The 144,179-nt window shown below is 39.3% G+C and overlaps 4 protein-coding genes and 1 long non-coding RNA gene across 9 annotated transcripts in view; 3 read left to right on the forward strand and 2 right to left on the reverse strand.

Moving 5' to 3' along the window:
* Window positions 1-519: 519 nt before the first annotated feature.
* pip4k2aa (phosphatidylinositol-5-phosphate 4-kinase, type II, alpha a) lies at window positions 520-29,391 on the forward strand. Its single transcript, XM_066680147.1, has 10 exons — window positions 520-1,330; window positions 15,351-15,448; window positions 16,320-16,416; window positions 21,866-22,018; window positions 22,162-22,308; window positions 22,437-22,475; window positions 28,032-28,145; window positions 28,303-28,543; window positions 28,868-28,971; window positions 29,180-29,391. Exons 1-10 carry the CDS (start codon window positions 1,190-1,192, stop codon window positions 29,258-29,260), a joined length of 1,215 nt encoding a protein of 404 aa, XP_066536244.1. The 5' UTR covers window positions 520-1,189; the 3' UTR covers window positions 29,261-29,391.
* A 17,548-nt stretch (window positions 29,392-46,939) lies between these two features.
* skida1 (SKI/DACH domain containing 1) lies at window positions 46,940-48,856 on the reverse strand. The gene has a single exon (XM_066663683.1). It carries the CDS (start codon window positions 48,851-48,853, stop codon window positions 46,940-46,942), a length of 1,914 nt encoding a protein of 637 aa, XP_066519780.1. The 5' UTR covers window positions 48,854-48,856.
* Window positions 48,857-56,498: 7,642 nt separating this feature from the next.
* On the forward strand, window positions 56,499-118,510 carry mllt10 (MLLT10 histone lysine methyltransferase DOT1L cofactor). Of its 5 annotated transcripts, none has more exons than XM_066659994.1 (22): window positions 56,499-56,626; window positions 62,273-62,411; window positions 63,711-63,790; window positions 68,966-69,020; window positions 73,873-73,982; window positions 76,178-76,281; window positions 77,108-77,201; window positions 80,762-80,851; window positions 86,275-86,370; window positions 86,804-87,122; window positions 87,999-88,658; window positions 94,562-94,734; window positions 100,072-100,192; window positions 105,242-105,314; window positions 107,142-107,314; window positions 109,816-110,007; window positions 110,882-110,955; window positions 112,164-112,465; window positions 113,386-113,409; window positions 114,211-114,301; window positions 115,259-115,456; window positions 116,282-118,510. In XM_066659994.1, exons 2-22 carry the CDS (start codon window positions 62,273-62,275, stop codon window positions 116,327-116,329), a joined length of 3,216 nt encoding a protein of 1,071 aa, XP_066516091.1. In that variant the 5' UTR covers window positions 56,499-56,626; the 3' UTR covers window positions 116,330-118,510. The 5 variants fall into 5 exon arrangements, with proteins under 5 accessions (XP_066516091.1, XP_066516173.1, XP_066516256.1 ...); XM_066659918.1 differs by lacking the exon at window positions 56,499-56,626 and adding an exon at window positions 62,018-62,182; XM_066660076.1 differs by lacking the exons at window positions 56,499-56,626; window positions 113,386-113,409 and having other exon boundaries at window positions 62,017-62,411.
* A 13,522-nt stretch (window positions 118,511-132,032) lies between these two features.
* On the reverse strand, window positions 132,033-140,776 carry LOC136686752 (uncharacterized). Its single transcript, XR_010800380.1, has 3 exons — window positions 140,643-140,776; window positions 132,249-132,369; window positions 132,033-132,080 (listed from the first exon to the last, which is right to left on the reverse strand). It is a non-coding gene; the product is annotated as an uncharacterized lncRNA (long non-coding RNA).
* Window positions 140,777-142,996: 2,220 nt separating this feature from the next.
* The window catches only part of commd3 (COMM domain containing 3), a 7,846-nt gene continuing 6,663 nt past the window's right edge, over window positions 142,997-144,179 (forward strand). The window contains exon 1 of the mRNA XM_066660625.1: window positions 142,997-143,189. Within this exon, the coding sequence (XP_066516722.1) occupies window positions 143,054-143,189 (136 nt within the window). The 5' untranslated portion in view covers window positions 142,997-143,053. The remainder of the gene's footprint in view (window positions 143,190-144,179) is intronic.

The raw sequence follows: 144,179 nt of genomic DNA on the forward strand, positions 1-144,179 counted from the left end.
GACAGCTCACCAGGTTTTGGGACAGACCCATTGTGTTTCCCATAAAGAAGTACTGAACACTGTTGCTGCCTCAATGACAGTTGATATTGTGGGGATTACTGCTATTGTATTGGTTGGTACAATCATAAATTATATTATAATATATTACTGTAATAGATGTCTAATTAATATTAAGAAGAAGAAGAAGAAAAAGAAGAAGACGAAGAAGAAGAAAAGAAGAATATATAATCTGTGCTGTGTCACTCATTTTATTATTAGTATCTGGTAGTGCTGCTGCAGTGCTGGTGGATATTGTGGGGATTTTTGCTATTGGTTTGTACTATATCTGATTTTATCCTCTGTATTAATATATCTGATGTTATTCTCGGTTATATTGTCGCTGATATTATTAACAGTATCGATTATCGCGTCGCTGCTGCATTGCCTGTGATGGCCGCTAGTGGGTGGAAGCGGGGCCGGAACCCCAGCTAAAGCCTGAGCAGCTAAACACGAACACGAACAGGTTTTTGTATTTTAGCGGGTACTGCGGCGCGGGGCAGGCTTTCAGTTGGATATTTTTCGCTTGTGTCGGTTCTGCATCAGCGCTTTGGCCCGGGTGATTTAGTGAAAGGGGAAGGGGAAGGGGGCAGTTTTGTTTTTAGACGGACTGCGGCTCGTTAGCCTGGTAGCTTATAGCCCGTTAGCGCTGAGCGGGTAGGTAACTGTGAGGCGTCGTTAGCGCGGATGCTAAAGGGACCGCTGGTAACATTACGGCTCGGTTTAGAGCAGCCCTTGGGGTCGTTCGAGCTCTGATTCGGTCTCTGCGCTCAGATTAGTGCATATCACGGGTCCTATGGCGATATTTTTGAGTGGTCGTTAGTGTTTTGTGTGTCTTTTTGTGGGGGAACCGAGCCGCTGGGTGCGGACTGACTGACCGCGGGGAGCAAGGATTGAGGAACGCACAATTCTTACTAATGTCTGTGTTTTAATGTCTGCTTAGCTTCTAAAATAGTTTTAAGACGAGCCCTTGAATCGTGCTGAGTTGGCTTCGCCCAGCAATGCCCAACGCCAGCCCCAGAGCCTGAGCTCCAGCGGCTTGTCCACCCCAGCTCTTTCCTCTGAAGGACTCAAGGACCGCAAGCCTCGGTGAGATCTGTTTATTAAACCTCGGAATACACAAATAAACAAGTCTCAGACGAAAGCCTCGAGGATGGCCACGGCCAGCAGCATCGCCGCGTCCATCGCGAGTAAAACAAAAACGAAGAAAAAGCACTTCGTGGCTCAGAAAGTGAAGCTGTTCCGAGCCAGCGACCCTCTGCTCAGTGTGCTGATGTGGGGAGTCAACCATTCGGTAAGTGATCATCATTTACAGCGCTCAGATTAATGGAAGAATGAGCTGAGCTTCTTATTTCTGAAGCTCTGAGGTCCTGCTAGTGTCCTACATACTTTACCGGGCATTCAGGAGTCTCATAGAACTTCCATAGTCTCTAATTTACTTATACAGCAGCTTGTAACGTTAGAGAGAGCTGTAGTATGCATCTTTGTAGCTAAGTACTTAAACCAATGTAATACTATCATTTACATTTGTGATATGACTGCCTGTCACTGTCTCTAATCTGAAGCCACAGGTTACCATGCACCTTCCAGCACTGTAGTGTCGACCCTTGCTCTTTGTTAGACTTTCTTAATCTATAAAGCCCTGCATACTTCCTATTTTGGACGGTTAAGCGTCTCATATATCTGCTATAGCCTCTGATTGAATCATACTGCAGAATATAGATGAGAGACAGCTGTAGTACGGCTCTGTATTGCTTTATAATGTAGTGCACTATATGCACTTGAGTATTGTGAATGTCACTGTTACTTTCTTTAAATAAAAATGTGTGTTGTTGTGGTTTTTTCAATAGGTACAGCCTCTCTGCTACAACATTTTTAATGCTGAATTGACTTGCGTGCTTTACTAGACATTCATAAGTAACATGCTTTTACAACACCATAGAGCTGGGTTTTGTGATCTCTGACTGGGTGTCATTCACTCGAGCCTAAAGTCACAGGTGTTACCGTACTCCTTCCAGTACTGTAATGTCCACCCTGGTCTTTATTAGACGGTCTTAAACGATAACAGGCTGTATACATCCTATTTTGGATGTGCATGAGTCACACAGCACAATTATAGCCTCTAATTGCATTATACTGTAGAATATGGAGGAGAGATTGTATACCTTTAATTATACTGTGGTATATTTGCTGTATATGAGTGTTACATGTATATGTGATAGTAGTTTTCTATAAGTATAAATCCAGTACGATAAGTCTTTAATGTAATGATGTGACAGGCATATGTAAATGTGCATTGTTGTGTTTTATACGCAAGTACAACATTATTATAGGAGTCCAGTACTACAGTGTCAACAACTTGGCCTTTGTAAAACTTCCATTTTGGATGTTCATAAATCACATTGTATTTCTATAGCCTCTCATCGAATTATACTATGATATACTATACATCTGTAGACTATAAAGTCCTGCACTTGGCTTGTTTTGGATGTACATGAGTCTCCTGCAGGTAATACAGCCTCTAATTGAACTATTATCCAGTACTACATTATACAGTAGAGAATTCTGAGTAATTCGTATTCTGGTGTTTGAGTTTTTGATGAGAAGCGCATTGGGAACGTGTACTGAACTTGCAGCATGGCATAGGCTGTCATATAGATAGATAGATAGATAGATAGATAGATAGAGAGATAGATATAGTCCTGTGTGTGAAAGCGTGGCTTGAATTGCCCAAAGTTTTCTGAGATCATGAGATATTCATGGTCTAGTTTTGAATGAGTGTGTTTATGCTTGTTGCCTTTAAAGCGAAGTCCTGTTAGTAGATCAGGTCCATCCTGATTGGGTCTTCCCTATAGTCTGATTAATGCAATTTAAGACAGGTAAGGTGAGAATGTCTGTAGTGCGTAAGAACCCATAGTGACATATGTGTCACAAACCCTTTATAAGGTCTGGAAAGTCCCCTTCACAGCTTTATCCTTCACTTTAAATCATGACGTCCCTAAGTGACATTTACTGAACATCCTGGATCCAATCATATGGCAGTGTGTGAATTTGTGTTTGTCTGACCTCATGTACAGAACGACGGTGTGTTTAGTGAATACATAGAGACCATAGAAATTCTTATTTTAAAAGCATATTTTAGTGTTCCAAACTTTTTAACAAATCAAATGCTTTAGTCACCTGTACTAACTCAGATTCTTTTTCAAGGACGAAATATGAAAATACAAATGTAAAAAATAGTTGTTGGGATGTTTGTTTCATTTTAACCCCAAAGTAATTACATAATACAGCTAGAAATGTGGGAAAATCTGTTTTATTTTTGGCCTGTTTTATTTTTCTCATAATTATGGCTTTATGGTTTTCTGCAGCATTGCCCACCTCTATCTGGAATGATCCACGTTATATACACACATTGATACGGCCTTGTGATGGAGAAGTTCATGTTTTTTTTTTTTAGTTTAAGATGTATAAAATGTCATATAAAGCCATGTCTGTAAGCTATATCTGCTTCAGAAGTGTCTTTGTTAGCTCTTGTCTTTTTGCGTGAAAATGTAGGGTTGAATCATACGGCCTCCATAGTCCTTACTTTCTATGAAGTGCACTACTAACTGCAAAACTGTCTTGTTGCCTAATTGACTTATGCAGTGCACTATGTAGGGAATGAACCTGCACTAAAGAAGGGATTTCTTCATTGTCTGCTTTAAATATATCTGCATTTATGTGAACTTTGCTGACATTACTTAAATTGTTAAGAAGTTGAGACTTTAGTTCTTTTTCATTGTCTGTTGCATCTTTTTTTTTTAAATTTCACACTGCAAAAAGTGACTAGTTGAAGAGTAAGCTGAGTAAAACAGAATGTTAGAATATGTTTAATGTCCTTTCCTCTCATTTTCTAATAAACATGAATGCTCAAGCTCTGTAACGTTGTTTCATATGTTTCAGGTTCTACGGTATGTGCATGACACACCATTAGCATGTAATGTGCAGCATCAGCTGAATAATTCAGCTGAGTGTTCTGGAAATTGACTGCACTTAAAATATCTGCAGCAGTCTAACCTGTTACTGCTGTTGCCACACCATCAGCAGGAGGTTGTAACTCATCAGTCTAACTCAGGACAGGACGTCTAAGCGAGTACAGGCAGGGCGTGGGTCTGGAGGCTTCTGTAGCCAGTGGTTGCTGAATGCAGAATGCAAGCGCTGAGTAATGTTTGAATGATTACTAGAGTAATGCTTGAGAAATTCATTACAGAAATGACAGACGACATGGTTTTTTTCCAGAGTGATAGTTATTTTGGCTTTAGGTGCTGGGCTTATAACGCATGGAGATGTGAATATATTGCAAGCATATCTTTAAAAAAAAAAAAAACCTTATAGAAACTAGTTAAGCCTAGTTTTGCCAGACTGCCATCAGCTGTGTAGCAATACAGGTCTCTGGGATTTCACAAACGGGAAGGTAGGGTCAAAAAATACATGCCCTCCTTATTAGAGGTCCTTCAGAAGCTTTGGTGCTTCATAACAGTGTGTTTGTTGTTATTATGGGATATTGTAATACAGGAAAAAGAAGGTCAGAGACAATAAATGTGGAAGTGAAGCAATAAAGCATCACAAAGTTGTAGTTAAAGGGATTTGTGTGATTATTTTGGTGTTTGTAAAATTGGTAAGGCAATTTGTTTTTAAGAGTCCAGCAGGATTTGGACGCATTCATAACGCCTCTGTGTCGTAGCATTAGTGTTTTCTTTGATAATTTTATTTAAAAATAAATTCTAGGGTGTGCCACGGTGGCACTGCACACAGCTCCAGGGTACTGGGATTGTTGGTTGGAGGTGCTCTCCGGGTGACTGATGAGGAGCAGTTTGGTGTGTGTCCGTGAGGGTCATATGGCTGCAGTGCTGTCAGTCCTACTGAAAATAAGTCGTTATAAAAAATACTATTCTCTTTTTAGTAATATTACTGTAAATAAACACGGAAAGACTGAATGATATATTAAACTTAAACGAGTGTGCAAGAGAGAGAAAAAATAGTAAATAGTTTTGTCTGTTATTAATAATATACAAAGTATGTTTGGTTCATACAGATTACTGGAAGGTACAACATATGGGGGCCTGTAAGTCTTTAAAGTCCGATTTCCTCTAATGTGTTGGCTCAGTAATGTCACTGCAGGGCCATTTAAGGTGGAAAGGCTTAATTCATCCAAGTGTCAGCTTCATCCTCTTTTCCACAACAATTTCAATACCAGGGCTGTCAGATTAATTAAGCGGAACTTGAATACTGTCATGAGCCAGGGAACTAACATTAGCATGAACCGAATGTAGATCTTTTAGCGGAGTTTGACAAGGCCTCAAACAGAATTCTGGGTGTTTAAGGTAGCATCAAGCTAACGGAACATACTTTTAGTGGATCTGTGAAAAGTTAAGGATTTTGCAGATAGCCGAATTTGAAAAACGCATTCTTACCACTTTATTTTTTCACAGTAAGTAAAGACACAAACACACATGAAACCGCACAGCTTTAGCCTGCAGCTCCCCTGTGTCTGCAGCTTTGTGGCAAGATCCAGTCCTCGCACATGCCCGTTTCAGGAAAGTACCCTGTTTGGTCAGGCAGTCATGAAAATGCCTCTTCTAGGCAATGATTGAACTTCATATCACATGCCCATAAAATAGAGAGGGACTACACTGTGCTAAGGTGTCTCTTATTGACCATTCTAAAATGCTTGACCTCTTATGACCTCCTCTGTCATTGGTTGACACCAACCCCATGGTGAACAATTGCTGTCCTGAAATGTGGATATTCATTCTTTTTCAGTAGCTCTATTAATGTCCAGTATACTTTTATTATTGCAGTATTTATGGGGAAGAATGACCACAAGCTTCTCGTCTCAGCTGAGATCCACAGGACAGTTATCAGGAAAGGGTAGAGTTTTGGAGAGGAAGTGTGCATTTATAAGTTTCTGAACTATGACTTATTCCCAGAATCAGCTGAGATGTGAGTCATGACAATTTTTTCTTTGTTCTAAAGTAAGTGCTCAAATAGTCTTCCGACTAAAATTCGTGTGGTCATGCCTGATTGTCTCTGAGGGGAATTTAAAGACCATGTGAAAGGATGGTTATATATCATCGCTGTGTCTTTAAAATAGTAACTTTCAGTGGAAGTTAAAGTAAAAAGGTTTTATTCCATTTCCTTCTGGAACTTTTCTAACTTTATCACACACAACGTGAAGAACAGCTGCTCTGTTCAAATGTGAACTGAAAATTGGCTAAAGTAGAGATACGTGACGATATTTAATATAGATATTTTAACCTTTTATTACATTTACATTTTTCACCTAGTTGGCGGTTTCTGTCCATGACCTTGAAATCCCCGTTTCACTGTCATGAGCACAGTGTGGTTATTACCTACAGTTTCATCAAAAGTAGTCAGTGCTTTTTTTTCAGTTGTAGGTACCCTCTACAAGCCTGGTATAAACTGTTTGATTAAACTCGTCTCTATCTCTCTACTCGGCTCTGAAGCAGCTCTCTGTGTCCGTCCCCAATGGGAAAGCTGAGGTGGTGGAGAGCCCCACAGACCACGGTACCCTGTTTTAGCTGCAAACAGCAGGTAGAAGCCAGTAGCAGTCGGCTCTCCACCGCCGCTCTGGCTCATCATGATCGCCTCTGGCTGCTCCTCGGCCTCTACCAAATGTCTGCAGCCGTGTTCAGCATTGGGAGAGGAGGAGGAGGAGGACGTGCAGCCTACGCCACAACAGACTTTCTCATAGCAGCCAAGGCACGCCTCGCTCTGTCACAGCTGTTCGTGTTTAGCAAAAGGCCAAAAAGTATGATGGATGGCTAATATCAACAGACAAACAGTTTAATGCTATTCTTGACAATCATGTGATTATTTCTGCTAGCATACCAACACTGCTCTGCACTGAACTGACATCACAAGGCTGAAATGGTGTGCATTTGTATTTAACACAGGGTGTGACAGATGCATGTTCCTTATAGAAAATACCCTGATCTCCTTATATGACACATGAACTTCAGAGGTCTGTGATTGAGTTTTCAGCCATTGCATAATGGCCAACGCAGACAGGGGGAGTTTGTTGAGTGTCAGCAGGTTCATGTCTGTGGGGTCTGCAGTGTGAAGGATGAATGGATGAATGATTAACTAGTAAATATAGCTTCACTTTAACTACTGGATTTCCCATTTGTGAACCTTAGAGCCATAGTTTGGTCTAAAAACAAATCAGTCACGACTCAGGTCTGTCTTTTGATTTCCTGTAAATGGCTTTTAAATGTTACCACTGTTTTAGCTATGTTAGGTACGTGACTCAATGTTTATATATAGGAGCATGTCCCAGTTTCAGAAACCACATAGATGATAAGTCTATTAAATGTTACCTGTGATGCTGTCTGATGCGTAATAGGGTTTTGGTACAAAGCTAAAGGAGTAAACTTCTGACACCAGTGTTGCGTGGATATGTGTAAATGTGGCGGTTGTTTGTGACATTACACAAAGAGTGAATACAAAATGGATTGTTTTTGTTGCTCATTTCCCCATAAATTTGTTTAAATTAATGCAAACATAAATTTCTTCTGATACTGAGACACTTGGAAAGTATCGTGATGTCGTGCTTCTCAGTGGTGCCCAGCGCTGAATGGAATTGAGGCCGTAGGAGGCTGAGAATTTGAGAATAAAATGCCTCACTGGCTGGAAAACAGAACGTTCCTTATCTTTGAAGGCGCCTTCTATGAAACACATTGACTGCCATTCTCTGGACCCCAGCCACGCTGCCACATTCTTCTCTCTGAAACTGGGCCTTCGGGATGGTGGAGGGCTTTCAGCTTCTTTTTTTCCTCCCCGTCCCCCAGTTCTGTTTTCCAGCCCTGTGGTGAAGGAGAGTTCAGCGTTTTCTGGAGACGGTGTAGCGCCCTCGAGTGCCTACGCCGCTGCCCTAATGAATCATGCATGCAGCTGTTGGCTCTGAGAGATTGTAGAGCGCTAAACACACATCACCTTTCATTCAGGCCCCGAACCAGGCCAGAATTTAGCTGCCGAAATGCTGCTGAATTATTATTACATGATGCAACTTTGCTTGTTTTGGTTTTTAAGACTTGCTTCATGTCTTCTTTATTTATTATTATTATTATTATTATTATTTTTCCGGGCTGGCTTGGTATAAATTGTAAGGTGGATATTGATATTTTATCAGCGTGTAATATGAAAAAGTAGAATGTCTAATATTAATAAGGCCCTTTCTTTTGCCATCTTTCATCGAAAACTGACATTTAAAGGAGTTTATACTACTATATGTATCATATGGTTGTAGCATTTTCAAATTTTAATGAAGTGTACCTGGGGGTGGGGGGCATGTTTAGCATAATAGACAGCGTGTGGTTTAATCACACTGGTGTAGCTTGTGGAGTGGCCAGAGCTAAGTTTAATCACATGGAATTCACTAGCACAACATCACAGGCCATGTTGGTTTTTCCACTCTTTACGTTTATTCTGTGCGTGATTCATTTCTTACTTTGAGCCAATACAATAGAGCGAAAGATTTCTGTCATTCTGTGAGCCAATTAGAACAACGGGATGGTTCTTTGTTGTCTTTTTGTCTTATGGCTCTTATCCAATGCATGTTACCTACTTGGCTTAGGTCTGCATGTTTTTGGGACCTGATCTCTGGTAGCTTGTCCATTTGCACAGCTCACCCCCAAAATATAGTTAAAGATGGCAAAACTCCATCCCTAACAGGAACAGTGGGCTTTGAAAACCATAATAACAGCGGCGGTAAAGTTAAGGGTTGTTTACTCGTGGTGTATTGGAGTGTTGTTGTTGTTTGGGACTTAACACAGCTCCGTCATCAGTTCAGACAGATCAGTTTGTTCCTTCCTTGTTGCAGCGTCCAGCTCTCGCTGGATTCTTTTGTCGACCACCGATCCAATGACTATTTGAACCTCTTCAAAAGACTACGGCGTAATTTTACGAGCTGCTGTCGTGAGTTGGATTAAAAACAAATGTGATCTTTGTTGCAGCTGGAGATTTTACAAATGGAGAGTTGGTGCTGGACGTCTGCGTTGCGTGGCGTAGAGTGACGACTCTCTCTGGACAATCAGTGCTGTAAAGTGGGTGGAGATAAGAGGCAGACATGGCTTATAGTCACGGCTTTTTAAAAAAAAAAAAAAAATTAAAGTCTTAAAATAAAGAAGACCTTCTCTAATTTGAGCTGTGGGCTAATTCATTCTCTAGGTTGTGAGATGTCTGCAGCTTACTGTACACCAATATCTCTCTGCCTCAATCTCTCTCTCTCTCTCTCTCTCTCTCTCTCTGACACTTTTCTTTGCTAAGTGCTCTGTGATTCCCAGACTCTCTCTCTCTCTCTCTCTCTCTCTCTCTCTCTCTCTCTCTCTCTCTCTCTCTCTCTCTCCTCTCCCTCTTTTTCTCTTGAGAGAGTTGCCCTGTCTGTGTTTGTCTGGATTGCATAAGGAGTTTCTAAAATTAGCCGAGATCCAGCAGCAGAGCGTGGCAGTGGGTGAATGGACACAACATTTCTTCGCAAACTTGTATCTCAAGAGCCATCAGTGAGAATCAGGTTGCGTCAGGCACCAAAACCAATGCTTTGATCAGTAGTTTAAATAGTAATTCTCATTTTCTTATGAAATTGTATACTTTGACACACACTTTTTCAGACCTGGAGATGGATCAGGAGGTAAAATTCATAATTTTCCATTTATATGATTAGTTTTATGAAATATACTACCGTCTTGAAGCAGAATGGATAAACTTGTGTAATCTTACATGTAAATACTTTAAGCTGATTTCACGCTGTGCAGGCGATATTGAAATTTGATTTTATGCTCAGTGCGCTGGAGTGCAGTCTCCAGATTCTCGTTCAAGGTTCAGTGCCATGAAAGCCCACTAGTTTTGTCTCAAAGAGGGATTTTTTTTAGATGTATGGCGGCAGGCTATGAATAGCCTCAAATTTGACCTTTCTGTTTTGTACCCACTTGGCCTGCTCCTGGAAATGGAAGGGGCCATTAGGTTACGCAAACACTGACTCGATTTAGCCAGACTTCTCTAACCTTTTCTGCAGCGCTTGCTTCAATGTGGTTTTGGCCTCAGGTGAAATGTGAAGAATAGCTCATTCGTTGTCCTCCAATTGTTAGGCTTAAAGAGGTGATGTAATTCTTCTGTGTCTGTGGTGCTTGTTCTGGTTCTTAATGAAACGTCTGTGACCTGCTTTGGTCAAAACCCCACGAGCCCCACAGCAGTGTTCTCCCCCTGTGTAAACAGCCCTGTTCAGAACGCCCGCTTTCAGCACCTGTTCCTTTAAATGATAATGAACTGCTTGCTGTTCACCCCGACCCTGAGCGCACAGCAGTGAGGAGCGAGGAGCAGAAGCTGTGGGTTTTTTTAGTTGTTTTCGCTTAGTTTTCTTTCTTAACTTTACTTCTCTCTTTTTACTCGTTGAACACATGTCTGTTTTTCTGTGTTTCACTTTGTCTTTGCGCTCTCACGTAAATGCGGGTTTGTGATTGGACAGACTCTGACGAGGGGATAATTCTAAAGTCTTTGCACTTGACGTCAGAAACGGAGCAGAATCAGAATGACTTGTTTTAATTCCATATTATCTGATTTTTTTCTTCTTGTTTAACATGAGAAAGTAGTATAGCTCAAGCAGTTTTACAGTGAATAAACACAAGAGAAAGCCTATTTTAACACGGTGTGTGTGTGTGTGAGATGAGCTCTTTGCTCCTTCCTGTACTGATAAGGATGAGCATGCAGCGGAAAACCTGACTTTGCTGCCATGGAGACAAACAGGAAGTGGTTGTATGAAACTTGGCTGCTGAGATGTGTGTGCAGAGATAAGTGCTGAGTTTGCACTTGGTGAATGAAAAGGGAATCGTAGCTGCAGGCCAGTAAACACTGGATGAACAGATAGGAAAATTCTGACCTGATGCTGAATTCTGATATACACTGTTGTTTTAGATGTTTGTGATTTCCTTCTTTCAAGCAGAACTAGAGTAACAGATCATTTAAAACAGGTTCAGCAGCTCTCGTTTTGGAACTCTCTTGACTACAGGCTACAAAATTGAGCAAACACTGGAATTTGAATATGCAAATATTGATTTGGCAGGTCTATATTTAAACACCATAGATTTGGTGCATTGCTTTATAAAACAATCTTAGCTATGAGCAGCAGGGGAATGTTAATCGTTCTTCTAGAGGGACATTTTAATCCTGTTTTTAAACACAGTTTCGGTGTGCTAAGTCTGAAGACGTGATAAAACATGCCGCTCTGATTCTGCTCCAATTCTGACGTGAAATGCAGAGATTAAATTGCCCCGCCCCATCGTGTGAGTCTGTCCAGTCACAGCGCTGGTTTATGTGAGAGAACAATGATGAGGTTAAACACAGCAAAACAGAAACAACGAGTGCAGAGAAATAACAGCACCTAGTAAAAATGAGAATAGAGGCGAAAACAGCTTAAATATGTGATGATCTGGCTCCCTGTTCTGGACGTGTTCCTGCCTGGCGCCCAGTTATTCCTGAAGATTCACCAAAACCATGACCAAGGTGTAGCAGCTACAGAAGAATACATTTGTGAATATTTACTTGAGAAGTACATAATTAAAAGCCTCTAAGGCACAGTGATATTTAGTTCACGATTTTGGGCTGTGGTTCTGCAGTAGTAGCTTCACTGCTACAGTACGAGTTTATTCCACCGACATGATGCTAATTGTCACCTTCATTGGCTTCAGGGTCTTAACCACATCCTCTGTCCTCGTAGTGTGAATGCCATCTTTCCACCTGACTCTGAGCTCGATTTAACGACACGCCTCAAGTCTCTCATTTGACACAAGTGGGTGGACGATATGGCAAAAATATCACAATGCTTCGTCATTTCTACACCACACTGTTGTTGTGAGTTGCAACAATTGACGACCCATGAAAAGGGAAATCCACCGATGTCTTTGAACGATTACAAACACACTGCATATTTTAGACTTTTTCTGCCATGCCTCTTTTTTCAAATGAAAATATTATCAAGCCCTCCTCACTCACACACACACGCACACAGAAATATTTTGCTTCCAGACTCCAGTGGATGTTTATTTTAGTATTCATACATAACTTCAACATGTTTCTGTAAAAAAATAAAATAAAATCAATGAAGAGAGTAACATAATTTTTAGGGTGGATTCATTACCAGTGACATGCATTATGTAACTCATTCATTTGCCTTGCAGCACTCCCACCTCCAATAGTGTCCAAGAATGCCCCCGACTTTGGGAACCACTGCTTTATTGGATAAAATCTAAGCACAATCATTATATTTTCAATTATGCTCTTGGTAAAGATACGGGTTAATTAAAGGTTAAACGCAGCAAAACCAACACAAAGCGCGGATAAATGAGTATTGTGTTAAAAACGAGAACGTAGAAAAACAGAGCGAAAATGACTAAAACCAGAGCTTCTGCTCCCCGCTTCTCACTGCTGTGCGCTCAGGGTGGGGTAAATAGTGAGATGCTCATTATCATTTGAAGGAGCATGTCGCCTTTAACCATTCAGACATCTGGTTCCATTTACCACCACTGTAAACTGTTGTTTTTCTAGACCTGCATATTAAATGAAATTAAACAGGCTTATTCTAGACTCTCAGGCACAAAACCGTGATAATTCTTCGTAGACAATGGGTTACATGGATCTAAATTAAAAACAAATAGAAATGGACAAAGAAAAGCAATGCTTATGAAGAAACAGTAGGTCCACTGCATGTTAGAGAGCGATTAGGAGCTCCTCGGTGTGTCAGGGACATGCTGGAGGTGGCAAAGAACAAACTGAGGTATAATTAGATTTTCAAAAAATAGAAATCTGTTGATGTTATTGCTGCCCCATGATGCTTTGAGCTCTCATAGCTCTGTGATTGCGAAGTGGCAATTTGGCTTGATGTCAGACTGTGGCGAAGCCTCGAGGGGAGCCACACTGCTCACGACGTCCTGCAGTGGCGGGTCAATGCCGACCTTAAAAGACAAATTAACACTTGTTGAAAAACCTGGTTAATTTATGACTTGCAAGAATGAATCCAGTACCAGTACACTGTGCAGTAATGCCCTGTAAACTCTAACACGCTTAGTTAAGCCTCATCAGGTATTTGAAATCAGAGGATGTTGAAAATGCTAATTTAATTCTGATTTAAATCACATTTGTGTTTTAAGAAAGTGTCTTAGGGCCAAAAACTAAAATTAAAACTATAAAAAAAATTGAGAAATCACAATAAAATTAAAATTGCAATATTTCAAAAACAAATGTAATTTGGAATGAAAGTAGTGGTTTAATGAAAATAAAGCTGTAATGTTGTCATATGAAAAAAAAGTCGTATTATTTAGTAGTCTTGGTAAATGAAATACTATTGAGTGTAGGCTCTTTTTCCCTAATTTTGCTGATGTTTAATTTGAATCTTAGCCTAGTGTTTTATCGCTCCACTGAAAGATTTAAACGTTTTTGGACACACATTCATCCAACAATTTCCCTCTTCACTCATCTGGGCACCCTCACCCTCATCTGGTAAGGCATTTGAGTAGATACTGTAACATTTATTTGAGGATTTGGTGGCATTAAACCTCCCAAACCTTATTGAGATCAGGTACTGCTTTTGGAGAATATGTTCTGGATCCCAAAAACTACTCCAGCTCATCTCAGAGCTACTTCAGAGAACGGGTTCAACTGCTCCATAACCCAACTTTGGGGCGTATTAAATACCTCTGGCCTACAGTTACCATTAGTCATGTTGACCGTTGACAGTTACCATTAGTCATGTTGACCGTTGACAGTTACCATTAGTCATGTGCAGCTGCTTCAAAGCATCCTGTTTCATATGATCATTTTCAATGATGTGTACACTTTGAAGAAGCTAAATTCATGGCTATATTTACTTCCATTTTGAGGGTTATTACTGGGACGTTATTACGATATTGGTTTCTGCCATGCGTCCAGGTTGTATAGCAAATAAATATACAACAATCAAACAACAATAGTTTGTTGCTGCTGCCTCGTGGCTGGAAAAAATGTTGGAGCTGTTAATGTTAACCCCAGAGTTGGTGTTATTATATATTTTTTGTTTTAAGTGTCTGCAAATGAGTCACTGAATCCCTCGACCAATACAGTGACAGTATGTTTCTCAATCACAATTTTACATCCAGAGTTTTATTGCTACAGCTCTATAATAATCTCCTTCATTAAGGTTTTATTGCTCAGTGCCGTGGCAGTGTTTCCACTGAAGCTGTTTTGGTGCTAAATGAGCGCTGGGTCATTTTCGAATGCAGCACCATCACAGCTATTGTTTCAGTGCTTGTATTAAAGCCCTTCATTGTTTTATCAGAGACATCGCCTTCTGACAGCCAGGCCTCATCGCTCACACTGTGTCATTGTGCCTGTCCTTTCAGTGGGGAGGGTGGGAGGGAGAGAGAATGAGCGAGAGATATTTAGGATCTTGATTTGCAAACTTCACTGTGGTATGGTGGAACACAGTTCTGGTTCTTAATGAAACATATGTGACTTGCTTTGGTCAAAACCCCACAAATCCTACAATCCTCCCCCTGTCTAAACGGCCCTGTTTACAACGCCCGTTCTGAATGCCATTCAGCACCTGTTCCTTTAAATAATAATGAGCCACTCGCTGTTCACCCCGACCCTGAGCGCACAGCAGTGAGGAGCAAGGAGCACAAGCTCTGGTTTTTATCCGTTTTGTCTCTGTTCCCTTTCTTTTCTGTTCTCATTTTCTCCGTTTTTACTTAGTGCTCGAATTTCTCCATGCTCATTGTGTCTGTTTTGCTGCGTTTAACCTTGTCTTTGGGGTCTCACATAAATGCAGTCCCAGGCTTGTGACAGGCTGAGATGAGGGGCAATTCTAAAGTCTCTGCAGAAGCGGTGCAGAATCAGAATGGCTTGTTTTATCCCATGATTTCATGGCATCATGATAAGACATTTTAAAGGGGCTGTAGGGAAAGTCTATTTTGATTGAGTCTGTTCTTAGTTTATGAACATAGGATATTGGATATTGGAACATTTCTGTGAGGATTTGATGGCTTTAAAAGATGAGAACATTAATAAACTCAGTTACTGTTTTTGGACGTTAAATTATTAAGGCCACTCCACCTTCTCCCAAAATTCCTCCAGTGCTCGGGGGATTTATACATGTATTTATCCACCTCTTCAGCCTACAGCACTTCAGTCCTGCCCAAGCTGTGGATCAGGGCTCTTATTATAACACAGCACAATTTTGAGTGTGGATTCGTGACCGTTGCTGAGTGTCTTTCTTTTTGTTTTCACAGATAAATGAGTTGAGTCATGTTCAGATCCCCATTATGCTGATGCCTGATGACTTCAAGGCCTATTCTAAGATCAAGGTGGATAACCATCTGTTTAACAAGTGAGTGTCATCTGTTTACATCCGTCTCCATGCATGCAGAACTGTCAACATGCATGAAGTATTTACCATTGTCAAATGGATTAACATTTATTTGTGGAGGATTTATCACCTGGCCAAATTACATTTCTATCGGCGACATTTGGATTGAATGGTGATTGCGCCTTTTATTCCATTAAAAGCTCTAATGTGAATGTTGTATATGACGTGCAATTATAACAGTAATGAGGTGAATATAATTATAACAATGCCACCTCCAGTTTGACTCTGCTTTTATACAGCAGTTCCAGACACGCCGTTAATTAATGAATAGGAATGAGGCACAACACATTAGGATTTGGTCATTTACGTAATTGTTTATTTGGCTTCATCCTACCAAAATATTTCTGCAGGTGGACTGATACCATGCAGAAACTGCAGGCAGTCCACCTGTGTATTTTAATGAGCGATGTCTATGGGTTTTACTGCTCAAGTTGAAAATTTCGTTGGGTAAAAATCCACTTTGTTTGCAGAACGAGTGGAGACAGCATAATCCACGTGCTGCTGTGTATGTAAGAGCAGTTTGAGATGAATCTACTCTGCTGTCTGAACACAACTGATTTAAACCATTTAAACCTGCCTGAAGGCCAAGTCGGATGCTGTTGCTGTAGTACTTCCATTTTAAAATCTCCGTCCCGTGTGATGCTGCTTAAATGTGGGTTAATAAGAGACACCAGAGGGTAAAAGCAGAGGGATATATGAGTTATAAGTTCCAGTGTTGTTTCAGTATATATCAGCGCTCATAGAAGTTTGGAACTTACTTGTGGAATTACTAATAAGCTATATACTGCACCTTTGAATATAAATGTTATTGTTTTGTTTCTGTGTCTTACAGGGAGAACATGCCGAGCCATTTTAAGTTTAAGGAATATTGCCCTCTTGTTTTCCGGAATTTGAGAGAGAGGTTCTGCATCGACGACCAAGACTTTCAGGTATGTTCCAGTTAAATGGATGAACAGTATTTGCTTATTCACCTCCCATCTCCAGTGCAAAACATGCCTGGGATGATCAGATGGTCTTATGGGGATTTAATAAATGAGAATCTTTTTTTTTTTTCAGTGAACGTGACTTTTACGGGCTGGGTCTTAACTCCTGATTTAGCCTCTGTGTCATCACTATGCTGTCAAAGCTAAAATGTGATCTACATCCTTCCCTATTTCAAATAAATGTGCTGTTCATTTTTCACTTTCTAGATTAACCTTAACTAAATCTCAGTAAAGCCAAAACGAGTTCCCTTGTTGTGAAAGGGAAGTCCTTTTGTGTGTTCTCAGCCTACAGTGGCCATCTGCATTTTTTTGGAGCTGTTATATTAAATGTTAATTGTAAATTTATGGCAACAGGTAGTGTCTGTCACACAGCTCCTGAGATCTGGGGTTAAGTCCCGCTCCAGGTGACTGTCTGTGAGAAGTGTGGTGTGTGCTCCGGTCTTCTCCCACGGTCCAAAAACACGTGGGTGGATTGGCGACTCAAAATGGTCCATAGGCGTGAGTGTGTAAGTGAATGTGTGAGTGTCACACTGCAAAGGATTGGCGCCCCCTCCAGGCTTTTTTCCCACCTTGCGCCCAGTGATTCTGGGTAGGCTCCAGACCCACCGTGACTCTGAACTGTTTAAGCACTTACAGACAATGAATGAATGAAAATTAGTGGTACAGAAATACTTGTGTATCTGTCATGAGTGGATTTTTAAAGGCTAAAGCCTTAACAAAACTAGCCCTTTAAACTACTGTGCATCAGGCCTCCTCTTATATTTTTATAAGCCTTTCATATAATGGCTTCCTGTTGATTTTAGAGCTGGACATCTGGTTCCATTCACCAACACTGGAACCCTTTCTGAATGTGTGAACCACTCTCAAGAATGTGTGTCTTAATGATTCTTTATGATTAAAAATCACAGAAGTTGAAATAAGGCTGGAGTTTCCAGTTAAGAGCCTGTAAACTCTTAATGACGGTGTGAATTCATGTTCAAACATTTTAGAAATGGTGAGAATTTAGCACCAAAACAGCGTCAAACATTACTGTAACATCACAGCACAAGGGTAGCACTTGCTACACTTTCTGAACTGTATAAAGTAGACTCAGCTCTCCTTGAGAAAAGCCCATGATTAATGAGATGTAATTTAGCCATTAACCCCTCAATCTACCATCCAAATGTAGACCATTATTCCTCTTAATGACAGAATAATTTCAGGGCAATCCTTCGCCTGCCTCAGCCACCCACATACAAATAGGGCTCTTAATTCATCCTCATAATTTCCTCTGCGTCCCTCCAGCACCTCTCGCTCCCACACCAAAGAAAACCCTCTTGTTTGTGGAGAGTAGGGGAACTCGTCATGCCTTAGGCAAGAGGGGTTTTTCCCTCCGTCTTTAACTTAATGAGGAACAAATCACAGTTTACTGTTCTACAAAGCGGCAAAATCCAAGAGTGTGACATTGTTTTAGATTGACAGAATGTAATATCAGTTTTCTCTACTGTTAAATGTAAAGTGCAAACCAAGCATGGATTGATGTAGTGGTTGGCTGATAAAGAGCAATGTAGTAGTGGAGAATAGCATTGATAGAAACCTTATAAGAGAGATTATACATGTTGAAAATTACTGATAATATTAGACATAAATAATGAATTTTTAAAAAATCAAATATTTATGGGTGTTATAGTTACATCATTTCTTGTAGTTAATTTCACAGTTGTTTTATTTGCTGATGTTTGAGCCTAACTGTGAGATGTTCCTGTTTAAAATCAGAGCATGTAGTTACAGACAAAAAAGCACCACAGTGAGTTTAATCAGAATAGATTTATTAAGGTCAGTCATTCAGGAACCGTGTTCTACACCTGGCTCATATTCATTGGAGCAGAACCTCTCCAAGACATGGAGCATTTGCATTAAAAAAACAACACAAACTGGCCATTTAGGAACATTTGGGTTCCATTTGTTTCCCTGTAGATTCACTTTTGTTGATATGTAAGGGTCTTTTCTAAAAGGGTCCAGGGAACAAGAACACTGTTGCTCTGCTTGCTACACATTGGTCTATGCCATGAAGTGTAGATGCTAAATAGTGATGTGGAGACTTGCTGACAGTGTTGCCACTGGCTCTTCTTTTAGCCACATAAAGCCTGGTCTCAAGGCGAATGTCCTCTTCAGAGAGAAAAAGTGGTGAATAAAGAAGCAGGAGCCCATGGACTCCATCCAGCAAAACTTCTCGCTGTTTAGCTAGTAGAGCCACACACACACACACTACCTGAGTTATTCTTATTTGGTCAGCAAGGATATATGGCGACTTAACCGATGCCTTTGTCAGTTCATATGGGAACCATCAGCTGACCGTGATATCAGACAATCAATCTGTAAACCACCTTTAAACCACTGAAGTGAATTTTTATCATGTATAATATCTTCGTTTATTAAAACAACGATCATAATGGCCACTCTATAAACAGGAACAGCCACATCAGGCCTGCTCCAATTATTTCATATTGACTTCCTCAGAAGATCACATACTGCAGAGATTTCCTGAACCCATAGCTTTATTTAGAGGGAAAAAACAAGTCTTATTTACCGGTTTGAGCTTCCTGAGATTACTCACTAAAACTCCAACTCCCAAGATGCTTTGTTTGTTGAAGATTCTCAGTGGACACTGCAGAAAACCAGACGTCACCGGACCAAATTGAGGATGAATTTTACCATTTCTTTTGTTTTGTTTTCAATACCGTTGTGCTTTAGTCAATAAGTGGTGAAATTGATGTTACTGCTGCTCATAATAGTTTGGTCTATCGTCACTCTAATGTCAAAGGCTTCTGGAAAGAAAATCAGACGCCCTTTATAATCTCATAAGTGGAGGAATATAAATGATCCAGAATGACTCATGTAATAACTTTCTGACTTCAGTTTGTGTTGTGTGGAGCTCATGTGGTTGTTAAATGACTGGGAAAATCCAAATGAACAAATATGAGGAACAGAGAGAGGGAGAGGGATTTGGGTGAGCTGGTGTCCAGCCCACATCTGTCTCTCTTTTTCTAATACTTCGTTAACCAGAGCCATGCCATAAATAACACTGAGTATTCTTTAATGACTCCAACTACCATTTATTTTTAGACATTTTAACCAGCAGTAAAGTGAGTAAAAGAAATATTTTAGTCTTGCATCGCCCAAATATTTTTCATCCCAATAAAATCTAAATACATCATCATACATCAGTTTGAAGTGTCTGTCAGATGTAAATGTGTTATGTTTTTTGCTGTTCTCTGTATAATTCCTCTATGATCGTACATTCCCCCATCCCCAAAAAAAGACAGCACATTTGTGTGTGTGTGTGTGTGTGTGTGTGTGTGTGCGTATTTAGGGTTAGACAGCCGGTGGGACAGAATGGCAGTGTCTACAGCTGTGTCTGTCACTCAAAAACACACACACACACACACACACACACACACACTCTCTCTCTCTCTCTGAGACGAGCCTCCAGCCCTGTGGTCCTCTCAAGTACGTCACATCACCTCAGCAAAGGGTTTTGTTTTCTTTTTTTTTTTTTTTTTTTTCCTCACCCTCTGAAACTGGGGCGCACACACTGACAGAAAGGCTCCAGCAAGAACACAAAACTCTCAAAGAGTGTGTGTGGTCAGACAGCCATTCTGTTTTGGGGCTCATACTTTGGGTTTCCATCCTGTTTTTGTGTGAAGAACATGAAGCGTCCCATTCTAAAGCAGCGTAGTTGGCTTTGTCCCGACAGACCGTAACGCTCGTCCAGAGAGAGAGGAAAAAGTATTTTCATACACACTGTCTGAACTACTGTCCAATGAAAAACACTGGCTCAGATTCCCTGTCTAAGCACAATAGTTAGGACAGGTTTTATACTGTTTAAATCTTTATTGAAATTTCCACTACATGTTTCCACTACATGGTCTGCAGAGATATAATTTTTTTATTTATAGATTGAAGTAAGTGCAGTCAAAATTGAGTCTGATCAAAAAGGCAATCTGTATACTATTAAGCTTTTAAATGAAATTTTATGTGGTGTGCTTTTGTTTTTTTTCTGGGACTGTTCTTGTTTGTAGTAGGCTCTGAGCTCAATGTCTTACACTATATTTATATTTATATCATCGCTTAAGAATTGTATGTCCTCGTTTATGTCATCTTTCATTTGCTACTGTGCCAGTAGTTAGTCTTATCCATAGCTGTCACCAGTAGACAAGTTTGTGGACACTGGCTTATCCATTTTGTTTCTGAAATGACAGGTATTTATAGGGTGTTTGTCCTCCATTGGCTGCAGTAACAGCTTATGCTCTTTTAGGAAGGCTTTTCACTAGATGTTAAAACTGCATCTATGACACTGAACAGACCCCAACAGCAGGGACCAGCTCATCAATATGTTAGGAGTTGCAGTGGTTACGTTAAACAAAGGCTGAAATAAGCCCTATTCGGGCTTAATTAGTTTTACATGAGGCGATGGAGTAATGTCAATATTACCACGTGACATCAGTAATGTTTATGATAATATTATTCACACTGGATAAGAAATCTTGGTGAAAATAACAGATGGGAGTGGCTACACACACTTACACGTTGACGTCACAGTGGATCAGACACAGCAGTGCTACTGGAGTATTTAGACAGTCAGTACTCTTCTGAGAACCACATTTCTTTCTGGTCCTTTAAACATATAATGGCCAAAAACAACTTCAGTTGTCCTTTACACTGTTATTAAAACTGTCCTTATAAACCATTAAATAGTAGTAAATGTATGAATAGGATACACTTTTATAACACATCTCTAGCTGCTTTTGTACACAAAACATATATATATCTACCCTCACCAGAGCGATCCTTTAGGTCGTCTTGTGGATTTTAAAGTTGCACATCGTTCACCCCAAGGTTTGCCACATACTCAAACAGTTTATATGATGTCAATAAAGCCTCCTCCAGCTCCTTCACTCTTGAGAAAACCCGCAATAACTCCTGCCTCACATGTCAATCGGGTTAATATAATCAGGGCTTATTTTCACTGCTTGTTAAACAGTAGGTAAAAGGCTGTGGAATATTTCCTGAAAAGGAAGCGCACACTCCGGAAAAATGACTGAAGTAATCTATTCAGACGGGATTAAATTACTGAGGTACTCTGGTAATATTTACGTTACCCCATGTTCACAGGTCAGACTAATCCTGTCCTAATAGGGCTAAAGTCTTGTTTGATGAGTCTGATCAGATGGGCATCTTAAAGGGGAAACCCACACACAAAAACTATAAGAGAGGTGTCACTCCAAAGGTGAAATTTTGTGGTCAGTGCGACAAGGCAAGAGTTGAAATCTAAGTGTATAAACTCCTTAATGGATTTGCCATCTCATGAAGTCTGGCTCTCTCTCTCTCTGTGTGTGTGTGTGTGTGTGTTTAGAACTCTCTGACTCGCAGTGCACCTTTGGTAAGTGAGGCTCAGGGCCGCAGCGGCGCTCGCTTTCACACTTCATACGATAAGAGATACGTCATCAAAACCATCAGCAGCGAAGACGTGGCAGAGATGCACAACATCCTAAAAAAATATCACCAGGTACAGCTCAAAGACCCTTACCACTGACTACTGACCACTATTTTCTAACAGTTTGCAAACCATATTTTTATTTATGCCCCTGAAAGAGACCTCCTTTCAGTAATTGGGCGTGTTTTAATCGATGTGGTGTCTCTTTATTACAGTATATTGTGGAGTGTCATGGCACCACCCTCCTGCCTCAGTTCCTGGGTATGTACCGCCTCACTGTCGACGGTGACGAGACCTACATGATCGTCACTCGCAACGTTTTCAGCCACCGTTTGTCTGTCTATAAGAAGTATGACCTGAAGGTGGGTGAAGTTAGAAACTGAGAGATGGTGTCGTCCTGTACGCTCCACTGACGGATGATAGTAATATGAACTGACACTGTACTGACATGTCTTTTCCCCCACTCTTTTTTTTTTCTTTTTCTCCTAAGGGATCTACTGTTGCTAGAGAGGCCAGTGACAAAGAGAAGGTAAGGTTTTATTTTAAAGAAGACACAAATATCTCACTCGTTACACGCTTTGAGTTCTATTTTTAAGGTGGAGTGTTTTGGATTGGTGTTGAATTAGGCTTAACACATACTTTTAAAGAGATATTGCCAAATTCTCCAGGCAGCCAAGTTTAGTTGGAATTGAGCTTCAGCTGCTCTTTTGTTTTACAACAATTTTTCAGTGTTTCTACATAATTTACAGGTTTAAATTTAATGCTTAATTCTAGAGGATCTTAGTCTGTCCCCAGTGGTGGTGATAGTGACCAGAACATTTTCACCACCCTGAAAGACTTCTCAACTGTTTGTTTATATTTATTATATACAGGCTTTGGAAACATGATCATGTTCTTCAAAGACCCTTCAGAAATAAACCTATCTACTGGTTGTCACCAGAGGCAACGAAATGCCAACACCCTCAGGCTGCTTTCCAGCTGTTGATTATGGCAGCTGTGTGTGTCGGGTCGTGGGTCATCGTGCTTCATTTGGGCGAGCACCTGTAGTTTAGTTCACTCTGAGTCAGCTGCAGTCATTTGTGGCTTCCTGCCCTGCTGTTAATTATTGTGAAATAGCAGTGGAGCAAATGATTGTGCAAACATTTAACATACCATCGTGTTTAGTGTGGTCTGGTGAGTTTGCGTGGTGTTTTATGATGTGCAAAAGTATCCATACACCTCTGGTAATAGTGAAATAAGATATTAGGAGTTCTTTTGAGTTGAATTAAAGGACAGTTATTTTTAATACTGCATAACAGTTACAATAAAATGAAAAAGAACAGGAGAATGTTTGAATTGTGAAGTACATTTATACGTCACAAAAAACACTTTTAAAAGTTATTGGTACATCTAATACACAAAGGAACAACGACACACAAACTGCTTGTATTGTCTACATAGAACGACAATGGTGAACATGCCCAGTGCCGTGTCAGCTAGAGGGGAATGAACCACTTAGGATTGTCTTTGGGAGCAGTGGAAGTGTGGTTTTGGGAGTGATGGAGCACCATGCAATACCTTTTGAATGAGTCTTAATCCAGGGCTAATCCACACACAGTTTAACCTGCCTGTAAGCTGTAAGATTATATTCACTGTTTGAATTAAGCAGAGAGAGGGGAAGCCTAGCATCAGAGCCACTTTAATAAACACATTAGACCGGTTTCCACACTCAAACAGACTGGAGAGCGGCAAATGGTGAGGAAACGTTATAATGTGTGTTTTTTTTTTTTTGTTTGTTTGTTTGTTTTGTGAACCTCACCTTTAATCAAATACTTATTGTGCAGCCCTCTTTCTGGTGTTATCTGTAGACTTTAAACTATATTCTCACATGAGGCTGTTGTATTCTCTCTGCTCAGATTACACTGTGGTGATGGAGCAAGTCAGCAGATGGTTTTGTGAGATTGCTTCACACATTTGCGCAGTGGGCGGGGGGTTTTAACACATACCAATTTGCCAAGACCTATTCTTAAGGTGTATTTTGCTTCTAAGGTGGAGGATAAACTGTTTGAATGCAACCTTAATAGGCTAATTTCTTTAGTCTCATATAAAAATGCATCTGCTTTTTGATGTTTATATCCTAAAGATTATAAGGCCAAGCTATTTGTTACTACATCTAAAAGCTTTTAGTCTGAAGCTTAATAATTATTTCCTGAAGATTAGGATACGCATTCTATCATAAACACCATCTCTGTCTCTCTCTCTCTCACACACACACACACACGTACAGAATGTCTTACCCTGAGCTTCTCTCAGAGGTACACCATCTCATAACTGTTATTTAAGTCAGAAGACATCCTCTGCAGACAGAAGTGTACAGACTGACAGGAGTTAGTGTAGTGTTCAAGGGGCTGATGTTATAAATAGTGCCCAAGCGTGCAGTAGATTTATGGCCATTTGCTTCACTTCTATCTATTTGGGAGACTTGGGTGTTGCTTTTATCCTGTTTTTCTTCTCTGAGCAAGTTCACCAGGTTTCTGAAAGGTCCTGTGTATGTTCTCGCCTGCCGTGTGTCATAGCAGCTGCTTGGTGTTTGTTGGAGGATGGAGATTAGCCTCTTTTCTTGCAGCAGAACTGTCTGATTGCTGTCATTTAAGCTTCTCCTCGACTGGTTTGTGTTTGATGAGCAGCTGAGGGGTCGCAGTGTTTCAGACGAGTCTGAAGTTGTGCCTGGAATAGCTGTCTGTGTGTTTGTGTGTGTGTGTGTGTGTGAGAGAGAGAGTGATTTTCTTAGAGATTCAGAGATAGAATGCAAGAGTTCCTATGCAATAGTTGGTGCATCTGGTAAAGTTACATACTTTGTATCTTTAAAGTGAACATTATATACACTTCTGCATGTTTTTATGCAAAAGTACAGTTTATTTGCTGAATTTTATATCTCCTTCATTTAGAAGATCAACAGTACATGTCACTTGTGCAGGAGTGTTCATAATTCTGTAGCCATTTGAAGAAACTTACTGCCATTCTAATGAAATCTGAGTTTTTGGACCACATTTGAAGTCTGTAGTTGTTTCATTTGGTTGAATACCTGATTTGTTATTACAGATATGCACAGGAATAATAATAATAATAACATGATAAAGCTTTATTAGTCCACTCATATCGCTGTGGTCAAATTAAAAATAAAAGCCAATTTAATGAGTTTTGTTGTTTGGCTGCTCAGTCGCCATAATGTATCATCACTACAGTTAGCCACACAAAAATAATGTCATTTTGCCAGTCATTTTTCGACCACATTATCTTTAAATACAAAAGCTGGACTGAAAAAAATAAAATAAAAAAGCTTAGTAAGAAAAAGCCCCAAATCCCTGCCATTTTACTGACACCTACTGTGCGGGAGGTGTCAGAGGTTTTATACTAAACCTATTTTAAACTCGGCTGCCCCCATGAGATGAACCAGCTCCGTGGAGCGTTTGATTCATGTAATGAGTTGAGCATTAACTAAATAAGATAAACTTTAATATTGTTAAATATTAAATAAGTTTTTATGGTAAAAATGGCTTCCTGTTTCGTAATAAAGAATTGCAGAACATAATCTCCTGATCGTGACCAGGCCCTGTACGCAGCTCTGAGGCACCCACACATGACACATCCTATAACATGACAGTAATGGCCTGTTAATGTACATCTTCTGATGGCTGTCTGTTCTGATGCTGTTATCTGATGTAGATTTAGGGCCTGGAGGAGACCAGCTCAGCTGAGCTCCCTTCAGCCATCATTGACCTCGATTCAGCATCGATCCTCTACTCTCTATACACTTCAGAATAAACCTGAACTGCCCTCAATCATGAGGAGAGATGGTGGGTTTAATTGTAATAGATTTGTATGATAAATAACTGGTATTATGCATATAATAAAGAATAGGATATGTAGTAAAGTCAGGGGGTACGCAAGGGGGTGTTTCCAAACTCACTGAGGCGTGGGTTTTTTATAGGTTGTGGAGCAGCGCACACAGTTTTAAACCAAGTGATTAAGTTGAAAGCGGATTTTACGGAGCACTGTGAAAGAGCGACATATGATATTCAGATCAAAGAGACCTTTTCTTTTCTTCTTTAACCAAAGAACAGAAATAGCTGGTTTTGTCTGTGAGAGGTGTATGTGTCTCCATAAGAAATGCATATTGTGAATTTAATCATGAACTGTGTGATAACTCTGAACAATTATTTGGGTTTTATTTTATATGTTAAATCCAAATAAATACTGAAACTGTGAGCAGACTCCTAGAGGTTTCTTGGAGATTTACAGGCAAAGCTAATACAGTTCTATGCAACAGTGTGTGCATTAGCTCAAGTTACATTCTTTGTTAATTGTAAGTGAACACTACACTTTAGTGTTTATTTACTGAGCTTCACATAAGGGTGTGTGTGTGTGTGTAATTTGTTATAGAACATTTTATTTATGGCTTTTCAGTTACATATATTTATTATTTATTTATTTTTTTTTGACCGTTCTCTCAGTTTAGGTTTGGGTTTACATTGGCTCTCTAGTGTTTAAGTAATTAGCCGCGCCCTCAAAAGGGTTATGTCTTGTTTTTTTCAGTGCAGAACAACACACCCCACTTTTAAAAAGATATTTTGTAAAACATTAAACACTACACATTACTGCAGACTTCGGCTACGGCACACAATCAGAGTAATGAATTTGAAATGTTTTCAACGGTTGTGCACCAAGATGCAGAATAATCCATGTGCAGCCAGTTGGAGAGCAGTGGTCTGTTTAATAGTTACCTCCCACATGGGTGCAAAGATAGTGTCATCGGTTTCTGACCTCTCCTCACGTCACTGGTAGCTCAGACCAATTTTATGTCCAACAGGAGAGTGCAGCACATACAACTGTCGGTGTGAAACCAATTTAGACTCATTCTTCTGCAGTTATTTAGACTGTAGTTTTTAAACAGTTTATGGAGAAATCTCTCAGGAATAATTGGAATAGTTTGGAGTCTAATATTAGTACTGCTGCTGGTACTTAAACTTCTGTACTGCTACTACTTCTGCTTTATAATAATAATAATATTCATTCATTGTCTGTAAGCGCCCGGAGGAAACCCACACGGACACAGGGAGAACACACTACACTCCTCACAGACAGTCACCCGGAGCAGGACTCGATCCCACAACCTCCAGGTCCCTGGAGCTATGTGTGACTGTGACACTACCTGCTGCACCACCGTGCCACCCAATAATAATAATAATAATAATAATAATAATAATAATAATAATAATAATATTATTATTATTATTATTATTATTATTATTATTATTATTATTATTATTATTATTATTGTTGTTATTATTATTTCCAGCATTGTGTAATTCACATTCTTTTTTTTTCTGTCTTTTGTTCTTTTATAATCCCTCAAAAAGCCTTAGTGATGACTGTGTGTTTATTAGATATCAAATATTACAGAGTTCTACCCTGAAAATGCTTTTGAATTCAAAGCAGTGCTAAAAGTGATCTGAGCTTTTACAAGGATGTGTTTTTGGGTGCTTTCTTGGACACGTCTTTATTTATGGAAGGTTCTATCTCAAAGGCCAGTAGTGAGTAATGAAGCGTTTAAAAATAGTAGAAACGTCTAGTGCCTGGTTATAGATCTCACTGAGATCAGGGCTTTATTCTTCTCGTCTTTATTTCTCATTACATCCCTGAGAGGTTCCTTTTATAAGGAAGTGTCATGCATTCAGCTGAGCCTGTTTCTCTTTTGTGACTGTAGAGCGCTCTCTAGGGGCTGAGGAAGAACTGCAGCTGAAAGCTGGGTTTGTCAGGAGCGTGGAGATGATAGTGTGTCATACCTAATAAGAGATAACATTGATTAATAATATTCAGCTTAGAGAGTGTAGTTTTTGAGAAAAGACTAGGAATGCAGTATGATTAGATCTGATAAAAAATCTGAGAAAAGTGTGTTTTTACCATTTGTTTGCTGCATTTTAACTAGGTTAACAATCTTGCTGGTGCAAACGCTTTTGGCCCGTTGTAGTTATTTACTAAGCTTAACAATAAATCCTAAAAGTGAGTGACAGCAGGTGCTCATTAAACACGTACTGCTTTTCAGGCAAAGGAGCTGCCCACATACAAAGACAATGATTTCATCAACGATGGCCAGAAAATCTACATCGATGAAGAAAACAAGAAGATCTTCCTGGACAAGCTGAGGAAGGACGTGGAGGTAAGTGTTTGCAATGTGTTTTCTTTAAGTTTCAAGTTCAACTTCTCATCCTCAGTCATCGCTACGTTTACATTTACTTTAGTGTAATACTCAAAATACAGCATTTCACTATAGATATGATTAAATAACCTCCCTGTCCCTCGCTCTCGCTCTGTAGTTCCTGGCTTTGCTAAAGTTGATGGACTACAGCCTGCTGGTGGGGATCCACGATGTGGAGCGTGCGGAGCAGGAGGAGGTGGAGAGTGAGGACAATGAAGGAGAGGATGAAGGAGAGAGTGACGGTGGGATTGTGGGGACTCCCCCAGACAGCCCCAGTAACACGCTGGACAGCACCAAGCCGCTCTCGCCCGGAGACTTCGACCCCACCATCGACGTCTATGCCATCAAGAGCCATGAGAGTGAGTTCAGAGGGATTCTATTTAAGTGAAATATAATCTCTTACTGGCGTGGGTATTATGTTTGGTGAACTCAAATACGATTTCAACAGGAGCATGTGTTTACATGTGCCACAAAGCTCCGGTTTCACGGTGATTAAAATTTAAAACCGAGGCATTGCACAAATTAAACCATGAGGCATTCGCAATGATTTTCTCTCTGATCGAGGAAACATGTAATCCACGATCCAGACCTGCGCTTGAAGGCGGATGACTAACTTTTTGACATTTTACTGATCCTTATGAGAACTTATGAAGTTCTCAGCTTGTGTGTTTCTGTCCCCACAGACTCCCCAAGGAAGGAGGTCTATTTCATGGCTGTGATCGACATCCTGCAACATTACGATGCCAAGAAAAAGGCTGCTCACGCAGCGAAGACCGTCAAACACGGAGTGAGTTTTGGAGCAGTCATGATTAGTCTTTTCTTCATTAAATATTTGTTTCAACAGCTTTGACCTGCTCTGTGTGGGTCCAGACCATTTGAAGAACAGGCTGAAATTGGGAGGATAACAAAGTATGCAGAGCTGCATATAGACTACTGTGTGTGGCCAGTGGAGCTGAGAGACTTGCTCGTCATTGTTCCCTCCCTCTGTTTTTCAGGCCGGGGCAGAGATTTCCACAGTGAACCCGGAGCAATACTCGAAGAGATTCTACGAGTTCATCACCACCATCCTGCCGTAGAGTGCGGCAGAACCGAGCCGAGTCCACGGGGCAGAGGAGTGCCGCTGACGGAGGAGGGCCGACCTGCGCTCATCCCCTCTGCGGCAGGGCACCCTTACAGCAGCTACTACCACCATTCGTTTACATTTTTCAGTTCTGTTCGTTTTTTTTTTTTTTTTTTTTTTTTTTTTTTTTTTTTTTTTTTTGTGTGGGACCATAAGGGTGATGAAATAGAACAAGTGTAAATCCTTTCCGGGAGATGTGGATTTTTTATTTTTATTTTTTTGCATTTTTTAATGCATGTCCCTTATGGCATTTAATTTGAATTTTATTTGATTTTTATTTCTTGGCCTGTTTGTTGTTTTGCCTTCTTAAGCGAGAGAAGGAGAAGAGGAGAGCAAAACTGCGATGGACTGCGGAGCTCGAGAGAAGGATGAACAGACAAATGCAAGTAGACTGGGAAGAGAGGCCAAGCTTCCAGAGAAGCAGACTGAGGGGGCGCTTTGGGACGCTTGGAGATCTCGAGATGTTTGGAGATAAAAAATAAATAAATAAAAGGGACCGTGAAGCCGTCTTCCATGCGAGCCAGTCACCAAACACCCGATCATCCACCTGAAGCTGAACATAGTTGCGCCACCCCCAAAAAAAACCCTGCCCACATTTCAGCTGATCCCAGACCAACACGTTCACCTCTCCCACCCCAGCCTCAATCTATAAATCAACCCAGACCCCAGCTCCACCTGTTCTCCTCTCCCGCACCCTCCACTGCTTCTGTCTGTCGCAGCCAGCAGCTTTTACTCGCGCTTTTCCAGCATGTTGTATCCAACATCGAGCAGTGGGCTTCACAGCACTTCACCCCTCAGCAAGCTCTCAGATCCCACACAGACTCATCCACCTTCTTCTGACTGCAAGAACAGTAGAGCTCCATTCAGGAAAACCCTGTTGTGTTGGACTGTGGAGCAGCCCACCTGACTTTTGCATGTTTCTACAGTGTTTCGGATGAGTGTGGTGGTGATTATTTTTTTTTTTTTTTTTTTGTTAACTTTATTGTCGTCGTCGTCGTTATCATTGTGTTTTTTTTTCCTCCAGCTGTTGGATATTTTTTCTTCTTCAGCGTGAGAAAAACCGTGGAGCAGCAGCGTTTGGTGGCACCTCTTCAGTCTGACTAGCGCTCCGAGAGCATCTGTTGGTCTTTCGTTTGCCATCAGCACCTTAAACTGTTGCACTTTTTAAAGTAGGATCCTTTATTGTTTGGTTTTGTTGTTGGTTGTTGTTTTTTTTTTTTTTTTTGGTCTGTTACATACTGCAACAATAGCACTATGAGGCACTATTGAAAGCAGCTCGCGGTTTTGTGTTCTCACGTTTACCTCCGCGCCGTTAATGATACGCTCTCGCGCGTCTGATATTACAGTGTTCCTTTTCCGGGGGCGGGTTGAGGGAGGGAGGGGATTTGAAGGGGAATTAAAAAAGGGGGCGCTGAGGGTGGTGTTGTGAAAATCCTTCCTTTGCCAGTTTTTCTCCAGGAAGCATCGTGCGTGTCTCGTGAACTTTTCGTTCCTGAATTGGCAGTAGAATCAGCAATGTATTGTATATTTTGCACATGAACGAACCAAAATGTTCAAAGGATAATTGGTTCTGCAAAGTGGTATTTACAAGGGAAATAAAAACCCCACACCTGCGCCAGGTGAGAGGAGAGTCTCCTCAAACCGCATTGGTAGAACTAGCTAACACAATCTAGAACCTAACACGTGACTTAAGAGTTCTAATTCAAAATACAAGCCTCAGTGTGTGTTTGTTTAGTTGTTGTTGTTGTTGTTTTGCTTTCCTTCGATTACATGCACAATTTTTACTTTGCTTTTTATGAGTTAATCCATACACAGAATTATTGTCTGAATATTTTAAGCAGCGTGTCACTATGGAAGAGTGGAAGAGTGATCAATGAAGAATGTTTCAGTTTTTAAAATTGTACTGTAAAAAAAGAAGAGGAAAAAAGGGGAAATGATGAGGATAAGATACATGTTGCAGTTGTGTGCCCTGTCCATCCTGCATTGCCACCCCTTGAGAGAGAAGAGAAAAAAGAGAAGAAGAAAAAAACGAGCAACTACAAAATCTTTGATTTTAGATGGTCCCAAACCTGCTTTATACTGTGTCAGCAATGTATACACTGTGCAAGAGTTGTGCCTTTTTACTCCAAATTATTTAATTTTGTATTTTTTAATCTTTGTTGGTTTTTTCAGAGGTAAAATGTTATTTTCTAATATTAGCAGCGGTTGATAAAATAATCCAGACTTTGTTGTTTTGGTTTATTTTGTTTAGTTTAGTTTAGTTTTTCCTGTGTATTGTTATGGCTGTCATCAGCAGCTGGAGTCCACCGTGGAAAGAGGAGTGATGAGAAAACAAAGTGCAGCAGCAGTGAGTTGTAAAGGCCATACAGGAGGATAGACCTGGTCTTGGTGTTCACATTCTCCTAAAGCAGTTTAATCTCAGTATTATGATCCTTAAACACTTTTGTTGTTGTTGATGATGTTGTTTTTTTGTTTTTTGTTTTTACAACACACGCAGTGGTTTAATTTTATTTTAATTTTTTTTTTTATTGTGTTCATTTTCTTGGGGGGGGAAGAGGGAAACAAACCCAACCCAGTTCTTCACTCTTTCTGGATCTTCATGCTCAGAAACGTGGACCCATCTGCTTTAAAGCCACTCTGTTGTTGAAGTGGGTGACTGTGTTGAAAACAGCTCCATCATCTGCCTTTAAAGAGGAAAACTCTTATTGCGCTTCATTTTTACAGTTGTTTTGTGTTATTTTTGTTTCTTGCCAAAAGCTCCGATCTCTCCCCACTCTTCACTGATTTGGGAAATCCATCATAGGCTTCTGTGGAAAGTGTGTTTGTGCTTTTAAGAGTTTAATGTTCATTTTTATGCATTTAGGCTCTAAATGTGGCGAATGTGTCCTGTTCATGTAGATGTGAGTGAGAGTGTGTGAGAGAGTGTATGTGTGTGTGTGTGAGAGAGAGAGAGAAGTCCAGAAGAAGAGGCTGGCTCATGGTGTATGATGTTAACCAGTATAACTACACTCCATTTCAGAAGCATCGCTCAGAACAATAAAGCACTTTGCAATTCCGGCTGCGTCAGAGTTCCGTGTTTGTTCCGAGCTGGGCCTCGTTCAAGGCCTTAAAGGGAGGCCCTTCAATCAGACAGAAGCAAAACTCAGTGTTGGGATGGTTTGCTGTGAACTGGTTGTTGGGTTCCTGTGCAGTGGTGATGAATGGAACCAGGCGGCTACAGCACAAACAGCCATTTTGTGACTTGGGAACTTAAATAAAAATAAACACACAGTATTTCTGTTTGTTTGTAAAGGGCTGCGGTGTTATATCCAAAATACAGGCACTTTTTCGGTCATGCTCTCTCAGGACCAGTAAAACTGTTCATCAGATGTTTGTTCACCACGGTTTACTGTAACAGCTTTCTGTGAGGGACTTTTAGAGGAGGACGTCTGGTTCCATTCACAAACCACTCTCTGCTGCCGACTAAAGTTTTTGTGGAAAGGTACGTGTCACACCAAAGCACTGTCCTTTTCTCTGAGTTATAATCTTTTAATTATGAAGGGGGATTAGACAGAGGCTCTGTGCACTTGGGGCCTGCATCTTTATTTAGACCCCGCTGAGATAAACTGATGTCACAAATCAGTTTTCATCACCAATTCGAGAATGAGCTTAGGTTTAATCAGATTACAGATACAGATGGACCATTACATACAGACTGATAGATAACAGGTGGATGGATGGATAGATACAGGTGGACAGAGATAAATACAGGGGATGGATAGATGGATACAGGTGGACAGATAAATACAGGTGGATGGAGAAAAATACAGGTGGATGGATAGATACAGGTGGACAGACAAATACAGGTAGATGGATGGATAGATAAAGGGGGACAGATAAATATGGATGGATGGATAGATACAGGTACAGAGATAAATACAGGTGGATGGATGGAAAGATACAGGTGGACAGATAAATGCAGGTGGATGGATGGATAGATAGATACAGGTGGAAAGACAAATAAAGGTGATAGATACAGGTGGATAAATAGATATAGATAAATAAAGGTGGACAGAGATAAATACAGGTGGGTGGATAGATGGATACAGATGGACAGACATAAATACAGGTGGATGGATGGATAGATACAGGTGTACAGAAAAATACAGTTAGATGGATGGATAGATACAGGTGGACAGACAGATAAATACAGGTGGATGTTTGGATAGATAGATACAGGTGGAAAGGCAAATAAAGGTGATAGATACAGGTGGACGGAGATAAATACAGGTGGATGGATGGATGGATGGATAGATAGATACAGGTGGACAGACAGATAAATACAGGTGGATGGATGGATAGATAGATACAGGTGGACAGAAATAAATACAGGTGGTAAGATAGATAGATAGATACAGGTGGATGGAGATAAATACAGGTGGACGGAGATGAATACAGGCGGATGGATGGAGAGATAGATACAGGTGGACAGAGAGAAATACAGGTGGATGGATGGATAGATACAGGTGGACAGAGAAAAATACAGGTGGATGGAGATAAATACAGGCAGATGGATGATAGATAGATACAGGTGGACAGATAAATACAGGTTGATGGATAGATAGATACAGGTGGATGGAGATAAATACAGGTGGATGGATAGATAGATACAGGTGGACAGAAAGATAAATACAGGTGGATGGAGATAAATACAGGTGGATGGATGGATAGATAGATACAGGTGGTCAGAGATAAATACAGGTGGATGGATGGATAGATAGATACAGGTGGTCAGATATAAATACAGGTGGATGGATGGATAGATAGATACAGGTGGACAGAGAAAAATACAGGTGGATGGAGATAAATACAGGTGGATGGATAGATAGATACAGGTGGACAGAAAGATAAATACAGGTGGATGGAGATAAATACAGGTGGATGGATGGATAGATAGATACAGGTGGTCAGAGATAAATACAGGTGGATGGATGGATAGATAGATACAGGTGGTCAGAGATAAATACAGGTGGATGGATGGATAGATAGATACAGGTGGTCAGAGATAAATACAGGTGGATGGATGGATAGATAGATACAGGTGGTCAGAAATAAATACAGGTGGATGGATGGATAGATAGATACAGGTGGTCAGAGATAAATACAGGTGGATGGATGGATAGATAGATACAAGTGGTCAGAGATAAATACAGGTGGATGGATGGATAGATAGATACAGGTGGTCAGAGATAAATACAGGTGGATGGATGGATAGATAGATACAGGTGGTCAGAAATAAATACAGGTGGATGGATAGATAGATAGATACAGGTGGTCAGAAATAAATACAGGTGGATGGATGGATAGATAGATACAGGTGGATGGATGGATAGATAGATACAGGTGGTCAGAGATAAATACAGGTGGATGGATGGATAGATAGATACAGGTGGTCAGAGATAAATACAGGTGGATGGATGGATAGATAGATACAGGTGGTCAGAAATAAATACAGGTGGATGGATGGATAGATACAGGTGGTCAGAGATAAATACAGGTGGATGGATGGATAGATAGATACAGGTGGTCAGAGATAAATACAGGTGGATGGATGGATAGATAGATACAGGTGGTCAGAGATAAATACAGGTGGATGGATGGATAGATAGATACAGGTGGTCAGAGATAAATACAGGTGGATGGATGGATAGATAGATACAGGTGGTCAGAGATAAATACAGGTGGATGGATGGATAGATAGATACAGGTGGTCAGAGATAAATACAGGTGGATGGATGGATAGATAGATACAGGTGGTCAGAGATAAATACAGGTGGATGGATGGATAGATAGATACAGGTGGACAGACAGATAAAGGTGATAGATACAGCTGAATAAACAGATATAGATAGGTACAGGTGGACAGACAGACAGTTAAATACAGGTGGATAAACAGATACAGACAGATAAACAGAGAGGAATAAGGTGGAGTGTTAGATAAAGAATAGATTTATAGACTGATAAACAGCTATAGATTCAAATATACAAACCAATAGAGAAATGGACGAACACAGAGGAGGGAGAGAAATAGAGAGAGAATCTGAATCACGGTGGGGTTCACAGTGGAACGGGCTTCTGGGCGGTTCCAGACGAGCTTTAACACCGGAGATGTTCTTCCTTCGAAGCTCATGAGCCGCAGGTTCTAAAAAAGGCCGTTCCTTCGGGAGATGAACGGAAGAGTCCCGGGCCATTTTAAGACAGTGGATTAACATTTAATTATTGGGCTCTACGCTCTTAAACAGAGGTTCTTTAAGGGCTCCATAGCAAAGGCAATGGATCTAAAGAGCAGTCGGTTCTACTTAGAGACGTTCCCATGGTGAAATGGTTCTTTAGATCGACGCAGAATGTTTCGTTTTTTTTCTAGAAAATGGTTCAGTCGCGCACACAATAAACGGGTTTTCTATTGTTGCCATGTCCAATTTTTTAAAATAGAAAAACCGTTACGGCGGCTACAAAGGTGCCCTATAGAACCCCACAACCCGTTCTCCATCGGTCTGAAGCAGCATTTCACCGCGCAGCTGCTTCTGTGTAGAACTCGCGGTGAGATTTAACACCGTTGGCTTTAATACAGAACTCCGGGGTCAAAGTACAAATAACCGAAAGGTGAAAAGTTCAACTGGATCTCCACCTCCAGCCGCGAGGAGGGACCGTTCCACGGCAGGGGTTTCTCCTCGGCTCCGGCTCAGAGACATCAGCTCCCTCACAAACCCAAGCTGGAGATTTTAAAGAGGAACTATTTTAACGATTCAAAAATGACAGGAATCAGAAATGTCCTGAGTGGAAACTGGATCCGAACTCCGCCTCCATCACACTTAACCATGATGGTTCTAGGGTTCTTTTGTAAAGAAACTGGATCTGTACGGCATCAACAACGGTTCTTCTATTGTAACCCTTCTCTAAAAGGTGCTGTAGAGAACCATCTATAGCACATTCTCCATCAATCTGAAGAACCCTTTAATCATGCAAATGGTTCTTCAAGTGTTGAGGGTTCTATATAGAACCATTTCCTTTAACAAAGGAGCCGTGTAGAACCATCATTTTTAAGTGTGTACGGAAAATCGAAACGACGTTGTAAAATGATTTGCTGCGTTTTTGAAGCCGGTGAACTTTAAGCGGTTTTAAATGAATGAAGCACTCAGAGTGTGGACAGGGGCCAGGTAACCTCACAGATCTACGAGGGAGGCTGGTTTGTTACGCAGTGAACAGGTAACTACAGCAAACCCAATATTCCCATAAACCCAGTGACCTTATGATATATGAATAAAAGTGACAAAGTTAAACTTGATTTCAGTTACATTAAACCCTGACGTCTTTACGTGTGATGATCACGTTTCATGAGCACTTTTATTTAAAGAGAGCTAATTAAACACCTCGATAGCTCGGAATGTGAAAAGAAAACTGCTACTGGATCGTCCTTTGTATTCTGATTTATTTGTTAATTTTTTAAACAATTTTGATATTTCTCTCCGCTTCTCACACACACCTGAGACAGGTAAGCGTGACCTGGAGCGCGTGGAGGTCAGGTACAAGTGGAGTCAATGATGGGCACTAATTTTAAAACCCCTTCGCTGAAGTGACATAACACCTTAAAATGTTTCAGTAAAACTGGACTCTTTTAACGTTTCAGTGCATTTTTGAGTTTAGTTTTCAGTTAATTTATAAACAGCTAAATTAAAAACACATGGCGTCATTTGCACCCCGCTGTTTCTATTCGTCAGTAAAGTCAGAGCTGTGCTTTAAAAAAAATAAAAATGTAGTTGATTGTGTTTTTAGAGAGGACTCTGTAAAGGTCTGAGCCGCGCTGCGGAACTAGCTCGGTCCACCTTAAATGCTGCAAATCCTCCCCTTTAAGAGGAAGCTGCAGTATTTTCTCTCTGCGTATAGAGGGCGCTAGCAGCACGCGCAGTTTTTCAGCAGGCGGTGCGCAACAATTTCTCTTGGCAGAAACCAACCTGTCAGACACGATTTCTCATAAAATACTCCACTATGCCCCGACACTCCGGCGGACTGAGGGTCCGGGAGTTTGCCCAAATGCAGATTTACCGAATAAAAACTGTTTGTTTAAAGGTTTTGCTCCGAATGATCCGTTCTGGCCTGCTGTTGTTTTCCGCGTGCTGCTTGTGCTGACGCTAAAGTCCCTTTTCCTCAGGTTTAAAAAATCGCTCTGCTCTTTTTTTAATGTGTTTTTAAGGAAAATATTCGCAGATCTGAAGCGAAATTTTAGTCTAAGGGTTTAAGGGCCTAGTTAAGGGCTTTTTGACGCTAGCGCTGGAAGCCGCTGCATGGTCTTTGTCCTGAATGAAAAAAATCAAACGAATTTATTTGGGTTGGAGTCGAACAGACGGCGCTTCAGCTGCTGTTTTCACTCGGAGTTAAATATCATTCACCATCAACTGGGTCTAATTTTTTTTTAATTCTGAAATTTCATTTTATTCGCTGGCTTAAAATTGTTTTCCAATGTGGGAAACACATTAACCAAAGAAAATATGTGTTCATCACTAAAATACAAACTGCTCAGGCTTCTACAGCTCATCGTTAAATATACATCTCAGTCAATTTTCTCTTAAAGGACTCTTTAATGAAATAAAATAATAATATTTAAAATTCCAACCACATTTCATCCCAATGTTTAGCTTTGGAAATTGAACCACATTCCTGATCCAATTCCCTCAACAAAATTCCCAGTTTCAGTGTTCATATTTACAGTGTTTGACGTAGAAATGAACCTGGTCAGACTGAAAGCTGAGCTCTTTTTAGATCCATTGCAGTTTTACTGAAAACTCAGAAATTAAAGTGAAAAATGAAGTAGACTTTAGACAGTCTACTAGTCCGATAAAACAAATCTAAATTCACTTAAATACATCAGAATATGAGCAGTTCACATCCTGCCAAACAACAGCGGAATTCAGGTGTTGGTTTTGTGAATTATATATGTTTTTTTAATAATAAACCAAATCCCAATTAGTAAAGATTCAAACACAAAGGTATGGAATTTTACATTAAAAAGAAACAGGGTCTAATAAGTTCTAATATATATACATTTTATTTAATGTGGAATATATGGTTGGAAAGAAAATAAAAATCCGAATTAGAGAAATCCTTACGAAGCAGTATGGATTTTTATATTAATTTAAAAAAATAGAAAAAGGCCACCTGTTTTTTCCCTCCAAAATACACAAAAAAATCGTGTATGTTAATATCCCTTTTACTTTATTCCTGGGAAATATTTCACAATTGTATAACTTCTCATGGCAGCAGTGACCAACTCATCTTCAGTGATTTTCAGATGAAGGAGTGGACCGGCAGCTGATCTTAAGACTGTTTAAGCCTGGAATTAACTGGAGATTTATTGACATTTTTGGCTGAAACCGCATTCTTCATAAAATGAGTTTATATGTGTTTCTAGGAATACCTAAAGACTATACCAACCTGTAGCACTGAGGTCAATAAGCCTTTTCCCTTTATTTATTTTCTGAACTCATGATGGTTAACTTTGTTCAATGCAGACTCTTTGCAGTGCTTATGCCATGCCTCCAACTGGCTGATATGGACCCTCCCTGGTTCCTCCTGCGCACTCAGGCACTTAAATTGAAAGCTATAAACATATTTAGCAGCGATTTTACATTCTTCACATCACTTGCAGACTTGTGTCTTCTGTTTTATGTTCGTGTATTTGGGATTTAAAGTCTAAATTATTAATAAGGGAAATGTCCTCTACATAATGCGAATAAAGATCCTGATCCGGATTGTGATTATAGTGTAAATGTCAGCGTTAGTCGCGTGTCTAAATGGTCATTAGGTTTATTTGTGCTGTTTATTGCCCCTGTGTGAAATCTGTGTCAGGGATTTTATGAGTGACCCTTTTCTTGTTTAGTGTTTAATCTCCGTTTGAGTTGACCTCTGTACTGCCCTCTATTTTGGTCATCATTGTAAATAAGGATCTGTACTTTACTCGCCCCTAAACAAATATCTGATATAAATATTACACATCGTAAATACAGACGTAAATAAATGCTCATGATGGGTTGATCTCTGCTTGTTCTGACCTCTTTCTAATGGCCTATTTATCCCTATTTAAAAAAACTGCTTTAGTAAATTCTCTTTAACGCAGTGGAAACACACCCGCCTTAATCCAAGCCCGTGATCCCAGACTAGTTTCTCAAATTCCAAAGCTCCTTCTTGAATCTACAGCGTCCACTCCAACCACGGCCTGCCCCCGTACACCTGGGTCAACAGCTCTTTAGTGGCTTGGTTTAATTCTACTTTAAAATCTATCGCTAAAATCTTTTCCAACACCGAGGGTGTCTTCAACACCGAGCCCTCTCTGCAAATACATTATTAATTTCCTTTAAGTTTTGCATCTCTACAAAGTCGTCCCTGGGTGTGGATATCGCGTGGCTCTTCGTGTAAAAAATCTCACAAGTCCATGCGCTTTAAAACACCAGACCTCGGACCTTGTTTTGGTTTTTGGGGGTGGGATTAATCTGATCGATCTGTCATGGTCTTTATTTAATACCACCCCTAAGCAAACGTTGGAATTTGGGCCGTGTTTGGTCCAAATTTTTGGGTTTGGTCTGTTTCCCACCACATAACACCTTCTAACCAAATTTAGACGCAGATAGATTTTTTTTATCTTTTCGCGTGTCACTTTTAACCAAACCTCAGTGGGTTTTTTTCTTTCTTTCTGTCTTTTATAGACATCTGGGCTAATTATTTTTAACGCCTTTTAAACGTGTTTTTTGGGTGTGGTTTGTATTGAAGCTTATTCTGAAGACGGAGACGTCAAAACGCGTATAAACATGTAATGCCTGCAGGTCTTTAGAGTTTATAAACAGCTTTTCAACATCCAAGAGTTTTATTGTTACTCAGAATGTCGTATTCTCAGCAGGGCCCTGAATGTACACGTCTTAGCTGTAAATGTAAGAGTAAAAGTTAGTGCTTTAGTCGGTGACTTCTTCACTAAGGACACGGGCCTTGAACGTCGACACATTTTGAAATAAATGCTTTAGTCATGAGCGGTTAGTGTAAATATCGCGCTGAATAAGCACTTACTGAGGATTTATAAACGGCGTATGTCAGCACGCATGCCGTGTCCTAATAGACACCTGTTTATGACCTGGACACTCGGGTACCTTTGTACACAGCGTAAAAGCAGCAGTGGCTTTTGTGTCCAGTTGCGCACCTCGAATGATTCTGTTTTCAGAATAGAAGGATTTTAAAAATGAAAACAATAGAAAAGCCCTTGAGACAAAATTCAATTGATGCTAATTACAAACGTATAAAGAGAATATGGTTTATAAGGATATTCCCCAATTAAAAGTGCTGAGGGTGTGCCCTTGAGGGTCCCACCTCGTGTGAAGTTAAAAGTGAAACGGCCTTCGTTTACTGCCGTACTGCAGTGATAAAGGTGGGGCTGTTGATTGTAAATAACTCTTAGAAGACAGTTACTGCACAGGTACATTGTTGGCGTCCTAAGAGTACAGACAGTGTAGTGTATCTTTAAAGGTACCGCAGTGGTGTTAAAGTCCAGTTGTGTTCCCTAAAGGTTCATTACATTGTCTTCTTCAGATGGATATTTCATTATAGAACTGTGTAAAATAAAAAAATAAAAAAACATAAGTCCTGGAGGTGAAATGGGCCGCGTGGTATCAGCATAAAAAATAATTCAGGTACTGAAAAGCACACTTGAGGGTAAGAATAAGAAAAATATCCTTGGTCAAAAATGCCTTATGTGTTATGACATCTGTAATAGAGTCAAACCATGTTGTCAGAGCAACTCTGTCACTGCTTATAACTGTGTTGTAATATGAGTTTGTGCAGCAGACCACGTGTTCTCATTCTCTCACTCTTAAATTCACGCGCCGTTCGTGTTTATATTTAACGTGAATTTTAATCCGGATTCTCCGTCAAGCTAATTTTCATTGTTAAACTGTGGAGTGGTCTCTAGTAGAGTGGCCGAACTGGGTGGGGGTGGGTGGTGTGGAAGAGCGGAGGGGGGGGGGCACATTTTCCTCTCGTTTCAGAACAAAATATCCGCTCAGGATGCGTGTTGTGTTCATTCACCCCAAGGCCCTTTACCCCCCAGGTCCGCGCGCGGCTCCGTGTCAATCAAACTGAACGGATTGAGATATGGCTTTGTCTCGAGCTCCTTCAGCCTCTTTCCCACCGAACAATGCTCGCGCACAAGAGCTGCCTGCAATTCTCCCCGGAGCAGCGCGCAACACACAACTGCTCGAGAGCGCTTCCGCAAACGGAACCATTTTCACGAGACGCGCAGGGCCCGCGAACCTGGAATAGCTTCCGGAATAACTTGTTAAAAAAAAAAAAATTCCCAGACACTGTGCCTTTAAACACACTCTGTTCAAGCGCCTGCACCAAGCTGGAATTTTAGGAATTTTCTGGAATATTTTTAGAAATACTGTTTACTGTTAGACCTCTTAAACTTATAGAGGAATAATGGTAAAACAAGTAAGGGGTTAATGTAATAAATTATTACAAATAAGCCTAATTTTATAACCCAAATATTACAGTTATAGTCCTCCATTCATAACACGCATCAGCGAGTGCTTTATTCCTTTTAGTGTTTTATATATATTTTATATTTTTTACATATAATATATATAATATAAATTATTTATTAATTGCGGGATTTAGAATATTTAAAAATTCAGATTTTTCAAATACTACGTTTTATAATTACGTTTACATTATATTTGTATTTTTTGTATATTATGATATGGCTGTGAACAACACAATTCGGGCATCTGCTTTTTTTTCTGGCGGCTTCTGAAAATCTAGTCAGTTTTCACTAAAAAGTCGGCGCTGATTTTCTAAACGCCACAATCACAGCGGCCTGATTAGTCTGAGCTAGTCATTTAACCCACGACTAGTTTATCTCTCATCCTTGGCTTAGTGTGTGTGTGTGTGTGTGTGTGTTTGGAGTGTGTGTGGGGGTTATCGTCAGGCCTATCCACATATGAACCCAATTACTCAAAAACTGAGCTAAGCTTTAAGGTAGACCACTCAGAGATTTCAGATTGTGTTCAGTTATTTTTAAGGTAGTTCCAAACCCAAATTTAAGGAAACCAGGGCAGAGTCGGGTATAAAGTGAGGATATGAATAAATTGGGGTCGCAGCGGTAAAAGCTGAGAATTTATCGTTGTTTATTCTGTAACGGGAAAGAAAGAAGAGGCAGAAGTTTTTCAACAACACCCCACTCCACCCCCACCCACGCCAGGAAGCAGTGGGTGCTGTGGTATGGATTAATGTTCATGAGTAATAATGATGATTGTGTTCTAGATCTCGGGGTTGTTCAGTGAAGACGTGTAAACAAGGTGTGTGTTGGGGGGGGGGGGGGGGGGGTAAAAATAATAATTACCCTGTTGAGGCATAAACCACCTTAAAGTGCGGGTTTGTGGGTGACCACCTGTTTATTTTACTTTAATCCACAGGCCTTCGGTTCACTGAGGCTTCGGCCATAGCAGAGGCCAGTGGTGTTTACACTCTGAGGTTTTGGACGGTTCTGGTAGGACTTTTATTATTTTGGGATTGTACGTTTAATATTTTACAAAAGTTCAGTGGTAAAAAAAATTAATATTTGTAGAGCTGAAATTATTATATACCTCTCCTGTATACTACTATCTAATGAGTAAATACTACTACTACTACTACTACTACTACTACTACTACTACTACTACTAATAATAATAATAATAATAATAATAACAACATTTATTTAAAATCGCTAGTGAATTTTATTTCCCACGTTTGGAAAAAATTTATTACTTTCACTTGTGAACACAGGTCAACAAAAGCTCAACAGCTACTAAACCTAAAGTCCCACCACTAAACTACAGATATCTATTGATTATATATTTTTATATAATTATCGGTATAAAATCTTAATAATTCCTTAATGTTTCTGCTAATTCATATTTACTTGATTTCCATTACAAATACAATTGACCCTTTATGGCCCTCAGCTGAGCCACTGAATCTTGAGCCCTCCTTCAGCCCTGCCACACACACAGACACACATACACACACACTTTGCCACTAGAGTTGTTTGCCTCATCAGCAGTTCAATACAACTTAATAGTTCGGGTGGGACAGTAAGCGCGAGCTTTGTGGCGAAGATAGGAGCTTTCAGTAACATTAACCAGCCAATAACTGTCAATAAATCCACACACGAGCTACACACCATTAAAACCACAGCTCATTTGATGTGTGTGTGTAAACGGTGCATGTTTTTTAGGTTTCGAGCCGAATTAAAAAATGAAAAGTGAAAATATACTATTTCTCTGGGTCTGTTTGTTTGTTTGTTTGTTTTGTTGGTAAAGAGAGTCCTGCTCTGTGTTCATGCTCAAATCGTCAAGCTCCACGCTTACGGTAAAACTAACTTTAAATGTAATGTTTTTAAATTTCAAATTTGACTTCAAGTATCCTTCTAATTTGTATTGAATTGGGAGCGTGCGGTGAGTTATGACGTGAATTATAAACGGAGTGTTTATTCACTGACGGTTTCTCTGAAAGGGTCGGTTTGGCTTAGCAGTGAGTTCTAACATCAACATTCCCTCATGATGTAAACGTAGCGTATATCACCTCGAGTAGCCTACGTTTTATCATTGTAGTGCGTCCAGACTAGGGCTACGGAGATTACGTAGCTTCTGGATACCTAGTCGTTCTGTTTAGCTTTTAAATTAATTTCTGTTAAAAACAGGAGGGTCCTAGCGCTACTTCTGTTAACATGGCGCCACTCCAAATACAAAGCGTCCTCCTTCATATGAAAGTGTGTGTAAAATTAAAGGCCCTCGTATTTTTGGCTTCATAAGGTCTTCCTTGGCCATGGCTGTGATTTGATGTGGGCTGCAAACGACTGAAGACCCCCTTCCCCCCACTTCCAACTCACTTTTACAATCCACACAATAACAACTTCCATGATCCTATAGCGAGGGCCCTGTTATTGCAATCAAAGTCCACAGAGGCGATTTCATTCATACCCAGTTGACCCATTCTGCTGAACTGACCCCAGGATGCGTTACACAATGCAGTATATTGAACTGCAATAAATAAATACATAAATGATTTTTAATCGTCTAATAAGGACTGTCCAAAACACAATGTACACTCAAATGCCTTTAATGAGTTTTTCATCATTCAGAGAGGAAAGGAAAGTGCTTGAGAACCCACCATTCAAGTTTTTCAATTCGAGTGCATTTATCCTACACAACAATGGTATACAAAAATCCCCAGGAAAAAATCACAAAAATAAATATGCATTTATAAACAAACCAGTGACTTCAAAAGGTTTTTTTTTTTCTTTTTTTTCACTTTTAAAAAATTTCATGTCAAAACCTGACCTCAAGTATCTTTTGTAGCAAAAAGAGTAGAGTACAGTACAGCAGGGTAAAGTAGGATATAAAGTACAGTACAGTCGAGTAGTTTAAGGTAGGGTAGGGTATAGAATACAGGAGTGTACACTACAGGAGCATAGTGTACCGCACCTTACAGTACATCAGAGTAGTGTTGAACAGAAGAGGAGTGTGGGGTACAGTAAAGTACAGAGGAGGTGGGGTTGGGTAAGAGTAGAGAAGGGGGGGGGTAGGTCAGAGTGAAGTAGGTGGGTTGAGGGGGTAGGGGGTAGAGTAGAGAAAAGGCCTGTAAGCTTAATTGAGTCGAGTTCTGCACACATTCATCACACTTTGTGCCTGTTTTACATTCTGTTTCTAATCTGACCGAACGTAACATTCCCTTTTCTTTCTTACTCTTTATTTTCGTGTTTACTTTTCAGTGGGGTCGCCGGGTCAGTTCACAGTGCACTCTGACACGGGGTCCGCCAAAAGGCTGAGAGGCTACATTATACATTACAGGGTCCCATACTCAAAAAATAGCATCTTCTGTTAAGAAAAGAGAGAAATAAATCACAAGGTTGTCGCCGCAGCTCCGCGTGCAGCCCCCAGGCCTCGGTTAGCTTAGCACAGTCCCACAGTCCCCAGGAAGGCCCACGAGCTCCGGCCTCCCACCACGATCAGCTCCTGCTATAAATACGGGGGCTAACCGCTCTCTGTACATTTTTGTTTATGGAGGAGGGAAGTCAGAACGTGCACGAGGGCCGCGCTCGTGCTTCCAGCCCAGTCCTTTGTGGCCTCGCGGGGTCTGCTGCACCTCATTTCCCCACTGAGGTTTGTTATTCTTTCTAGGCTCGTGCTCATAGAGGACAGTCTGCGTGGCTCTAAACGTAAACAAATCACAGTACATTCACAAGCATTTACACGGAGAAGAGAAGAGCACCCTCACCGCCCTCTCCCACCTGAACTCGGACTGCTTTCTTTTGACTCTCTGTAGCGGCTCCGGGGCCCAGTCCGGCTTCTGACCGCAGGAAACGGGGGATACAATCAAAACCAGTTGCTCGGACAATGCGAGGGGGGGACGTGGATGGAAAATAAAGCCGTTACTAAAAATAGCGCTTAGATTTCAGAATAAGAAACACCTCAGACATTTCTGACGGCAGTCGTTTTTTTCTTCTTTTCTTGTTTTGCATAAAACACAGAGCTTCTACGTGAAGCTGTATTTCTCGTTGAGGCTTCACAAAAGAAGGAAACACACCCCTAACCCAGACCCACGCATAGGCCACACGCGAAAACAACACCGAGAAAAAACAACGTGGAAAAAAATTGGGAAATTCCCGGCTCGTGTTTTTTTTTTTTACTTTTTTCTTTTATGTTTTTTTTTCTCTGTTTATATTTTCCAGATCTTTTGGTTGAGATCTTTCTTTTGAGCCTCAGCTTTGGGTCAAAGTGCAATGCGTGGTGTATTTGTGCTTCAGCTGGTGTACATCCTACCACAAAATTATCAGCGCGTGTGCCATAACCACAGCCATAACATAAGCCATGGGTTGGTTATACCACAGATTTGGTGTATGTCTAGGAGCATTATCATTATCATTATTATTATTATAATAATGATTATTTTATTTGTTGTTTCCCGGTCTTCGTGCAAATCAAACCGCTCCTGATTGTCAGTAATGCAGGGGGTCTTTGTGTTGAGGCTTAACTGTGGTGGGCACCAGAAACGAGCACCAAAAACAAAACTGGGCTCAATAAATAAAGAAGCACCCAGTAAAACCGATACACTCCTCCATGTTCATGAACATCTACGTGTTCTACAACATTTGGACAACAAACATTTTTGTAGAAGGTTCAGAGGTCGCCACAGGGGTTTACACCGTAACGGTGGGGTTAGTCAGTGTCACGTTGGCAAAAAAAAATAAAAAATATAAAATAAAATAATAATAATCCATTCATCCACCCGTCCATCCCTGTTACAGTCTGAAATTCCAAAATCCCAAATCCCACTCCAACCAATCCAGCGTTTCTTGACGGGAAGCATGACACGTGTTTCTAATATTCCACAGTGTCCCAAACCGGGAAAACCAAATCTATTAATAATAATAATATAATAATAATAATAATAGAAAATAATAAAAAAAAAATAATAATAATAATAATATTCTGCAGCACGGGGTGGTCTCTTCAAACCAGCAACAGTTTCTGAACATGCCCCCCACCCCCCACCTCCAACTTCCCAAAGCCCTGCTTTAAGGGATTGTTTTCCTGAGTCTCTGGCCGAGTGGAGGGGGCACCACGCACGCCCCGAGCTGCCATGTCCACACCGGGTGCGCGCGATGGGGCTGCTGCTTGTTCCTGCACGAGTTCAGAGTGTACGCCGGGCTCAGGTCTCCGTCGTTCCCCACCACCAGCGATGGCGGGGCGGGAAAATTCGCCATGAAGTTGAAGGGCCTTTTGAAGCTGGCCGCCTGGCCGCTACCCGCCGCCCTCCTCCGCTTGCTGAGGCCCGTCCACTCCTCCCCGGAGCCCGAGCCTGAACTCTCGCGGCTCGGACACTTGGAGGGAGCCGTTCGGGCAGTGGTTTTAGCCGCTGAGACCACGCGTTCGGCCTTTCTGGCCCAGAGCGGGACTCGGTGGCTTTTCCTGAGCCTCACGCCGTTGCCGTGCTCCTCGTTCTCGGCGGAGGGAGCTGTTAAAGTGCTGCATGGTTCCTGCTTGGCTGGAGGAGACGTTGGAGAATTTGAAGGGGAACGAGAAGGAGAGGGAGAGGGGAAGGGTGAGGGTGAAGGAGAAGGGGGAGGGTGGGCAGAGGTCTCGCGGAGCTCCTTCACACACACAGCACCGTCCACGCCGCCGAGTTTGCAGTGCGCCAGGCCTCGGTTCGCCTCGTACTCGTAGTCGCCCACAGTGTCCTCCACCTTGATCCGGACGTGGTTGATGAAGGCGAGCGCTTTGCTCTCGTGGCCGGGGTCCTCGCGCTCGGTCTTGATGGAGGTTGTTGTTTTTGTTGTTGTTGTTGTTGTTGGGGTGAGGGGCGAGGGCACTTTGTGCTTGGGGCTACTGGACACCTTGATGCAGCTGGCGAGCCTGAAATGGCCGTGGCTCGCCTTCTCTTTGTCTTTCTCCCTGTCCAGGCCCGGGCTAGGGAGCAAGGCTGAGTGGAACTTGTCGGAGAGTCCCAGGAGTCCGTGCTTCGGGAATAACCCGGTCCCGTTTGGGCTCGGGGCCCCCGTGGGGAAGCCCACAATCCCAACTCCGACTCCGCTGCTCTTTGGCTGGTGAGTAAAGCGAATGTGAGGCGGGGTTCTGCCGGAGAAGCAGCTGCCCACCGCCCTCCTCCAGCTGGCCACGTCCACGTCCAGCTGCCGCAGCGCTCTGTAGCGGAATTTGGGCTGCAGCAGTAGCGGCGCCTTCGCGAGCCTAGCGCGCCGGTAGCGGATACTCTGCGAGGACGCCTGGCTGCTCTCCGAGCTGGAGTCGGACCCGGCCGAGCTCTGGTCGTCGCTGCTGTTGTCGGACGAGCAGGAGACGCAGTCCTCGTGCTCGTCGTAGTCGTCGTCCTCCTCCTCCTCTTCTTCTTCCTCCTCCTCCTCGTCCGAGGTCCCGGAGTTGCTGCTGGAGCTGGAGCCGCCGCTGCTGCTGCTGGTGGATAGGCTGGAGCCGAAGTCGGAGTCGTTGTTGCTGGAGCTGGATTCGCTGTCGCTGCTGCAGCAACAGCAGCTTTCCGTGGGCCGGGGCGCGCAGCAGAGGTGCCGGCGCTTCTTCCCGGAGCGGAGCCCGAAAGTTGCTGCGCAGAGACGAGGCAGCGCGCAGCCCGCCGAGCTCCAGCCGGGCCACAGCGCTCCCGGCTCGGCCGCCGCCTCCAGCTCCGTCGCCTTGCAGGACACGTACAGAGCCTCCACGTCCTCCCGGGAGATGAGCGTGCATTTGGCCGCGTGGAAGGCCACCGAGTTGAGGGCTTTGAGCTTGCGCAGCTGGCGCAGGTCACAGCGGTGCTTCTGCACCTTCAGCCGGTCCATGCGCTTGTGCACCGTGGTGCGCGGGATGTTCTTCAGCAAGTCCGTGAACACCTGGGACAGCGCGAACATCTGCTTGCCCTGGATCACCAGGTAGCCCAGTCTCACCCCCTGCATCTCCTCAAAGCCGAACTCCACGTCCCCCATCACTGCTAGTTCTGCTGGTTCTGCCGGTTCTGCGGGACCTTCTTCTCGCGCCTCTCGCTCCAGCTCCCAGCTCCGCGCGGGCGTGCGTCCATGGGTGAGAGACGAAACAGCATGGTGTGTTCGGATCGGACGCGGCTTCACAAAGCTCGCAGCATCCTTGCCGCTCGTGGCTCGTGCTGACGCCGCTAAGGAGCTCCACGTGCACGCGCGCCCGGTGAACAGAAACAAAACAGCATGGTTTGTTTGGGTTTTCTTTGCTTCTTCTTTTTGTCTCTTTCTTCCCTTCCTCCTCTGAGGCTAAAACTCGGACGACGCCCGCTCGTGCAGGAGGACCGGTCCGATCCGGGCCCAAAAGTTTGAAAGCGATACCGAGAACGGGTCCTGGACGGGCTCGCGAGGATGGGTCCACCGGTGTGCGTGCAGCATGATGAGAATGATGAGGGTGAGGGTGATGAGGAGGAGGATGATGATGATGGTGATGGACACCCCCACCTCTCTTCCTTTCTCCACACACACACACACACACACACTAAACAAAAAAGGAGAAAAGCCCAAGGCTGCACGCTCTTATACCTGCGCTCGCACTGCACTGGAAGGAAGGAAGGTGAAGAGCGAGGAGGAGAAAAAGGAGAGAGAGAGAGAGAGAGAGAGAGAGAGAGAGAGAGAGAGAATAAAGCCCCCACCACCCCCCAAGAAATGCAGCTGCAGCCACCGAACGCCCTGATACACACTCTCGCTCTCACTCACTCACTCACACACACACACACAGAGAGAGAGAGAGAGAGAGAGAGAGAGCGGACACACCTTCATCAATTAATGCCCCCAAAGTGGACGCTGATTGGACGCTGCTGACAGGTGATGCAATCAAAATGGATATTAGACCCCCCCTCAACTCATACACTCGCCCGAACACACACACACACGCACACACACACACATACACACATCCTCTCTCACACACACCCCTCTCTCGTTAAAATGCTGTGAAATTGGGGCCGTGACAAGTTTCGGGCGCGCGGGATTCTATAAAACACGCGCTCAAACCCAAAGTTGCCCCCCCGCCCCTCCCTCTGGTGTCGCCTCTCCACCGGCTCCGGTCCGGAGCGCGCGGCTGTGGAAAGTGGGCGAGGTGCGGTGGTCGGTGTCGCGGAGTGTTGTAGATACCCGCCCGGTTCTGTAGAACTCCGGAGTCGACGGGATCTGTCGCGGTCCGATTGAAAATGACCGGGTTCTGGAGTTCTGTCTGAATTAGGGATCGTTTCTTTTCCGTGTGAATTGTCTCGCGAATGTTTGGGCGTGATTTGTGAATTTTGGCGGGACGCCGCGAGCGATTGAGCTTTTGAAATTTAAAACATAATAAACTGCAATTGTAGTAATTTTTGAAGAGATTACTTTCAAACAAACCCCCTTTAATCTCGGTTTTCTAGAAGTGTGTGTGACTCAGCGTGTGTGTGTGTGCGTGCGCGCGTGCTCCTAGGCCTTTTGTCCTCAGGTTTCTGGACCCCACAATGGCCACAGTTCAAATGTAAAATGTAAATAAATGAACAATTGCTTGGAAATGTAAAGTGTAGCGCCAGTGGTGTGTGTGTGAGGAGGGGGGGGGGGGTGCGGGGGGTTATGTGTGTGTTTAGGTCAAAATCTGAAAACGTTTGTCTCGAGCGCTACGGGGAAAACACAAGAACATTTTAAAAAAGAGTTTCACCTTTGGACAAAATAATGACCACGGATTCAACCAAGGGCTGCAAAACAACAGCGAGGAGGAGATGTAGTGTGTGTGTGTGTGTGTGTGTGTGTGTGAGAGAGAGAGAGAGAGAGTGTGTTCGCATGAGCGTGTGTATGAATCTGTGACAGTCAGAGAAATGCAAATGTAAATTCTAATATTTATTTTCTAAGTCTGGGAGTGATGTGCAGAAGCCTTTTTACAGCTCCGTGATCCCAGAGTGGCCCAGAAGCGCGGACCCCGCTCTAATGACCGGCTCTTTGTTGATTTTTGGAGTGAAGTGAAGTGAAGGCGTGCTCAGAGGACACGCTCAAGCGAAATATACACCAATATATTGGCCGAAGAAAAGCTAACAAAATATAAAATATGCCATAACTTTTGAACAGGACACGGTTTGGGTTTGGATTCGCCCCCTGAGCGTAAACCCTGCAAATAAACAACAGCTTTTGTCTGAAACGTGCAGAAAAAGTGTGGTCTCTGAAGGACTTGCTCTTACTTTCTCTCAAAAATCAACAAAACACGTGATTTGACCTGGTCACAGAACCGTATACATTCGTGCGTGTGTCCCTCCCCCTCTCCACTAATCTCGGGCTCTTTTACAATTGGGTCGTGTGTGTGTGTGTGTGTGTGGTGGTGGTGTGGGGGGGGGGGGTGTGAATATTTAATGATGAATAACTTAAAGGCTGCTTTTAAATATCACTCAAAATGAAACTGTATACATTTAAATGGAAGTGTTTACTGTTCAATCCTTAGCTGCTAGAGCTGAAGGAATCAGCAGAAGCTCAAACATCAATCATCCGTGAAGCTGACGCCCAAACACCTGAGGATTAAAAAAAGAAACAATGAAAATGTAGAAAAATCCAGAATTGGCCTCAAACTCAGGAACGGCGCTCGCGGTGTGTTTGTGGAAGGTGTTGATATAAAGAATAATGCCGAGCACCCCCCCCCCCCCCCACATACACACACACACCACATCCAGGTAGTGTTTTAACCCCCTCCGGGAAGGCGATCGATGATTTGCAATTTGGAGCCATCCCTCAACATTTCAATGTAAATCACACAGCGACTTTAAAGCAGAAGCAAAAGCAGGACTGAACCCTGTTATCTCAACTTCAAATACATACATAATTTAGTTTGCAACAGTGCGCTGATTCTGCTGTAAATACGGTAAAACAAGACGTAATAAAATACAGCATTTAATATAAACTTAATTTAATTGTAGAGTGTAATATATTACATATATTAATTTGCCAAACATATATATATAATTTAATATTTAGTGTGGGGTGCTATACAAAGTTTTCAAACGGTTCTGACTGCTGCGATTCTACGTTGGTGGTATTATTTGTAATATAATATAGAATAGAATAGAATATTAATCATTATCATTAATAGCAGTTTTAATTAAACATCATTATAAAACTCCATAAACATACTGTAAAAAGTGTTGTGTTGCTATGGTCACGTCATTGGTCAAAATTGATTAAACAAGCAACAGAAGTCTGTTCTGCTCAATCCTTAACCAGCTGAGGGACCTCCAGCTGAACGAGGCACAGACACGGACCCTTTGGTGGAGCCATTCTTGAGGGGATCTTGACTAGAGTTGGGAGAAGTCTAAGTTTCTAAGGGGTATAAAGGGTTGTGTATAGAGTTTGAAGTTTAAAGCCCACTGTAGAGTTTCTAGGCCTCGTGCGGGGCTTTGTTGCTTGGCTGTGAGAGCTGAGGTTTACTGTAATTACAGCGGAAAAACAACACAAACACCAAGACCTGAGCTTTCTCTATTACACGGTTAAAAAGGACACAGTACACGCTGCTGTATTAGCATTACGTTAGCCTTTATACGCTTCACTGTTTATAAACGTAGGGTTGAAGCCTTCACAACTCTGACATCACAGATCAGCCAGCGGTTTTCCCCTTCGTCTTAAAGCCTTCGGTTTTCCCTTTCCTTTGTGTTTCCCAGTGTTTACACTGAAGTGAGTCACACAAAATCTCTTTAGGGAAACGTTTAATGGGAAATACAAAAGAAAAAAAAAAATCTATAATTGCAAATTGAATCTTAGGCCCTGTATTTAAGGCTACAGCTTTAAATTCACCCCTTAATTATTTCTCACATAAGCGTCAAGATGGCCTCAGGCTCCAAAGACATAATGTCCCCAGCGTCCAGCGTTGACCGCTCGCGGAGCTCCATAACTGTGTATGTTTTCCCCGAAAGATATCATTCTTACTACTTTCACTTCTTATATCGTGGTGTGTATACCTTTGTGCACAAGTGATACGGAATTACACATCCTCCGAGAACTCTCTTTACGTCCACTCCACAGTTTATAAATTACAATTAAAATATACATGAGAAAACATTCTGATATTATATACACAATTCCACTCTAGCACAGGTCACAGTTTAGAACACATTTCTCTTAGGTCAGTACACAGCTGCTCGTTCATTATTTTCTGAATGATATATTTTGTGGTATAAAAAAAGTCTGTGCAAAATGTGGTGCACATTTTGCGTTTAATTTGAGCAAAGAGAAATCGTTGAAAAAAATGAGCTGAAATAAAACACGTTTGTCCCGTTTTCACTTATTTTCACTCAAAAGCAAAGCAAAACGAAAGATAAAACCATATCATTTAATATTTTAAGACGTCTAGAACAAGTAAGTTCAAATGCAGTTCTGTTTTGGTTTCAACTTGTGGGACATTTTCTAATATTTCTTTATTTGTATTATTCTATATCCGTCATCAGCACTGAGCCAGCCGTTGCCCGATAGACTCCCAGCCCCTCAGCGCTCCACACACCGGCTCATTCTTTGCATTTCAGGCGTCAGGGCTGATTGAATGAAGCCCTCAACGATTGATCTTCCCACGTGCGCCAGGAGCGAGGTTTTGCTGGGAACGTTGTTCTGCACGTTCCTCAGATGTTTTGTACTGTAGAAACAACTGATAAACGTTCAGATGTTCAGGTGGACTGCAGGGGAGACCTTGGGTTTTAGTGTGAGACTTTTATGTTTCAGTTTAAGCCACTGTGTTCCGCATGACGAACACATCTAAACACAGCAAAATATACCTAAACACACCAAATAACTCCCCAAAACACATCTAAACACACCAACATATACCTAAACACACCAAATAACTCCCCAAAACACATCTAAACACTCCAAAACACATCTAAACACACCAACATATACCTAAACACACCAAATATCTCCACAAAACACATCTAAACAAACCAAAACACTTCTAAACACACCAAAATATACCTAAACACACCAAATAACTCTCCAAAACACATCTAAACACACCAAAACACGTCTAAACACACCAACATATACCTAAACACACCAAATATCTCCACAAAACACATCTAAACACACCAAAATATACCTAAACACACCAAATAACTCCCCAAAACACATCTAAACACTCCAAAACACATCCAAACACACCAAAATATACCTAAACACACCAAATATCTCCCCAAAACACACCTAAACACACCAAAATACATCTGAACACACCTAAATATACCTAAACACACCAATTACCTCCCCAAAACACATCTAAACACACCAAAACAACACCAAATATCATATTTAAACACCAAAACATATTTAAACACTCCAAAACACATCTAAACACACCAACATATACCTAAATACACCAAATATCTCCACAAAACACATCTAAACTCACCAAAAATTCACCAAAACACATCTAAACACACCAAATATCTCCCCAAAAAACATCTAAACACCCCAAAACACATCTAAACACACCTAAATATACCTAAACACACCAATTACCTCCCCAAAACACATCTAAACACACCAAAACAACACCAAATATCTCTCCGAAACACATCTAAACACACAAAAAACACACCAAATATCTCCCCAAAACACACTAAACTATACCTAAACACACCAAATACCTCCCCAAAACACATCTGAACACACCAAAAACACATCTATACACTCTAACACATCTAAACAAACCAAATCAAAACTAAACACAACAAAAACACACTAAAACACATCTAAACACTCCAAAACACATTTAAACAAACCAAAACACACCAAAAACACACCAAAACACATCTAAACAAACCAAACCAAATCTAAACACACCAAAAACACACTAAAACACATCTAAACACTCCAAAAACACATCTAAACACTCCAAAACACATTTAAACAAACCAAAACACACCAAAAACGCACCAAAACACATCTAAACAGTGCAATAAAAACACTCCAAAACACATCTAAACACACCAAAACACATCTAAACACACCAAAAACACACCAAAAAACATCGGAACACATCAAAAACCTCACCTAAACACACCAAAAACTCATCTAAACACAGCAAAACACATCTAAACACACAAAAAATACACCTAAACACACTAAAATACATCTAAACACTCCAAAAACACACCTAAACACACCACAAACACACCAAAACACATATAAACACATCTCAACACACGAAAACACATGTAAACACACCAAAAACACACCTTAACACACCTTAACACACCAAAACACATCTCAACACACGAAAACACATGTAAACACACCAAAACACACCAAAAACTCACCTAAACACACCACAAACAAATATAAACACATCTCAACACATGTAAACACACCAAAACATACCTTAACACACCAAAACACACCTTAACACATCTAAACACAACAAAAACACATCTAAACACAGCAAAACACATCTAAACACACCAAAGAACATCGAAACACATCAAAAACCTCACCTAAACACACCAAAAACTCATCTAAACACAGCAAAACACATCTAAACACAAAAAAATACACCTAAACACACTAAAATACATTTAAACACTCCAAAAACACACCTAAACACACCACAAACACACGAAAACACATGTAAACACACCAAAATACACCAAAAACTCACCTAAACACACCACAAACACACCAAAACACATATAAACACATCTCAACACACGAAAACACATGTAAACACACCAAAACACACCTTAACACACCAAAAACTCACCTAAACACACAAAAACACATCTAAACACAGCAAAACACACCAAAACACGTCTAAACACACCTAAGCATATCTACACACTAAAACATGTTCTTCTCCAGAATTTAAGCTCATTTAAGAATTCCAGGTCTTGTTATGTATGAAAATGCAGATATAGTTCAATTCACATGGAATGAAGATGCAGTCAATTATCAGTGATCAACAAAAGTGCTATAACTGATAAGTACAATAAAGTACATCTAGAGCCAGTCGTTGTGTAAATAGAAGCTCAGGCTGTTGCTTGTTGATAATAAATAGAATGGATAATACACAAACACACACGCACACACACACCATATAAAGAGGCTCAAACTTCCTTTTTCTAAATGATCTACATTTACACATGCACACACAGACACACTAAAGTATGAATATGTGTGTGTGTGTGTGTGTGTATTTGACTTGATGAGAAATCCTTTCATTTTATGCTCTGCTCATATCCAATGTTTTTTTTACAACTGTTTATCATATTTTATACATTAATCTCATACACATATATTACATAAATTACAGGTAAATGTGTGTATATTCTCCTTTTAATTTGACAACATTTAATGTGTAATTGTTACTATCCCTCCTGTTGCCAGGGAGTAAATAATTTCTTTGTTTGCCTTATATTTTGATTATAATAATTATTATAAATATATAACTGTATAAATGTGTATTTTCAGGTCTAAAGTGTTATTTTGTCCTGTAATGAAGGCAGTGTAAGATGTAAGAGTAAATGAGTGGATGTATTTTCAGGGTGAGAGTGCTGTGTATCTGCTGCTAAGCTGCTCTTCCCCCAACACCGAGCTCAGCCCAGCGAGCTCCAAACCCAGCTAACCCCGACCTAACCCCCACTTCCCACGAGCAGGGGCTTCTCTCGTTTGCTCCCGCGCAGAGAGCGAGGTGATTTCGGGGGGCTGCGGGGTGAATTTTTCGGTGATTTGGCGATTGTGTTCCGGACCGCGGGATGAGGGCGGCTCTGGAAGGTAAGAGAGAGAGAGACACGAGTGCAACAAAGAGCTCCGTGTCTTCGCTGCTATTCCTCCTCTGCACTTCTTTCAAACAGCGCGAAAAGGCCAGCTGGGTTTCGGCTTAAATCTCGGTTAAAATCTCAAATAAAACCATGAGCTCGAACGACACGAGGTTGTTGTCTTGCGCGGAATTTGGAGTGAAGAGAAATAACAGACCGCGGGGTTCCAGTCCGCAAACTCCCAGAGCTAGTTTGTAAACAAAGTGAAGGGGGATCAACTTTCCAGGAGGAGAGGGACTAGTTTTTGGGGCGAGCGATTAAACTACAGTGGGTAAAATTAACCGTTGAAAAATATAGAATATAAAAGCGAAAATATCACAGACTTTTTATTGTTTCTGAAGATCTTAAAGAACAGAATCTATACTTCAGCGTGGGTCTACAATATGTATTTAAAGTAGATTAGGTCTTACACATTTTAAAAGTATATGTTTTCTTGTAAATGATTAAGCAATACATTTCTGTCCTATTTTATTTTTGAAACCCATTTTCAAATTTGTGGGACCTATGAACTGTACCCTTTCTCCTCAGCCTCCGCTTATTTTTATATTTGTGTTTCCTCTTTCATGTGTTGGTAAAAGAAAGATTAAAATCTTCTGTATTCTTCTCAGTGATGTTCTGCCGCAGCGCGCGGCTGCATTATTCCCGCAACCTGAAACGTAGCTGTTTTTTTCTCTTTCTTTTGGGGAGGGGGTGGTGTGACCTTTCACCCTGCCATGTCGTGTCTACTTCTATTGTGTGTGCCTGTATATGCCCCCTACATTACCCACAAGCCCTTGCGTCAAACTGAGCTCGTGCCACAGGCAAACTCCCCTTTAACCCCTCCCTGCCTCTTTGTAGTGCATCACATTTTGGGGGGATCGTTTTGTTGTTGTTTTTCAACTAGTTTTCAAAAATGTTCTCTAAAATATAGTAGTCGCAGTGAATTTATTGGATTTCAAACGTGTAAATTGGTTTGTAAACAGTGAATGACACAGACATTAAAATGAGCATCAAAATCTCTACTTTTTAAAGTGTGCAAGAATTTTCCATAATTTTCCATCAATTCTGACAAAATATTTAAATAAGGTCAATATATTATATAGTTTATAGTCAGACCATAGGACCAAAATTATATTGCATTTTATAATTTAAATATTATCTATATATATATAAACACAATATTACGTGATATATATATATATATATATATCATGTAGTCTGGCTAGTGGTCTCTGAAGTCTGAAAACAAAGCATTTAATTCTGTATGACACTAATCAGAATAAATTATTTAGCAAATCTCCAGCTCCATTAGTCTTTAAAACTGACCATTATGGCAGCCTTTGTTAGTATTGTTTTATTTGTGTGTTTGACACGTGAGTTGTAAAATTATATTTTGAGACTTGCTTCAATATATAGGCAAAAAACAAACAAAAGCCAACTAAACAAACAAAACATGCATCAAACGTAGAAACACATCTGTCAATGCATGAATCGTCTTATTTTATGCTTCCTGTGCAAGATCTGCATTAGTCCAAATTCTATATGAAAGTGTACATTAAAATAATTATAGGCCCCACCTGCCCCTCAAAATTTTTTTTTTACAGTGTACACACTTATTTCCACATCATCACAGTGGTGTCTAGGCTATGTTCCTCTAATATAAACATATCTATTTGTAAAATTGGAAACCGAAATAAATAAATAAATACATAAGCTTATCTGGGAGAGTGGGGCTAAAAAGTGTGAACTGAAGTGTCACATTCACAACGTTTAAAAAGAAAGTGTAGTGGAAATCGTTTTAAAATGTTTTTTTTTTTTATTATTACTCTAAGCAGGACTTTAGCAACAATCTAAAATAAAAAGTATAAATAAAACACACCGAGGCCTGGAGTAGTGTATTTAAGTGGACATTCTGCAGCATATTCTGCGAAATTCAGATTACGCGGTTAAAGTAAATTTATCGTTAACAGAGACTGAACACGTGTCCCATATAATTCGACAATATTAGCTTAATGAATGTTAATGCAACACACACTCGCGCGCGCACGCGCACGCGCACGCACACGCACACGCACACGCAGACACACAGGCACACACTAAATCTAGTCTACACTAAGCTTGACGCCACTGTCTTCGTCTAAGTTGGTAGGTTTGACTTTTACAGCTCTGTTGATTAAAGTCCATCTTATATCCGCAGTGTAGAGAATAGAAACACAGATCTGAATGATTCCTATTAAGATGTCATCTTACTTTTAGTTCATCTCATTAAGAGCCATCCATCACCGTCATTTTGTCACCTGTTTTTTTTTTTTAAATACATATTCAAAAGACATTTTTGACATTTCTTTTGGACTTTCTTTTAAAAAATCAACAGGGCAGGAACAGCTCATGTTTTTGTGTTCCTACTGAGATCTGTATATTCACGATGTTTACTGTTAATTTATTATTTATGATGTTGTTAAATTAACTCCCAGTGTTTTAAATATGCCTTCAATCAAAAAAAGTGTGTACATAAAGGAAACTTGTACACAGTTCATATAACATTTACAAAATAAATCAAACACAAAAGTATTGTAATTTTATCCAGCGTCCATTAGTCTCTTGTATTTGAGCTCTGTCAGTGTCTGCAAGACATAGGCCTACAGCACTGGACTTTCACTTCAACACATAAAGGCTGGAGTGAAAGGGTTGGCCATTAAAGGGTTGTGTCTAGAATTTGATCCACTTATTGACAGTTTTTAACATCACAGAGGAATGCCCAGGTCATAAAGTGCCAAAACAAAATATGTTAAATATAACTTAAAGCACATTCACATATCAAGGTAGATGGACTCTACTCTATACTACATCAGGGGTTATTTCCTTATGGATGTTGTTTTACAAAATTAATTAGAGATGTGATTTGACTTTAAACTTCTAACTTAACTGATCATCACAGTGGATTTTAATACTGATGAAATGTAGCAGTAATTTGATTGATAGTCTGATTGATTGATTGATTGATTACAGTTACTATAACCTTGATACAAACTGCAAGATTATCTCAACAGCTAGCTTACATGTTTTAAAAATCAATATGGATGCACCAATACTGATATCAACGTGGATACATAAACATTAATAAGATATTGAAAATGGAACAAAGCCTACCTGGATCTACTCAGCTGATATTTTAATAATGGCGATAATTTAATGCTGCTGTCTGCCACAGTTGTGATTCTGTTGTGACATAAACTTGTACAACACCATCTTATTGTGTGATGCAATTTTGAATAAATTTAATCCATAGTTAATTTGTGAAGCCTGATGTAATAGCTAAATTAATAACTAAGTAATACACCAAAATTTGTAATCAGAGTTTGATGCCAAAAAACACTAAATCAAACATGTTTTATGCCCATATCATTTTATTAATAAATAATAATGCGTTACTAATGTACTAATATATTTATAATGTTTTTAATGTTTTTTTTAATTATAGCGTAGTACCCAAAGTTAAATTCCATCAATTGAATCTGAGTGCACAGACACACACACAAACATAGCCCACCATTACAGACAGAAAAGAGGCAATTTCATGTTCTTCACTGCCTCTCAGTATAAAGGCTGTAAATAGACATGAAAAAAAGAAAATGTTGGTTTTGTGTTGGGATGTGTATACACCCAGCACCACCCCCACACACAACCCAAGCCCTCTTCACTCCTCTTAATTCTTAATGGATTTTTTGCTTTTTGTCATATTTGATTTTTCTCCCTTTTTATATGAAATTATTTGTTCCTTATTGTGGCTCTTTTTTATTGTGTATTTCTGCTAGTCTTCTCAGTTTAGCATCTGCTGCACATTTCTCCTGTCCTTTACCCAAGCTTCTACCACTGATAAAACAAAAACAACTGTAAAAATCATGTGTTTGAATAAGCGTGCTGTTTACATCTGATATAAAGAGGTAATTCATGAGTGATAAATACATGTTTGTGTACACATTGTGTGTTAAATATAATATTTTTCATTAAATGATGTGTCCAGTCAAAACAGTCATTAGTTACAAGTAATTAATCAATATATTAAAAAGAGCAAAAAACAAAATAATTAAATGAAAAATATACATATTTATACATGCTGGCATATATTTGAGAATTTAAAGCAATACAGCTTTTTCACTGACTGACTTGATTCTGTGTTGTGTGTGTGTGTGTGTGTGTGTGTATATATATATATATATATATATATATATATATATATATATATATATATATATATATATATATATATACACACAGGTGCACAATAAGACATATAATTATGTTTGACCATTTGTAATAATTCCACAGTAAGCAGGTAAATATCAAAACTTTTAAAAATCATTTGCTAACTTTCATCAAATTTCATGAGAGAATTGTCCAAAAGAACTTTCTCAAAGCAAGGTTGCAAAGAGTTTAGAAAAGAATTCTAGCAAGAAATGCAACTGATTGTACTGGGCCCAAGGTAATCTCAGATGGTCATATGATAGTATCAAAGTGAGATGTTCTCCTGGAAAGTCCATGGTTATTTCAGCAATTCAATGCCAGGTTTAATTCGACATGTTCTGCAAAAGTGTGCCTTCATAGACACTGTATGTGTGCTGTCTTCTGCTTTCTATTGTACATAATGAGGAAGAGAATGGACAATGACAATAAGAAGTGTCTCCAAGAAAAATTCCATATGTGGAACTGCAAAATCTTCAGTTCCTAAATTATAAAAAGTATAATTAAATGAAAAGTTTATGTAGCACATTCATAAACAGTTGCTTAAATAAAAACTTTTTTGGCATGTTTTGTATGCTTTGTATTTTAAAATGTATTTTTATTTACAAAAAAAAATGCTGTGTAAATAATAGAACGTTTCTTTTGCTTTTGGTCAATTTAATAACACATCAAAAATCTACACATAAACAATTCCTTTTTTTGTTTGTTTATTTTTTGCATTATAAAATAAAAATCCCAAATTCTCTGTACACAGTATTTGTCTTTAGCAGGTCATTTGATACACAGCCTGGCCTGACATGTTAGATGTCCAATCTTGCATATATGTTATTTGAACTCCAATTTTTATTACTCCTTCTTTTCTAATCTGTCGGTCCTTATATGTTTTGATAGCCTTCTTATATCTAATAATCAGAACAAGTTTAGAAAAATAATACAATTAATGTTTTAATGGTTGATTTGATTTACAAATTAAAACATCAGTGTTATTGGACAAAGTACTGGGAATAGTCATTTATATCAGCAGAGGTATATTTACTAGTATTTCTAAAAATATGTATAACCACTTCAAGTCAATGTTGTTAGCAACATGCTAATCGCTTGAGTTCTTTGGTGCTCTCTGGTTCCGTGTCCGCGCATGCGCACACGAAAGCCTCGCTTCCCCACATAGCCTTTGAGGCCTTTTTCTCTGGTGTCGAACAACAAAAACAAGAAGGAAAATAAACCTAAAAAGGGTTTGTTGGACGCCAGCGCGGATCAAATATGGCTTTTCATCAAAGCGGGACTTAGATAAGTGCGAGAGGGGCGATCTGAAGCGTGACAGGGGCTTATATTTTTAGGCTTCTTTTTACGCGACCGTTTTCTCCCCTTCCTTCTCTTGTAGATGGTGAATAGCGACTGTTTGGTGAATAATATGAAGGAGATGATTGGAGGTTGCTGCGTTTGCTCAGATGAGAGAGGATGGGCCGAGAACCCGCTCGTTTATTGTGATGGACACGGCTGTAACGTCGCCGTTCATCAAGGTAAATCATGTTTTATATTGCCGGTTTGAAATTAGCTTTATTCAGCCAACTTATGTTTCGAATTGTCCGTTCCACCTTAAATGCTACAGCAGTTGCATTCTGGCGCCAGCGGCGCCATAATGCAAGTGCTGCTCTGTTTAAGGTGGATAAGATAATTCACCTTGTCTTCCTTTCTCACGCGTCATTCTTCTATCAACTTTCCAATTCCACCTTAAATAGCTCAGCAGTTAATATTACCCTCGGAGATATTTAAGGTGGTACGAAAAATTCACATTACCCCAGCCTCGTTTTCAACGCCAACGATTAACATTAACATAACGTGGTTCCTAAGTCTTAAAATGTCCGTTCCTTTTATAATCCTTTTAATATGGAACGGAACATTCAAATTTGCGCAGCCCCATTTCGACCTCTGACATTATTGTGGTTCACTGGCTTCGACTTTCACGTTCTACCTTAAATGCCATGACCTAGGTTTATATCTGTGTCGTTTTAAGGTGGAATGGAAAATACAAGGCAAAACGTAAATACGGTGTCTGTTGTAAAAAAAATAAAGAATTGTTCACATGTTTATGCACATTTTTATATGGACCTTTTATTAACATATAACCCAAGGCTATAAAATGTAAATGAGTGTTTCTGAGCACTAACATAAAGTTAAAAATGAACGTTAACGTGCTCAGTTGCTGAAATATCACAGGATGTGGTTATAACCTTGGTTCAGTGGTGTGAGGAGCTTCTAAAAACATTTTCTCGCGAAACAAGAGCAGTAAATGTGATGTGATGTTTGTGGGAGTTTCAAGCCCATCACGTTGTGCAGCTTGCTGCGATACTTTAGCACATGTGGCTGGATAATATTACCCACGTTGCTTGCTACCATGCAGGAAGAACACCATTACAAACATTAAGACTGAAAACTGCCCTTCTCCAGTGTAAATTCAAGTGTTTAGCCCTGTTAGCATGTGTGTGTGGTGGTTTTCACGCTAGAAGGCATATCCTGAGTGAAATAAGCTGTCATGCCCCGTGGCTGAGAATTTCTGCTTTGACATTGCAGGGTTCCACGTACAGTCTCAGAAACATGGATTCAGACAGTCATGTTTTCTTATGTCATACACATAAGTAACCAATCCAGTAAACTTGCAGACAAGAGGGGGACTTTAATATATATATATATATATATATATATATATATATATATATATATATATATAGTTTCTTAATGTTTACTGTTAAACATAGTAAATTAACTATGTGACACATTTTTTGTGTTATATTAAATCTCTTATTTTCTCCCCATCGCAGCTTGCTATGGAATTGTCCAAGTCCCGACTGGTCCCTGGTTCTGCAGGAAATGTGAATCTCAGGAGAGAGCAGCCAGAGTGGTGGGTTTGACCTTTTAGCCTCTTTTACAGTGTAATTTTGTTCCATCAAAATGTCTAGTACTGTCTTTATTCAGCCTTTGTTTTTAGTAATTTTTCCCATTAAAAGGTGTCCTGTGTTGGTTTCAGAGAGTGCTTGCTACACTCTCAGAAAAACTGTCACTGTGGTGGTACCATAAAGGGTACATATTCTGTACTTTTTGTCAGGGAACATAATACCATGTTCTGCAATAATGCTTTTTTCAAGTGAAGGTCGAGTGGTAGTTCCTTTGAGGCCCAACTCTCTCCCCAAGTTGGACGCATTCATATGATTTTTGTTGAAATGGGGGGGAGACACAGGATGCTCTCAAGATTTTTTGTTTTATGTTCTGCTGTTGATTTTAGCATTTCTATGGGTGTTTAAAAATCTTTACAAATTTTCACCTCTGCTTCTGCAGAAGAGAATGTAATGTACCTTTAAGAAATACAAATGGACTTTAAAACCATATTTCTGAAATTGTACCATGGGTGTCTGTCAGCTGATGTGACCTATCTGGGCAGTTTACATTCTCCTCTGGCATGTTAAACTGCACAGTGGTGTTGAGTTAGCAGTAGTTTGAAAAGAAGCGACGGTGTGGGCTCAGATGCCTCAGAAGGCTCTCCTGAGGCAGGGGAGCTGTGTGTGATTGGGTGAGATTCACTGATATTTGGAGTTGACAGTGACTCAGCAAACTCAGCAAAAACTGAGGATAAAACCTCCAGAACCCCCCAGTCCTGTGAGCTGTTGCGGCACAGTTCTGATCTTTGCCCCAGGTAAATGTCTATATGGAGTTCAGGATGTTCCCCCAATTCAGCTGCTGAAGGTGGGGTCCTCGGTGCACTACTAGTGATAATTACAAGCTAGGGTGGAATGGGCAGGTTGCATCAGGAAGGGCATCTTGTGTAAAACCTGTGTCAAGTTGATTGTGCAAATCTGTGGCAACCTGTTATAGGCAGCCGAAAATGAGACAACAGAAACGGTAACCTTCTGGATGCTCTTACTTTGTGTTACAAACCTGTGGTAGATGGTTTCTTTTGTTTGTACTTCAAACTGAAAAATAATTACAGAAACATGTTACTTATTTGTTTGTTGTGAATTTTGAACAAAAAATTAACCCAAAACAATTGACCACAAGAACACCTGATAGTTAAAGATCAATATTACTACAACTGAAAACCTACTGCTGTCAGTACCCGTATCGATGAAACTTAGCTCTGCGCTTGAGTATATTTGAACTTGACAGTATAATATACAGTGGTAAAAACAGTGAAATATAACATCATTTCGTAATGATCAAATAACCATAACTGGTTTAATTTAACTTCAGCTGCATTGGTCTAAAAAAACATCTGCAGATTTTGTGATAATGATGCTCCACAATTTTAAGAAGGACTGTTTATCCTATTTTAACACGGATTTATAAACATTAGTGTTAAAATATTCCCCCAAAATAGTAATTTTACAGGAGAACCTTAACTTTTAATGGACGTCAGTGTAAAAAGCTTTTATTTCAAGTAATGTTTGAGCATTTCTATTGGTCCGTTCATCATGAAATTCTCACACGGTGTGATGGACAGCTGCTGTGTTCCAATGATGTAGTAAACGAGATAGATTGAGATAGATGGTTTTAATTGGACAGAGACAATACATATTCTAGTGTTTGCAAACTGACAGAAGCATCCACTTACATAGACATCAGAATAAGTTCATATTGAAGTTAGTGAAGTTGTCAGCACAGGAATTGTCCATGTAATTGGGCAGCCAGCATGTCAGCTTTAATTTTATATTGGTTAAACCTTATAGAGCTCACAGTGGATTTTATACAGGCTGCATTCTTAGAGCAGCAGAAATAATTGGAAAAATTGTTTTAAAAAAGCTGTTGTGAATAATAATTGTTTGCTTATAAATATAACTCAATAACAGGTTTTTCTTGGCTGTGTCTCTTTCGTTTGTGTAGGACACTTTTCCTTCATACTTGTCTTCAGGAATTAAGACAATTGTCCAGGCGGGCTTAGTTTTGTTAGCTAGATCCGTTAAGATCCTGGGCTTAAAGATTTTGTAGAAAAAAGGGTGTATTTTTTTTTTTTTAAATTTGTTAATGGTTTAAATTAGTTTCAGGCAATTTCCCCTCTAAAGAAGGTTGGCTTAGCTTTATTTTTTAGGCTTGTGACTACTGCTCAAACCGCTGTGTACCCAGGTTATTTGGTGTATTCACCAAACAGGAGGATTTCTTCATAAACCAGACAACTTAAGCATCAAGTTAAGCCTAATCAATAGAACGACCGGACGTTCCTGTTGGATGACTTGCACTTTGGGTTCGAGTTACCCAACTATCTCTAAAATCCTGCTTTGTGGGGCACCTTCCGTATGCCCAGTTCAAAAGTTTTGTTCATAGGACGAATTTTTCCAAGCTAAATATTTGGCTCAGGACACCTTGCATTTTAAACTTACATGAGCCTACAACTTCCTCACGGTACAGTAGTAACTTCTCTGTAACATGAAGCTTAGTTGCATAACTAAAGTTTTTAAATTTGATATTCTTTCATATTAATCTTTAGTATCCTGTATATAATTGTTTTTATAGCACGTTTCATAGTATGTGTCCACAGACTGGCATATGTACTACATTTATATCTGCGTTTTTCCTTCTCTTGTATGGTTATTAATATGGCGATGCATGTTTATCTTTAAACAGCAACAATATTTAATGATTTCACACATCCTCACTCCTTAGCTTTTTTCACATGGGTCTTTTTTTACTCATTATTCTTTATTCTATATTCCAATTATTGCTTTTATATTTTCTTAAATTTAAATGCTTGTTAGCAGTCCACGTTCCTGTCTGGAACATGTCATACATGTGTGCACTCACCTGACAGATTCCTTGTATGTGCAACATGTTTGGCACATTATAGTGATATTGATTCTGAGATGTTGTGATGTACACAAATACAGCATTTCACTTTGCTCAGTGAACTTAACATGTGTCCTGATGATTGGATAAATAATTGTAAATCCAATTTTGCAAATCAAACAAATACTTTTCAGAATAGACATCTGCTTTGTACTATTGAATTTTTTTACGATTGAAATGGATCAACGTCACATATTTGTTTCTGACGCTGGCACGTGGTTAAACTTTCGGAAGTTCCGTTCTTGATTGTAACTCTTGACACATCTTTGCCTACATCCTCAATGTTGTTTTGATCTGTTCTGACGTTGAAAGGGATTTTACTTCATGATTGGAACTGTTCAGTCATGTGTTAACTTGGTCTGCCAGATCATTTAATTCTTAGTTGATTTTCTGCTTTAATGACATAGCTTTCATGTTCATGTTGGTGAGAGACAACAGCCACTAACTCCAGATGTGAATGACGTATTTGGCAGTAATTGTAGGCATCTTGTTATCTCTGTGGTACATGCGTTGGTGCAGTGTGGTGAACTCCCTGCCCAGAGTAATCAACTTGATTCAGAAGGAGAAGATTTTAATCCTTGTCCTTGGACTGAAAAACTGGCTTATGATATGATGAGGCCTAATAAATTTATACTCAGGAAATATGGATCGTATATATTGTGTTACAGTACATATCTGCAGTTTGCGTCACTCTGAGAAATATGTGCGACAATCGGCTCAGATAGTGTTGTACAATAGTACAATCACAGTACTGCTGCACAAAGCCTGGCTGCTTCATGGTCACCATGGAGAAAAACAGGAGGACATGGTTAAGAAAGTGAATTTGCGTGTCAAAGTTCTCTAAACTTGAATTTAGTGCAAATTTATTCTAGTGAAATATTTGTCCAATATGTCTGCAAGAAGAAATAGTGCATCGTGGTGAATTCCTTTAAAATGAATCGGGTTTTCTCACAAATTTACACTGTGTTGCCAAGTACGACTCTAGCTTTAGTTGAAATGATTTTTCGTCTGTGGTGGCCTCTGAAGTCCGTGACATAAAGCTGAGTGGAAAATACCTAATTGTGATTTTTCTTGGAAATATTGCAAGTAAAATATGCTTATATTTTAAATTTAAGGTTTATTCATGTTTTTTTTCCTAATTTTTTTTAATGTACAGGCTTGATTTTTGCAATAATAACATCATAAATTGTTAAACAATAATAATAATAATATCTTGTTTACATAACGACATCATGCTGTTACCCATAATATTGTAGGTTTTTTTTACATGGGTCATTTAGGCACAGTGAAGTACTGTGGAAAGTATCTCTGAGGCAGGGGAATTAGCTCCAAAACTCCAGTCTCGTGCAGGTGGTTTGGTTACAAATGATCAGATTTGCAATAAACCATAGTGTTATGTTAGAAATGAAGGAAGTCTTTAATATTATTAATATATATTAAATGTGTAATTTAATATTAATATAACATTTATTTTGTTGTAGTAGTCTGTTCTTGAAATTAATAAGTGTTTATCAGCCAAAGATATATTTATTGCCAGAATACCCTGAAATACTGTGATATTGTGCCATATCACCTACCCCTGTTTTAAAGTATTTCAGATTTGGAATTTGATATAAAATGATTCATCTTTCATCCATTCTGTGGCAGTGATTTTAGGTGAAAAGATAAAGAAAATTCTGCTGCAATTTCACAAGTTGCTTTGAATATGAAAAGAGAAGCAGCAACACTTATTGACTGTAAATTCCAGATTTTACTATATTCCTGTTTTAAAACTATATAAAATATTTTGTGGATGTTGTTTGGATGGAAGGAGGTGAAAAAGTACTTTGAGGAAAATGGAAAAGATGATCTGATTTTTTTCTGTAAAGGCACCCGAAACAGGTTTTTAACAGAGCTGTGTTATTTTAATACATTTTCTCCTTTATTTTTATATCGTGCCATGAAAGTAATGCTCATGCCTGCTGTTCACTGAACCGTCTCTTGAGATTCTGCAGCTGATGCATGCTATTTCCTTTCCCTAGTAAACCCCAGGCTTTGCATGAAATTTTTTTTTAATCTTCCGTGTAATACTGTGGTTAATGTAATTGATCTTAGTATTTTTCTACTTTCAAAGAGCAGCTAATTACGTACACAATATCATTGATTGCTGAATCACACTCATCGTAGAGCATATTGTTAAATGTGACTGAGTATGCATGTATGTTAAAATTAAAGAAATAACATTGTGTTTCTTCTTTTTTTGTAGAGGTGTGAGCTGTGTCCTCACAAAGACGGAGCTCTGAAGAGGACAGATAATGGAGGTAGATATTCCTGTTTCTATGTTTTATACTCTATATGACCAAGAGTTTGTGGACACCCGCTTCTTTTGAAGCAAAGGGCGTTCATGTGTTCCTCTTTGCTGCAGTAACAGCCTCCGCTCTTGTGGAAAAATTGTACTCTACATGTTGGAAAATGTTATGGTATTTAGCCACATAACATTAGTGGGGTCAGGTCCTGCTGTTGGAGGATTAGTTTCCTAATAAGAGGAGTCAACAAGAACTTAGATGTTGTCTATGCTAATAACATTAAAGAAGCTATTAATTCATTGCTTGTCTAGTTCAGGGTAAGTGCACATATAAGTACTCGTATTTCTCTGCGCTCGTTGTGTCTGTTTTGGTGCATTTAACCTCATCTTTGCGCTCTAACATAAACGCGGGCCCAACGCTGTGATTGGACAGACTCAGTCGAGGAGGCGGGGCAATTCCTAAGTCTCTGCACTTGATGTCAGAAGTGGAGCAGAATCCGCAAGGCTCGTTTTATCTCGTGTTTTCTGACTTGGACATCATGCACTAAACTTGCTGGGTGGTCTTGTTTCAGTGGGATGGGTTGGTTGGCTCCAGATCCACACATTTAATGAACTGCACTTAACCATGTTTTATTCATAATATATCATCTTTAGGTTTTTGTTTGCTTTATGTTAAAATGAGCACACATAAGTGTGGCAAATATGCCAAAAAATGTAAACATATTCATTGTAGGTTTACTGGAGAAATTCAAACTTCATCCTGTGGCTGTACTACCTTGGACTTGTAGGTTGGAAGACTCTCGCTGTGCGGTTTGTTGCGGCTTATTTTCGTTTGTGAAAGTGGGAGGAGTGAACGTGTGTTTATCTCCACTGTTTTTTATGACGGGGCGGTGTTGGTGGGGTCATCGCGAGGGTCTTCTCTTTTTCTTGGCCCGGGTTCACGGCAGGGGCAAATCCGAGACTGTAAACATTACCCAGAACGCACAGCTGCAGGACCATACCCCCCTTTGTAGTGCAGGGAGCTGTTAAACGGCCATGAGGGAAACATCAGGTCACTTCTGCACTTATGTTTTGGTCGTTCCACACCATATGATCTCTCTTTATTTATTTATTTATTTATTTATTTTAGTTTTGTGAACTTTTTCACAGGAAGGTTATTTGGTCACAAGTGGCTAGTACAAAATGTTTATGTGAAGTGCATAACCTTCAGCCTCTAAGCTTTGAATAGTAAATAATAGATAACAACCATTAATGTTTTGCATCATGTTAATCTTAAAACCAAAAATATTGTTTTTAACTCAGCTTTGAATGCTTGATTATGTATTTTTGTTGATTTTCTGCTGAAAGAATCTTTTTTTCCATTTATTTCGTTTATTTAGTTGTATATTTATTATTTGAGTTACTGCTGTTAAACCAAATAAAGCTCTCTGTTTATTTTTGTATTAATCACCTTTAGCTTTAATCACCTGCTCTCAGTGGGGGTGGTCTTACTGTTAAAAAATGCAAACTGATATCACTGAGTGAGGCAAATGCTAAGCTCAGACGTTTGCTCTGGTTAATGAACGTGGATATTGGTCAGTTCAATTTATTTATTTTAGAGGTCACATTGTAGAAAATGACCATTTTTATTTCTGCAGTGTTTATAACCAGTATTTCAGTCCTCAACATGTGCTTTCAGGATCTAATAAAACACATGTGGCTCCTGTGGATTCAGTTTGAAAACAATGTATCTTGATTTTTTTGGTTGCCTGAATTGTGCCACCCGTGTGTGTGTGTGTGTGTGTGTGTGTGTAGGGGTGAGAAGTTCTTTGGGGTGTGCTGGGGTTTTTTATTGCTCTGTTTTATTGGCTTCTGCAGGATTCTTGGAGGAACTTCAAAACAACAACACCCCTCTGCCTGTCCCCGCCACTCTGAGGTCAAAGACAGTTCATGGGTTCACTTTTAAGTTTAGGGCTGTTAGTGGACATACAGGGCTTCACTCTTTTGCCCGATTTCTTCATTAATTTGGCCAGAATTTGGTCTCATCCTTGTACAAACACAGAAGGCTATTGTTTTGAAGCTAGATTTTTTTTATTCTTGTGGTTTTGTGGTGAATTGGGGGCTTGTGAGAAAAGGGAGGAGTGTAGGCTGATGCCGGGCTTTAATTTTGATATTCGTGCAGCATATTGTTGTTATTACAGACGCCCTCCGGTTCTGACCCGGTCTAGACAGAACACGCACTGAGAGCACATCTCAAGCCAGCTGCTGAGTTAGTTATTAAACTTTTATTTTTTAAGTTCATGTATTGTTTTTCAAACATGGGGAAATTTTACATTTTGTGTCATCGTCCCCCCCGCCACACACACACATCCTTCAAATTTCTGCATGTTTTATTGCACAATTACTGTGCATAAGATTCATTTAAATTACAGCAGATAAACAAAGTATAAAAATGTTTGCCACAGTTTATTTATTATTTTTAGAAAACCAAAAACAATTAAAACTAATATCTACAAAAGCAGGACTTTTCAGTTTAGCCACATAACTTAAGCCTGAAATCAAGCTTGTCCTATAGTAAAAGAACTTTGGGACATTTCTATTGGACAATCCTGAATTTTGGGTTTAAGTTATCTGCTTAACTGCGGAATATTGATTTGTGGAACACATTTCAAAGATTTTTTTTTGTGATGTAATGTAATCAAAATCTTCATTTTGAAAGGGTACCCTAAGCTTTAAGTGTACACTAAGGGCTTGTTTTGCTCAATTTAACCTTAGCGTTGACCTAAACAATACCTAAGTATCGAATACTTCAGTTTAATCCAGAACTCTGAAGACATGGTTTAAGTGATGATAAACGGCCAAAAGAATGTCCTTGTTCTAGTTTCCCTGTGAACACAGCAACCGTCCAACAGCTTTTTGTTTAACGTGTATTCCAAAGCCAAATTTGAAGGAGGCAAAAACCAAATTTCATTCAAATTTGCTTCGTGAACGAGGCAAGTTTTGCATTGGTTTTGTGGAGTGTTGAACATTTTTTTTAATTTAAAAACATATGGAAATCCCCTTGTTCAGTATCCTCATGTCTGATTTTAAGACTGTAGACTGAAAACAGAGCTGAAATGTATACATTTTAAAATTAGATCCTTAAATGCTTTAATTTTTATTTTAATTAATGTTTTTGAGGTTATTTTTTGGCTATTTTGGTTATTTTTGTCCACACTTTGCAGATTGGTTCTGATACTTATTCCACAATTCTCAGACCAGATCATGACATGTTTTATTTCAGATTTAATTAGTTGGAAATCACAAAAAGTTCTCTTAGATATTCCTCTGAAATGTAACCAAACATCAAACACGCTGAATCACGTTATTCCAGTCAGAACAAATTCTGTGGCACATTTTCTCATCGTACTCTGTTTAATTGATGAGAATGAAGTGGTTGACTAATCTGTTTCCATTCTTGTGCATTGTGTGTTCAGTCTGGATACAGATTTCCAGAGCGTTGCTTTTGCAAATTATCCGTCCGTGTTATCTTTGCGTGGCCGGGTGAACTCTCAGGCTGAAACCAAAAGAATCAGCTTTAACTGCAGGTCGTTATTTAAATGACGAGGAAAAGTAAATGGCTTTTGCTTTCTTACTGATGTACTCCTTAAAGCCACTGGAAGAAAAAGTGCCCTTTGTTTTCAGTTCTATTGTGTAGTGTCATGGTGAGAATAATTCTGTGAGTTTATATAGAAGTCCGGTTAAATCTGATAAGTGAAAACCAGACTGGAACTTTTTTAGGGCAGTTTTTTTCTAGGGGCAGTGAGCACACAAACCTGTAGAGCAGCAGGTGCTCATCCTCCCGTCAGGGCTTAGGTGCCTTGCTCAAGGCTCAAGGGCTCTTCAGCTGTGGATTTCAATGGAGGAGAAAGTGCTGGTCCCTCACCATTCATTTTCTCATTTCCTCCCTCCCTTTCACTCCCCCCCCCCCACACCACACACACACACACACACACACACACACACTTTCCCACACTTTCCCTTTTCACACATTTTTCTTCTCTGCTATTCTCCTCCCTTTCTATCTCTTTTCTTTGAGGATTCCCTTACACTTTTCTCTCTCTCTGCTCTTTCTTGTCAATCTTTTGCTCATTCCTCTTCCAAATAGTCATCTGTGGCCAAAACACACATGCACACAAACTCTCACTTTAGTGCACTAGGGATAGTGAGCACACATTCCCCAACACACCTGCAACATATTTTGTTTGGCACCGTGTCTGCATCTGCAGTAAGTCTGAAGTAGCCTTAAACCTGCTTTCACACTGTACAGTGTATGCACTATGCTTATCTCTCTTGTCAGAGCAAGATGTTTTTCACACCACTCCTGGTATACCCTGCACTCACCAGTCGGATGCAAAAGTAGGTGGAACACCCTGTGGTGTGAAGTAGGGTCTATAGGAAGAGAGGAAGCTCTTCTATGTTAGACATAGACCATCTGACAACCAGACTTGTATTATTTGTCCCCAAAACAAAAAAGCACTACTTATGGCCCAATGCTTGTGTTGTGTGGGAGGGAACTATAAAACAGACCCACCTGCTCTGTACTGTCCTTTTGGTTGTATGTATATTCAGTGAATGAAATCTATACAAACCTAAGCCTTTGCTGCAGTGTGCAGCAAATATCGCAGTCTGTCTCGCTCATTTGATTGAAAACAATATGTTTCAGTGCACAGAAGTAAATTTTATCATTCTATGAGGAAAATCAGCTCCAGCGTGGAAGATATGGCAAAAATATAACGTCTATGTTAAAGATTTTTAATTGCATTGATATTTTGCTTTTGAGAGTGTTTAGTTTTTGAAGTAAGTAGACTAGCAGATCTTACCTTATGTCTGTCTTTTTTTTTTTTAAGGTTGGGCCCATGTGGTTTGTGCCCTCTACATCCCAGAGGTGGAGTTTGCGAATGTTGCCACCATGGAGCCCATCGTTTTACAGTCTGTCCCTCATGAACGTTACAATAAGGTAAGTTCTGTGTTCAATGTCTGTAACATGCTTTAGTCAAAAACCCACAAGCCCCAGAGCTGAATTCTCCCCCTGTCCAAACAGCCCTGTTCAGAACGCCAACTTTCAGCGCCTGTTCCTTTAAATTATAATGAGCCGCTCACTGTTCACCCCGACCCTGAGCGCACAGCAGTGAGGAGCGAGGAGCAGAAGCTGTGGTTTTTAGCCGTTTCGTCTTAATAATAATAATAATAAATGGAATTTTTAAAGCGCTTTTCAGTAACCCAAAGACGCTGTTACAGTCAGATGAACACATAAAGACAATCACATCCATAACACTACATAACATACAATGATACAAAACAGGAACAAGGGTAAAAACAAACAAGGGCTAATCAGAAACAGAGGGATTAAATGCAGCCGCAAACAGGTGTGTTTTAAGTTTGGATTTAAATAGCGATAGAGATGTTGACTGTTGAATTTCTGGAGGAAGGGAGTTGCAGAGGCGGGGGGCATGTCTGGAGAAGGCTCGATCTCCAAGACTACACAGCTTAGAAGGGGGAATGGTGAGTAAACCAGCTGAGGAAGATCTGAGAATGCGATTAGGTGTGTATGGTTGAAGAAGGTCCAATAAGTAAGAGGGAGCTTGGTTATTGAGAGCTTTGTAGGTGAGAAGGAGGATTTTGAACTGAATACGATATTTAACAGGAAGCCAGTGGAGGTTGTGGAGAACTGGGGTGATGTGGTGGTGGGACCGGGTGTGGGTGAGGAGACAGGCAGCAGAGTTCTGGACCATTTGGAGTTTATGTAGTAGTGAGGAGCTAATGCCAGGAAGAAGAGAGTTACAATAGTCAAGACGTCTGGAGATGAATGCATGGATGAGGCGTTCAGAGGCAGACTGGGAAAGAGAAGGACGGATTTTAGCAATGTTGCGAAGGTGGAAGAATGAGGTTTTTATGACGGAACTAACATGGGAATGAATCGTGAGCGTAGAGTCAAGGGTGACACCAAGATTTCGGACCACAGTGGAGGGGGACAGGGTGACATCATCTATTGAGAGTGTGTGGGAGCCATTTTTATTGAGGGTAGATTTGGAGCCAATGAGGATTAGGTCAGTTTTATTACTATTAAGCATCAGTGAATTTTGAGTCATCCAGTGCCTGATTTTTGAGAGACATAGTTCCAATTTGGAGAGTGGTGGGTTGTTGAAAGAATTGGTCCGGAGGTAAATCTGTGTGTCATCAGCGTAACAGTGAAAATCAAGATGGAAATGACGGACAAAACACCCATGTTCTTGCGTCTTAGCGTTCTTGTTTTCTCTGTTTTTACTCAGTGCTCTTATTTCTCCATGCTCATTGTCTGTTCAGCTGCGCTTAACCTCATCTTTGCGCTCTCATATAAATGTGGGTCCAGCGCTGCGATTCAGACAACGGGGTGTGGCAATAATAAAGTCTCTATACCTGACATCGAAAGCAGAGCGGAATCAGAACGGCTCATTTTGTTCGACAAAGGCAGCACACAGAAAACTGACTTGAGAAAACCTGAGTTTGTTTTCACTTGATGTTGTATTGTCTTCTTTTGTTTCCTTCCTAATTAATGTTGTTTCTTGAGTCTCTGGGCAGACAAGCGACAGTGTTATATTGATGGGAATTTAAGTGAAGGTATCATATGTTTTATCACTTGTTGCATTGTTTTTGAGAGAAATATGCTGAACATGGGTGTTAAGACCTTTGCTGGAGGTCTGCAGCTGGAAACAGGAAGCTACACACCCTTCACCACGATTAAGATGTGGTGTCATGCTTTACTTAATCACATTTGAAAAAAAGCAAAATTGTTTGTTGTTTTTCTGTAGATTTTCTTGCAGTGTAATTTAATGAAACAGATATGAATCAGTGACTTGTGGCAGTGTGTCTGATGTGGCAGAAAACCAAGCAGCTGAGTTTAATCTCATGCTTGAAATAGCTGAGTATTCAGTCTGGGATAAAATGATCTGTAATTGAGTCTTCACTGGGAGCCGATTGAAGAAGGCGCAGTTATTATTCGCCTGGTAATCAAGGTACCAGAGAGATGCTAGTCCACTTGCCAGTGGAAAGAGATTAAACTAGCCATACCTGCTGCTGTATATATTAAATATCTGAGGATTTTCACTGCTGTGAAACGTAAGTACAGGTGGCGTGTCTTCCTCTACTCAGTTTATTTGTTTCTGTGTTTTGTAGACGTGCTACATTTGTGAGGAACAAGGCCGCGAGAGCAAAGCAGCCACCGGAGCCTGCATGGCCTGCAACAAACACGGCTGCCGCCAAGCCTTCCACGTCACATGGTGAGTTAAAACGCTTATCTATATATTTTCATAGTTATTTCCTAACAGAGACCTAGATACACTACTGACACCGGATTGTATACATGGCCATGATGCTACTGCTGTCAGTTATTCTGTGATCTGACCCACCCTCACAGTTCAGGGAATGAACAGCTTTGGACATTTAAGAGCATTGAAACTGCATTACTATCTAAATACATAGTGAATATAGCACTGCTTAATGTTTAGTATTAAAATACAGTTTATATGTTTATAGCCATGTTGAGAGGGACTTTTTTTGAAAGTTAATTGAACATTTTTTGTATTGTTTTATATTATATTGTTAAATAGGTTTTATAGTAAAAGAGTGAGATTAGAGCTATTCTGGATTAATGTTATTTTTTTGGCAATAACCAAAATTCTTTTTAAAAATGTTTTTATACCTAAACAGTTAATATATATGTTTTAATAAGAGATTTTGTTACTGTAACAAAAGATGAATAAATGGGGAAAATATTTTAAAGAATTATTTTGGGGCTTAAAGTAAATCACATGACAAAATCAACGATTTTTATATGAGGAGAACTCCAAGCAAAAAATAAATGAATTAAACAGTAAAATTCATGACTGAAGCTGACATTCAAACATTAAATAAAAAAATTTATTTGTTTGATACTGACCAGTGTTTTTGTTTTTTGTTTGTGATGTGATTTATTTATTTATTTTTAGGAAAAATAATTAATTTTAATGTTTTATTATTATTCATAAACTGAGCTCACATCCGAATCCTCCTGGAGATTAATTTCTTTCCAAAATAAGGGTCCTCTCTTCACCTCTTGACCCACAGTGCTCAGTTTGCTGGATTGCTCTGTGAAGAACAAGGCTCGGACGCTGATAACGTGAAATACTGTGGATACTGCAAATACCACTACAGCAAACTGGTGAGTGTCTGCTTTTCTAGAGCGATTGTCTGAGCTTTTTTTGTGTTTTTGTGATAGGTGAGGTGAGCACAAAACTTTAAAGAACTGAGGATGAAGGATGCTTCCATTGGCCTACTGTGGTCAGTTGTTGGGTTTATTTATTTAAATCTAGTTTGATTCAGTGATGTCTTTATTCAGTGACACTATTTATTAGTTTCTTATGAGGTTTATAATATATATGAACATGTAACATATGGTTTTTTGCTATTTGAACTGGAATTGTGATTACACCTGGTGCATAATTTACAGGAAGGTACTGGTTTACTTACAGCACTTTAGCCAATGTGCCTTAAACTTATTTTGACTTCCTGTTGTCTTCTCTCAGGTAGAGAGTAATGTGGCTCTTTAAAGGAGTGTGGATCTCTGAGGCCTATACACAGTAAATTAAACTGGATAGAGGAATAACTTTTTCCTTTCATTACAGCTGCTGTAATCTGAGCTTTGGCATTATTTTTGTGTTTTACACACACACACACACACACACACACACACACACAAAGCTCTCTGTCTTTTCTCCATCATCACTTTCCCTCTCTCCTTCTCTTTCCAACTCTCTTGTTGTCTTCTCTCTTTCCTCCTTTCTCATTCTCCCACTATACATCTTTTCACTCTGCCCTCCTCTGTCACACTCTTCTTTACACTCCTCTCCTCCATCACTCCTGTTCTCTTCTGCCTCTCACCTCCTTCTCCTGGCCACCTCACATCTCCTCCATCGGTCACTTAATCTCTCTTCTTCTCGAATGCTCTCTCCTTTATGTTCTGCTCGTCTCACTATCCTCCTCTTATCTTTTCTGTAGCGCCGTCTTTCGTCAGTGTCCTCCATCAATTTCCTCTATCGTTCTCCTGCTCTCAACACCCTTTATTGCTGGACATGGTTGGACCTTCGGGTGTCTGCTGCATCACTCAATGTGTGTGAGCTTGTGTGTATGTGAGCATGTGCAAGTGTCTGTGTGAGTGTCAATGTGTGACTAAAGTGCCTTGACTGTTTAATGCTGTGTTTTTGCAGAAGGTACTTGTGGATTTAAAAAGCATTATTTTAAACAGTTTTAAGCCTTTTTTTGTGGTGGTGTTTTTTTAAATGCAGTATTCATGCAATAAAACTTGAAAAAGTTCAGAAAAAATTAATTCACATGAGAAAGTGTGTTCTACATGAGACATTGTATACATATATGTGCTTATTAAAGCTTATATAAGACTCTGTCTTGACCTCGAATGAAATGCGTGTGTGTGTGAGAGAGAGAGGGGGGGGGGCGTACACCCTACAGCTTCTGAGCTGCAGTGAGCTTTAGGGCTGTAGCCCCCTGCTGCTTCACAGATTTGTGTGTGTGTGCACGCGCGTGTGCGTTAGCCCTTCCTAACAATGGCAATGACTGCAGTCCTCCACAGGTTTTGGTATAGTGATGGAGGCTGGGGGTGGAGCTAAAGGCTTCATAATGGGTAGTGGGGATGGAGGGGTAGCGCACTCTCTGTGTGTATGTGTAAAAGTAAATAAATACATAGATATATGTGTGTGTATTATTGTGTCAAAATAGTTTCTGGCAATATATATGTGTGTGTCTGTTTGTGTATTAGTGTATCAAAATAGTTTCTGGCAAATAATTTCACATTTTTTAAGCTTTTCTGTAAAACAAAATTTTCAACATTTCTCAAGATATGAGGGTTCATCTTAGTGAAGTGAATCATATTTTCAGGTTTGGTCTTATTTGTTTTTTAAGACATTGCGTTTTAATCATGTAGTAATGTAGAGAAGCAATTTCAAATAGCATTTCATTTCACATTGTTTCAATCTTTCAAACTTGAATCATAATGTTTGTACTGCTAGTGTTAGTGCACTGCACTCATACTGACTGCACTCACACTGAGTTCAGTGTTACTCTGGGTGTAACTGTTGAACTGTGGGAGGTAAGAGGGAAAATGTAAAGTGTAGTCGTGAAGCTGGTGATTTTACCTCCGTTATTAATTATGAAGAATCGGCAGATCTGCGAAGCCCTGTTTCAGTGCCAATGAACCCAGAAATGAAGTCTGTTACTGCTGGTGAATGCCGCAATTTTTCTGCAGATGTTTGTGAGTCAGTAACGGACTTTCTTGCATGAACAGATCTATAGCATTCTGCTCACCCCTGACTTCTTCGTGTTGGCCTTTGTTTCAGCGACCTGCTGCTACACAAAGACCTTTCTGTATCGAATAAGCACAACTACAAACACTTCTATTGTTTACCATGGATCTTGTACCCTCTACGCACATTTCACTTGCTTACATCTAGGCCTAAATCTTAGACTTTTATCAGAGAAATCACCCTACATCGTAGTGGTGCCACGATTAATCGATTACAACTGATGTACACATTAAACAGTGAAGATTTTCAGTGAATTTAGCAGGGATGTTTTTGGCAGTTTTCATGATATTAATGTATGTTGAAAATGTTCCCACTGCTCTCTCCTACAGTAAACATGTTAGGCTTTTCTGTTTTGCCTGGTTATATATATTTATATTAAATACTGAAGGTTCATCTTTTTTCCACTAAATTATTATATAATTTTTGCACCGCTTTGCATTCAGCTGTTTTTCTTGTTTGAAACCTTTAGGAAACCCCTTTTTACTTGATTAATCATGCAATAATTTCATTAATAAAAATTAAGTTTATATGTTTTCTTGTATTTCAAAGAGCTGTCGTTATGTATATTCAAACTTTCACTGCCTATATAGATAATTTAGTATTTTAATGTTCTGCTACAATCCATTGGCATTGTTTTTATATTTTCATATCCTCCATTTTCAGGAAAGTGTTATTTGGCCTTTTTAAAAAGGTGTTTCATCAGCGAATACCATCCTCCTCATATACCACAGTTTTCATTGATCTGTCTAATTTAACATCTCTCTGATGTAAATAGATGGGTGGATGTTGTTCATATTGTTTTGCATTGACTCATTATAATAATGCAAGCGTTTTACAGTATCGCCTACTACTATTAATTTCCTGTTGATCTGTGCCATTAGTCAACATTCAGACCGTTTGCAGACAGCCGCCATCCTCTTGTGTTTTGTGTTTTCTGACAGTTTGGTGAGGGAGGGTATGTAGATAAATACAGTTCAAGGAAAACTGTTGTGGCTTTGATTCATGGCCTGTGCGAGCATTGGCAGCCAAGAGGTTTGATAATATGCGAATATGCAAATCACAGCATGTTATTTATTTATTTTTTTTTTTCTCCTTGACAGCCACATTATTTGTAAACATTCACTGGCGGATGTAGGAGAAAAGCACTTTGTAACAGAAAACATCACAGAATCTGATTTTAAATATTTACATATGCTCTGACAAATAGTGGCTTTTTTTTTGTGTAGTTATGATGTTTGATCTCTAAATATAGCACATCCTTTTTTTGACATGTGATATATATATATAATTATAAATTTTTTTATTAATATGTCTCAGAAAAGGCCTTTTTGTCTTTTTTTTTATCAGAAAGAAATAACTGGACATATTTTAAATAGTAACTCGAAGTTCCTCTTTCACCTTTTAGAGAAGGAGCAAAGGCCGAGGTAGTAGGGCTCAAAGCTTAAGTGATTCTTCCTGTCACTCTTTGGATAAACACCATGACAAGGAGAAGAAGGTAAGGCAGCTTCCACATCTACCTTCCTTCGTGCCATGTGTGAGTGATATGCCCTTCCTTTGACATTTAGCCTATGAGGTAAACAAAAAAAAAATACACACAAACATAGGTTTGATTACTTGTACATACATTAAACGAATCTCGGTCACTTTGCTTGGAGTCTGTAGCCCTCGTTTCTTAACTGGAAATGTTTTGAGAGGGTTTTTTATTATTATTTATTTTTTTTTTTTTTCTTCCTTTCGATTTTTCATTTTCCTTTAAATGTTTTTTAAAAGAAGACTAGGGTTTCTCATAACAGGAACCAGCCATTACAGAGAGATTAATTCACTCAAATTAATCGTCGTGCTTGTTAACATGGCAAATGTATTTAATCAATATTTATAGGTTCCGTGATCATTCGTTCTGCCGATTTTCAGCACAGTTGTGTTTGAACAGAACATGTAACAACATCAACCCTGAGTCACCTTCTGACTTCTGTCCTAATTAAATTCGCTAATACTCATTTGTTTTCCACTAATACATGCAAACGACCCCTTTCCTCACCTCCATAGAGACATTATGAAGCAGTCCTCATAGTGTGGAATGTGTGGAAGAGCATATCACATCTATCCAACCTCATTCGTCATTGACCATATTCTGCCTTTCACTGGTCATGGATTATAAACCACATTTGATCTTTAGTCACGTGGACGTTCTTTTTATTCAAATTAAGAAAAGCATATCATTTCTTAGAAATGTGTGTGTGTGGGTGTGTGTGTTCATAATTTTATAATTGCAGTTTTTAAGATTCAGAAGTTATAAATCACATAATTATAATAATGATATTTATATGATTATATATGTAGAGGTGCCCAACTCACATGGACATATTTGAGCCAAAGGAATATTATTTAAGTATTAAAGTTATACAAGTTATTGTGATTTATAACGTCTTAATCATAAAACTGGAATCATAAAATTATGAAGGCCGACTCATACAGTGTTAGTAATTTTCTAACCACATAAATGCATTTTAAAGTTAGAGGCTCTAAGCTCTAATTTGCACAGAAAAAAAGATCAATATTACAGAAACCAGAAACTATATTATCGTGATAATGTGGTATTCTGAGCATTTTATATATATTGTCCACTAAGGTGTGTTACTACCAGGGCTGGAGATTATGGGGAACATTTTTTTAACTGGTTTTGATTACTTTGCTTTTATTTTCTGTAAATGAGGGTCAAAGCCTGAGTGTGTACCAAGATCAAGAAGATCTGGCTCTAATTCTGAGCTCTGAATGTAGAGCGCTACACGATCAGTTGTGGTTGTCCACATCTCCACAGTGCAGTGTCCGGCTGCTTTTGATTTGTCCAACTCTGTAATAGAAGCAAAGTGTCCTCTTTTAAAACTGAAATTTTTGTTGTTAATACTGCAGGCTAGAATTTAAACTCATTGTAGCTCTTGCGATTTGAATGTTGCACTCTTTTAAACTACGATTATCGTATAAACACCAACACACTGCTTATTATTTCTGTTAAGATTTACAAGCATTGCAGTGTGTTTATGTTAAATCTAAATTGTTGTGGTGGTAGTTTTTGAAGGCATTGTGCCTGGCGTATTGTTTGTTGTTGAAAATTTAAGATCAGTCTACATTTATTATTGTCATGACACAGTTCTCTGTGGATATTGACTAATAATTAATGTTTCAGAGAAGAATTAGTGTATGTTCTAACTTTTTATTTAGCAATGTGTCTCTTGCCCATATCATGTATATTGACTTATGTTAATACGGTTGACCACCTCCGGGGTTTATGACCAGCAAAGACATTTTGAAAACACCACAGTCTTGATTTTGTGTCGTAATATAATGGGGAATAATTTTCAGATAGTGTCTATTAGCTGTGGGCAGGATCTGTGTGATTTATTCGTATTGTAATTATGTGTTTCTTAATAAATTCTGGCTTTCGTTTACTTATTCCAGGCTTCATTGCAGAGAGCAGCATTAGCTGTTTAGATTTATGTGAAGTGTTAGGTTAAACAAATTTCTTTTATATAAACATTAAATATTTAGGACTGTATTCATTGTTTTTAAGGGCTGTTTGGAAACATGTCATGAAAATGTCTGGCTGTATGTTAATATGACTGACCACTCCAGACTAGTTGTTCTTTGGTTTGTGGTAATATTTGACCCTTTATGTACTGGTGTAGAGTGTGGAGCGGTGTCGTTAAGCTGCTTGTCGCGGAGAGCACCGGACTCTGGACTCAGCTTTTGTTGCGGATCCTGATTTGCATCAGCAAAGACGTCCCTTCCCCCTCTGCTCCACATTCCCCAGGTCAAAGGTTGCGGGGCTCAGATGTATACCTAGCTAATTCCAAACCCTGGGGCCAAACAACAATAGCGGCTAAAAGCTTCTCAATTTGCAGGCAGTTCAGATGTGCGGTGAGAGGCGGCCGAGAGGCATCTGGGAATAAACCACGCCCCCCCTCCCGTCACCCGCCTCGACCCCAGCATATTTACAATTCTGATCATTTTTTGGCTTGTTTGTGTGGGTTTTTTTTGTGCTCTTATTGTTTTTCTCTATTGTGGATGAAATTTTTCACACTTTACAGTGTTTAAATTTGTAAAGCCTTTGGCTACATTAAGAACAGAGCCCTGAAGTTCCTGAGTCCCATCCTCTCTGTTATAAACCTTGATAAATGATGGTAATTACGTTTGCCCCGAGTGCTCGGTTCCTCCAAGCTAAATATCCATCTTAGCACTTTGGGGACATGTTTTAGTTTAGAGTGAATCTTGGCAGATGTGTCTGGTGTCTGAAAAGGGGAAAAAAGACTGTGTTAATGTGTTAGTTCAGTAAGTAAGTTCATTCATCGAAGTGAAATTTAAGCTTCCTTTTAATTGTCTGATAAATACCTGAAAGGTCTATCTGTGTTTGTAAAGAAGTTATTAAACTGAATTAATAATGATCTCTACTTTTTTTATTTCATATGATGGGCAGGTCATGTTCATACCCACCCAATGGCTTAAATTAATTTCAGTCAGAAAATGTTTTTTTATTTTATTTATTTATTTGATTTTTATTGTTTTAATAATTTTTATTAGGAATTTTCAAATAATTTATTGTGGGTCCACTCTTGATTTAATTTTTTCCAGAATTATACATTTATAAATTCATTAGATTTGGTTCCTTAAAATTCTACATTTATTATTTTTTTTTAATTCTCATGTGAATAAACGACAGTAGTTAGGTTTTCCTCTGTGTTCAGCTCCTAAGAACCAGTTAATCATTCTTAACAAATGGAGTACACGATTAATTTGGGAAATGCTTGGTTTAGATTTGTGTAGTTTGAACAGATATTTTTATTTATTAATTGATATTTATATGTAGATGTGATTTAAAAAAAAACTCTTTAGTAAATGATATAGATTAAGTTCGTTTTATTGCATTTTCAGATATTATCTTGTAAAACCCAGATTTAGCACCTTTTTCTACAGATTTATGTGTGTATCTGTGTATGTGAACCTAAAAAAAGTCAGATATCAGCTTGGTCCACAACTCTAGTAAAGTTGACGTGTATTCAACACAGAACTGTATAGTTATATACAATATTACAGTAAACATAAGCTTGATTTTAGGACAGTTTTTGAAATACCTGAATAATACACTTCTCAGTAAATTTTAGGACCTTGATTTTTATTGATGTGAACATCAGGGTATGAATTACAATTTTTTTTTTATCAGTAAAGTAGATTTTATTTGCAAAGGATTGTATTTGTACAGAGTGAATCTTTAGAGCCTTGTATATTTTACTTTTTTTTTTTTTTTTTTTAATTAAATGAATGAGGAGGTTTTTGAGGGTTTTCTTGAAACGTTGCCGTCACTTGTTCAGGAGAGGTGCATAAACTATTCTCACCTTCTCGATTCCTCCAGATTAATCCACGGTTGTAACAGGAGTGGCTCGGATGAGGTGAGGAGAGGAAAAGAGAAAGGAGGGAGAAGAGAGGAGAGGACGGCTGTGTGCGCATGGGTCCTGTGGGGAATGTGTAAATACGCTTTCTGAGCTGTTCAGGATCGCTGCATATTTTCACAGTTCTTCATTTAGGATCCGAGAGCAGGAGGTGGAGGTGTAAATTTGTTTGCGCTCCCTTTTCTTGGGTGAAAATGGAGCTATATGGTGTTATATGGTGTAAATTGAGCTGCTTCAGGCCATCTTTAGGCTTCACGGTCAGGTCTTCCGCCCCCTGAAGGAACTGTGGTATTTATTTCACTCAACATTAAAGCGCCCTTGTCCTACATTTTCCAGATATTCTTTGAACCTGAGGTCCACTCTGAAAATAATATATATATTTTTTGTATAATGAACAGTCCTGTCTCTTGACAGGCTTTTTGACTTGATGATTTTCCAACCACTCTTTAACTTGTCTGTGCCATGTATTGGGCAAAAATGTGTTCTCTTGGTCATTTGACTTGTTTTGATAATTTTAATTTTTATTATTATTATTATTTAAATAAGTACATGTCCTCTGCAGATAACACAGTCCTGCAAACTGTGGTGCAGCGTTATCATTTATTTTTTTCTGAATTTATTATAGTGTGTGGACTATAATTGTCCCCTACTGCACATTTTAATATTTTTATTTTTATAACAGCAGAGAAGTAAACATTGCACTTCAACATCTTCCAAACATGTCTGTGTCCATGTTTAGAGTATATTCAACTTGTAATTTGACATAAATGATCAAAACTAAGTTAACACAGGTTGAATTGCCAGATATATTTGTAAAAGGTAAATTTACTTTTGACATCAAAACCACAGTGGATTAACTAAGATTTTATTTAAGCTTTTAATATGGCCTGGAGCGTGAAGGTTACGTTTTGAAAATGTAGCCATTTTTATAATGTAATATGTATTATTTATTTAAATATATCTTACACCAAACAGACATGCCACCTCCTATTTTTACACTTACTGTCTGTTCTCTCTGCTCCTGCCCAATCAGGAGCAAATTGGAGGGGGGGGGGGTGGCAAAGTATGCCGAGCAACCTACTGACTATAACCTCCTGTATGATCAGTGAAGTTGCGAGAATGGACAGTGATTATAGAAAAATGAGGTGGAGTATAGTTATGGCTGATATATGTGTGTGTGTTATCTAAAGATGGTTTTGGGCCTTTAAATAAAGGTATCCCTCCACCCAGTATTGATGAGCAGGTGAGGATATGTCCCTGCCTCACATGAATGCACGTGGTATTGACTTGTTCGCGCTTCTTCCTCTTCTCTTTGTGGCCCTTGACTGCTTCCATGTTTTTAGAAGAATATTGTTTACAGTAGATCCTTCTCTTCACATCTATGCCGGTTTTAGCTTCTCGCTCAAACACAGCCAAATGTGTTTTACGCCCATTTATTAACACTTCTTTCTCATTCAATTTTTTCATGTCACCGCAGAAACATAAAGAACGAGACCGCCACAAACCAAAGCACAAGAAGTCTCTGGACCTCTCTCCCTCACTGGTTCCAGCACTGATGGTCACTTCAGAGAAGGTGGGGTTTTATTTTTCTTGCTGTTTTTTCTCCCGTTTGTTTTATTAGTGAGGCTCTGAAATGAAAACGATTGGCTGAAAATAAAGGTGAAATCTGGGGCCTGTTGGTCTGGACATGGAAAAACCTGGCCATGCATAAAAGCAAACTAAATAGAATATCCATACAGAAATGATTGCATTGTTTTTAAATATGTTAATAAATAAAGCACGAGAGAATGGTGGGGTGGAGCACAAGGGGAAAAGAAGATGGGGGATTTAAAAACTATTTGGTGTGTGTATATATAAAGCTAATAAAAATGATATATTCATTTGTCATGAAAGTGGTTTAACTCTTTAAAGGAGACAATTCACAACTCCTTTTTGTAGGAAATACTTTATATCATTTCTGTAGAAAGGCCTTCACACTTGTCTGTCTCTCTCTCTCCCTCTCTCAGAGCTATAACAGCAGCAGTGCAGGCAGTGTGTCCTCTATATCTTCTTCCCAGAAACGGATGGACGACAGCGGAGGCCGCTTTACCAACGCAAACTTCCAGGAAGTGCCCTCTCACTCCAGCGCCAGCTCCAAGGACGGAGGCTCTACTGACAGCAAGAACTCGGAGGGCAAGAACAAAAAGTCCAGCAGCCACAGCTCCAACTCCAGCTCCAGCTCCGCATCCCGTGGCCGTAAATCCAGCAGCGGGAAACCTCACGGGCCTGTCGTCACCATCGCAACCTCCTCCACCGTACCATCTTCTACCAGCCCCTTTCAGCAGGGTACGGCCTCTATTGGGTTTGATGCTCCATGCTACACATAGCATTTTATTTATGTTTTTGTTTGTGTGTGTAGTCACTGTCCAAGTAAAGATATGTATCTCCATTTTTGTGGATTTTTAGTTTTCTGAATTATTTGAACACAGCAGCAACATGGTGAAGGAACCAATTGAAATGCTCCAAAATTACTTGGAAGTGTTTTTACATTGACTTTTGTTGAACGTTAAAGTTTTATTTTCCCATTTCCAATAAAGTTAATATTTTGGAGATAAATGTTGTTCTTTGGACTAAGATGGTATGTAATTAAACCATTTAGGAATTTAAAAAATAATATTTAAAGTGAAAAATAGTAAAACAATTTTAGAAAATTTAAAAGAATATATTTTTATTACATAAATTATACAGGCTTTGTTATACGTGTTTTCTCTGTTACGCGAGACAGGTGTGTATTGATTTTAAACCAGATAAGACAGGTTGTAATTTTATTGATCGATTGATGTAGAGCAGTGTATTTAAGTGCCCCTCACATGCTGTGTCCAGAGATAATGGTTTGTGTCGAGGTGTTAAAGCAGATGGATTAAAGTTTCCAAGGCCTATGTTTAAAGAGCCGCTGTGTAGCGTTGGTTTCTTATTGGCCTTTTTCCAGATCAGGGCTCCAGCTGCTGTGTGTTACTCTCTGTGCAGCTGTGGGTGACCTGTCTTCACTATATCACATTACCCTCTCTCTTATTTAATGTGTATAGAGATATCACTATGCCATATCAGCCACATCTATTAGTTTATTATGGTAGAAGCTTAAAGGAGACGGGGCATAATTTTGACAATTGCTAGTGTTTAATACGGTTGTATTTATCTTTTATTCTTTCACCTTGTTCTCAGGTCTCCTGTTGGGAAGTGGAAGCAGTAAAACAGCGTCCAGTTCTAGCTCCGTGGTCCAGCCCACCTCAGACTTCCTCAGCTTTTCAGAGTCCAGCCTAAGGAGTGGAGACTCCTATACCCCACCCACTTTTGGTCGCTGTTTGCTGAAAGGTGGGACAGAGGGAGGCACCTCAGATGGAATGGTGACGTTAAACACGTTCGGCTCACTAATGCCCCTCTCTCAGAGCTCGGGCTCAGGAAAACATTTTGAAAACTCACATCCGGAGGTGGGGGGCCTTTCCGCGGCCGGATACAAACGCCCTCAGCCTTCGTCATCATCTTCATCGGTGGCATCGTCGTCTTCCACCGCTGAGGACGGCGTGAAAAAGAAAAAACGAGGGAACTGGAGGAATCGTTATGGCCCCTGTTTCACCACTCAGGAGAATAAAACTCCAGAGGTCACTGAACATGTAGCTGCCCTGCCCACCTCCACTTCACCTTCCTCATCGTCTTCCTCTGTAACCGGACGTCCCGGCGCTGTCAGCAGCACTATTGGAAATGTCGCAAGTGTTGGAACCGTTGGAACAGGAACCAGCAGCATCGCCATCCAGAAATCCCCGTCACTGCTCAGGAATGGCAGCTTACAGAGCATGACTGTCAGCTCTCCACCCACTGGAGCAGGTACGCTTAAATGTTCTCTCTGAAGTCGTTGATCTCTTGTGTCTTCATTTTTATAAAATGTATTTACACCGTTTGCGAACTTTGCGTTGTAGCAAAAGCTCCAACAATTATTTTATACTATTACATCACAGACCGTATCACCCCCTACACTTCCTGTAGCATATTGCAAGCTGTCAGAACTGTCACATTAGACAGTATAGCGCAGTTCTGTGTTTTAGTTACTGATGCTTTAATACCTGTCGATAATCAGCATTGTCAGTAATTAATTAATTTTAATTACTTTGACTTCTTCAAGCTTTAAAATCTCTCTGGTTATTTTTTGAAGATCTGTTGTTTATTCTGATTTGAAAGTTCAGGTATTTTACCAAGCGGTTTTTATCTTCTTGGAAATGTTTACTCGGGGCAAGTGTGATGTAAAATTTACAAAAGCAGGCTTAGAACTGGAAGCTTGCTATTTTCATCCCTTGGATTGGCAGGAAAAAATTTGCTTGCTTAATTGTGTATTTACTGCTATGGATCTCTTCTTCCTCTTATTTAACCTTACAATATAATGAAATCCTGTGTGTGTAAATAGCCATAATTCAGGTCAGAAAGGTTAGACGAATATTTTAAAGCCTTTTTAAAGCCTTTTAAACCTTGTTTTTCTCTCTTTGCCTGGAAATTATTTTTTAAAAAATAAATGTAATTATTTCTGAGAATAAAATATTTATTCATCGATAGATAGCTTGAACACGGTTGTTTTTGTTGCTGAATTTGTTGGAAGAGGAGTGTTTTCTAGAGTTCATTAGGAGCAAAGTGGATGGAGGTGCTCTATAAATCTTGTCCTTATGTTTACCTGATTGAGAGGTGGCATGGACTTGCCGAATCTCCATAGAGATGCACATTAACCTGTTCAGCCCGAAGGAGGCCTGCAGCGAAAGGAGCCCATAACAGGCAATTAGTTCAAATGTTATTTGTTCGTTCCTGTTGAGCCCCTTGGCTCGAGAACCTGAGTGAGCCAGCCAAGTTCACTTAGCTGCTTAAGATGGTGTTTAGAAATGCCCTGACCCCTACTGGCCTCCTCCACTGCTCAGCTGGAACGAGGGCAACTCTTTCTGTACTGGCCTCTGCTTGGATCTCCAACTAACACACACACACACACACACACACACACACACAATAGAAATAGCATAGTACCACTTAGTCTTTTCCAGCACTGATAATGAAATCTCGAGTATTGTCAGATACAGATGTAACTTCAAAATTAGCTATTTTTTCACTGAAGTACTTCATTTAAATCCTGTTTTTTAACTGCACAAACACTGAGCTACAGCTGTTTACTCCTACATAGTTACAGCTTGCTGACATACTGATGGACATAGGCTACAACCGTTTAATCCCAACATCTATTTGCATTCATCTGAGAAAATACCCCAGTGTCATTTCCACTGATTTTTTTTTTAAACAAAAGGACAAAGGTGTGACCTAGTTGAGTTGAAAGATGTAATGTAATGTATATGTAGCACAGCTCTGTAAAAATGGATCAACGTTAATTGTTTACAGTGGACCATTTAGTTTCTTGCTCGCCTCTGTTACGCCTTACACAGAGGAAGTGTGGCTCCCTCTGGATGTCTGGAAGATTCAGTTAGACTCTGTGGATGGTTCAGAGGGAGAAACTACAAAAATTGGTTAATTGCATTAAAACAGTAAACATTGTTTAGTGTTTTTTGTTCAAAAAGGGGTGTTTTTTATATTTATATTTTTTTATTTTGAGCCACATTTTACTGCATTAATTTATGTTTTGTGCTGTGCTTTGTCCCCATTCAAGAGTCTTTGGCCTGATACAGAGTTTGGATCGATACTGTAACAAACTCACACTCTGATGTTCGCCATACATTGAAGTCATAAGTACTACACTCCCATCACCCGGCTTTCCCCTCATCTTCACCCCAGCACACACACACACTTTTACATTTGAGAGCCCTCTCTCTCCTTTGCAGTTGCTTGGCAACTGGGCTAATGTTTCCGAGTCCCCCTCAGATGTGAACACGAGTCTTCCCTCCTCTCCACCCCCTTCCACCGCTCGGCTGGCTGGGAATTTTTTATTTTTTTTTTGTTTGTCTGGGGGCCACGCTCTCCCTCCTCTCCTCCGGCCCCTCACCTGTTGCTGGCCTTTGGCTGGACTGTAAATATTTAGCCAGGGCTAATGGAGGGTACTCCGCCTCATCTGTCTCCCCTCTGCCTCCTGCAATAGCGTATGGCCCTTTTTTCTTTCTCTTTTCCTTTCTCCCCTATTTCTGTTTTTTTCTTTGACGGATGACGCTTTTATCAGGCAGAACAGCGGGGACCATTATTAAAAGCAAACATTCATCTTGCTGTGGCTGGGAATTTGCGGGGTGCTGTTTGGAGTTGAGGGGGTTGAAGAGGAATTTTTGCTGGTAAAACAATGATTATCTCATATGAGGAGAAAAATACTGTCAGGCTGGGGCTGACTGATGATATTTTATCTAGTGCAACATGTAACATACGGGGGATAAACATATAGTAGGATATATGCATGGATCATTATCAGCATTGATAGTGACTTTATAAATGGGGAGCCGGCTGCTGGAAATGGCCACTGACCCCAATAGGCGAGTGTCCTAGCGCGCCCAGACTTGAGTGAGCTTTTAAGATTAGCAAATTGTAGTTTTAGCAAGTTAGCATTAGTGTAAATAGCAGACATCAAAATTAGTGCTAAGTTAAGCCGTATCTATGCTTCGTCCCCACATTCACCCACCTACTCTTCGTTATTCCACCCATCCCCACCTCCCGTCATACAGCCAGTGCCTGTGTTACTCCTCCAGCCAGTCGTCATGTCTTCAAGGTAGCGATATGTAACCTCTTAAAACTTTATTTCTTTTTTATTACTGTTACCATTGTATTTCTTTTTTATTTTTAGTACTGCTACATGCATTTTTCTTTTACTAATTTGAGAGTTTTATAAACATATATTAGTGCAAAAAGTGTGAATTTCGGGGTGGGCTAGAATGTATTAATTGCTTTTCCATTATTTTAAATGGAGAAAATTGACTTGAGAAACGAACTTTTGTACTTACTAACCGGGTCACGGAACGGCTCAAGTTCGTAGATATAGGTTCCACTGTATGTCCTCTTTAAACAAATGAGATATTAGCCAGACATATCTGGTCCACGTACATTACTGTAGTCAGGATAAATATGTATAAAGGAATTCCTCTGCTATATGATTCGCCTAGTTGCTATGTAACTTGGGTAATTAAATAAAGCAAAAGTGTCAACACTCAATAGCAACCAATACCTTGAGTTCAGACACTGCTGTACGTATTGGTAGAGAATAGTTGGGTATAATGTATGTTATTAAGTACGTTTTTTAAATATTTTCCACATGTTATCTAAACATTGAGTTTGACGAACACCCCAGCCAGTCATTTCTGTTCCCCGTTCGTCCAGATACTTTCGCAGGCTGCTGGAGAACACATGCATTTACTTCTGTAATTGCAGCAATGCACTACAGCCTGCTCTGTTCACTTGGTTATTACGTTAGATTGGTTGTAATGATGGTGCTCGTTGGACATGGGGCAGTTTGTGTGCAAAAAAAAAAAAGTCAGTTTGAGGGCAGAAACAGAACAATAATGCTATCTGTTTTAGTCTGTAAACATAGCACTATCCTCATAACACTGTCTACTTCTGAGCAGTTCTCACAGAGAGGCATAAAAGCTTTCTTGCCATTTTCCGTGTGTTTATACATGTGCGCATCAAATGTAAGATGTATACTTTGTTTAAAGCAAAAGTGGCAAATGGCCAAAGCCCATTAGCAAAAGTTGGAAACTGCCACTGTTGTGTTTTTTTATTTCTGGAGGGAGGGATGGATAATGAGCAGTTATTAAATACCAGTTTCTTGTTGAGATGATGATGATGATGACAATAATGGTACAAATGAATTGGTTTTATTTTGGTGTGGGTTTTGAAAAAACAAAACATTGCAAGTAAGCATTGTCAGATAGGTCTGAATGGTTTTTGGAAAATATCCGATGATCAGACAGATTTCGCGGTTGTGATTTATATATCGGTTATTTTTTTTTATAAATGAAGTCCTGTGTTTATAACCAAGGCCATGAAGCTGTAGCTGTAATTCTGAGAGCTGAATATTAGACCACTGGACGGTCATTTGAGGTTGTGATCATGTCCGCTGCCTCTCATTGGTCTGAAACAGAAACTAAATATCTCTATTTAAAAAAGACGTTGTTTTTAATAAGCTAGAATTAAAACTGCAGCTCGTGAATTAAATATTGCACTCTTTAAACATACTCTCAGAATCTTAATTAATCTAGATTAAAATACCTTCTACCATCATAAGCCACTTTAATATTCAATGTTTAATTGAATTACTGCTCAACAAAGTTCTCAGGTAAGATTTAGTCCTTTCCAGAACCCCAATGCCTGAGTCAGTGAGTGAATATTTCAGTTTTTTGGGTGGAGAACATCCTCTTTAATTCAGTTGTGAGGGTAACGGTCAGGCCCTAGGCCTCCTAGTTAACCTCTCTCCGAACCTGGATGGATTTTCTGCAGCAGGGGGATGGCAGCTTTGTTCGAAAATGCTGCTTAATCTAATTTGAAATTTCCCCTCTGTCCCCTGATTTGATAAGGGGGTTTTGTAGGAGATCTTAAGGACTAATCGATCATGCGCTTCAATCCTCATCAGATAGCAAAGAGCTGTGTCCTTGCTTTGTTTGGCCACCTGTGTCTTGTAAACTCTAATCAAATGCCTCATTGGTTGACCTTTTTTTTTTTTTTTTTTTTTTTTTTTTTTTTTTTTTAAATGTTAGTTATTAACCAGATCTTCAGATTTGTTTATCTTGATCATTTTAATCATTTGTGCACTGAGGTGTTGATTGTGGTGGTCCTCGGTATTCTTGATTTTAGTTAATGAATATCTTTATTTTTTGTGTGTGTGAGTGTGTGTGTGTGTGTGTGTGTGTCTTTTTACATAAAATCTTTTCAAAGTTTTACACTTAACTCGCAAGTACAGAGGCAAAAATATGCTAAATAATGTTGTAAATCTGATAAATCAAAATGATTGAATGTGATTTTTGCAGTGGAGTTTATGTAAAATACTGCTAAAGACGTCTCCACGTTGAGTAATGACATTAACTTGGATTGGCACGAGTTTGAAATGGATTATGAAGGAATTACCTTGCGCCTTTTTATTCCAATTAAACTGGAGTGCGAACGAGAAGGCTTATTTAGTAAGCCAGCAACAGTCTAGTCACTCTCAGCATGAATCCCCGATTAATATATAAATAAATATTAATATATAAATATATATATAATATATAAATAAAACAATAGTTTAGATTTAGCCAGGACATTTAAAAATAACATCTCTGTTTTTGATATGTTTCTTCTTTAATATAACAGGCTTTACGTTGTCTGAATTATTTTGTGATACTCCTAAATGATCTAGATTAGAAGCTTGTCATGATGGACGTCCATTATAATGCATAAGTGTTTGGATACCTGTGGTCTGAAGTTGCTATGTTGAATATACGAGGTTTTACTTTTGGACAGCACTGATATATTTTTCTGTGGATGTATGGGACTGGCTGGTGCTCGACGCTGCAAATGGGTTCACGTGGTTCCTCTCTACTGAACAATGTGGCCTTGTTCCTGTAGTGAATGTTCACCGCTGCGAGCCATTCATTCTTTTGTGGCTGAAGGGGCCTCTCGCGCTCCTCTGAGGGTCAGCCTGGACATGTTAAATATGCCATGTTAAATAATTGCGATTGGCTGGTATAAATCCCATATGGTGATTATGTAATGATCTACGTAGATCCCTGTGTTCTTTTTATCTGTGCTGTATGTCTCGCTGTATTCAGAATGCTTTTTCTCCTCCTATTTTACAGCGACGTACCCGAGCAGCAGTGATGTAGCCGGCCCCCTGCCCAGTGCGGTGCTGGGGGGCAGTTTATCGGCGTCCAGCTCTGAGCTCTCGACCCAAACCTCTGTGGTCAACACCATCCCCAGCCTCACCTCCCTGGCCCCTCCAGCCTCCTTCACCAGCACCACATCCACACTCGTGAGTGTTTATACACACACACACGCGCACACACACAAACACTGACACTGTGTCTCAATACCTACGCCTCTTTCACACATGAACTAGAGAAATTCAGAAGTATCGGGTCCTGAGATGTACAGGAGTGGTCTTTTACACATACAACTCACAGCTGGAGATTTTTTGCATCAGATGTGCTCTCCTGGGTCTTTACTAGTGCGCAAGGAGAATAAGATCTGGTAAGGTCTGTGATGGGTGGTCGCGTTCACACACAGTTCCTCTGGGTAAACTCCGGAACAGCTCTGGATTAGCGTGCATGTGTGAAAGGGCCACTAATGAGTTGTTTCTACATGTCTCCAGCCAGAACAGGATCAGAATATATTGATCCTGAAGCAAACTGCAGCAGTAAAATGACAAGAAACATTTCTCACGAACAAATCTACATCAGTCAAAAATAAGAGGGGTGAGGAAATGTACAGAGGTATTTTATAGAGTTATAAAGTAAATTATGAATAAAAATATGTATGTAAATGACATCAATAATGACCAAGGGAAAAATAAATAAAAATGACTATGAATGACTCATGAAAATGACTCAGATGAGTAAAGGTCTACTGAATTTTTTAAGAGTCTCCAACTGTGAGCATTTATACATTTATTTAAAGATCCCACCACTGAAATATTCTTCAAATATTATTCTAACCAAATGTCAATGACATTGCGCCAAATACCCTAATTATTTTAGAGATAGGTGACATGTGGGCGATCCAGAAGAAAGAAGCGCTGTGGTTTTCTCCACACACAATGAAGTACATCACCAAACATTAAATCAACACACAACTTTGATTTCTAAATCTCACAGTTAAAAGCCAAAGGTTATTAAAAATATTTTTTAATGTCTGTGTGCTAATTTTACTGTTTAATTAACAGGACTTTGAGGTTATAAACCTTCCTGGTGGTTGATTGTGCACAGAATTATCTCTTTACATGAAATGATATGGATCATTGTACAGTGTGAGAATTGGTACAGAGATAATAATAGTAGGAGCTCTTAATCAGTGTAAATACTGATCATCTTAAGCAGAGCGTAGGTGTAAATGCCACCCTGGGTTAATGTAGCCATTTATTTCTTCTTCTTCAGAGTTTCTACCATTTTTCTTTGTCTTTCTTTATTTAGATGTTAGGTCATGGCAGTTGTAGAATGCATGGCCTTTGCTGTATATATGACACTGTCCCTATTATAACATTTATAAATATAATAATAATAAAGGACTTAATAGGAAATAATAGTGTTCTTCAAATCTGTCACTTATTGGTAATCACACAACACAGAGCGTGTCCTTAAAAACAAGTGACAATTGTGTCCCGAACATGGGGACATTTAAAACTGTGTGTGTGTGTTTGCAGATGTAAGTTTGACCTGTATTTCCCGGCCTCATGATAATGATTAATACAGCGGCCTGTGCACCTCGTCAGTGCATAGTATGTCTGACACAGCACCTTTAGGAGTTTAACCACATGTGTACAGTTCAGTTTACTGCACTAAACAGGGATAAAGTGGTTTGAGATTTAACCTCAGAATTTTAGAAGTGTCTATTTGCATAAAAGATAAAAAAAAAAAATTATGAGTTTGTTTCATTTACACCTTAGCTTTGTCCATTGTACATATAATAAATTATAAAAATACACAGTTTAGTTTAATAATTTGTAGCAATTTTTAAAAGCTTATAGGGATTTAAAACTGATACGCCATTTAAGAAATTGTTTTCCTTCATCATAATCAAGGGGTGTGAACTGTTGTTATTTTAGCTTACAAGTCCACTAAAACCAGAAGAAACAGTAATATATATTTTTTCCAATTTTCCAATTTATATTATATCCAAAATGATATCCTTTTTCTTTTTTTTTCTTATTTTCTTAAAGTAAGCTCCAAGAAGCTCCCTCATGGCTGAGAGAATTTTAGTAGATGACAGAGCACAGCTTTGACTATAGACCTCAGCACACCTCCGTCCCCTCCGCACACTTTGACCTCCCACAATGCCCAACAAGAGCTGAATTCATGGCTTTTATATCAAAATACTCAATCATAGTTTACTTTTTACATTTTGTTTAAATTTAATATTCACCACTTTTAATTAAAGTGATTTTAAAGGTTCCAGATGAAGACAAACTGAGCTTAATTTATTGATAATTCTGTAAAGCTGGTTTGTGACATCAGTTGTAAATAAATATATTTTGATTAATAGATAATCGCATTTAAATGTTCTGTACAATTCTGAACAAAGTGCTTTGGAGCTACAATTTTTAGTTTTATTTTTTGAAAGTCACATTTAAATTGTCAGGAAATGTATAGTGTTTTTGCTGATTCTGATTAAGTACTGTGTTTTACTGAGATGCCATCCGTTCAGTTGGAGCATAATGTCTAGAAAATAGTCACATTTAAATTTACAAGTGCGATATTATTTATTCAGGGTTATTCAGCTCTGCTCTGACGTGATATGAGCCGACAGTCTGCAGCAAGGGTCTCTCTCTCTCTCTCTCTCTCTCTCTCTCTCTCTCTCATATCCCTGCTTCGCCCCTTTCTCCTCACACTGCTGAAAGAAGGGAGCTGAGGGGCGGAGCCAAGGAGGCATTATCAGACGATGAAATGGAGTGAAAAACGTGAGAAAAGTGCCTGTGGGACGTGGGAAACCCAGACAAAATATTATCTCCATTAAAATTGCAAAGCTAAATTTAATTTTGTACATTTTCCCACTTTTACATAAACATAGTCAATCATTCTAGACATATGTAGTATATAGTCATATCATTCTAAATGTTGAAAACAAATCATTTGAAAACTAAAATTGTGGTACGATTAGTTACGAATGTGGTGCATTTTTTTTTTTTTTAATAAATGAGTGTTTCATATACATAGTAGGTAGTGGTATTTGAATGTTTTCAGCCTACATTATCAACAAAGCTGTCTTATGCTTCATGAAAAGAAATAATCAGATAATCTAAAATTGTTTATTGGATTTTCAGGTTATTAGATTTTTAATATTGCTTTAATTTATTTATGTTTAAATTATGCCTATAGCTTAAGATGCTATTGTTGATAACGTAGACTGAATAGTTCCATATAAAGAAATATATAAATATATGAAATTGTGATTCCAGTATGAAAAATAGTAAATTCTGTCATCACTAGCTGAGCATGTGTGGCTCTAAAATTGACTATTGCCAATATTTTTTTTTTGCTGATCAGTCTCGTCCCTCTGGCAGAGCGCTCTGACACGTGGGCAGGTGAACGTCAAAGGGTCAGATTTAGTTCAGTCTGAGCTCAGTTTAGGTCAAACAAAGATCTGTGCCTCAAAGCTTACAGAAACTAAATCCAACCCTTATGGAGTGGTTTATTTTTTAACTACATACCTGCAGTTGTTGACACTGATACATAAATATCACTAAAATGCATATATTGGAATGAAATCTGATTTCATCAAAACAATATAACATTTTTTAAGGTAACATGATGGAGATGAATTAGATTCAAATGTTCTGTCTTAATTACTGGCATATGAGAAAACGATATACGTTAGTTGAATACATTTTTTATGTTTAAAACATTGTATTAGAATTATTTAAAATGCACCTCATATTGTAGCCCTGGATATTGACTGGACAAAAAAACTTTACACTTACATTTCATTTAAAATTTGTTTTAAGAAAGGGTTAATTATGCTTTCCATCATTTGCTGTGCTCTTATTGTACCTGCCAAGCATTAAAAATAAATGTTGAGGCTGCTGTTTGTTTTTGCTTCTGTATTAGTAATATTCATTTTTTGTCAGATAAAAACATTATCCTCTAATGAAAGCTCTGCGTTAATATTTTAATTTAAGGAAATTTAACAATTTTATCACACTATTTTAGGAGTAATATTTATTAATTTGCTAATATATTATTTTAGATTTTACCTACATTATTTGATTAATGGCAAGATTATGTTGGAGATAAGGATTTTTAAATCTACAGCAAAGGCATCTTTTCCAGGGAGGATTATGCAACTGATTTGGATTGCGATCGGCTCCATTCATAATCTGTGAGGCTTTACTCGACACATTTGGCCAAAGGCCCGGACCCAGAGAGTGAGAGCAAGGGCAGAGCGTTTCTAAAGGGAAAAGAATGAAGGATCAGAGTTACGCAGTCAGCCAGGAATGTGAGGAGAAGGAGATCACCATCACAGCCTAAATATTTAGAAGCTGTAATGTAGAAGCAGGCGGTATGATGATGATGATATATCAATATTGTGATAAATTTTGTGAGCTATATACTTCTATGAGGATAATACGGTTGTAATTAATTTAAATTTTAAAACTACACTAAATTTGTTTTATTAACAATACATTGAATAAGCAGGGACACTTTTCTCTGCCCACTGCTTCTGTACAGTTAAATAGTTTTGTCAGGGGGTTTTAATTAGTTCCATAAAGTGTATGACATTTTTTAAATGAACTGGACACACACACACACACACACATATATATATTATTTAATTTAATTCACTTTAATTTTTTCTGTTATTTTATTTATGAGCACACAATCAAACTTTAATTGTGATAGAAGCTCAGAATTATTTCCGTAAGGTTTGTCAGGCCTTTCCTCCTCTTCGTCCTTATTAGGGAAATGGTTTAATTGGATTAAATAATTAGCGTTAGAAGCACATGGTCACAGGAAATACAGCTTGCGAGGGGCTTTATTAAACCACTATTGCACCCCCACAAGACACACACTTTTCTTTTATTAATTCTTTATCGCACACTATTCACTATTTATCTAGCTGGGAAATTTTTTTCTCTCTTTCCCCCCCCCCCCCCAGAAATTTGAATAACTCAGTTAGTTTGTTGCTCAGCTAAATACTGTTATGAAGAAAATGTATTAAATTATTTCTTTTAATTCAATAATTTAGTTTTGATTTTTTTTTTCATTGTTCATGTATTTTCTGTAATATATTACTTTCTTTGAAAGATGCTGGGGTTTTTATTATTGTTAAGTTTTTATTTATTTATTTATTTATTTTGTGATTTAATGTTTCTTTCCCTCAAATATTATAACAATATAGGTAACAATACTGTATTACACATATTTTAGATATCCTACATCATACACCCTCTGTAGACTTTGAGTGTGTGGAAAAAGCACAACATAAATGTAAGTGAAAAAAAATAAAACACAGAGCTCACACTTATGTACAATTTCTTTTTTATTTTCTAAATGTAATATATTAAGGAGCAGGAAAGAAAAATCCAGTGTTTGTTTTTGTTTGTTTGTTTATTTATTTATCTGTTTGTTTATTTTGCTGTTTATTTTTTCTTTTCTAGCCACAGTCAAACTCTATACCAGGGCCCTTTAACCTGGCACCATCCCACATGTTCGGAAACCGACTGAACCCAAACTCTGCTATGGCTGCCCTTATCGCCCAATCAGAGAACTCTCCAGCAGGTGAGCGCACACACACACACACACACACTCACACTTGCACTCGCACTCATTTCACCCATTCTGTCTCTTTAAAATAGAAAATAGGACCCTATCAGTGTGGACATTTTGTCATCAATGCCAGTGTTATGAGGCTACATCTGATCTGATCGTATCTGCCGATGAAATTTTAAAGCTCTATTTTGTATCTTCTCTATCAGACAAAAGCCTCGTTTATTTGAAATTGTCATTTTCCAGAACAAAAAAAAAGCATAAATACATTTAAAAAATAAATGTATATATAAATTGAAGAAAATCAGAACTGGTACAATATAACAAGGAATGAAATGTGTGTGTGTGTGTGTGTGTGTGCATATATATATATATATATATATATATATATATATATATATTTTTTTTTTTCCCACCAGTCTACTACCATTGAATTGGTCAGTTGGTCTGATGTGGACTTTGACATTTTGTTTCTGAATGTGAACCCTGACATGTGGTTGACTGGTGACACTGTTTGCTTTACAGTGATCCCTCGTTTTTCACGGGGGATGCATTCCAAGACCACGCGTGATAAACGAATTTCTGCGAAGTAGAGGAAAGATTTTTTTTTTTTTTTTTTTTTTTATGTATTTAATGAGTATTTGGACTTTTAAAACCCTCCCTGTGCTGTTAACAACCCACCCTTTGCATTAAACAGTCATTCTATAATATTTTTCAGCTGGAACTAACATGTGATATCCTACCAGTTTCTTTAATAGAGTAATCCCTAAGCTTTGATTTAGTGCAAGTTAATTTCACTCGGATGTGGACATGAACAATACATGTCCTGTACGTAAGAAATACTTGTAAATGATATATTTTGTCACCTACAGGCCTAGTCTAATACATGTAAATAATAATAAAAAAAGCCCCCTTGAAAAAACCCGCGAAGTAGCGAGGGATCACTGTACTGTTAACATTACTGACCTGTGCGCTAGCTCCAATATGTTTTGTGTTGAGGTGGTAATGAACAGTGGAAGTGCTCCTGTGATAAGCAAGCTCCTTCCTGCATCAAGTGCAAATAACAACATTTTTGTTTGTACTTCCATCTGGAAGTTTCTTGTATTTAAATTTCCCATCCACCAGCATAGGCTCTTCCGTCATCTCCATCATGTTCATCACATTGTGTGTCGTTATAATTTGTATGCCTGGAACTCATGCACTGAGAAACTTTCCATGGTGCAAAGTGTTATTAAAATGCGTTAAATTTTTTGCCCATAATTAATTAAATTCCCACCCCAATAATATATATACCACCAGTGCTTTAGTAGCTGTAGATGTCTAAATAAAATACTTTAAATTGGATGAATTAAATTTCTGTTTTAGTAATCTAAATTAAATGAAGGATTGTGTGGAAAGTAATGCACCTAGCTTTTTAGCTCAGTGGATCGTGGCTAGGTCACTATCTCAGCTCTATCTTTACTTTCTTCTGTTTCTCATCTGTCCGTTGTCTTCACTCTCCTTGCTCTCTTATGTCTGTGGAATGTGTGGTCAGCTGAATACCCTCGAAATCTCAGAGAGAGAGAGAGAGAGAGAGAACAAAACTACCCGAGACAGTGGAGTAGAGTGTGTGCATACCTGTTAAATGAAGCGTGTTTGCACTCAAACATTTCATTAATCTCACCAGTGACTGTGGCAGAGTCACAGTGGGGATACCCCAGAGTTAAGGAGGCTCCCAATCACCTTCAGCCCTCCCACAGTCCCCCACAGTCTCCAGTAATCTCCTCCTGCAATCTTCCACAATGTCCATCTCTCTGTCTTTCTCTGCTCTAAACCCAGGCTTTTTTGCAGAAAAAGGAGGCTTTTGTGTAAGAGTACACTCTTAACAATCATTGTCACTAAACATTTTTGAGAGGCAGCTTAAGAATAATCTTTATGTGGGTTAGTCTTTTAAAAATAACATTTGTTACAATTTTGGTAAATGTTCCTTCACCTGATGCAGATGTTCTGCATGCGCTGAACTCTTTGTGCTCTGCCCACAAATTAGTTCTCTGTAACTGTTGTTGCTGGGTTAGACAAGCTTAGATAAAACCAACGTAGAAAATAAAATCCTCTTCAACCTATTGAGAAAGTGTAGCAGACAACTCTAACTTCCCCCACACGCAAAATAATTACTTGAAGTCAGTAATGCACTCTGACCAGTGGAATAAAGTGTATGTAATGTGGAGATTATGGATGCTGTTTTGGTCACGTATTATCTCATGTGATGCTAATGTGAACAGCATTAACAGCAAAAAAAAAAAAAAAAAAAAAACAGCAATAAAACAGTAGTGACCACTGAAGAGTTTCACGCAGAACGCTGGAACCCTGTTTCAGGTACATAGAAAATAATTTAGATTGTTAATCCTGACCTGCCCCACTAATCCTATGCAAATAAGGGTGTGTACCTCAACAGCCTACCTATCAGAGCAGTCTGTTTTGCTTTTCCATTGATAAACGACTCAAACCTTGGTATTACACTTAGTGTGAATCAAGTGATGATTTTCTGGCAATTGCATTTACCCAATAAGTGATCGGCACTGCTTCTGGCTCCGCCCCTAAACTTCCAGCAGCGCTTTTGGTTCCCGAAAGACAATGGGAAGCCAAATACAGCTTGGGTCCATTACAGGTCACTCCAATGATAAAATGTACCTCACAGACCGGTGGAAAAATGCCATACATTTCTATATTTCAACAAAATACTTGTTAAACAACAATAGCTATTTAACAGTAGCTATTAAAAAATGTATGGGCAGAGCTTGAATAAATTACTAAACATATTTCCTAGAACCGCAGGCCAAGGACCTGTTAGGATCCTTTATTTTTGAAAGTGTGTGGAGGGGGAGGGACATGGCCTCTGAGAACTAATGGATCGGTCATGGCCCCTCCTCAAAGAGAGGTCAGAGGGTCTTTTAACTAACAATAGGAGAAAGAGGACTCCTTTAAAACAGGAAAAAAAAATCACCGCTCTGTCTCTGAAGCCTTCCTTCAGGCTAAGCCCAGGCCTCTGCGGGGCAAACTGGGCTCGTGTTGTTTGGTTCGACTGCGGTTTGCACAGGTAGTAGTCTGATTTAGGACAATCATTATAATGCATAACATGCTTTTCTGAGCATATTGTGGATTTTAGTACTTAAAGTCCACTGACTGACTACATGCTGCAGAACAGAGAGGAAAAAGAGTAGTTGATGGTTATTGGTGATTATATGGTGGGCATCACCAAATGACAAACTTCAGTCCCAGCCTGGATTTAATGATTGTTTTATTTGCATCCATGACCAATTTGTAATAAATGAATGAGCATAAATTAAAGTTGTGTTAAATTTTGGACAGCTGTGGTGACAGACAGTAGCTAATGCAGTTAATATGCATATGTATGAACGAAAACTCTGCTAACATTCATCCCAGACTTTACACAGACTTTATCCCACCAGCGCACTAGTAACTCTGGGTAAAATTGTAGTCGGCGCATGTGTGAATAGAGCCACTAATGTTCCACAGTTTCTCCTGCACACACTGCACATGCGCCTCTCCACTTTAATGAACGTTTATTGTTTATTTCCCACTTTCTTTTATTTGTGTGTGTGTGTGTGTGTGTGTGTGTGTATTGTCACTGTATCTAATAATTATATAACTAAAAAAAAACAAACCTTCTCAACTTTCAATGGAAGCCTGTGTTAAAAAGAAAACAACAAATTTTATCATTGTCGTTTTGGTAGAATATATAATCACTCACCAGATGTGTGCGCATGTATCTGTGTATATGTATTGTTACATACACACAGATAGACACTGAGTATAACACAGTAGCTTCAGGTGCATCTGAGTTATCCAAATCTATTTTAATGGTGGTGTTCTGCTAGTGAGATCATTCAGACACACACACACACACACACACACACACACACACACACAAACACACACACGGTCCAGTCAAGTGTTCCTGATGCTTCCGGCCATGAATCCGGCATTTTTTGGGGGGTGGGGGAAAAGAGGAAAAGTGTTTTCCCCAGTGGGGGGTCAGGAGGAACAGGCCTTCGTGTGCCGGAGGTGCGGCCACGCTGGAAAGTGGTAAAACAGAAAAAAAAACACAAAAAAGGAAAAGGAAGGAAGGACAGCGAGAGTGTGTAGAGAAAAGGAAGGAGGGGGAAGAGAAAATCAGATTGGCTAGCACTGGCTGGAAGGGGGTGGGGAGAAGAGAGAGAGAGAGAGAGAGAGAGTGAAGAATGAGGGGGAGGGTTAGTGCTTGGCTTTAAGCGCATATGTGATTCATTACTTTCACTGCAGAAAATGAAAAGCGGTTACTGGTGTGGGGCCTGCAGGCGAGGGCATCAGGAGAGAGAGGAAGAGGGAGGGAGGGAGGAGGGGTAGAGAGAGAGAGAGTATGTAGGTATAGAGAAGGAGAATAGCATGGATTGTAAGGAAGGACAGCAAGTGGGGAAGAAGGAAGGAGAAGGAAAGGAATGGAAAGGGGGTGCCTGTAAAAGATGCACAGAGAGAGGGATGAAGGCTAGAGCGTAAAAGGGAAAGGAGAATGAGAAGGTAGATTGTGTGTGTGGGAATGGAGAAACAGGATCTGTGGAGAAGGCATTAGAGAAGGATAAAGTAGAGGGATAGAGAAGGATGGAAGGAAAAGCGCATGAGAGGCACACGAGAAAGTGAGTGTCTTGGAGAGGGAAGAGGTAGTAAAATAGGGAGAAGAGGGCGGGAAATGGGGTAAAAGAGGAGGAGGATGGTTGGAGAGAAAGTGGGTGAGAGCATAAGAGAGGCACAGCAAGAATAAGTGAGGGAGAGGAGGGGGTAGAGAAAGAGTGTGTGTGTGTGTCTGACACTGGGGAGGTGTCAGTGTGCAGCTGGAGCCAGAGACACTTCAGTCTGAAGATGGATTTCTTCGAGGGAGTTCTTCTGACCGCTTTAACGGACCGAGACGTCCATTTATTTTCCCATTTTTCCCAAATTTTCTCTGTTTCTAAATCCCAATTTCCCAGGATCCTCCAGCGCTGCCTTGCTAGGCTCCTTATCTTCTGCACTGTGTTTACCTTTCAGATCAGGAGCTGGGGGATGGGGGGTTTGGCTTCCCCAGAAGAGGAACCCCACCAAAAGCAAACCTTTCCCCACGGTAAGCCCCCTATTTACATTCCAGTGCTGGATCCCTCCCCCTCCTCCAACCTGGAGAGTCAGTCTGGGTTTCTCTCTCTCTCTCTCTCTCTCTCTCTCTCTCTCTCTCTCACCGTTCTCAGGAACGTCAGCAGAGTATAATAATGTTTCTTGTTCAAATCATCGCATAAGATTTAAAATTGATAAAGATACTGTTAATTTGTGAAAGTAGCTGTTAAATATGTCATGTCACTTTGTGGGACATTTTTGTGTAATTTCAGCAAATATTTGTAAATATTTTAAGCATATTAATGAGTTTATTCTGAAGGAGTTTGTTCGGTTGAGATGTTTTAATGTATATCAGGTTTATTGTATGTTCTGCTTTTGGTAGCTCAGCGTTTGCTTGGTTTTAATTAATTTGAATTAAACTAAATGATGCTCAAGTAATGTGGTTTTTTAGTACACGTTTTAGTTTCCAAAAATGCTTCCATCCTCTACAGTATAACTCTAAAAAGCCACAGTTTTCAGTGCTGTCTTAGTAAATGACGCGTATAAAGATTACATATACAATTTTATCTCTATTTTAAAGTTCTTGGTGTAAGAAAAGAAATGCAATTTTTATTAGTTTACAGAAGAATCTGTGGCAAAAGTATCATTAAGAGACCAAAACATTAGCTTGCACGTGCGTGTCCGTACCTGTGTGCCTCACTGAGCTGAGGAGGAATGGCAAGAATCCAGGAATGTCACAGGAATCCCTCCACCTCGGTCAACACCTGCTCTTGAACTGTGAATATTTAGCTGTTTCTCTCCCTCTGATCCGTGCCAGAGCTCTCACGGCTCGCCACTCGCTTGCTGGAGATTTATGAGCGCTTTGTGCCTCGCTCTAATTTCCTCAGAGACGGATTCACGTCGGCTGGGGAAGCCCCAAAGCTGGACGCATTCATAACAACACAGATCACTGTCTGTCTAAACAAGAGCATCCTGAGATTTATGGCGTCAGAGACTGAACGTCCAGACTAGGGCTTTCTCACTGAACTAGGCTTTTCATGACTGCTTTCTGCTGTTTGTGTAGATGGTGAAGATGGCACAAAATATTGAAACTTTGAGCTATTTGAAATATTGAACTTTTTGTAAAACAGAGCCTTTATAATTTTTGCTTTAAAAAAAAAAAAAAAAAACAATAACAACCTGACATTTAATTGCCTTTTACAAATAATTGCGTTTTTGGGATAGAGTGATTCTCAATAAACTCAAACAAACAATTGCACTAACGTCCTCTAAAGGGGTTTTTAATAAATATAAATGTAACAAACACTGCTTACTGCCTCCCTGTAAAGGTGCTGCTATCAGAAAATATCAGAAATACTGTGTTATTTGATTTTTGCCAGGATCCAACTATTATTAGGTTTATCTTTGGTGATTTTTTTTTAATCCAGTATGTTGTTTCTTACACTCTCTCTCTTATATTTTGTGCTGGTAATGACCCAATAGTGTTTGGAAATTGAGGAAAGAGCAGTTTCAGTCAGATACTAGTCCAGAAGCGGCAAAAAACACTTTCTGGAAGATCACTCCCTCTGTAAATCAGGGCCTCAACATAGAAACGTCCTCCCGACTGCAGACAGACTCACAGGCATGTCAGAGGCAGCAAGGCTGGAATTTGGCCTTTGGCATGAGTCCCAGTCTGATTACAAACCAATCACCTTAATGCATTTTAATGAAAGAATTAATGCATTGTGTGCACAAGGGCTCCTTTTGGGTTAGAGTTCTTTTTGTGTACAGTCATTATGCTGATCTTGTGTATTAAATAGTAACAGTATTGTGTGTGTGTGTCTGTCTCCTGTGGTCTAAGCTCTCCGTTAAGCGGACTCCACATCCGCTATGACCCCTCAGGGCCCCTGGTACCGGGGCTGGGCTCCAGCTCCGACTCGCTACCTCCAGCGGCCACCAGCATCGAGCAGCTGCTGGAGAGACAGTGGAACGAAGGCCAGCAGTTTCTCCTGCAGCAGGGACCGCAGGGAGACGGTAAAGATAAAGGCCTGTGCCAAATAAATAATAACTGACATTCTTGTGGTGCTGCTGGTTTCACATTTACCACAAATCTCTTTTACTGAAATGGAGACATGGAGTCAGTGCTTTCAGGGAGACAGTAAGGCTATAATTGTAATTAAAAATCATAATAAAATTGAACAGTGTATCCTATTCTGATTGCTTTTCAAGCACAGTATTCTGAATAGTTTAATACAAGGTAAAATAATTATTAAACATAGGAGTAATAAAAATACATATTTGCAGCAGTCTTTAAAGCACAAGGGCACTACAAAAAAATTATAGTTTTTAAAATTATAATAATTTAAAAATATATAAAAAGAAATATGAATTTTAAAATATAGTCACCCAAAGAAACACCCTATAAAATTGGGATTAAGTCAATACAACCTTTTTTTTAAGGTGCATTTTGTTTGTTGATGCTTAATGCAAATATGAATATTATTTATTTTTAAAAATGTATATTGAATGATTACAGCCCTATTTGTTACACATGCGTGTGAAAGCACATGATAATTTAGTGCTTCTCACTGCTATCTCTGTTTTTGTTGGCTGTGTAGATAAATGTTTTTACAGATCAGTGATCGTTCATTCACAGGTTTAGTCAGATATTGTATTTAAGATAGTAATTCCCTCAGAGATATGATCACAAACTTATCTACATTTTATGTTTTGAAAATATTATTGAATCATCTCTCACCTCCAAGGGCTTATTTTCTATTTTAAATTTTTTTTAAATTAGATATTCTGTATTTCCGACAGGATAATTGAGTCCATACATCCCTCTTCTTTATGTATAATTACACCTTCAGTCATAAAAAGACCCATTACACTGCGTGTCAGTCAAACAAGCCACGAGATCATTTGAGGTCTTTAATTGCATCCAGTGCCGGGGCTTATTTCGACACAAGCTACTTCTTCTTTTCATTGACCAATTAATTAATTGCATTTACAGCAGTAATTATAAGCTCTGTTACTCATCAGGATTTTGTTCCTCACTTTACTTCTCTGGTCTGGGGGGGTGCTGAGGACGGGCTTTCCTTTAGTGAGAGAGAAACCTAGCTGTGTTTAGGTCAGATGTAGAACATGGAGCTTCAGAGGCTTTTCTTTATGAGGAGCAGCTGTTGATTTAGTGTGAGAGGAAATACTCTTGGCTGCTGGGGGGAAGTGTTACAGAAGAGCGAGTGTAGGGGCCTCAGCAGGAAGTGGTGGGCTGCCAGTGTAGAAGGTGCCCTTTAATACTCGTCTGTGGTTCTTAAAGTTTGTGCTGGAATTTGGTTTAGTTTGTGTTCAGCTTGTTTTGAGCCACAAAGCAGGTTTTTTTTTTTTCGTTAGCCCCATAAGCCTAAAAATGCAGGATTATCCAATAGGAATGTCTGTGAGCTGTTCTCCAATTGCACAGTGCACACATTTTGCTTAAGTTATCTGGCTAACTGAGAAAGCTTTGTGAAATACTATCCTGAACACTGGAAATATAAACACAAGTGCCCTACGCAGTTGTGTTTATATTTTATTGTGCAATTACACTGCCACAACACTAGGGTTGAATCTCACATATCTTCCTCCAGCATAAGTAGTGCACAATGTAGGGGGTAGGGTGGTATTTGGAACAGAGCGTAGTTTACATGCGGTGCCAGGAAAGAAACAAATACAATGCTGGCAATTTTTCCCTAGTGTTTTTTTTTTTCTTTCTCCAGAGGTTTCTGTGGTTTTCCCTTGTTTCACCCTTTAATTTGTTTTGTGACATCCAACCGATGCCTGAGGAAATATCTCAACATGAATTTGCTGCTGTCTGTTTTTTTATAGCCTGAAGAGGAGTAGCTTATGTTTCTGGACTTCCTCGCTTTAATTTCACACTTAAAAATTATGGTTCTACAAGGGTACTTTATTAAAGGAAGTGGCTCTGAATTGAAACCTGAACTTTTGCATGATTAAAGGGTTCTTTAGCACATTCTCCATCATTCTGAAAAACCCCTTAATGATGCATAGATGATTCTATACAGCACCTTTTTAGAGAAGGCTTCTGTATGGCACCTAAAATGGATCCCTCTGTTGTTAAAAACTTGACATTGTAATGATAGAGGACCCCTTTTTGCTGCTGTATAGAACCCATTTCTAAAAGATACTGTATAGAACCATCGATAGCACATTCCCCAATGTGAAGAACTCCTTCATGATGCAAAAGGTTCTTCGGGTGTTGAGGATTCTATATAGGACCTACAATATTTAACAGAGAACACTTGAAGAAACATAATTTTTAAGTGTGTTGATCTATGTTCGTCCTCTCTCTGCATCAACGCAACCCATAGTTACTTTTGTGGGGAGATGCACATCAGGCTACAGCATAGGGCACAGTAGCCTGACACAGAAACATGAATGGTCTTTTATGGTAGTACTTTGTGATGTATTGATCTGAGTTGAGCTTTTGAGGTATCAGATTCATGCCTGGGTTTTTTCACCTGTGTGTGTATATGCAGTGTTGGGCATGCTGAAGTCCCTGCACCAGCTGCAGATGGAGAACCGTCGCCTGGAGGACCAGATCCGCTCTCTGACCATGAAGAAGGAGCGTCTGCAGCTGCTGAGCGCTCAGCTTTCTGTGCCTTTCACCCCCGCTAGCACTACCGCCACTACGGTCTCCTCCCCTCTGTACCCCAGCAATACTCACGCAGGTTAGCCTTACACACTCAGGGCAGCAGAGTGCAGATACAGAGCCAGACAGAGCCTTCTAACTAGGGCCAGACACACAGATTATAATCAGATTCCTAGTAAAAGTGAATAAGGTTTACAACATTGCCTAAACCAGGGCTGCCCAAAGTCCACTGGATGTTTTGTTTTTGCCCTACCCCTCAATCGCAAACTCACTTGTGGAGAAAAATACATTTCTTTTGATATGTCCACTTATTATTTTTAAGTGATCTTTGTAGTGGTCTAAAAATTGCTACCACCTTTAAATGGGTGCAGAATGTTGGAAAAAAAATTCTCAGAATATAGACAGCATATTTGCTCCTGTTTCAATTGGCTTTAGTGCAGCACATCATTTGAAATCCTGAGTAAACCTCATTGCACCCAAAACATTGAATAGCATTTTTAAATGTGTCTCACCCATGGTTTTTTTTGTCTTTTTGAACTTATCAGATTTTAAAAAATTAAAGTGCTACTTACCATGTATCTGGATGTATCTTGTCAATGACTTGGAAAAAAGTTGTTGCATCGTCTTTTCTTTTATCGATATTAACTTTCATTACCTGCAGACTGCTAACGTCATGCGTCGCCCCCTTCCCTGTCCCTAAACGAAACATTTGGGCACCCTTGGTTTACACACACATACAGGACAGCTTCTCAGGCCAAAACACTCTTACTCACACACCCAAACATTACCATCATAAGCACAAGCAAAAAAAAAACGCCACTCTTACCCTCTTACACTCACTCACTCTGTATCTCCCCCCTCCTCTGCACTGTCCAGTGCAGCCTCCCTCCCCCAGCTCTAGCCTCTGTGCTCACCACTCTCATGTGAAGTTGCAAAATCTTTCTCTCCTCCAGACATGCTGAACAGCAAGAGCATTCAGCTAGGCAGCAGTGTTTTAACAGACTCCTCTCAACCCTTGCCCACTCAGGTAACTCCCTCTACCCCTGCTCTGCAGATGAGATCTGCTGGGACTGAGCACCTGTTTAGTTGAGTCAAAGTGTTATTATGTACAACATTATAGTCTTACAATAGTGTAACGGCTTGATTTATGTTGACATTGTTAACTTTTAAAGGAGCAACAAGTTCTTTTCGACACCAAAAACAGCAAGCAATGTTAATCATTGTAAACAATTAGTACTTTTACTTTTTCAATAAGTCCTATTTACATGAGATGAAGAATCAAATGTACTTATAAACCATGAGTGGAAACTGTTCAGGCTCCATAGAGCTGGTCCCCCATACAGGGAAAGCACCCGTGTTCAAAAATGATACATATCTTTAGTACAGAATCTCTGATGCATCCAGGCCACTACGTGTCAGTGTAACGACTGTTTTAACTCAATGAAGAAATATCTTTGGAGTTTAAAATAACTGATTGTTCCTTTAACCTCCTGCAGGCAGGTTGTGTAATGCTAATTATTTTATGAAAGTTTGGATATATCTCCTGCCTGATGTTGTAATGTTTCTTTGTCGTTGTCATAAGAAAACCTCGTATGTCAGTGGTTGCAGTGAAGCAGCAATTGGGACTCAACATATAGCACTTTATGATAGCTACTCTGCGCGACTCTATTTGGCATCAGGCAAATTTGATCCTGGTCCTGAAACCGGGTTCCTTTTTTTAATCGTTGTTCTCTCGTGGTTCAGAGCGAGCCGAGTAGGGACTAAACTGTGGCGTGTAAACCTAGGAGAGCGCTGATTGTCCAGAGAGAGTCATCACTCTACGCCATGCAACGCAGACGCCCAGCACCAACACTCCATCTGTAAAATCTCCAACTGCAGCAGAGATCACAATTGACTTACGACGGCAGCTCGTAAAATTACGCCGTGGCCTTTTGAAGAGGCTCAAACTCTCCTTGGATCGGTGGGCGACGAAAGAATCCAGCGAGAGCTGGACGCTGCAACAAGGAAGAAACAAACTCTACTGATCTGTCTGAATTGATGATGGAGCTGCTTTTTACTTATTTACGTGTTGGAGGCTACATAAGTTTCTGTAATACTCACTCAATCTATACTCTTCTGACATACTAGGATTTCTTATGAAAACGACATCTTGTTAAATTCTCTTTTTTGAGTCAGAGGAATCGTATTTACATTCTTATGCCTATTTTCTTCTTCTTCCTCCCGGGGCTGGTGCAGGATCTCCTGTCTGGTGGCCATAGTAGTGGCAGCAGCACCTCCTCCCTTTCGACCCCGCCCTCTGTGGCCCACAGCCCCCCCCAGCAGCAGCAGGTTAACGGTGTGTCCCTGCAGCCCGGCTCCAATCCCAGCTCCATAATTGGAGCTCTGCAGGGCGGCCACGTTGCCATGAGTGGCATCGTGAGCGCCCTGAACGGAGTAATTCAGACCTCCACCGGCCTGGGGCAAAACTCCAGCCCCCTGCCACACCCCTCCACCATCAGCACCACTTCCCTGCCCCTGTCCAGCTCCCTGAACAACAGGTACGTCCACTAATGTGAGGTGTAGTTCATCATCATCATACTGAGTGTACTGCTGTTTGTGCTGTACTCATTTGGTGGCATTATTTTTCTCTCCAGTCCACGTGCAGTGTCTGAACATACTGGAACATTCACAGTAAAGAACAAGAAAAAAAACTCATTCCTTAATTTCTATCAAATAGAAATGGTGGCTAAAAGGCACAAAAGCCATCACACACTGTGGAAGGTGACTGTGGTGTGAAAAGGCCTTTAAAATGACACTCTTTTTCATAGAAAAGTATAACGTATTTTGAATGCTACATTTACCCCATCGGTGTCTATAAACATTCACACGCACTAGTGAATACTGGTCAGCTACAAACTAAAGAAATCAATATGTTCCTGCAGAAATAGATGCAAGGTTCAGAATAAATCACTTGTGTGCCCTTTAAGAGTGGCACATGGCTTACAGGACCAGGCAGAAAGAAGCCGGGCATTTGTTTAGACTTTGCCTTGGCTCAAATCTTTGTGCAGAAATTAGAACGCAATATATCCATTCATCCAAGTCTCCTCTGTGCTGATAGAATTCTTTATTAATACTCTAGTTCTCCCTCTTTTGTAACAGGCGCATCCTTACATCGCATCTTGCTTACAAGGCTGCAGTTTTCCTCTCTTGATCTCAGAGAGATCTCAGTGATTTTGTGCATGCTTTATGTGATTTATTTAAGGGAAAAAATGGGATTTAGTTTTCAGAAAGCTAATGAGAAAGTGTTGAGCCTTCAGATTTGTATCCTGTCCTTATTTCAAAGACAAATGTGTGCTTTTGATTGAGGATGGTTTTCAGCTGCTTGTTTGGCTGATGCTTTTATGTGTCTTAGAATAGCATGCATGTTCAACCCTTCTTTTTGCTCTCTCTCTGTCTCTCTCGCTTGTGCTCCCTGCAGCAGCGTGACCACTGCAAAGAACAGGTGAGGTGTGTGTGTGTGTGTGTGTGTGTGTGTGTGTGTGTGTGTGTGTGAGCTTCATTCCTGTCCTTGTCCCTTTCCATTTATCAGCTCTTTTTGCAAAGTGCTATAAAGTATACTAGGTGTAGATTCTTTGTGAAATGCTTTATATTGTCTTGTTATTTGTATAAATTATACGTATACATATATATTATTAAACGTAAAATCCACTTTAAGTGATCTCAAGGCCTTTGTTGTACTGTAGTTGTATTCTCTTCCTGAAATGCCCTGAACGTAGAAAGAGCTACAGTTAGGTAAAGTTTTTAAGTTACACCTACCGTTATATTTAAGATATTTATTTATTTTTTTTAATTGACATTCCGTACCTGGTGATGTCTCAGTCATCCAAGGCTGGGAGTCCTAAGAGAGCCCAGGCCTCGCTCTCTCTGGGTGGGTGGGATGGTCGGTTTCCCTGCCTTCATCACACAGAACGATGTCAGCCGGCACAGGCATCTGTCAATCTCCCATGTTGGAGGAAGTGTCTGTGTATGTGTGTGTGACATAGCTGGAGTCCAGCTAACAGGGTGGCAGTTGAGGCGGCTAGTGCTTGGGTGAAAATTCAGCAAAAACTGAGGTATAAAAAAGATAAAATTTAAAAGGTTTATTAAAAAAGCATTATATATAAAGGGTATTTACAATAGGAAATGATTTGTTGTGATTGCAGATGAAAGCACTTTGTGGCTGTAGGAAATTTGCCTTTCATCATAATTTGCTGGCGATGGCTTTCTGGGTGCAGTCTGCTTATGTGTGTGTGTGTTTTTACAGTGCGGTCAGGTTCCTCAATGAGCAGCAGAAGCAGCTTCTCCTCCATCAGCACCAATTGCAGCAGCTTTTCAGCTCGCAGCAGTCTCTGCCGGTAACTGCTTATCATATCATCGCTCTCGGGGCAAAACCTTGTATCTCGAGAATGCTAATTGTACAGAAGAAGGACAAAAGTATGATTTTTAATAGATAGAACAGCATTTTCCATTATGAGTTCAGATCATTTTAATTCATTTTCATTTGTGTTTATTCTATAATTTTTATGGTGCATTTATGAATTATTAAAGGAATACTAGGTAAGATGTTGTTTTTGCTCCTATGCTAATTTTGCAGAGCGTAATTTGCTTTTACAGTAGTGTGCTGCAGTCGATGGGGAGAGAGAGATGGGGGGGGGGTCGAAGAGTTACATAGTGCGGTTTCTGCAGTTCCGAGTCTGGAGTAGCAATGACAGAGGCTGTGTTCTCCCTGTTACAGCTCAGTGGAGCATCACAGTGATTTTGAAGCTGTAATTTTAAGTTGAACATACTGCCTAGTGTTCCTTTAAGAGCTGATAGTGTCTTCAAATTAAGTAAGAGGTACAAAAATGGAGATTTTGGTTTGAGTGAGAGTTTGAGGAGCATCATCTAGTTACAAAACCAGTTACTCCTATTGCATCAGACGGTCGGAGCAGGGGGCTGGGAGCAGTGGATCTGTGTTCTGTCGAGTGATGTAGCTCTATCTAGTATCTATGGGATGATTTGCAGTGCCAGAATTAATTATCAAACATCAGTAACGGATCTCATTAAGGTTGTTGTGGCTGCTGTCAAAATCCTCACAGCCATATTCCTCCATCTAAAAACTCTTGTCAGAAGAGTGGAGGCTCTACGTGCAAAAATGAGGAACACACTTTTGATTAATATTCTTTATTTCAGAAAAAAAAAATGAAACGAGCTTTAACAAATGGGTGTTCTTGAAAAGCACATTATATCTATCTTTGGTCAAGACTTGTATTTTGTTTGATCCGTTTCCCTGACTCTGCTATTTCTGTGCTTTGTTTGTGTGTGTGACACAGGAGCAGCAGCGGGTTCTTCTCTATCAGCTGATGCAGCAACAACAGCAGCAGCAGCAGCAACAACACGACTTGCAGCAGCTCTCTTCGTCCTCCTCTTCCTCACAGCTGCCCTTGAGCAGTCTGCTGCCCACCTCGCAGGGAGCCATCACCGCCAACCCCTTCCTCACCATGCACGACAGCAGTGCCCAGAAAACGGCGGTCAGTGCTGTTTCAGATGCTTTTAATTAGCAGCACAGTGTTTGCTTTTCATTTGACTGACTTCTGCTTTGTGCTTATTAAAGGCCCACAGTCCTGGGGACTGCAGATGGGAATTAGCTAGTTAGTAATTTTTTTTTTTTTTATTATTTTTCTCATTGGAGATTAGTGTTTTTTGCACAGACCGTGATTTAAAAACACATCAAAACTAAAATAGTAAACTTTCAAAACATACTCTTCATCTTTGTGGCCCATATACGGAGACTAAGGTGTAATAAACGGCCCTTATCTTGAATTCACAGTGGTTGTGATGTCACGACCAGCAATATATGTGTCATTCACATTTTGGAGCAGTACATATCGCCACTGTCCAAAGAAGAACATGTATTTCCATTTTTCTTGATTTCAAGTTTACTTTGAACTCTCATTTGAACACAACAACTGTTTTTCCCCCACTGTGAAAATTTCATGACGAATGGACCTATAGAATTGATCCAAAATGACTTGAAATTAAGAAGGTTTTCTCCTCCTGTAAGGTCACTATTTTTGAGATACATTAGACAACTATAATATAGGTTAAACTGATTAAACTGTTTGCTGTTCCTAGCTGTAAGGAAGCAAATGGATCAGTTCATGGTTCTGAATGATTCACATGTCAGAAGTTGTTAACACATTTTCAGTGGTTGTGGATTTATTACCAGCTGGACGTTTTAAATAAGGCTCAGTAAAGGGGAATCAGTCAGAAACCTCAGTCAGCTGTGGCCTGTATTTTATAAATATAATGCTATAAAGCATGTAATCAAAGCTCTTTATGTTGTCGTTAAACAGCGGCTGGGGGATAAAGCGGTGTCTGCGACGGGGCATGAGAAAACCTGACGAAACCTGAGTGCTGATGGAGGGGACAGGAATTTGCCTTTTCACAGGGGCCAAACATCGGAGCATCCTTCCAACTAACCTGCCGCTCAGACACACCGTTAGACTGTACCTCTCTCCCTCACTCTCTCTCTCTCTCTCACACACACACACACACACACACACACACGGCACTAGATTTGGCTGTGGAAAAAAAAAAAGAAAACACACTCTAGAGGTCTAGCTTTGCACTGAATTGGAATAAATCACTTGCTGTAAACGTTAGGGTCCCAGGGGGCCACTTAAGAGGCCAAGACACACACACACACACACACACACACACACAGTTATAAAGGTGACACACTTGTGTGAATCACTGTGGGAGGAACGTGCTGAGTGATTTTGGCTGGAGACTGAAGTGCGGGATGACGAGGCTTTTTTCTTTCTCTTCGCTGCTGTTACCTCTCCAAAGCCCCTTTAACCAGAACGCTCATAGGACGCTCTTTAATAAGAGAGAAACTGCTTAATTTTGTGACAAAAGCTTGTATCTTCAAACTGGTTACATTACAGGACAAAGGGGGAAAACATACTATTAGCTCTGAATGCAGACTTTTTTTCCCCCTCGTTGTTTCGGAGCATTTTTGCTGCTCCATGCTTTTGTGGGACTTTAACACAGGGGTTCCCAAACTCTGGTTCAGGGTCACTCAGTTTAGAAATGGGGTTGTGGGGCAAATCTGACCATTTAATTCACAAAATACAAGACCTTTGGTATATACATTGTTACATGGTCATAAGTCAGTGTCAGAAGTAACAATAGTCCTTTACTTGTTTGTGTTTTGTGTTGCTGACAAACATTAAAAAAGAAAATAATACAAGGATCAAAAGTGGGCAGAGAACTTCACATCAGTGTGGGGAAAAAAGTTTGGGAACCCCTGCTGTAACACACTGTAAAAGGCAGCTCTAATTTTCAAGGCGAGTAAGTATCCATGAAAATGGCGATACAAGGTTTTGTGCCGATTACAAAGAAACGTATAAAAACACAACAAGGAAAATGTTTCCGATACGAAGCAGTGCACCACGAAGGCCTTTTCCGCATCCTGGTCTCCAGCTCCTCCTGGACACGAGGCATTCCACAAGTCAAAAATAATCGCACGTTGACCCTGCTGTAGACGAGAAGCTACCTCTCAGAGCCAGGACTGAAAAACCAGGACCTTTTCCCCCAAGTGCCTGGCCCCGTCGTCCACTCTCACCACAGCTACACACTGGAGAACGCTGCCGGACCCTGCTCTCCGTTTGTTACACCGTCAGATCCCTTTTTACTAAGATTTCAGTATCAATTTCCCTTTCAAATATCAGTACCTCGCTCAGGCAATACCACATCTCCCACAGTTCCCCAGGGCCTGCAACGTGACCACATTCGAGTCCATTTATGTCACAGAACTCCTGCTGCATCCGTCACTTCCCAGGCCAACTTTCAACCCTGCTCCCTTTTTCTATACTTGTTTTGTTTTTTATTTATTTGCGTTTTTTTGTTGAGAATTGTGTCACAGCCTGGATTTGTCCCAAACCTTTTATACACTGTACAAAAAAAATCTTTTGTTGAATCTTAAAGAATTTTGATTATTGTTATTAAATGGTCTTGTATTTGAGAATTCAGAAGAAAAACCCGACTCTGACGGGTGATTGTTGTCATTGTAAATATGTTTTGGTTTTTTTTGTTGTTGTTTTTTTATTATTATTATTATTTTCTACCATGTAAAGTGACAGATCAGATATTTGCTCTGAGAATAAGCTCTTTGGACTTTAGTTAGCGCCGTTTTTACCTCCTCTCTGATGTAAATAGGTATTTGTGATGTTTTTCCCCATGATGGTGTGAAGGATTTATGAAAAGCACGTGCAGTGTGTTCAGATGGAATTAAACAGACATAGGGTAAAAATAATGATGCAACGTATTAATTTATTTTTCTATGTACAGGAACTGTTTTCTCTGTTGTTTTTTTTTTTTTTTTTTTTTTTTTTTGCGCACCATTTTATTGATGTCATTTTCTACTCCTCTCCCTTATTCCCCTCTCCCTGTATGTGTATAGGAATATGCAAAACCCAAGAGTTTGTATTTAAGAAAACCAAACGTAAATCCACACGTCCTGCTTCGTACTGATCGTAAGAAAATACTGAACACAGAGATTGTAGCGTTAAGATTTTTTTCAGTGATTAAAATCATTTTACAATGAAATGAGTTGCATTGTATATATATATTTTTTTTTTATTCTGATTTATTTTTCTGTTTTTACATTTATTTCTCAACTTTCCTGAAAATAAGCCAGTATGTACAGACTTTATTTTATTTGGTAAACCTATATTACACCATATCAGCCCAGGTTTTGTGAATTGACCAAATGCCCCAGTGGATGTAGACCCGACTGGTGACGATTTTTTTTTTTTTTTTTTTAAAGCTTGCTTATTTATTTTTTAAACAGTGGGTTGACGTAAAGAGAGGAACTGTAGGTTGAACTGTGTTTAAATTGAGGCAAAAGTGAAAGTCTCTCAGCTCAGAAGACTGGGCAGAGCATGGGTTAGTGTTTCTACATCTCAGTATTGTATTGGTCAAGGTGCACTTCGCTGACAAAAGCCAATCTTGTGTAGGAACTTAAACTTTAATACAGTCTCACTGTGTGGACACTAATCCCCACAATGTAAATGTAATGGTTAAAGTTGACATGTTTTAACGGAAAGGTTAGTGTTTTAGTAGTAATTATGTAAAAGTTTAGCATAAGCCTCAGCAAAATGAATGGAAGTCTACACACAAATGGCTTCAGTTTTAAGATTATTTATTTATTTATTTACTTTTCTTAAGCTTTTAGGCTCAGGGTTTTCTCGTGGTGGGAACAGCAGGCCTCTCTCTGCTCCATCATGCTGTCCACTCTGGTGACCTTTGACCCCTGCAGCTAAAAGGCTAACGTGTGCACGCACACACACACACACACAATGCAGCTCTGACATTTGAATAATGTATGCTTTATTCCAATCAGACGAGAGTGAAGCTGCAGATTTGTGATAGATCTAGCTTTCAGAGCTCTGGATTTTGAAGTGTGTGTGTGATTAAAGTGTGATACCTCTGATTTCTACAAAAGTTACTGGTTGTGGATTAAGTTTCACACCAGAACAACATTCTCTCTCACTTTATAAGCACTGAATTCTGTAGAACTGTTGAGAATTTATTGGAGCTGGCCTTTAATCTCACGACTGTCTTAAATGTAATGCATTGATTTGCAGATGGAGTGATGAAAAACCGAACGACGAGGTGTTCTTTCTTTTTCTCCTTGATCTCCCCCCCCCATACTGTTTTTTTTTTTTGTTTTTTTTGTTTTTTTTAACTTAAAACTTTATTTAATTTCAGCACTAACAACGCAGCTTTGATGAAGATTGATGAAGAGTGTTGGGAAAATTAAACAAAACACCCCCATGCGGCCCCTGGGAGGTAACGGGGGCCTGAGGAAGTTCTGTTCTTTCTCTTTCAGCTCTTGCTGGAACTCTTGTCCTGTAATCTGCAGTGAATGAGCATTGTGAGCATCAAATCATCCTTAAAGGAACACTACATAATATATTTACCTAAAAATTACACCTTTAAAATCATTGTGATGCTCCACTGAGCTGTAACAAGAAGCCTCTGGCTTTGCCATGCCAGTGTCAGCACTGCAGAAACTGCATTATGTAATTTTTGGGGCAGGGTAGAAAATCACAACCCTCCCACATCCTCCCCATTTATTTTGGTACAGTGCTGTAACTAGGAATTAAACTAGGGGAGTCCCAAGAGCAAGAAACCCCAAATATGGTCTAAAAATACCCTGGCCTCAGTTAAACTGAAGAACAATGGATCAGTTTGTGAAGAATCTCGGTGTATAGGTACAGTTACAGACTGCAGACTTGGTTAGCCCCTTTCCCCTGTTCTTCAGCGCTCAGGACCCCCACAGAGCAGGTGTGATGTGGTGGTGGATCATTCTCAGCGCTGCAGAGACTCTGGTGGTGTGTTAGTGTGTTGTGCTTTCACAAGTGGATCAGACACAGCAGTGCTGGACACGAACACAAAGGGGATAGTCCTGCGTTGGTGTTAATATGTACTAACTTATAAACTAAGTCTAGTGATATACACAAATACTGTGAGATTACTGGCTGATTTTTAATGATTTATGAAAGCATCTTGGATCAACTTCAATCTATTCCCCTCTGTCTTTCCCACCATCTTTTCATTCTCGTTTTCTCTTATTACCATTTTATCACACTTTCTTAACTGTATATCTACACTCCTCTTCTCGCAGATCACTTTTCTTCACTCTTTCTCAACCTTCTCTCTCCCTTTCTCCCCATTTGTCTAGCTTTCTCTACATGGTATCTATACTATTTTGCTTTCTCAATCCTCATATCTGACTTAGTCCTCTTTTCCTTCCTCGTGCCCATTATCTCACTCTTCCTCTACATTGTTCTCTCTCTCTCTCTCCCTCTCTCCCTCTCCCTCTCACTCATCTATGATGATGATTTCCAGCTGTCCACTGCCCACTGAGGGCACAATTCTGTTACATCTGCTTCTGCTTTGGTAATTAATAGCTCACTCTCCACCCCTCCCCCATCCAGCCCCCCACACACACTAGAGCCCCCTACTGATCCCATCCTGCCCCTTATCAGACCTGTCACTCATATCCTGGCTGTTTAAACATGCCACCCTCTCTCTCTCTCTGTGCTCTACATCCCTTTCTCTCGATCTCTGTTGTCTCTTTCACCATGTTTCTCTTCCTCTTCTTCTATCCTCTCTCCCACATTGTCTTTTCCTCTCAGTCTGACTATCAATACTCTCTATTTTCTGTCCTCCCAGCCTCTTCTTCCTCTTCTGATTGACTATCTCCTGAAACCCACCCCCCACACACACACCCTCACTCTCGCTCAGCTCGTCTGTCATCAGTCACTCCAGCACTATGCAGCCCCCCAGGACCCCCTTTGTCCTGTTGAGTGCCTGACCCAAAATCCAAAACCACCTCCGACATTAAACTAAAAATATCTGTACAGACATCTACCTACAGTTTAGATGAAGCTGCTCACAGAGCCCACACAAACGTTTAAGCCCGGAACAATTCATGACAAAAACCCTTCAACCGCAGGGGATTTTAAACCCCTCAGTGTCACTGCTGGACTGAAAATAGTCCCCCAACCAAAAACATCCAGCCAACAGCGTCCTGTGTCACCGATGAAGGACTAGAGAACGACCGACACACATTGCGCAGCGACAGATGAGCTACTGTCTCTGACTTTACATCTACAAGGTGGACCAGCAAGGGAGGAGTGTCTCACAGAGTGGACAGTGAGTGGACACAGAGTTTAAAAACTCCAGCAGCACTGTTGTGTCTGATCCACTCACACCAGCACGTCAGTGTCACTGAAAATGACCCACCACCCAAACTTGCTCAGTGAGGGTGTTCTGGGTGTCCTGTCCATTTAAAGTATGGGGTGAAAGGGGGGTGAAAGTATGCAGAGGAACAGGTGGGCTACAGTGCTCCTGTGTGATCAGTGGAGATGAGGGAATGAAGAGTGAGTGAAGGCTTTATTATTATTATTATTAATATGCTGTTTATTAAATACTTTGAGTGCACTGCAGGGCACATGATTTTCCATAATTCAGTTCTCACTGAGAATTAATAAAATATATTTATCTTATATTTATGTGACAAAACATAGCTCCGGCACGAGGTTATGAAGTAGTAGAGTTTAATATGGGGTCTGAAAAGTCATGTGGTCGTTCAGTGCTTGTTCTTTAGTTAGGCCACTATGAAGCACAGGCTAATGGTCAGTAAAGGCCTCAGTACAACCCCCAAATCCGCCCATACCAAACTATACTCCATTCTACTGTTTCTTTTCTTTCTTCTGTACGTGTGTGCACCCACACAGGGTTAGTGTAGACCAGTCTGTCCACTGTGGAGACGGTAAAGATGTTATGTTAAAGTTGGTTTGGGGTTTGTTACTATGCTAAGACATTTATTTGTCATTGTAGCCATCCCCAGCAACCAGCAAGCACTTTGAGATTAACTTTCTTGCTCAAGAGCACTTCAGCTGTGGATGTTGAGGGAAGACCTGGGTTCCTTCATTCCCCCAGACCCAAATTTCCTGCCAGTTGGGCCATCTCAGGTTCCCAAGTTCACTTTCCTAACCACTAGGCCACAGCTAATGATGTTAACAAAAACAATATAAGTTTAATTTGGATTATTTAATGAAATATATAATATCTAATGACACAAATACAAATGTTACTACCACTGTTTTGACAGAATACCACCCTTGCTACTACTACTGCTATCGCTAATGGTGCTAACAACAATATATCTTATGTATAATAACCAGATGCCTAAATTAATCATAATAAACTCAGTGTGAGTTGGAGATTGTTTGTTGCTAAAAATGTTTTTAGCTTTGTAGATATGAGGTCTAAACTGTGTGTGTGTGCAAGCGCTGATAACTGTATATCCACTGTGTAAATGTGGAGAGTTTGTTAACATTATGTGTAGCCTATGCTGAGGTCTTTGTTCCTGGCGGTGTGTGTGTGTGTGTGTGTGTGTTATTCACGCACACACTGCCTCAATTCTTAGCGCTGTTGCGGATTTTCTCGGCTCGTGCTGCACTCGTCACCGTGATCATAATTATCGATAATTGCAGATTAATAAAATAAATCAAGAAAACGTCGAAAAATGTTTGGTTTTACAGGTTTTTAACGCTCGGAAAGAGACGTGGTTTTACCCTCGCGCAACCAAACCCAACACACACACACACACACAGAAAGAGAGAGAGAGAGAGAGCAGTGTGGGGATGACGAATATAAATATAAACACTAAAACTAAGGCTGTTGATGCAAATGAATATGACGTCAGCCATAATAGCAATATGTACTTCTACTAGAAGAATAAATAAAATTGCCTCGTCCTACTACTAGTAATATTAATATTAATAATTCTAAAAATAAATGATCACTTCTAATTATTCCTGAGGATAATAAAATAGTAACACAGTAATGGCAAATAATGCTACCACAACAAATATTATTTCTATAATATTGTTAATAATAACAATGCTACAACAATACCATGTTATTACTACTAAAGCTACTATTAATCTTAATATTACTACTAATGCTACTAATACTGCTACTATTAGTACTACTAAAGCAGCTGTTACAACTGCTGTAAGTAACTACTGCAAATATTAAATCAGTAAAAAATACTACTGCAAATACTAACACTGTAAATAGCACTCCTGCGAAAATTAAGATTGTAAATAATGCTACTGCAAATACTAACACTGTAAATAATACTACTGCAATATTAACTCAGTAAATAGTACCACTGCAACTATTAACATTGTAAATAATACTACTGCAAATATTAACACTGTAAATAATACCACTGCAAGTACTAACATTGTAAATAACACTACTGCAAATACTAACTGTAAACAACACTACTGCAAATCCTAAGTTTGTAAACAATACTACTGCAAATATTAACTGTAAATAATACTACTGCAAATACACTGTAAAAATATTAATGCTACTAGCATACGGATACTAATACTGCTACTATTATTACTACTAAAGCCACTGTTACAACTGCTGTAAGGAACACTACTGCAAATATTAACTCAGTAAAAATACTACTGCAAATACTAACACTGTTAATAATACTACTGCAAATGTTTATTTATTTATTTATTTTTTTATTCATTGTTACACTTATATAGTGCCTTTCTAGAAACCCATGGACATTTTACAATCGACAATCAACATTGAATCCACACACACACACACACACACACACACACACACACACACACTGGAACTACTGGCACAATAACGCTACTGCAAATACTAACTCAGTAAATAATATTACTGCAAATGCGAACTGTAAATAATACTAAGACTAATACTATCACTAAATAACACTACTGCAAATACTAACTAAATAATAGTAATACTAATACTAACCCACTTATACAACTGCAAATTCTAACACTGTAAACAATACTAAAGCAAATACCACTACTACTACTACTACTACTACTACTTCTATTGTTATAAATATTAATATTGCTTATAAGTGAACTACTATTACTGCTGCTGCTTTTCTTATTACTGCGAATGCTTCTACTGCTACTACTATTATTAGTAGTATTGTTAGTGCTGGTATTATGAATTATTATGAACCTTTACCCATAGTCAACCTCAATGTTCCTACTCAATAGCTCGCACATATTTAAAATATCTGAAGCTGATTCCTGGCTCAGGACTGAGCTTAATTACAGCCAGACACTACGATGGATTACTGTTAAAGTAGGAATGAAATATGTGACGGGATATAGGTTTTAAATAATGAGGTGAAATAAATGGAGTTTTACTCCATCACCTCATGAGATCATCACTGTCATTAACACAGTGCAGTGTGTTCCAGTCCTCTTCTTACTTAAGATGGAGATCACATCCATCCTCCACACACCAGAACCTCCTCACCCCGTTCTAATCAAACACTGCTCTTCAAACCCTCCACTGAATGACAGCTCAGCATTAGAGCACAGTAACGTGTGTGTGTGTGTGTGTGTGTTTCTCTCTCTGTCTCTGTCTCTCTCTGTTTTACACACACACACCAGCTTTAGTACTAGTCTTTTGTAAGGGAATAGTATTTGTGGATGGTTTGTTGTAGTTTGGGTGAGTAGAATAATGTCTGGACAGTTTGGGCATGTTTAAGTGTATTTTGGTGTTGTTTTGAGATGGTCTTAGGTAGTTTGTGGTAATTTAGGAAAGTCTGTGGTTGTCTCAGTTGTTTGATTGTTTTAGCTCGGTCTATGTAATTTAGGGAGTTTGGGGTGGTCTGGGTGCTGTTGTAATTTGGGTTTAATGGTAATGTGGGGGGATTTGGGTGAACTAGGGAAGTTGGGGGAGGTGAATGCTGAAAAATGTGGTGGCCAGTTAGCAAGTTAGTTTATTAGAGTGTTGTTAAGTGACATTTTGGGGCAGTTTGGGGATTTAGGGTGGCTTGGAAATGTTATGGGGCAATTGATGTGGTGTTTGGGTTAGTTTACGTTTATTTTGAGGTAGGTACTTAGTTACAGGGTGTGATAAAGGTCGTCTTGAATATATTAAGTTTAGTTTGTTATTTTGAACATATTCTGGTGCTTGATGTAATCTGGGGCATGTGGATATTAATCTGGGTTATGTGGAAGATAATCTAGGGTATGTGGATGTTAATCTGGATTGTGTGGAAAGTAATCTATGGTATGTGGATGTTAATCTGGATTGTGTGGAAGGTAATCTGGGGTATGTGGATGTTAATCTGGATTGTATGGAAGGTAATCTGGGGTATGTGGATGTTAATCTGGATTGTATGGAAAGTAATCTGGGGTATGTGTATGTTAATATGGTTTATGTGAAATGTAATCTGGGGTACGTGGATGTTAATCTGGATTGTGTGGAAGGTAATCTGGGGTATGTGGATGTTAATCTGGATTGTATGGAAAGTAATCTGGGGTATGTGGATGTTAATATGGTTTATGTGGAATGTAATCTGGGGTACGTGGATGTTAATCTGGATTGTGTGGAAGGTAATCTTGGGTAAGTGTATGTTTATCTGGATTGTATGGAAGGTAATCTGGGGTAAGTGTATGTTAATGTGGATTGTATGGAAGGTAATCTGGGGTATGTGGATATTAATCTGGGTTGTGTGGAAGGTAATCTGAAATATGGATGTTAATCTGGATTGTGTGGAAGGTAATCTGGGATATGTGGATGTTAATCTGGATTGTGTGGAAGGTACTCTTGGGTATGTGGATCTTAATCTGGGTTGTGTGGAAGGTACTCTTGGGTATGTGGATCTTAATCTGGGTTGTGTGGAAGGTACTCTTGGGTATGTGGATGTTAATCTGGATTGTATGGAAGGTAATCTGGGGTAAGTGTATGTTAATCTGGATTGTGTGGAAGGTAATCTGGGTTATGTGGATGTTAATCTGGATTGTGTGGAAGGTAATCTGGGATATGTGTATGTTAATCTGGATTGTATGGAAGGTAATCTGGGGTAAGTGTATGTTAATCTGGATTGTATGGAAGGTAATCTGGGGTATGTGGATATTAATCTGGGTTGTGTGGAAGGTAATCTGAAATATGGATGTTAATCTGGATTGTGTGGAAGGTAATCTTGGGTATGTGGAAGGTAGTCTGAAATATGGATGTTAATCTGGATTGTGTGGAAGGTAATCTGGGGTAAATGTATCTTAATCTGGATTGTGTGGAAGGTAATCTGGGATATGTGAATGTTAATCTGGATTGTGTGGAAGGTACTCTTGGGTATGTGGATGTTAATCTGGATTGTATGGAAGGTAATCTGGGGTAAGTGTATGTTAATCTGGATTGTGTGGAAGGTAATCTGGGATATGTGGATGTTAATATGGATTGTGTGGAAGGTTATCAGGGGTATGTGGATGATATTTATTTATTTATTTTTTGTTATATTGACTACAATAAATTCAGGTGTGTGGATTAAATGTTGCTCCTGATCGACTGAGTTGAAGCTTGTTGTTGTGGGCTGATGACTGCTGACCCTCACCCTTTCATCACAATGTGTCAGTGGTGGACAGTGAGTAATTATTTACGTAATTTGTATGTTTATTTAAGTATTACCAGTCATCTGTTGAGCTGTTCACATCTGGAACAGCTGGTCCATTGTTTCTAGTGAGGAGGATGTTAGGATCAGGCAAAAGTTTGGGGACATTTACTATTGTAAATGTTTTTCTTTTACTAGTTTTTCTTTTATGTTTAGCTTGACAAAGAATTGGAAACAGTTAAAAAACGAGCAAAACAGCATTTTAGTGAATTCTCTGTCACTGTGAAAATGAACAGAACATATTGAATACATTGTATAAATATATTACAGAGAATTTATAACACTTCATCTGTCCACTTTGTGTAAATGGACACTCTCTCTCTCTCTCTCTCTCTCTCTCTCTGTGTGTCTCTCTGTCTCTCTCTCTGCCTCTCTCTGCAGCAGAGGGGCTGTACTAACATGGGCAGCTACACAATGCCACAATTAGCAGCAGTCGCTAAGCTTTGTGTTCGCTGGGCTTTTAGACAGGACACATAATGACCAGAGAGAGAGAGAGATAGAAAGAGAGAGAAAACCCCTCTTTTCAGCTCCGAAACAATGAGGCCAGTAGCTGCAGTGGACTTGCCCGTGATGTGTGAAAGGCTGTGATTGCATAACGAACTCGGAATAAAACGTTTCACTGCCAAAAATACTCTGCACTCCATTAACCCCTGTGTGTTCACTCACTGCTAAATGCCAACAGCTCACAGACTGTCTCAGGTTTTCATCAGGGTGTGTTCATCTCTGTGGCTCTGGAGATGTTTCCAGTTCCTCTCTTTATATCACACGCCCCCGGCCTGAGGCCGTACATCTGCAAACCAATCAGAATTCAACATAAATCTTCTGGAATTTATTTACAGCACACACATAGTTAACACGCAGATACATTTCAAAACACTGCTCTTTCAAAGTCTTTACATTTTCTGTAAACCTCCACACAGTGAGACCATTACTTCTATAAATGTGTCTTGATGAACAAATGAGGCATGGGAGTTCATGTAGTTCATATGCAGCACTGTGCTTGGTAAATCAGCAGGGAGAAATAGACAGGGACAGATTGATTGATTTGCTGATTGATCAGTGATTTAGAATAAACTTAGTAATGGACGTCTAGTAATATGCTGTTTTAACACAAATTTAGAGATAAACAGTGTCTTGCTTCTTACCCAGTTAATTCACATGTGTGATGTAATTAATAATTATTAATTAATTAATATTCAATCATTTATAACCTGCGACTGATAAGTGATATTCATTCATAGATATAGTGGATATGTTTATATTATATCATGCCTTGCGTCCCATGTTTCTGAATGGAGTCCAGACTGAATGTGTCCTTGACAAGAATAAAAAGCTTACAGAGCATTAATTAAGCAATTAATTAACTAATATTTGTTTAGAACACTACAGTCATTCAGAGTTCTCACTCTTAGACCCAATATGTTTCTAGTATCGCTTAATGTACTCTGGCTTTCAGTTTCGAGGCTGTGTGTGTGTGTGTGTGTGTGTGTGTGTGTGTGTGTGAGAGTGAGGCCCTCATTGTTCTGTCCAGGACTTATCATGATCAGAATGTACAGTGTGTCAGACACACACAGGAATATATCAACTTCAATCTCTTTTTAATGAGAAATTCTGCCCTCTTTAATATGTGCAAATTAACCTCCCCCTACTCGCCCACCCTGATATCCCCCCTCCCATACTTCCCCCACATCTCTCTCTCTCTCTCTCTCTCTCTCTCTCTCTCTCTCTCTCATATATCCATTTGCCTTGTTTCCTTTCCTTTCCCTTTCTCTCCTATTTCCCCATCACTCCCACACACACAATTCTTCTCTTCTCTCTCTCTTTCCCTCTCCCATTCTCCCCCCAGGGCAGATCTCCTCAGTGGATGGACAGAGGGCTCGATTAACCATTAGGACGTTGGATTTTTTTCTAAAACGGAGCCCACAGCAGCAGAATTCAGACCACTACAGAGCAGAGCAGCCTTTATATCATTACTGCCATCATCATCATTATTATTATTATTATTATGATTATTATTATCAGTTTTACATTCAAGCCATGTTGATTGTAATTTCTGAATTAGGGCTAATAAGGAATTTTTAAAAACAGACAGTGGCCAGGTTTGTGTCCCAGTGGTGGGCCATAATTTAATGGATTTCCTGGTCAGGAATCCATTTGCCTGCATTGTGCCCAGCGTGAGGTCCAGCACACTGCTGCCCCCCTCATCCCCCCCCCCACCACCACCAACCCCACACCACCCCACCTCACAAACCCCAGCTCATCATCTGCTTTGGAGAACAAGTGTGTGATTTGATTTATTTTTATTTTATTTTTATTGCGGCTTTTGTTCGGCCAGTGCGGAGCATCCGGAGCGTGATCTGGTCGTGTTCACTGTGAAATATTACATCATGTGAAAACAAGCCTCTGAACGCTTTTACTCAGAGGAGGGATTTAATGAAATGATGGTGATTTCATTTAATAAAAGCAGATAATTTGTTTGGTGCAATATGAATTGTATATTTTTACACTGTAAAGATGGTCACAATAGAGTGGACTGTTTTGGCACTGTGTAATAATAATAATCATCATCATCATCATTATTATTGTATGTATATAAATATATAGTATATATTCAGTCGTTTTACTTATATATATATATAATCATATAATCACCTAGTCACTCACATACACCTATGAATATAGGAATATATAGCTTTCATTCTCTCTCTCTCTCTGTCTCTCTCCCTCTCTCTCTCTCATTCACTCACTTCCTGGGGCCAGAGATGTATACTGACATTTGCACTGCACCTTAATTAATTATAATATAATAATTATATATATATATATATATACACACACACACACACACACACAAGTGAGGGTATACAGGAGGACCAGGAGAATGTAGATGCAAATTGAAGCCATCAACAGCTAGTGATGAAGTGAGACTTCATATTGTAAACAGTGTGTGCCGTTGCCATGGTGCCCATTTTCACTTCACAAGTGGGGAGTGTGTGTGGTGTGTGTGGCGTGTGTCTCCATAGTGATCAAGATGCCACGGAAACCTGCTATTCACCACGGCAACTTCTCTGCCAGTACAGGGACAAATCAGCAGACTTCCTACATGAACAACACCAACAACAACACCATCGAAAACAGACTCCGAATCACTGCATTTACAGAGACGTCAGAGAGCCATTACGTTACTTGTATTTGAGGAGATATTGCTGAAGAAATGATCCACAGAAACACAGGTGTTTCCAAAACTCCTGAGAAAAGAGGAGCCATAACAACTGCCTCTCGCCAAAACCTTCCTCCTCATCTTTCATTTGTGAGAGAAAGGACAAAGGTCCACAGCTGTGGTATCCATCCTTCCACTGTCACAAGAACAGCTCAAAAACACTGGGCACTGGAGAAAACATCAGAATGGTGGTCATTTGTATCTGAAAAGGTGGATTCTAATTGGTGTGTGTGTGTGTGTGTGTGTGTGTGTGTATGTATTACATATAAAATATAAACACACAACTCCAGAATAGCAACAGTTTATAACTCCTGGCTATAATATGAGCAGGTATTTTTATTTTTATTTTAAGAAATACAAAAATATGTTAAATACAACATTAACAAAACACACTCACTGCACAAGGACCTCAGTTGTGTTCGTCATGTTGGGTGAAGTTTTGAATCATATTTTCTTGCCTCCAGGAAAATGCTCTCGGATGTTTTTCATTAATAAATTTGATCTATTTCCTGTATTACAAGAATGAATAAAATTAAAGAGTATGTTTCATCAGTTAATTGTGGTGGTCTGTTGACCTGGTGGTCTTCAGGAGTGACCTCCATGTTCAGGGAGCAGGCAATTAGGAGAAAAATGTGAACTTCTCCTCCACGTTGCCATTAGGCCGAGCAGTTTCTGAGGAAATTGATTTTTTTTCTCCTCTTTCTGTCTGTCCCTCCTCCTCTCAGATTCCATTTGAAGCCCCTCTTCTCCTCTCGGATCCAGGGGCGCACTGCTATAAAGGGCCGGCAGAGCGGAGAGCCGTTCACTGGGACAGAAAGAAAGAAGAAAAGAGGAGGGCAAGTGAAGCAAAGCACTCTGCCTTCATTTCTCTTCCTGAGCGCACTTTTCCTCTCTCTCTCCCTCTCAAACTCACTCCTACATTTTGCTCTCTCCTTCATCCTGGGCCTTCGCCTTCTCTCCCAATTTCTGCTCTACATTTGCTTCTTGATGTTTCCGTTATTCCGTCCTGGTGAGAAAAGAGAAACAGGAAGAGACAAGAGTCTAAAAATGGCATGTGATTACAGGTGACAGCGTGTGAAGTGTGTAGCAGTTCATGAAGAAAAAGCAAAGCCAAAGTGATGGTTGAGTTTTCTTTTCCCATTTAGCTTTTTAAGTTAAATAAAATACCAGCATAGTACTGAAAATGAAATGACAAAAAGCTTTTTATATTTATTTTTGGCCCTGATGACCCATGTTTGGCAGAAAATTTTTAATTGTGCCATGATATGTGTGCACACGTTTAGCAAAAGAAATTGTAAAAAGCTGTTTGCATTTTTATTTTATTGTTTTCATTTCATTTTGGCTGGATTTCCATGTTGCAGGTCATGCTCTGAAATAGCACATGATCACTTAATGGGATCATGCTCTGATAGGGAGAATAGAGCCTCTGTTGATGCTACTCCAGTGTCAGCAATGCAGAAACCGCACTATGTAACTTTTGAAGGAGGGTAGGAAACCACACCTCTCCACTACCCCCTTGATTTCAAGACAGTGCTGTAAAAGTGAATCATACTCTGCAGCTGTAGGGGGAGCTCAGGAGCAAATCGTACTTATTGTCCCTGTAAATGCAATGTGTGATCACTCGTATTTGCATGTGATTTGTTTTTTGAGCTTGTAGTGTCACATATCCATCCCCCCCTTGTGATCACATGACTTTTCCCACATGTATTTAAAGCCACGTGTGGTCACGTCCACGTGAAGCCGCTGTGTTTTTCTGGAAGAGTCTCAGTCTCTGAGCTGCAGGCCGCCGATCAATACCTCATTGATTCTCCTATCAGTGACATCACCGTGGATCAGGTCTGAGGGCTCGCTCCAGCTCAGATACACACGCTGCCTGTTGCCACGGGGACAAAGATTTCATTGCCATCCACAGTGACATGCCACAGTGAGAGAGAGAGAAAGAGAGATTCTTTGGTTTCACAGCAGAAGGAGAAGGAAAGTATGAGTTTTTTAGATACAGATATATCGCAATTAACCAGTCTTTGCAGGGTCTCTCTCTCACCTGAAGCTGTTTGCAGCAGGTAGTGCCTTGTCCTGAAGCTCAGCAGTGGAGAGGGATTAGAGAGAGAGAGGCCGAAGGAGGGTATGGGGGAGGGGAGGAAAAATGTTCAGCTCTTCAGTCTCTATTACACACACACACACACACACACACACACACACACACACACACACACACAAACACACACACACACAGTACTTTAACAGTAATAAATGTATAACAATAAGTCTAATACAGAGTCTAACCACAACAGACACAGGATTAAACTGGTTCTAAATGTAATAACTCTGTTATTTCACCATTAAAATACAACGTAGTCTTAGTTATGTAAACTTAAGCTGGCTCTGTAAAACCAGGCTTTAAAGTCTTAGTTCACAAAGAATAACACAAGTTATGGAAAAGGTGTTATAAACCCGATCTGAAATATCTTTAGTAATAAATATCTTAAAGGAACAATGTTTATATCCCAAAGGTTTTGGAGTCTTTTTGTCTAAAGTAAGCTCGATCCACACTTTGTGATTAAAAGACAAGCACACGGATTCATGATTCATGAATACTGACTAAGAAAATATATATTGTTCAAAAAGGCTTTAAGAGCATAAGGTCTTACATTATAAATACTAACGCATACAAATCTAAATCCACTTCTTCCAGCCATTGGAAGATTTAGCTTTATTGAGGGCCCCTTGCATTAATGTTAAAAAAACAAAACAAACAAAAACACTCCACATTTCTTATTTCATGAAGGGTTTATGTGATAATGACATGTTGAATCAGAGCAGCTGGCGTGAAGGCACAAAAGAAAAGAAAGGAAATATTATATTTATTGGACTTGACTGATGTTTATGGCCATGTTTTTTTTCCTTTGACCTTTTCAGCTTTTCTTTCTTTCTGTGAAATATCTGTTTTTTAAATTTGATAATTCACCACCGGAGCACAAACAGCTGTGAGGTGTCTTCAATATTTGTTAATTACTTTTGTATTATTTTGTATTACAGCAGTCCAGGTACTTCATGTCATGGTGTAATCTAAGGTTAAAAGGTCAAGGCCCAAATCTCCAGCTGCTGGAAAAACTGCATTCAGTGATGACTGGCAATAAAACAGAGAATTATTATTAATAATAATAATAATAACACCAACAACACCTACTACTACTGTGTCTGATGAATTTACAGAATGGAAGTACATATTTATCAAAGGAATGTTCAAGCAAGCAAAATAAATCATTAAATAAAATATATAAAATTATTAAAACCCAAAATCTCAGATATTTTATTTGAAACGTAACTATTGTAAATAATGCTGCTTGTAGACCTTTAACCTTCAGTTCCATCTTCTCTTACTTCAAATTTAAAAACTTCACTAAAAAAATGTCTTAAAAGTATCTTCATGCTCTGTACAGTGCTGTAATTAATTACTATCATTATGTAAAAATTAAAAAGAATATATACATTTTTGCTGGTTGTAGCTTAGCTCTCTATGTCTATGTGTGTGTGTGTGTGTGTGTGTGTGTTATCTGATTTTAGCTGCTTTTCCCAAAACAAAACTTTATTGTTTATTTATTTACACAAATTGATTTTTTTAAATTATATATATTTATTTATTTTTTGCATTTTTCTTATACACTGACTCCTTCTCTTGCTGCAAGATGTTACATAATAATTCGTCTTATTACATTATGAACAAGGCACAGCACAAAATCTGTCAAGCTTGAAATACAGTCAATAATACAAATATTATATACCTTAAATCATTTATTGTCATTCTTATATCTCAGATTTTGATGATTATAGCTGCTTTTGCTATTTCCTCATGCAATAAAACCTGATAATTAGCACAGTATGTGTAAGGCTAGAAATGCAAACCTTATAAAGGGCTGTATACCCCTTATACCTCCGATTAGTGGTGTGCACAACTCTTAATGTCTAAAGCTTTGTGTGTTAGAGAAAGTTAATTGCTCTAATTCCGTCTACAACCGTCCAGCTGCTTGTTGAAAAACATCAGAAATTAAGAGAGGGTAAAGCACAGGATCAGGAAGTAAATATTAAATAGTTTTAATGTTATTAAAGGGTCCGCAAATCCTTGTAGTGATGTCATATCAGCAGTAAACAACCATGTAAACAGATCTTAGCGAAAAACCATTGGATTGGTAATAGTTAAGTGTGTGTGTGTGTGTGTGTGTGCCGAATGTGTTGTAAATGTGTTCAGGTTCTCTGTCTTTGTTCCTGAACGAGGCCTAAAAGCCTGCCTCCTCGTCAGCGTTTCCATACAATCAAAACCCACCACTGCCACCATGCGGCCGCACTGAAGCCCCGCCCACACACACACACACACACACACACACACACACACACACACACAAACGCAGTATGTACAGTCGTGAGTAAATTGTTTTTATTTCTTTAAAATCTATTTCTAGTTTAATTTCGTGGAAAAATGACAGAAACGTGCATGTCATTCATTTCAATCACAAACAGCACACACTGCCTCTTAAAATAAACCAACAACATTTTAAATGGAAACTAATATTAGAGAATTATTAAATACATTTATATAAATTATTTTGTAAAGTAATCATTTTTCTGGTGTTCATTTTATTCCTGTGGAAATTCTTATTCTTATATGATTTTCTATACATTACGTTTAGTACATTTTTAATTAAACCCAATTCAGTAAATCATTTTTAGAATCGGTTTGTTTAGCTCAGGGAGTCAGGCATGTTTTTCAAAAGCAGTGTTTTAAATGTTTGCTAATTTTATTAAAGCCTTTGTTATCCGTATTAGACATCTTTAGATTTTAAATACTTTAAGGGTCTTTACTCTTGATCCTCAGCTTCTGAAACTCTGTAAAATTGATTTTTTTTTTTTTTTGCCTATTAAAAAGCAAACAGAATTGTCCACAAAATTAATTCTGTAAATTATTTTATATGTGACAAAAAAAAAAAAAAAAAATAAAGTCAGATCCAGGCCAAGCTTCAGCAGCTGAGTCCATAACACTATCTCCACCATGTTTCACAGATTTTGATCCTTGTTGTTTATCTTCTATATCTTTGACCTGTAATGATTTGTGCTTTTTTGCTGTGGGCTTTAGGTTTCTGGGCTTGGCCTTTTTCTTTGACTCTGCCAACAAGAGCATTCTTCATCCTTTGGCACATTCTTCTAGATTTTTCTTCACAATGAAAGGGCTCTTCTGTCACCTAGAGGAGATCTCCCAGGTAATTTATTAATGTTGGACTCCGCAGTGCTTTTGTTTCTGTTAATAAAGCACCAAGCAGATGATTCAATTTTATGAATGAATTAACTTTACATGGAAATCATGTCCCAGTTCACATATAATTAAATATATTTTTAGAATACAGCATGAATTTACAGAGTCATGTGCACTGTTGTGATAACTGAACACATCCTCAGTAATCCTCATTTGTCAGCTCTGAGACAAATTGTTCAGCACAGTTTCTCTGTGAATGAAGAAAATGACTGAGCAAAAATGACCAAAACCACACATCACTAGGCATTTTGGAAGAAAAAAAAATCAAGAAATGCAAAAATAAAGATTCCTCTTCAGTTTCTTTGAAAGCATTAGGTTCTCCATATTCTTGAAAGTCCTTTGTCCTTTTAAACCTTAAGGTTTCAGTCTCTTCAGTCTCTATCAAAATAAACACATTAATGCAATATGAAATGTTTAAGTTCCTTTAGTCCTCTTATTTTCTAAACCTCACCTAAACTCAGACCCTACAGTTTAAGTCTTAAAATGATACAACAACATGAGTTTAATCATCTGTCACTTGATTTATGAAACTCAGTCTACTGATTATATTTTACATTATTTCCTTCTTTAACAGGGACAATTCACATTATTCAGCATCAGTATGTTATCTCCATCTGCAAAGCCTGGGGAGAATAACATTAAGTTTAAAAGATTAAGATTAAACTATGTCAGTCACTAAATCAAGAATCTCCAATGAGCATCAGAAGAACACTCCTCTGCCAAATCGTGAAGAGATTGTGAACATAGACATGAACTTTCATCAAAAAAAACAGTCATCAGAGTGTGAATGTATAATCACAACCACAGTCTGTGGTATTTAAGTCTAAAATGAGTTGGATATTAATGAGCTAAGCAGCAGAAAACCCCATAGCAGTCACTGTACTGAATGACCGCTGATGGTCTATGAGTTTAGTTTGTATTGTGAATGGCCTTCGGTCTTCACAGAGGAATCAGAGGAGCTTTATCAGTTCTTCAGGGGGCAGCATGACCCACAGGCTTCATTCAGACCCCATATCACTCCCCCCTCCACACATCTCCCTCCCAAAACACCCACCAACATCCTACACTGGCCTTTACTCCAGAATAAAAGGCTTTAAGTTTCTACCTCCAGGCCTCTCCCTCTTCAAAAGAAGCCGAGGCTCTTGGGACAGAAAACATTTAAGAAAATGACCAGAGGACCGGACTCGACCCTGGACCTTTTACTGCTCCTTAACTGAGTCTGAAGATCAGCAGCTTGCACATAAAACTCCAGCCTTAACTTGTGTACTCATATGAACAGTGAATAAGAATGTTAAATATAGATACACACATATATATACACATGCTTTTATATGTCTACTAGTTCTAGTAAATGAGTCTACTAGTTCCACTCATCACAGTGGCACTACATTAAACTCAGCTACTCAGTTAATCTTCACTAAGCTGAACTTTTTGTTTTTGGTTTAATTTTCTTTTCCCACTGTATTTTCAAAATTATGTCACATCCCCAACCCTCTGATTATGTTGATCTCTCTCTCTCTCTCTCTCTCTCTCTCTCTCTCTCTAGTGATTGTGATGTTTTAAAGAGAAACATTAAAAACTCCAGGTTTCCCCCAAACGTCCCTCATAAAGCACCCAGAACTCGCGGAGGAAAAACAGAGAAACTCGTAAAACAGAGGAAAGCAATTAGCATCCGGGTCCTGACACAACACACACACACACACACACACACACACACACAGAGAGAGAGAGAGAGAGAGAGAGAGAGAGAGAGAGAGAGAGAGAGAGAGAGAGAGAGAATAATTAAATTAGAATTGAATTATTCTATTTGATGTGCTGAGTGGACAATGTCGGTTTAGTGGTAAAATCATCAGAAAGTGGATTATTGATCTGGGATTGATGATCACACCACTCCGCTTTATACTGCGACTGAAATATAACAGCATCAGAAGTGAAGTTTTACCCCAGATATCAGTGGATGTACAGCTTCATTAACGCGGCAATAAGCCAATAATTAATACATTCTGAGTGGTAGACGCTGGGACTTAACCTCAAACTGGGCGTTAAATTTAACATTTTAAATTGTCTTTAGTTTATTTAGGTCAGTGGCGTGTTATTTGTATTTTGTTTTACCGGGTGTTCTTTTGTAATATTGAAAATGGCCTATCAGTGATCTTCTTTTAAAGACAAAGCAGGTTATTGAAGGCATTGCGCGATATTTCTATCATTACACGATGAGTTTATTAATTTATTCCAGAGCAAACTGATGAGCTCTTTAATTTGTTTTCATAAATTCTCCCCCGCACGTATCTGCCCTTTTTACCCCACTGCCTGGACCCCAATAAATCAAAACAACAAATTCAGGAAATCCACCAAATTCAAAGACTCTTAATGCTATTAATTATTTTGTTTATTGTATATTGTATATGTATATTGTGTATTTTATTCGAATACAACTCAGTCATGTCTCCTGGCAGAAAGCAGGTCTAGAATTGATATACACTGCAGCTCGGGCTGCACAGAAAAAAGAACATTTTGCGGGAATTTGGAAACAAAATTTGAAGGAAAAACTTCCAGAAATGAAAACAGTATTGTTAATTGCCCTAAATATTTCATTTTTTTTAATTGGAAAACCAGATTAAATCCCTCTTTTACTCTTTATTTTGCCCGAGAACGACAGAACTGAGAACTCCAAGATAATTACAATTTACGAAACTAACAATTTTAGCGAAACTGAATCTAATACTTTTTAATGTGTTTAAATTAATGGTTCATATTATGCAGTAAATGTAGGCCTAATCAACCAGAAACTACCCCATAGCCCTTCCAATACGTCCTTCCTGATACCATGTTGGAAAACAAGTACAGATAATATATTTGCAACAAAATGTGCAGTTCTGAAATGTTTGTCAAAGAAAAACGAAAAAATAGAAAAGCCGAGGACTGCTGAAAATTCTTATTTTGTTTCACGAGATTAGTGTGTTCTGAGAGTTTTTAGACTCTGCTGTATTTTTGATTTTATTTTATCCAATTCAATAAAGTTAAAAAAGGGGGGAAAAAAACTTTTAATTCCTTGTTTTCAAATAAATATTTATTGTTTATTGATTGATTAAAAGCCAGATTAAACACATTTCCAGGGCTGCCCTCAGTTCAGCGACGCTTTATTAGTTTTTTTTTTGTAAACAAAATGTCTTTTTTTGTCTTGTTTTGATTTTTTAATAAAACATGACATATATTTTTAATAGCCGAACTCAAAATATAATGCTGCAAAAAATATACTTTGTCAAAAATCTACATGGCCTCCACATTCATAACAGATTACAACTCAATTCTAATTCAAAATACAATAAAGTGAACAGAAAGGTTCTCTCAGATGAATATCATTCCTTAAATATTTTCTTCTCTTCTCTTCTCTTCTCTTCTCTTCTCTTCTCTTAAATGGATTTTGTAAAAGTTGGTTGTGTGATTCTAGGATCTTGACAGGTTTAAAGGGTTCTTCAAAACTCATGCATCTATTTTATAAAGTCAAGTCATATTTACTTGTACAGCGCTTTTTACAACCTGCTGGTGTCACAAAGCAGCTTTACAGAAATAAAGCAAAATTTAAATTAAAAGCCCCAGGTGAGCAATCCAAAAAGTCCTGTTTAAAGAACCTTTCGTTAAATCGCTCCTTTTTGGAACCAAAACCGTTTCTACTAAAAATCTAACCCTTCTAGGACCTGTATTTTTAAGCGTGATCACTTCAGACAGACCCGGGTGAAAGCATTCACTGATTGACTGTATGAATCTCATTCATTTGGAGGGTGGGGGTCAGGGCAGGTGTCATGTTGATGCCTTATTTTGTAACTTTGTTATCATATTAATTTAAGCCTGTTGGAGTAATAAATTCGGGGTTGTTTATATACCACCTCTGGAGAAATTTAAACGGTTTAAAACAGGTGGAGCCAACCTCCTCAAAAAAGCTCCTCCCCCTAATAAAGCAATGTCGCGCGCAAATGGGTTATTTCAACATCATCATCATCCCATCATCCTCTTATTGTTATTGTGAACATTTGCTGTTAACTGCGGTTAATAAACCGACACATTCTGCTGTAACTCTGCGGAGATCTGTCACATCCATTTTGTGGAAACCCTGGGCCGTTAACAAGATGGCGGCTCTGGGGAGAATTCCACCAATTTTTCAAAATTTTCTTCATAATTAGTGATCGATGTTTCTTTACGGTGGTGGTGGATGGAAGCAGGTGTCTCTGTTTCCACGACACACATCCAGTATTTTTTCCCCTCTCCACAACAAGCAGTTTTATAAGGAATCTTGAAGACAGAATAAAATAAATGGAAATATAGTGGTAAATTTAATTCTTAAAAGAAAGTGGAAAATCTGATGGCAAAAAAAAATAAATTTTATTTAGTGATTAGGCTGTCTAACAAGAAAATGCATAAACTGGGACACGACATCTCTGGTATCAGACAGTGAATTCATAAATGTTTTATGTAAGACATTTTGTAAAAGCGAGTATTTCAGTGAAGGCCATTCACCAACACTTTGAACTATTTTGACTCACTAAGTTTTTTTTAGATCAGAGCATTTCCCACCAGACGACCCCAACCACACTCTATCACTTTGATGAGTCCTTAGTCATTTAGTTTTGCAGAAATTATAAAAGAGGTTTTCTCTCAGTATTGAGGCATATATTTGTTTTAGCTTTTATTAATTTTGTCCTCACCTTACTCGTTAAACTGTATCGGTTACATTACCATAGGAGGACGTATTTATCTTAGGTTCTTTCCTCGCAATGAACAACTTATTATCTGTAGTATGTGTTTATAGGAGTTTGTACATATTATTTTATGTAATGTTTTGGTAACGTACTTTGTGACTCGTGTTTGTGAAAATTGCTGTATAAATAAATCTGACATGCTTACTTATACGAACATTTAAATATGTTTATTTAACCCTCTCTGCGCCAGTATAAAAATCTGTCGTTATTGACCATTTCGGATTCAGGCCGGTGAACTCAGCTCTTGTTTGTATAAAACCCTGTTTTCTTTGACTTCTCTACATGTGGTGTGAATCCAGCTGAGTGTCAGACATAAATATCGGCATCATGCATATTCTACAGCCTCCACCATTTGACGAAAGAGGTTTCATACCTGTTTTAACCAATCCCGCTTCGGTTCAGGCCTCAAACAGAGGTCATGATGACGTTTGGTGTTTGATAAATAATCTGAATTACAAACTTCAAACGGTTGAAAATGGCTGGTTTTGTGTGATCCTTCCACCCAAGGTTCTAAGCTTTTCTATAAACAGAACTGAGTTGAAATTCATGTGTATATTTATCAAGATGCATTATACAAAATACTACGAAATGTTAATTCTTATAAAAATAAATCTGAAATCTTAAACATAGGTTTTGTTACATATGTTTATGCTAAAAGAAATTACAGGAAATCTTCAGATGTCTGGTTCCATTCACCACCACTGTGAACAATTCTGACTTGATGGTTATCTGCTACAGAACATAATCTAACCATAATCACGCTGGAAATTATTTATAAATGAAACGTATTCCTCAGAGAATTGCTATAATGATGTGAAAAGGTTTCCAACGATCTGTCTGTGATATACAGATATAGGCTATTTATACAAACATTTCTGCACATAATCAAAAACCTGCCTCACCTCAATAGTTTCCTTTCTCCATTTTTTACTAGAGATTGGGACAGTTACACTTAATCTTTTTCTTTCATTAATTCATATACAATTATGTCTTAGTGCCATTTGAATGTCAACAAAAACAAAACAAAAAAAAAGTTTTCCTGCAGGCCACTTTTTTTCATTATATTTAAATCCCTTAAATCTTGGGTTCTGTATGAGAATCGTTAATCTAGCATGCCAACGTTTGGAATTTTAGACTCAACAAGTGAACAATTTTTCAGTTATTTATTGATATTATTATTCAACATGAGCCGACAGTCTGATAATGTGTTCAGTCAAATGCCCAAAGGTCAATTCGTTTAATGATTCGGTATATGGTTCTAAACCATGAAATACACTACATATATTGATTACTGCCTTTAAATAACCACTTTTCAGTGCTATATGGAATTCCTGAATATATAAACAGTTTCATATTCAAGAGAGTTAAACCGATGGACTGATTATTTGAAAAATGGGCCGCAGTTACCAAGAAGATGAATCAATCTATTTGATAAACATTATGGACCAGTCGCGTAAAGCTTTTAGACATTTAAGTACAGGAAGTCATCTGTTTTGGATATTCTTGGCTGGACAGTTTTATCATTGCCTGTATGCACGTCTCAGCGGAACGATTATTCAACAGCCCCAGTTGATTTAGCGAGTCCACGTGCGGCGGTTTGAAACTGGAAGTTTGGTTTAAATTTAAATTTAAGCCAACGGACCACATGCACGGGCCATTTTTATTCACTCCCCACCTAATATGAAACCCCTTATGGGCTGAGTTTAGCTAATTTCACCGTGAGAAAAGGTGTTGTTTGTTTGTCTGGTTTATCGTCATTTTATGACAGAATAAGAACCACAAAAGGCTTCCACTGTTTTCACCAGTTAGTTTATCATCAGTTCTATACAGGTCCTTAATTGCTAAAAGTGTAGAACGAGGTAATCAAGAACAACGATAGGTAGATAACGCAACTGAAATCAAACCTGTTCAACAAGAGGATAAATAGGGATCTTTATTATCAGACCAAATGTTTGTGTATAATTTACCAGTTTACTGGAAAATCCTGCTTTGTTAAACAGGGTCAATCCTCTCTATGAGTAAAGTTCATTTATTAACTCTTATGGGCTTAACTTAGCTGTACTTTTTAGAATCATAGATTAAGGGATGGTCAATACAATGTTCTAAAAATGATACTCTGCACAGTTACATCCACCACAGTCATCTGAGTGCAGGTAGCTAAAATAAATGCTTCTAAACTACAGGTAAAATAACAATGATTACCACTCTTTAACACACATCTTACAGGAAGCCTGGATTCTAAATATATCCCTACACTATAGAGTTCTTGCTTAACTTGATTCTTGAATTATAGACTCCTGGACCAGTGCATGGTTTGACACAGTGATATTTGCAATTCAGACACGTTTTGACAATTTTATGGCATGTGGGTTCTATACAGGGGATACAGAGACAGAGAAGTGTAACAGAAAACAAGATGTCTCTCCGATAAACCCCAAATTGAGGCTTTTCCTATAGGAACGTCCCTCAACTCTTTTGCTGTTGGACAAGTTACTTTTTGGACTTCAGGGAATTTAAATTATCTGGTCAACTGAGAAATACTGCTTTGTGTTATACCCCTCAAGCTAATATTTATGTGATTTTATGCAGTTTATTATAATTGGTTCTTATTTAATTACTCCGAGCGCTTTTGCATCACTTCCTCAGCTATTTCCCGGCCATTTTATTTAGCAAATCACAATTCTTTACCTCAGAATAAGCGCTAAGATGTGCAGTACATAACGTTTAACATCTATCGAGCTCCCTGATCAGGTGACGCGTTCACGTGACCGCGCTTCACACAAAATGGAGTTGTCAGAGTCTGTGGTGAAGGGGCTGCAAACGTTAGCAGATTCGGCTTCATTCGACTTCAAATCTTTCTCTATATTCATTGAAACGGCCTTCGACACTCTGCTGTCCTCCAGGTGTCACGGTGCTCTGGGTAAGACTGATATTTTCTCCCCTTTTTTACTCCACTATCTTAGGGTTTGTTTACATTGGGGATGATGAGGGATCAGCTAACTGTGCTGTTCCACTGCTGTATTTCAGTAAAGATCCTTAATAAACCACTGCTTAACTTATATAAAGCGTTATCGTTGATTACAATTAGCTTAAGTCCCTTTAAACATCACAGTAAGTCTAATAGTCTGTATAGATAGTAGGCTAAGCTAGCATCTTAGCACGTATTGTAGCCGTCAGCATCATTCTAGACACTGCTGACAACCGAGATGTAATTATTATTATTTTTTACCTACGATAGAAGAACAGAATGTAATGGATGTAGGATAAAAAGAGAAGACATTAATGAGAGAATTGTATTTTTGTAGATATGGAGGAAAAGGCATACATACCTCTCTGTGTATTCATGATGCATTGTTCTGCTGTGTCAGAATCTCATTAAAACTGCTTAAGCATGTCCTGAATTATCTCAGTAGAGACAAACTAACAGCCTTTCTGTCTATAGATATTGCAGTAATGTAGTGTCTTGGCATATGGTGTAGCCTGTTTATGCAACACTACAGACAGCAGACACTGGTTTATATCCCTACACTTTAGCTGGAATAATAGTGAATGTCAAAAATGGATAAAAAGGTTTACATATCTTAGGAACCATCCAGCTAGATGGTAGAAGACTTTTAGTTGTTCCTGAAAGCTGTGCTGCCTCAATACCAACATATCCAAACTTATCTGACTATTCTAATTACTGAATTAGGCACAATTTAAAGGTATACTATGTAATATACACACATTAAAATTACAGTTTCAAAATCACTGTTATGTTCCACTGAGGTGTAACAGGGAGAACGCAGCCTCTGTTGCTACTAATCCAGGCTCAGCACTGCAGAAACTGCACTATGTAACTTTTGGAGGAGGGTAGGGAACCAATCTCCCTCCATTGATTTCAGTACAGTGCTGTACAAATGAATTACAC

Source organism: Hoplias malabaricus, chromosome 1, assembly GCF_029633855.1.
Source record: "Hoplias malabaricus isolate fHopMal1 chromosome 1, fHopMal1.hap1, whole genome shotgun sequence".
NCBI lineage: Eukaryota > Metazoa > Chordata > Actinopteri > Characiformes > Erythrinidae > Hoplias > Hoplias malabaricus.

Excerpts from the sequence above, each read along its gene's own strand:
- skida1 (XM_066663683.1), bottom strand. The coding sequence starts at position 48,853 with ATGGGGGACGTGGAGTTCGGCTTTGAGGAGATGCAGGGGGTGAGACTG.
- pip4k2aa (XM_066680147.1), top strand. The coding sequence starts at position 1,190 with ATGGCCACGGCCAGCAGCATCGCCGCGTCCATCGCGAGTAAAACAAAA. Across the intron at positions 22,019-22,161 it reads TCCTAAAAAAATATCACCAG|TATATTGTGGAGTGTCATGG; the intron begins GTACAGCTCAAA and ends TCTTTATTACAG. Across the intron at positions 28,544-28,867 it reads TGCCATCAAGAGCCATGAGA|ACTCCCCAAGGAAGGAGGTC; the intron begins GTGAGTTCAGAG and ends CTGTCCCCACAG.
- mllt10 (XM_066659994.1), top strand. The coding sequence starts at position 62,273 with ATGGTGAATAGCGACTGTTTGGTGAATAATATGAAGGAGATGATTGGA. Across the intron at positions 62,412-63,710 it reads TAACGTCGCCGTTCATCAAG|CTTGCTATGGAATTGTCCAA; the intron begins GTAAATCATGTT and ends TCCCCATCGCAG. Across the intron at positions 77,202-80,761 it reads AATACCACTACAGCAAACTG|AGAAGGAGCAAAGGCCGAGG; the intron begins GTGAGTGTCTGC and ends TTCACCTTTTAG.